This window comes from Peromyscus eremicus, chromosome 7, assembly GCF_949786415.1.
Source record: "Peromyscus eremicus chromosome 7, PerEre_H2_v1, whole genome shotgun sequence".
Lineage (NCBI taxonomy): Eukaryota > Metazoa > Chordata > Mammalia > Rodentia > Cricetidae > Peromyscus > Peromyscus eremicus.
This window is the reverse complement of record NC_081422.1, coordinates 49,503,540-49,606,565: the sequence shown is the minus strand read 5'-3', so window position 1 is coordinate 49,606,565 and position 103,026 is coordinate 49,503,540. Positions and strand designations below refer to the sequence as shown.

The window sequence follows — 103,026 nt, the reverse complement described above, 5'->3', positions numbered from 1 at the left end:
TTTTTGAGGGACGTGGGACTTTCCCGGGAAAATGTAAAGAAACCTTTGTTTACCTCAAACAAGAGCAGACAGACCTAAGAAAGATTCTGCCAGTTTCAACTTGGCATGATAAATGAGCTCATTAGGGTTACTTATAGGGGTGTAGGGGACTCACAGGCACAAAGAAGAGCCAAGTCCCACTCACTGAGCTCTGATTCTGTATGGTTCTCAGTTGGGAGCAGAGTTGGTACAAACCTGGGCTCAGAGTGCTACCTAGTGTTAAGTCAGGAGAGGTGGCTGCAGGCTCAGGCATCGAGACACAGACAGATCAGATCTAGGAAGGTTAGCGCCCATGTGGATGCTGTCTTTTCTCTTGCAGAGGTTTGCTGGTCTCAGCAAACACTGACCAACTCTGGAAAGGCACACCGAACATTTAAATGGCATCGTAAGATGGAGTTACTTTGCTAGAACTCAAGGGACGAATCCCACTACAGACAGGAGGAAGGGGGACATGGCAGGGTGTGAGACATCAAAGGATGTAAGGGGGCAAATGTGAGCAACGTGCACTGATACACATATATGAAAATGCCATAATGAAACTTATTATTAAAATAGCAACTTAAAATTAATAACAAGAAATAATCCTGAATAAATAAGTCATAACAAATAAAAAAACAGCCCAGTTTGAAAACTGGCAGAGGATTTCAATAAACATTTCTCCAAGAGCATGTGATGTGTTCTGCATCACTGGCCACTGGGGACATAAGAAGGGGAGTGTGGACCCCTCACACATTAGGACAATGGCTGTTTAAAGACCATGTGTTGGCAAGGATGTATAGAAACTGGAACCCTTGTGTACTGATGGTAAGAAAAGAAAATATTATAGTCACCTTGATAAATGGTATGACAGGTCTTAAAACCACAGAATCGCCATTTTATCCAACAGTTGACTCCTGGGGGCTACACCCATGAGCAAATATCTGTACATCCACACTCATAGGAGTTGAATTCGTAATAGTAAAAAGGTGGAAAAGCACTCAGATATCCAGTGATGTATGAATAGATGAAATAAGTGGATGCATATAATCCTTAGCCTTAAAAGGAAATGTAATTCTAATACTACCATATGGATGAACTCTGAAAACATTATGCTAAGTGAAAAAGCCAGACGCCAAAGTAAGCACTATGTAACTCCACTAAGATGGGATGCTGAGCAGTCAGGCCCATGGAGACAGAAAATTATCACTGTGGCTACCAGGGACTGTAGAGAGAGTTATTGTTTAATGTATAGTTTTAGTTTGGGATAATGAAACATTTCTGGAGATGGTCATTCCTGTTATGTGATTTTACTTAATGTCACTAAACTTGACATTAAACTTGACAGTAAATTCTGTCACATATTTCACCATGAAGTCAGCCATCGTGAAGGGCACACCATCATGAATGATGTTCTCGGGTGATGCATTGAGCTTCTGTATGCTCAACATGATCAGTTTCAAGACACTAAGAGAATGTGTCCCTTACTGTGTCGCTGAGTGGTGGCTCTCGTTAGTGGTGTGATGGTTGGTTGGTCTTGGCTTACTCTGGAATAATGATGTCTGGAGTCATAGTCTTTGGTAAAGTGCTTGATGGTGACCCGGCCAGTCAAAGTCCTCAGAGAAAACTGCAAAGCTTTATCATTGTGCTATTAGCTGGGAAGGTTAACACAAACAGAATCCAAAAGGGGGTGTGTAGAGAAACCGTGCTCTGCTGTGAGCTTCGACCTCATGGGCACCCCTCTAGTGCTCCATCCACACCAGCGCTCCATCCACACCAGCGCTCCATCCACACCAGTGCTCCAACACCAGCGCTCCTCTGGATATGGTTCTTAGAGTAGTTGATAGAGTAGTGAAACTCGGTTACTGCTTGCCTTTTACAAACCATGCACAGATAAAACATGTTTATCCCTTTCCGATTTTCAAAGACACACTAGTAAGAGGGTAGCTGGAGAGATGGCTTTGTGCTTAAGAGCACATACTGCTCTTACAGGTCAGCCACCAGCACCTCTGCTGAGCAGCTCACAACCACCTGTAACTCCAGCTCCAGGAGGGTCCTATACTTCTGACCTCATGAATACAGAACCCCTCCCATGCCACATACACATAATTTAAAAAATAATAAAAAAACTAGGAAGTGATCTTGCAGGCTTTCCATACATAAAATACACCCTACACTGGGGAGTTTTAAATTCAAATTGCTTTTTTCTTGATGTATTAGTTAGGTTTTTGTTTACTCTCTTTGAGGTTAAGTTGCACCCCACAGCTCAGGGTGCCCTGGAACTCAACTACATAGCTCGAGCCTGCCTCAAACTTGAAATAATCCTATAGCCACACCTCCCAAGTACTGGTATTACAGGGGTGAGCCGCCATTCCTGGATAAAACGAGGGTTTTAAAAAAAGATTCATTTATTTGTATTTTATGTGCATTGATGTTTTACCTGCATGTATGTCTGTGTGAGGGCATTAGATCCTCTGGAACTGGAGTTACAGACAGCTGTGAACTGACATGTGGGTGCTGGGAATTGAACTTGGGTCCTCTGAGTAGCCAGTGCTCTTAACCACTGAGCCATCTCTCCAGCCCAAAATGAGTATTTTTTTAAATGGAGGAAAAAAGACAGTAAGACCACAACAATAATCAAAATCCAAGATAGGATGGGTATCAGGCTTAGTTTACAAAATTAGCTTATCTGAGCAGGCGCTTCTCCGAGGCCAAACGATGTTAGTATCTAAGGCCGTAACGTAGCAAAGGAGATGAGGTCTGCATGGTGAGATAAAGCCAGACTCTGAGATGAGCCCATTACAGACACTAGGACATGCTCAACAGCCTCAGCTCAGACCTGTGTTGTGAAAATTATAAAGGTCAGAGGACATATTCAACCCTAGTGATGAAAGACACCACCCCTAAAGCCTTGATTCATCAGGGACCGGAACAGGTGTATTCTGGGATGTAGATCTCTCGGCAACCCTCCTTACTAGTTCAGTTAGAAAACCCATAGCTTCGAGTCCCTATATCACGTTGTACATGTCCCTGGTGCCCATGACTTAGTCACTGTGCCTGTGTGGGCCTGCCACGGTGTCTGTTTCAGATGTGACAACTTCTGAGAGCCTGAAGTAAGTGGTCCTTTCTATCCAGAGGAAAATGGAGGTTCAGAGGTCCAGCTTTTGCATCTAGACACTAGTAGAGCAAGAATGTAAGCCCAGATGTGTCTGGCTTCCAAACCTGTGCTTTTCTTTCTTTCTTGTGTAAGAGTGGAGTGTGCAGAGGTCACAGGGCACTATTACAGAGTCAGTTCTGCTCCTTGCATGGCTGGGCCCTGTTGCTGGCCTCCAAGCCCATGTTCCCATTGCATGTGACCTTCCACAGGTCCCTGGGGATTGCTGGCCAGAGCAGCTTTGTCCCCAGGATTCTCCCATCCTTGTGTTTGCTATTTCTACCATGGTTGGTATCCGCTGCTGTCCTTGCTATCAGCGACTCGCTCTGGCTCTCTGCCCCTACCCAGCCCTTTGTAATTGTGAATATTCGATCATTAAGCTTGTTAGAACTTCAGGCAGCAGAGAGAGTGCAGGAAGGCAGAGGCAAGCACTTGAGACTAGCGTGGGGATGCTGACTGTGCACAGGTACTGTAGGGCAGCTGCTGCCAGTGTGGATGTCTGAGGTAAGTTCACCTCAAGTCGTCTGCCACAAGCAGAAGCTGTGGGTTTATACATGCAGGTAAGAGGGTGGGTGGGTGTGTGTATACAGAAAACCGAGTGCACATGTACAACCTTCCTTTCCACAGGTCACAGAGATCACTGAAGACACACCCAGTGAAGGGCATTATTTCCGTCACCTCACACGGGCAGGAAGTGAACCGTATGGCGGGAGAAGGTAACGTCTTAATTCTCCTCTCCTTAGACAGAAGGCTCTCTAACAGTCCTATCCAAGGCAGCCTGTTGAGGGGAGGGGAAGTAACACACAGTGCAAGGTGTGATGGCCCAACACAATCCCTCTAGCACTGACGGGACCATCAAAACGGGCCAAAATCCCAAGCAATGTCTGAAGAAAGAAAAAGATGAAAATTTGTTTAGTGAAAGAAGTACTGAGTTATAAAACACTTCACCAGCTGGGTGTTGGTGGCGCCCACCTTTAATCCCAGCACTTGAGAGGCAGAGGCAGGAGGATCTCTGAGTTTGAGGCCAGCCTGGTCTACTAAGTGAGTTCCAGGACAGCCAGGACTGTTACACAGAGAAACCCTGTCTCAAAAAAACAAAAATCAAATAAAAACGAATAAAACATCTCACTTCACTGTTGGCTACTGAATGAAAAAAAAAGAAAAGAAAAGAGGAAGGATATGACCGCTCGTAGGTATGGTGGAGGAGGAAGTTCATTGTAGATAAAAGGGAAAGCATAGCCAGAGGCAGAGACATCTGAGAGTCCAGAATGAACATGACCCTGGAGTCCGGCCATGTGAGAAGGGAAAGGGGAGAGCCAGACCAAGAGGCCAGGAAGGCAAAGGGTAGACTCACAGACAAAAAGGCTGGGTAACCAAAATGACTGGATTATATAGGAAAGGGCAGCTCCTGGGAAGGGCAGCCCAGCCCCTGGAGAAGTTTAGGGTAGGGGGCAGGGTATACCAGCCCTACCTTGTAACGGGTAGGGACTGAGGGACGCTGGGAGAACCTGGCAGCCAGGACTGCTTAGATATGATAGATAGGCACCTCAGTTAGCCATTTGTCTCAGGTTTGAGACCTATCAGCTACCTGGATACACAAGCTAGAGTCTGAGAGGAGGGAATCTCAGTTGAGAAAACGCCTCCAGAAGATCGGGCTGTAGGCAGATACAGATGGAAGAGCTATACCAGAGAAATTTAGGATTGCTATCCATACAGGTCTTAGGGTTACCAGATGTATGCACTGTGATGAAACACTATGACCAAAAGCAACTTGGGGAGGAAAAGGTTTATTTGGCTTCCATATCCTGGGCCACAGTCCATTGAGGGAAGCCAAAGCAGGAACCCAAACCTGGAGGCAGGAGCTGACACAGAGGCCGTGAGGGAGTGCTGCTTACTGGCATGTTCCTGTGGCCTGTTCACCATACTTTCTTATAGAACCTCAGACTTCTGCCCACACCCAGGATCACCAGCTCAGGGATGTCCCCACCCACAGTGGGTTGGGCCCTCTCCCATCAACCACTAATTAAGAAAATTCCTTGCAGGCTTGCCGACAGCCAGATCTTAGGAAGGCATTTGCTCAATTGAGGTTCCTCTGTCTCAAATGACTCTAGCTTGTGTCAAGTTGACATAAATGATCCAGAGCTTTTACCAAGTTCCAGACCTGTTTTCGTCACCTGACCTGTAATTTTTGCTGCATATTTTGCAGAAAGCAAATTTCATCTCTTTGGAGGAGGCAACATTAATTGGTCAGGCCAGAACAATTTCTTTTTTGTTTTTTCTGTTGAGGTTACACTGAAGCACAGTAGACAAGAGGCCACAGCAACTTCTAGGACCTTCTTGCAGAGGTCCAGAGCTAGTGACTGTTAAAGCACAGCTGAGATACAGCAGACCCCTGACCCCTGACCCTTGACCCCTGCCTGCAGGCTTTTCCAAACAGCATCATCCAGTATAGGCCTTATGAGTGGAGTGTCACGTAACTCTCCACTCACGCATCATTGATTAACAAACCAGGAGTGTCAGGGTTTGAGGTGAGTAGACAAAGTGACCCTTACATGTTCAACTAAATCTGCTTTAGAAGACTTCCAATTAAGAAGCAGGCCCCAACTTAGAGTTTGACTCCGAGGTGGTCCCACAGGCAGCTTGGACGCCTTAGTGAAGCTGGTACTCATCCAGTAGGAACTAGACTTTTATCTTTCCACAAACTCAAAATACGTGGTAAGAGATTGAGTTCTGGCCATCGGCAGCAAACTATCCCATGATTCCATGCAGCCCGTGATCAGGACAGTCATGGGCTCTGCTGGCTGTGTGGCTAAACCCTGAGGTTTTGTTTGGTGAAGTGTGTATTAAATGCATTTTGACTCATGAATATTCTCAGCTTCTAGAAGGTTTGGCAGGCTGTGACTCCATCGTAAGTGGAGGCTTGCTCAAGAAATCTGAGTAGTTTCCACCTGTCCCTCTCAGCTCCTTCAGTAAATGCTTTGCCCCAGCAAGGCACACTGATGCTTTTGAGTTAGCTCAAAGGTTAAGTTCCTTTGTGTTGTTTTCTGCATTTTTGACAAATGCCTGTTGTGTGTCCACCATTACAGGTCGCCGAGTCTCCTCCCAGCAGCCCTCCTGTTCCCAAGTTCAGCTCTTCCTTTCCCTGTTGATCTGACAACCACTGATGGCTTCCCTTGGCGCTTTCCCGACTCAGAGGCTGCGACCGTACAGTAAGTATCTCAGGCTGGCAGGCAGAGCCATGGAAGATTCTGTCCCTGCTGCAGCTCACTGCTGCATTTTCCATTTGAACAGCTGGGATTTTCTTTTCTCTTTTTGGATGTTTTTTTAAATTTGGGTGTTTGAGGATTTTTTTTTATTTCATATATTTTGTGTGTATGTGTGTGTATATGTATATGTAAGTATGTATATATACATATACATATGTGTGTATAGATAGATATCTATACACACACATACACACACACTTATAAATACAACCTGCTGAGGTAATTTTGTGTTGCTCATATATGCTTAGGGTTGACCTCTTAGGATTGGTTAGCCTATCAGAAGGCTTATCTCTGGAGAACACTGATTCTCTCTCTCAGCAACCAATAACTGCCTGTATCTCTTCTAGGAGTGAAGTTTTTTAAGACTTCCCCCATCCACACTCTCACGTCAACTGGTAGTGTCATTTGTAAGGTCTTGTCTAGGCAGCCATATTGTCCAGGTTTCTCGGATGCAGCTTCCCTGTCACATAAAGAAGATACTGTCTCACGGCAGATGTCCCATTCTGGACCTCTGGTTCTTTCCTCCCATTCTTCCTCCATGTTCCCTGAGCCTTAGGTGAATGAGTTGGGTCATTGATGTATCATTTGGGGCTGGTCACCACAGTTAGTTCTCTGCATTTTGACCACTTTGTGGATTCCTGTAATGATCTCCATCTACTGCAAACATCTTCTTTGATGATGAGTAACATTTATTGGCAAGTATAAAGATAAATATTTAGAATGCAGTTAGAAATTATACTGCGTTTGTGAGATGGCAGTAGGAGGTCCTCTTCGAGGGTCCATGGCTCATCACCCACAGGTTGTAAGCTAGGTTTACAGAGCCAAGCATCAGTTCCCTACTGAGCAAGCCTTAAGTCCAACTAAATGGCTGTTCCCAGGATTTAAATACCACTATTGTACCTTTCAAGATATCTTGCCATTCTGCTTGTTTATAAGTGCTAAGCTGGATAGGACCATTGACTGCTTTTCTCCCTAGGCAGCTTGCCTAGGGTTTCAGTACTAGAATTAGTCCTCAGAGAGGACTTCCAGGGTAGTTCAGCTCAACTGTAAAATTTTAAGATTTACTAACACTTGAGATGATAATGCACACCTTTAATCCCAGCCCTTGGGAGGCAGAGACCAGTGGATCTCTGTGAGTTCACGGCCAGCCTGGTCCATACAAGGAGATTTAGTCTTTTAAACCACTTGGAAGAGTAAAGCCCAACAGCATTGAAATGCATTCACTCTGTGTAGGGCCATGACCACTATCACTCCCCAGAGCATTTTAATCATCCTACACCAAATCTTTATACTTCCTTAAGTCCCCCTTTACGTAAGCCCCCTCAAGCCCAACAGAGTAACTGGAGACATAGACTCCTTGTCCTTTGTAACTGGCTAATTTCATTCAATATATTTTCAAAGCTCATCTATACTTAACCAAAATCCCATTCTTTTAATAACAGTTCAGTATTACTCAGTGTGGATGTATTACACTCTGTATAGTATGCAAAGATACTTGGATTATTTCCAATTTGACTTCTGTAAGCAGTGATGTTTCAATATATACCATCAGACCCTGCTTCTATTTTAAAATATTACATTTCAAGTAGAATTTCTGGATCAAATTGTAATTTGTGCTTAATTTGACAAGGACCATACTGTTTTCTTTGACAGATCCACTGCTTTACAGTCTTACCAGCAGTACGGGGTCCAACACTTCTTGTGCATCTGTGTTACTGTGTGTGTGGAGGGGAGTGGGAAAGAGAGACAGGGAGAGGGAAGACACCCACCATCAAAATGGGGTGATGTCTCCTTGGGGCTTAACTTGAATTTCTCTGTGCATCAGTGAAGTTGACCACACTGCCAATGTTTGCTAGTCATTTATGTCTTTGGAGACCTGTTTAAGTCCCAGGCCACTTTTTTTTTCATTAAGTTTTTAAAATTTATTTTACATACCGACCACAGTTTTCTCTCTCTCCTCTCTTCCCGTTCCCTCCTCCCACCTCCTTTCTACCCATCCTCCCTTCCACACCTCTGAAAGGGTAAGGCCTCCCATGGGAGTCAACAATGCATGGCATATCAAGTTGAGGCAGGACCAAGCTCCTCCCTGCTGCATCAAGGCTGAGCAAGGCATCCCACCATAGGGAATAGGTTCCAAAAAGACAGCTCATGTGCCAAGGACAGATCCTGGTCCCACTGCTAGGGGCCCCACAAACAGACCAAACTACACAACTGTCACCCACATGCAGAGTGTCTAGGTGGTCCCATGCAGGCTCCCTAGCAGTCAGTCTAGAGTCCATGAGCTCCCACAAGCTTGGGTCATCTGTCTCTATGGGTTTCCCCATCATGATCTTGACAACCCCTTGCTCATTTAATCCCTCTCCCTCTCTTCAGCTGGACTCCTGGAGCTTGGCCTAGTGCTTGGCTGTGGATATCTGTATCTGCTTCCATCAGTTACCGGATGAAGGTTCTATGATGACAATTAGGGTAGTCACCAATCTGACTACAGAAGGCCAGTTCAGGACCCTCTCCACTATTGCCAGGAGTCTTAGCTGGGGGTCATCCTTGTGGATTCCTGGTATTATCCCAGGTTTCTCCCTAACCCCGTAATGGCCCCTTCCATCAAGATCTCTTTTGTTGCTCTCCCTCTCTGTCCCTCCCCCAACTCAACCATCACAATCCCTCATGTTCCCATCCCCTATCTCCTCCTTCCCTACCCCTACCCCACCCCCTGCCAGTTTACCCAGGAGAACTCATCTATTTCCCCTTCTCTCTCTCTCTCTTTTTTTTTTAAAGATTTATTTATTATGTATACAGTGTTCTGCCTGCAGGTATGCCTGCAGCCAGAAGAGGGCACTAGATCTCATTACAGATGGTTGTGAGACACCATGTGGGTGCTGGGAATTGAACTCAGGACCTTGGGAAGAGCAGCCAGTGCTCTTAACCTCTGAGCCATCACTCCAGCCCTATTTCCCCTTCTCAAGGTGATCCAAGCATCCCTCTTAGAGTCCTCCTTGTTACCTAGTTTCTCTAGGACTATGGGTTGTAGCCTGGTTATCCTTTGCTTTACATCTACTATCCACTTATGACTGAGGACATATTGTGTTTGTCTTTCTGGGTCTAGGTTACCTCAATTAGGATGATTTTTTTCTAGTTCCATCCATTTGCCTGCAGATTTCATGATGCCATTTTTTTTTTTAACCTTGAGTAATACTCCACTATGTAAATTACCAAATTTTCTTTATCCATTCTACGGTTGAGGGGCATCTAGGTTGTTTCCAGGTTTTGGCTATTATGAATAATGCTGCTATGAACATAGTAGTGCAAGTGTCTTTGTGGTGTGATGGAGCATCCTTTGGGTATATGCCTAAGAGTGGTATTGCTGGATCTTGAGGTAGATTGATTCCCAATTTTATGAGAAACCACCATACTGATTTCCAGAGTGGCTGTACAAGTTTGCACTCCCACCAACAGTGGAGGAGTGTTCCCCTTGCTCCAAATCCTCTCCAACATAAGCTGTCATCAGTGTTTTTGATCTTAGCCATTCTGACAGGTATGAGATGGTATCTCAGAGTCATTTTGATTTGCATTTCCCTGATGACTAAGGAAGTTGAGCAATCCTTGAAATGTCTTTTGGCCATTTGAGATTCTTCTGTTGAGAATTTTGTTTAGCTCTGTACCTCATTTTTTAAAAAGATTTATTTATTTATTATGTATACAAATGTTCTGTCTGCATGTATGTCTGCAAGCCAGAAGAGGGCACCAGATCTCATTACAGATGGTTCTGAGCCACCATGTGGTTGCTGGGAATTGAACTCAGGACCTCTAGAAGAGCCATCAGTGCTCTTAACCTCTGAGCCATCTCTCCAGCCCTGTACCCCATTTTTAAATCGGATTATTTGGTATTTTGATGTCTAGTTTCTTGAGTTCTTTATACATTTTAGAGATCAGCCCTCTGTCAGATGTGGGGTTGGTGAAGATCTTTTCCCATTTCTGTGGGCTGTCGTTTTGTCTTACGTACTGTGTCCTTTGCTTTTCAGTTTCAGGAGGTCCCATTTATTAATTGTCAATCTCAGTGTCTGTGTTACTGGTGTTATATTTAGGAAGTGGTCTCCTGTGCCAATGCGTTCAAAGCTACTTGCACTTTCTCTTCTATCAGGTTCAGTTTAAATGGATTTATGTTGAGGTCTTTGATCCACTTGGACTTCAGTTTTGTGAATGGTGATAGATATGGATCTATTTGCAGCCTTCTACATGTTAACATCCAGTTATGCCAGCACCATTTGTTGAAGATGCTTTTTTCCAATTGTGTAATTTTGGTGGCTTTTTCAAAAAACAGCTGTTCATAGGTGTGTGGATTTATATCAGGGTCTTTGATTCAATTCCATTGATCCACATGTCTGTTTTTATGCCAGTACCAAGCTGTTTTTATTACTATAGCTCTATATTAGAGCTTGAAGTCAGGGATGGTGATGCCTCCAGAAGTTCCTTTACTGTAAAGGATTGTATTGGCTATCCTGGGTTTTTTGTTTTTCCATATGAAGTTGAGTATTGTTCTCTCGATGTCTGTGAAGAATTGTGTTGGAATTTTGAGGAAGATTGCATTAAATCTGTAGATTGCTTTTGGTAAGACTGCCATTTTTACTATTAATTCTACCTATCCAAGAGCATGAAAGATCTTTCCATTTTCTGCTTTCTTCTTCAAGTTCTTTCTTCAAAGACTTAAAGTTCTTGTCATACAGGTCTTTCACTTACTTGGTTAGAGTTACCCCAAGATATATTACTGTGGCTATTGTAAAGGGTGTTGTTTCTCTGATTTCTTTCTCAGCCCATTTATCATTTGTATATAGGAGGGCTACTGATTTTTTTTTTTTTTTTTTTTTTTTAGTTAATCTTGTATCCTGCCACATTACTGAAGGAGTTTATCACCTGTAGGAGTTCCCTGGTAGGATTTTTGGGGCCACTTATGTATACTATCACATCATCTTCAAATAGTGAAAGTTTGACTTCTTCCTTTCCAATTTGAATCTGCCCTTGATCTCCTTTTGTTGTCTTATTGCTCTAGCTAGAACTTCAAGTACTATATTGAATAGAAATGGAGAGAGTGGACAACTTGTCTTGATTTTAGTGGAATTGCTTTGTTTCTCGCTTCATTTAATTTGATGTTGGCTGTCGATTTGCTGTGTATTTCTTTTTCTTTTTTTTTAAGATTTATTTTTTTTAAGATTTATTTATCATGTATACAGTGTTCTGCCTGCATGTGTGCCTGCAGGCCAGAAGAGGGCGCCAGATCTCATTACGAATGGTTGTGAGCCACCATGTGGTTGCTGGGAATTGAACTCAGGACCTCTGGAAGAACAGCCAGTGCTCTTAACTGCTGAGCCATCTCTCCAGCTCGTATTTCTTTTATTATGTTTAAGTATGTTCCTTGTACCCCTGATCTCTCCAAGATCTTTGTCATGAAGGGGTGTTAGATTTTGTCAACGGCTTTTTCAGCATGTAGTAAGATGATCATGTGTATTTTTTTTCTTTTCGTTTGTTTATATGGTGGATGCCTTTCAGTTGCTTATCTGCTCCAATCAGTCCATGTTGACTGGCAATGGTTCAGGCAAGCATCCTTCTTCCCATCCTAGAAAAGAAGCCTGTCCAACAGATAGGAAGTTCACCATGGGTGTTTTCATGGTGGCTTTTATGTTGGCATAGTTTCCCTCAACTTATAGTTGTGATTTTTTTTTTTTAATTACAAAAGAATTTTTACCAAATGGCTTTCCTGTTTTTCCTTGAAAACAAGAGCGCTGTGTTGGCCAGTGGTTTGTCTGTCTGCCCCACAAATCCTTCATGCTGGGTTCACCAGTTTATACTCTTCTGCTTCCGGCTTCCTCATTGTTCCTTCCTGTCCCCAGTGGCCCCTGAAAGTCTCTGGTGAGGTCATTTTGGGGGGGCAGGTAAGGGAAGCTTTCATAAATCGTTTCTTTGTGGACACTGATTCTGTCCCTTATCACCTTCCTGTAATTCCTGTGAGCATACTTAAGTCTCTAGTAAGTTTAATATTGGACTTCATTAGCTAATGTACCAGCTTATCTTGCTTCCTTTTCAATCATCTGTGTTTGAACTCTCAAATGCATACCCCAGCATATGTGTGGAGGTCAAAGGACAACTTCCATCAGTCAGTGCTTTTCTTCATCATGTGTCGTGGACATCAAACTCAGGGTATCAGTCTTGGTGGCAAGCACCTTTACCTGCTGAGCCATTTTGCTGGTATTTATCTTGATGATTCTTTGAACAGACCTCATTTCTCTGTTCCTCTGAGTACATGTTACTAATTTTAACAATATCACCCCACCCCAACCCCACTCTATCTCAATGTTTGCTGGTTTGTTTTTTAACAAAAGATATCACCCACTTATGTTTACTTCCAAACCTTTTAGAGTGTTCTTTTTGTGTGACCCTTCATTTGACATCCCCTCCCCTTTGTATTCAACTATTAATACAGCAATCCCCCTTTACACCAGTTTCTCCAAACTGGCTGGAAAACCCTTTGACATGTAGTTAGTTATTCACTGAGCTTAGGGAGCAGGCACAGTTAAAAGGTCGGGGTGTTAGATCTCTGGAACAAGTGACTTCTCTGGACATTTGTGCCATCCTAAAGCCTCTGTACATGTGGCTGAATGTTCTAATTTCTCAGTGTCTCCCCTCAAATGGTCAATTTTCCATCTCCACCCATCTCTGGACATTTGTGATCCTTGCAGCTTTTACAAGCAGTGCCCACCAAGTCCCAAGTGAGGCAAAACCAAACAAATCCAACCAACCAAGCACCTTGTATTAGCACCTCAGGTACTATCCAGAGGGGCTACAGATGTACACAAATCTACAGATAGGGTCTCTTCCACTTCATCCAGTTTATGAATGAGAACTTGGCTTCTACAGCTTTAAGAATCACTGTCACAAGGGGGAGGAGGGGCTGAAAACATCACAGAATCTAGCTACCGTTTTGAAGATGGATTTTCTTGACTGAGTTTCCTTTTCGTTGGATGAACCTGTTTTCTAGAGCTCTGACAAAACTGGCCTAGGTATTGCTGTCTCTGCTAAGGAACAGAGCTAGGAGATTCTTAATTATCTTTCTGCTGATGTCTCTTTGGTCAGTGTACTTCACTCCTGTCTCTAACTCTAGTATCAGACTCGGTATGTTTACTGAGTAAACGCAGGGTGACTGAATCCTGGACAGTAAGAAAAATGTTAAAACAGTGGTCTCAAATTGCTTCTCAGTCTAACCACTTGCTATTAAAACAACACCATCATGCTTTTTGTCTGTTACTGACCTGAGCAAAAACATAGGACAAACACTTACTTAGATGCAAGTGTTCCACACTCTTAACTCCAAAACATTTGTGACTTTACTGACGCCTTCTGCCAGGGGCTTTTTACTTTATATCAGCAGAAGTTCTAGAAACCTATCTCCAGATGTGGCACAGGGCAGAAGTGAAATATCCATTACAAAACAACACATTTGGCACTTATCACTGTTCACCCGCTGAAAGGGGCCAATATAAAAATAACTTGCTGGTAACTCTACACAGAAACAATGTTATTCTGCCTATTAACATAGGATTTTTACTATCGAGTCTACTATGCATCATTAACACTTCCAAGCCAACATTAACCCAAGCCATCCAGTCTACAACTAAAAAATCAAGTCAATCACCTTTATTTTCATGGTTTTGGAGTCTTCTGCTTCCATCAAATCTGAATTTATAGTGATGTTAATTTTTCTTCTATTGAAAATTTCCACCAGTTGTCTAGAAAGCACTCAGACGTCTTCATTTCTACTGTAACTCCTGGCATGCTCATTTTGTTAAATTAGCAGCACAAACTACTCTTTTGCTACTGGCCTTCTGGATCTTGATGCAGGTCTACACAAAACTGAGAAAGCTAAGGCAGTAAGATCTCCTACTGGACACGTCCTCATCACACTAGCATTCTGCTTGCTGGATCCTTTCTGCACCTCCATTGTAAGGTGCCACTTCCCTTTTCCTACAATCAAGGGAACGGAAATGTATTCCTTTTCAAACAAAGTAGAGCCCCAGCTCCGTTTTCATTTGGAAGTATACAGAGAAATCAGCGCTTTCAAAACCTTGCTGGTGGGTCATCTGAGCCTCGATTGGGGAGGCAGCTCAGTATGTGAACACACCTTCACCGTGTTCTGTCTGCATGTATCCCTGCAGGCCAGAAGAGGGAGCCAGATCTCATTACAGATGGTTGTGAGCCACCATGTGGGTGCTGGGAATTAAACTCAGGACCTCTGGAAGAGCAGCCAGTGCTCTTAACCTCTGAGCCATCTCTCCAGCCCCCCACATCAGCTTTTTTATAATGTGATTGTTTTCGTGGCTTTTTAAGTATCTGTAGCAGCTGCCATTTCTAGACATTTTTTTAAACAAACCAGCAATTATTTTACCTAACAATTATCTAGTGTCCTTTTAGTACAAACCACTGACCATTACAAAAATGTCACTCATCAGTTACCTTGTAAGTATATCCTACAACAAAGACCTGGTGCAAATCCACATTAACTTCTGCCCTATGGTACAGTCTAGAAACAGGCAGCATAGGTCCATGAGGGTACAACAGAAGTGTGGACACCCAGGATTCCTGTGGTCCTTTCCACAATGGAGTGCTGACTTCTCTGCAGTGTCCAAGATGACTCATGACCTGCCCATATTCCAAGCAGTAAGGAGCAAACAAAGGTCATGCCACTATTAAGAACACACAACACAGTGGTACTGAGAAATTCAGGCATGTCAGTAACTGAAAATCAGTTTCCATCACAGCACGCTCTGTGAGCTTCGATGCTCAGGGCAAACTGGCATTCTCTCACACCTCTCCCTCAGCTCCAGGTTCTCACTGAGGAAGAAGGGGTTAACATTCTTCATTCTCCCATCAAAAGCAATAGACATACACTAGTTGAGTGGGTTTTCAAGTATATTTTATTGGTAGAAAACCAAAATATGGTGATATCGTTTTCAGAACTATGTGAAAAAGATTGTTCCCTTGCACTCTCCTTACTGTGAAGAGGAAAATGCTAACTTACCTATGAGAGTAACTTCATACAGTATGAAGACAAGGGTAGTTAGTTCTTTATCAGGAAAGTTAAAAAGACAGTAATACTTGTTCCAGCTTCTGAGAAGCAGAGAGACTCAACCGTATCTTTAATTTTCTCCTTTATTAAGGAAATTAAAGTCATGATTCTGCTGTTAGTTCACCGACCACTACAGCTCTTCACCCTCCGTCTCCTGGAGGGCTCCTGCACCTCCCAGGAGCTCAGTCACAGCGGCTTTGCTTGCGCCTGACCCCAGCCTCACTTCTTGGTCTGTGTGTACAGAGCTGTCCTTCATCCACATAGTAAAACTCAGCCCATGGTGATCTCAGAGCATCACTCGAAGCTACGAAACAAAAGGAGCTAGTTCTGTTTAAAATACTCCTATCCCAAGTCTCCATTTTTCTGAAAAAGGCAATGCCCCGAAGTTACATCCTGTGAGCGCCTCTCATTTAGAGGCCCCCAGGTGAATGAGCGCCATGATGGTTGTGTAGCTATGGAACAAGTCCTCTTCCTTCACCTCGTTACACCTCCTCAGAATAAAGTTCCCAGTGACTATCCGGTCACATCCAATCTCCCCATTTCCAAAGAAGCCGAATAAGGGGACACTAGGAAAAAACTTTCTAAATGCATCAGACTCAACATTCCGCTTGGCTCTGTAGTACTGGACACCCCGACCAACACACGCGAACATGAAGCCAATGGTGTTCTGTTCGGGGATGTTGGCTGCTTTGAGGCGCTGCATGGCCGCCTCAGCAGTCTTGACATCATTCACATCCTCATTGAGGAGAACTGTGGCACTCTGGATTCGGTGCCCACTAAATGACAGTCCAACCACACCTGTGGCATCAATATCCAGAGGGTTCCTGGAAACAAACACAAAACCATCAACACCTCGTGATAAATTAGGGAGGAGAGAGCTGCTGCCTTTGACAGCTTACACTTTAGTCTGGGATGTATCCTCAAACAAGAATTAAACTAAATTGTTACTAAAAACAGGCAGATCAAAAAGAGGTGGACAGCTGCCTTTTCCAGCCACAAACACAAAGCTCATCCTGGGTTAGTATTACCCAGCAATTAGCTCTCTGCCCCTTCTAAATGAACCTGGTAGGTTTATATATGCCGACACAGAAATTCCCACCAGCTTTGTAGTGGTGGTGCTAGCAAGCACTGACACTAACTGATGTCCCCATCCCATGACACCTACATAAAGGCATCTCCCCCCCCAACCACTGTTAAATTATGTATTAAAAACTATATCATCATGGGCAGGCCAGGTGTGGTGGCACATGTAATCCCAGCACTCAGGGAGGCAGGTGGCTATCTGTTGAGTTTGAGGCCAACCTGGTCTACCAAGTGAGTTTCAGGACTGTTTCTTAAGAAACCAAACACAATATTATATATAAATCATGGAGAATAATTTTCGACTCTGCAGGTTTTAGCTTTTTGTTGACTAGCCTTTAAAGAACTATGATTGCAATGCTTCCTATCTTGCTTATTGCTTTGAGCCTGAGTTTGAATTTTAAAACTTCACAACTGGAGGAAGGGGTGGGGCTGGAGAGATGACTCAGAAGTTAAGATCGTGGTCTGCTCATACAGAGATCCCAGCTTGATTCTCAGCACCCACATCAGGTGGTTCATAACCACCTGTGACTCCAGCTCCAGGGAATCTAATACCTCTGGTTCCTGAGGGCACCTGCAACTCATGTGCAGACACATCTCTCACCTAATTACATTTTTAAAACCCTCTTTCTATGACATTGGTTTTATGCATAAGGCTGGGTGAGCATGTACACAGTGGGCAAAGGAGTCCTTTCTCTTTCCACCTTGTGGGTCCTGGGGATTGAACTCATGTTGTCAGCCCTGGTGTCAAGTGCCTCATCAGCCCTGTTAAGACTTTTTTTAATCAAAACATTTTGTCCTTACAAAAGAACATGCATACCAGTAAAAGTTATGAGGCACATAATGAACACTCATTGGGAAGAAACATACATCTTAAGTCTCGATTACATTTATCAACAACTGAATCTATAGAATGCACAAGAGTCTCTGGGTTAGCAAGAAACTAAGATAGTCAGGCACCAAGCCCCAGTGGTGCATAAACATACACACAAAATAAATCTAGTATATACTTCCCCAAACTGAAGGCCAAAGGATACCAGTAAGATACCCACAGGCTGCTCTTCCCCAGAGAGGAGGGAGATGCCATCCCACCTTGAGTGTTAGAGCCTGACAAGTTTTGTCACGAACACTTGACCCATGTACCTCCTCCGGGAAAATTTAAATGGCTACAGTCTAATCAAGAGAGAATTTGTGAGCCACAGAGATAATCTTTGAGAGGCTGAAGTTTGCTTCAGACACAGTATTCAATCTTCAAGTACCTGTTTAGAAAGATGAGCTTGCAAGGTCCCACTACAAGCTTCCAACAGCAGGAGTTCTGCTCCCTTGCAGTAGCCCATGTCCACCTTAGCACAGGCCGGACCCCAGCATCGGTCTATCCTCAGCTCCTTCACAATGACTTCCACACAAGGGCCACTGAAAACTGTTTAAAACAAGCTGCTTCACCCTCACCTCAGTTCCCCTTCTCCTTTCAAAACCTAGTCTTCCTTATTTCTCTGAAACCTTTATCCCACAATTAGCAATCAACTCGATAGTGAAATCAAAGCCCTGTGCCTTAATGATTTCTTTGTTTGCAGGAGCACCACCACAAGGAGGACCAGAGCTGTAAAATACACCAACAGGCAATGCCGAAGGAGCCCAACTCTGATGCTCTTAAAGGACAATAAAAACAAGTTTAGCTCTTTGCACGCAGAATTGTGTTCGGTGACCTCTTGGCAACAGCAAAATGAAATGATTTGGTACATTAGCAATTCCTTTTCGAGACAGGGTATCACTTTGTAGCCTTGGCTAGCCTGGAAGTCATCAATGTAGACCAGGCTGGCCCTGCCTCCTCAGGCTACTGGAATTAAAAGACATACAATGCCACACTGATTCCTCAAATTTGTTTTTAAAAACCAAGTAATGAGAACCTGAAATTTCCATTTACCCAGGGGAGAAAAGCAAAGTGCACAGGCTTACTTCTCACAAGTCAGTGAAGACAGGTTGTCCACCTGGCCTCCAGCCAAGATGATATTCATGTTGCTGAAAGTGCTGACTACGCGCTGCAGGTAATTGCCGGCTCCCACCTTACAGCAGTTATAGCCAAAGACAAGGACCACGCGAAGCTCAGGGTTATCCAGAAGACCTGCGGAGAGGCGAGAGATAAGCAGCCTTAAACCCGATGAGCTGTTAGTTACCCCTGCTGACAGACACCAGTGTACGCCGTGTAGCGCTGAAGCTCTTGGTTTCCAGTAATAAAAGCTAAACGGCTATTTGAATGTGATCCAGTCAACGCCTCACCCAAGCAAGGACGCGGTTACAGACCGAAGAGCGGCCCTAGTGGACCATGTCAGGTGGCTCCACATCCCAATTCCATGCATGCCAGTGCCCCGGAGTTTCTAATGTGGTCTAAAAGCAGCTCCACCGCGCGCAGGCAGCAGGACTTCAGGGAGCCAGCAGCACCTCATCCCAGAGCTCCAAGCTTCCACCCGAGTCTCTGGGAGCTTGTTCTCACAGCATTATTTTGAAACCGGCCAGTATTACAAAGAGGTGGCTTCTGGGACAGAAGAAAATGCAGCCCCTAACTACACCAATGTTTCATTTACTTCAGCCACATGCCTTCCATCGTGATAGGAGGCAAGACTGAAGCAGACTGGAAGGGAAGGCAGCACGGCACACCACAGTGCTCAGGCTCCGCCCGTGATGAGTCAAGGATCCCAGCACACTAACACCTAACTCCATGCTAGTGACCTCGAGCTGTCTTAGCAAATGTAAGCCTGTCCTGCAGCCCAGGAACCATTCTGTGATTCCAGTTCAACTTCTTAGCAATCCTTTAATGACGTGTAAAGACCATGACATGCGACTTTTTTTCAGAGCAGCCCACATCCACTTTCCCCAATGTCTCTCAAGCCCCATGCTAAAATTTATATTAAAAAATTTCCTTTTAATAAACTCCAACTCTGCTTCACAGCAGCTCATCCTAGAATTCTTTTCTGTGCTGAACTCTAGGAAACTTTACCTTCAGGTCACAGCACAGAGCAGTGGCTCCCCCCTAATATCACTGCCAAGATAATCAATTATTGACAACTAGAACTGGCCGGGGCAGAGTCTAAAGTTCTAAGTCTCCGTGTAGTGAAGCACACTGACAGTTCTGAAGGGCCCTCCCTCTTACAGATGAGTCCGGCACATGAGAAGACCCTTTTCTTTAGTAGGACACATTCTGAGTAGGAAGAAGCTGAGGCGCAACAGTCAAGTCTAGTTTAGAAACAAGAGTGTCACTTCCAGGAGTGACTAGCTTGGGACAATGGCATGGCTATTCAAGAAGTCAGTGTTAAGAGACACTGCAGGACATGCGCCCCTGACGTCAACCTCTGGTCTCCACACAAATGCACCTGCAATATCCGTGCACAGAGAAAAAGGAAAAGTACTCTCAGTGAAGTCTGGAAGCCACCCGGAAGGGGACAGAGTGCCTGCACCTGTCCAGCCCTCTTCTCCACTGAGGAGGCCATGTGCAGAGCTCCCAGCTTTAGCTGCCCACACTACTGCTCTGTCCTAGCCCTTCCACCAGCCACTCTTACTTCCCGTTTACACTCGCGGGACAGTGTAAAGCAGTTCTCAGTGTGTATATTCCGTCCTCTGAGCCATCAACCCAAACTTCCCTTTGCTGTTACAGCATTTTTCCATTGCTAGTCTTTACGCTGGGACAAGTCTAACTTTCCCAAACCTATTTCCTTGTCTGTAAAGTGTAACTAACCTGCAGAGGTATAAGAACTCAACTGTTGACTTGCATATTAGCAGCATGGAAGTGATCAGAGGAAATTCCTAAGTGACACATCTGAGTGCTGATGCATATGGATGTGTGTCTTCAGGCTAGCTCATCTACACACAGATGCAGAGTTATCGCTAAGTAACTTTGATGAGCACAATGATAGTTTAAGCCCAATCATCTACTCTGCAGATGTAGATGGTGAAAAGTCTTCACAACTGCTTTGCTGGAGTAGCTAGCTGCCTACTATAACAAGTTTTCCCATCAAAGCCTGACACTAGACCTACTTCAAATTCAACCACACTTGCTTTCTCAAACTCTGGAGCAATCTTGACTGTTTATTTCCTAACACTTTGCCAAGTTCATGCCTTCTCTCCTAAACGCCAACTTTTTCTTCTAAAAACTTGTTACTCGGAATATTTTTAAAAACTTAAGTTTTTCTGCTTTAAATAACAAAAACAAGGCAAAATTATTGGTAAGAGCCTACTGAAGATCAAGAATCCCTTCAAAATTCAACTATAATTAAATGCATGCATGCATGTACCTTACCTCCCAACTGTCTATAATTCCAGTTCCAGGGCATCTGATGTCCTCTTCTGCTCTCCATGGGCAGCAGACACACACATGTACATACACAAGCTTACCAACAGAATACTTATAAAAAATGTTCATCTCAGGTCAGCTAGGACTTCGTGACAAAGAAAACAATTTGCAACCAATTCTACCAATCACCAGCCTTATCAACAGCAGCCTAGCAGCCGCTAGCTGGCCAGAATTAAAATAGAACAAGTTAATCAACAAAATGAGCAATTAATAATAAATAACAATGTCAGGTGTATGGCATGCACCTTTAATCCCCCAGCACTCAGGAGACAAGGTCTCTGAGATCAAAGCCAGCCAGAACTACATAGTGAGATCCTATCTCAAAAGAACAAGTAAGTAAATAAAACAGTAAATAACAACTTACCCACTTCAGCAAGCTGATGTCGTTCGAGTGTTAAATTCTTGGGGTCCTTAATAAAATGAAAGGGCTGAATTTTTATTCCTTCAATTTGAGGGAATAATAAAGCAAAACCAGATTCTCCAATTTCTATTTCCTGAGGTCGATTGCTACCTGATCCCATTGGAGTCACTAGAGAGAAAAGGACATTTCAGGAGGCCGTCCAATAGAAACTGCAGTTAGTCAGAGCCTTAATCAACCCACTGCACCCTCCCAACTGCAGGTTAGGCTCTTACCAAACAGTGATCCTAGAGTAAACAAAGTCCCTGGCAATTTTAGGGTGGTGATCCCTACACCGTACTTTCAAATATCTTCAGAAAGAACCGCTTTTATAAACAGAAAAATCAAGTGTCCAAACTGCCTGCAGTCACTGAGTCGAGATGAAGGGAACTGCTGTTCTTCACTTCCGGTTACCCACATGACTGGCCACAATTGTCTAACTCCAGTTCCAGGGCGTCTGATGCCCTCTTCTGGCCTCCAGGAGCACCAGGCACATGTGCAGGCAAAATGCCATACACATCAATCTTTTTAAGTTTCTAGAAACCCAGAGGGGTGGGGGGTGGTATTCAGAGAAAAACTCAGAAGACAAACTCCACATGATAAGTGTGAATTTAAAACATGAAAAGGAAGATTCAAGTTTATGACCAGGTCTGTGATGGTGTCTCGCTGGTTACTTGACAGGACGCGGGCACTTTGAGGGATGCAGACCAGGTTGTGACCTCAGGCAGACCATTCCAGAGTCTGGAGTCCTTCAGCCAAGCAGCAGCAGTCACTCTCTGCTCCTTCAGGAAGGACACAGTGTGACCAGCTTCCTCAAGCCTCTGCCACATGACTCCCCCACACCATGTACCCTTCAACTGCCAACTCAGGAAGCTCCTCCCCACGGCTGCATTTGGCAAGCATTTTGTTCAAAGAGCAAAACAAGCAACCCTACAAAGCCAAGAGGGAAACCTGAAGTGTTTAAATGTGTGAGCAGATGCAGGCCAGTCCAAATTAAAACCCCAGCAGAGGGAGCCAGTCATGTCACAAGCCAACACACAAGTACCCAGTAAGCGCACAAAAGGTACTCAGCACTAGTCACTAGAGAGCTTCAAAGAAAACACTCAAAGCAGCACCTTTACACACTAGCCTGGCTAATATTCATAAGCGGCGACCCAGGAGCAAGGATGTTCAACAACCACAGCCCTCATACATTGCTAAGTACAGAATGGTAGAAATTTGGAAAACTAGCCACTTCTTTTTTAGTTAAATAGACATCAGTGCTAAGACCCAGAAAGTCCACTTCTTAAGTTTCAGAGAAACTTAAAACTTATACAAAAAGTCACAGCCTCATTCACAATACCTAGGACCAGAAAAACCACAGAACAGCCTCATTCACAATACCTAGGACCAGAAAAACCACAGTCTATCAAAACAAGAATGGGAAAATAAATCTTGTCCCATTTATATCATAGAATGACTCAAACACTAAATAGAGGGCTAGGAGCCTGGCTCAGCCGGTAAAATGTCTGCTGTACAGGCATAAAGAGCAGAGTCTTCTCCCCGTACCTGACCCTTATACAAGCACTAAGGTCAGGCAATGGGAGAAGCAGAGAAAGGCAAATCCCTGAAGTTCACTGGCCAGCCAGTCTAGTTAAACAGTAAGCCTCAAGTTCAGTGACCCTGTCTCAAAAGAACAACTGAAGAAGATACCTGACAATCCTCTGAGTACCCCATGTGCACGCAAGCATATGCACGAACACACTTACTCAAGTTTTAAAGGAATTACTGATAAATGTAATAAATGAATCTCAAAAACATGTTAAAAATATTTATATTGAGCAAAAGAGTCAAAACACAAAGAGGACAACCATTTATACAACACTGACCAGGCAAAACTAACCTAGCACCACAGAAGTCAGAACAGGGGTTTTGGCAGGGCCTGTCAGGAAAGAATAAAGAAACAGCTAGGCTCAAAGGACTAGCCGTGAAGACCAGAGAGCAGTAAGACCAGTGTCTCAGTCACTGTTCTATTGCTGTGAAGAGATCCCATGACCAAGGCGACTCTTACAAAAGGAAGCATCTAACTTGGGGCTTGTTTGTTTCAGAGCCTTAGTCCATGATCATCACGGTTCATGCATGGAGGCAGGCAAGAGTGGTACTGGAGAAGTAGCTGAGAGCTACATCCTGACCTACAGGCAGAGAAGGAGACTGGGCCTGGCATGGGCTTTTGAAATCTTAAAGCCCATCCCCAATGACAAACTTCCCACAAGGCCACACCTCCTCATCCTTGTAATCCTTTCAAACAGTTCCACTCCCTGGAGAGAAGCACTCAAAAGTATATGAACCTATGGGGGCCACTCTTATCTAAATGTCCACAACCAGCATGAAGAGGACCCAGCAAACACTGGAGGCCACACCCTGACTGGAGCAGAGGGAATGGTATTTTAGCCCCAAACATAAAGGACATAAAGTAGCACCAAGTCAAAGCTGCTTCAGAACAGGGCAGCCACTAAAGGGAAGCTGCTACTGCTACCCACTCGCTGGGGAAGGCAGGACTGCCAAGCAACACTGGCCTTTCCTTGCCCACCCCTACTCCTATAGCAGAAAACTTAAAAAGAGAGACATGGCTGCGTTCGAGGAAAGCCACAGTGGATATAACGAAAAGACAAGACAAGAGACATGAGGAATGAGTGCTCTGATTCTACGTAGCCTCCAACAGCAATCAGTAATGACATGAGGGCCACCAGCTATTGAAGCCAACCCAGAAGTGCGAAGAAAGCCACAGACACTGCTACTGCCTGAGTCCAGTTACGTAAGGAGCTATATCAGCTTTGCGATAGGAAGCTACCTGCAAGGAGCAAGAGTGGGTGAACCGACCAGACTGGAATGGCTGCGGGTCTTTCCTAATCGGGGGTGGGGAGAACGAGATCCTTCCCTCCCCGTGAACGGCTAAGGGAAGTCAGGGATTACATGTTGCTCTTGAGCAGCTGTGAGATCTGAACCATGAACCTCAACAACCCGACAGACATTAAGTACAATTAACACCACGACAAGGATGATTAATGCTATTGTTTTTAGATGACCAGAAATGTAAATGTGCTTTTCAGCTATAAATTAATTATTCACCAATCTATAGGACCCCACATCACACTAAACAAAAAAGGAACTGTTAATTTCTCTCACCTACAATTCCCGGGGTCACAATCTATAGGACCCCACATCACACTAAACAAAAAAGGAACTGTTAATTCTCTCACCTACAATTCCTGGGGTCACAATCCCAAGGATCTGACACCGCTTGGGGAACAGCTTCTCCAGGGCAAATGCTGTCTCCATTGTAGTTCTTTTCCTCGCTGTAACAACACAGCAGCACAATTATCAAATACCCATCTCTCACTGTCAAATCTGACAATGTTAAAAAACAAAACACAAAAAGCAATATTTAACAATCAAACAGGTTATGAGGCTGGGGCATAGCTCAATTGGTGGAGTACTAGCCAATACAAGAAGCCCTGGGTTCGTCATCAGCCACAGTGCCGCATAAACCCCAAAGTGGTGCCTGCTGCAATCCTAGCACTTGAAGGTAGAAGCAAGATGTTCAAGGTCATCCTCGACTGTACAGTCACTTTTAAGGCCAGCCTGAGCTACACGTGACCTTGTCTCAAAGAAAAAGAAGGAAGAAACAAAGAAAAGAAAGAAGGAAAAAGGGGTGGGGGTGGGGGAAGGCACTGCACATTTTGGTTAAAATAAGCGATTTCCCCATTCTCGTGTCCATTGATTCAAATTCTAAACCTACCCTCTGCCTTTGCCCTTTGTTCATATACTACTTTTACCCAAAGGCATCAGATCTGCCTCAGCATGCTATGGGATGGTCTGTATGTCAAATGTGTTGCTGATTGGTCAGTAAATAAATCACTGATTGGCCATTGGCTAGGCAGGAAGTATAGGCGGGACAGGAGAAGAATTCTGGGAAGTGGAAGGCTGAGGGAGAGACACTGCCAGCCGCCATGATGACAAGCCGCATGTGAAGATCCTGATAAGCCACGAGCCATGTGGCAAGGTATAGATTTATAGAAATGGATTAATTTAAGCTGTAAGAACAGTTAGCAAGAAGCCTGCCACAGCCATACAGTTTGTAAGCAATATAAGTCTCTGTGTTTATTTGGTTGGGTCTGAGTGGCTGTGGGACTGGCGGGTGAGAGAGATTTGTACTGACTGTGGGCCAGGCAGGAAAACTCTGCTATTTACTGGATCTTTCTATTCAGCTCATGTCACAGCACAACTACTACTTGACTCCAGTCAGTCAGAGTCAAGTCAGACAATGTCCAGAGCAAAGTCTGGACCAAAGGGCCCCATCTTGTATTCTCGGTCTCTATTTCCCCTTAGCAAGCCAAGAACGCATAGTGTCTGTAAACAGTTTTGGAACCTCGAAGCACTGCATTATACATGAACAGGCTTGGATAACCAAAGCCAGGCTCTCGTTTTAATAAAAAGACATACACCTGGAAGATTAAAGTATTCCAAAACAAGAACATCTTTCTGAAAACTATGTTCCAGTTGAACAGGAGGTGAGACATCAATCTGCACACACAAGGTTCCTCGGCTTGAGCCGGAAACAGGCTTATGTACTAGGAGCGGGGCCCAAAAGTCTCAGAAGGCTTGCTCTCAGGACTGGGACAATGTCAAAAACAAAACAACAACAAAAATGCAACCCTTGGCCGGGCGGTGGTGGCACACACCTTTAATCTCAGCACTTGGGAGGCAGAGCCAGGCGGATCTCTGTGAGTTCGAGGCCAGTCTGGTCTACAGAGCGAGATCCAGGAAAGGTGCAAAGCTACACAGAGAAACCCTGTCTCGAAAAACAAAAAACAAACAAAAAAAATGCAACCCTTTTCTCTCTATATATACCTCTTTTACGGCCACGACACTCTTCCAGGCTAATGAAAGTTTCAGAATCTGCCATATAGAGAACTGTCCGTGGTAGGATGCGAACATTCTGCAAAGAAAAAGAGTGTCTGAATGTTTCTGTGCTCCCCAAGTATGTCCCAGTGCACCAGGGCTGCTGCCTCCCTCCATCCTGAGTCCTCTTCCTTCTCATGGGTCACTGCTACTCCTGTCAGCTTACTTACGGAGTGGTAGGTTTTTTTTCATGTCAAACTCAGAAGTCCATTTACTCTTTTAGAACAGACATTTGGTGTACCAGCTAAAGCTGCCTCTCACTTTACTGAACAGGCACAGCAATAAGGAGGCTCCCAACGGGGGAGGGGTGGAGCACAGGCTGCACCCCTCTGGCTTTCGCTGCCAGCTCCCAGCTTACTATGCCCAGACCTGCCCACACTTGAACAGATTCCCTTGCTACCGAGCACCTTCAACTTGTTTCCGTTAAGGTCCCTAGAGCAAACCTCCCAATGTCTGCTCCTAGAAGCCACATCCTCTGTACTTGGGATGTCCATGTGACATCCTTACAGCCCCGCCATTCTTGTTTGTGTTCTGTTTCCACTGAGCAGGCTTCTTCAGACAAGTGTCAAAACAGCTAACTAAACGGAAGGAGAGCTTTCTCTCAAGTATTCTATCAGAATGGAATAAAGACCATGGAGCACAACTTCACTGCCTTGCAATCTGGGGGAGGTCTAGATGTTTCAGAGTAGGTTCTAGATAAACTCATGAAAGACACTGAATACTGTGGTGTGGGCTAAGACCATAGGGTAAGACCCATGACCTATGGATACAAATTCTTGGTTTCACCTGACATTTTTTAAAGTAACTAGTTGCCACAATTTAAAATTCCACCCAATTTTTACATATTTTGGGAAATCTTTTTTGACAAAACAATGGCAACACTCAGACTGCTTGCCTTTCAGCTATGGCTAGGCAGACCTGCCAGCACCGCCAACGCTGCTGAACGACTAGACCCACTTCTCGTCAGTGGGTTATTTTCAGTCTGCAATTCTGCTGAGTGAAGGAGTCAGGGCCTGGGCCTGCCTCAGCCATAGCCAGCAGGGTAACTTCCACCAAGTAGTCAGCCTTTAAGCATCCTGTGTTTAAACAAATATACAAGCCTCGTCTTGGAGTCCAAGATTCTTTCTTTCTGGCACTCACACAACTCCATTTCCCCTCCTAATTCTCACTAGAAACTGACCATGACAAGCCTCCAAATGAAACACTCACTGCAGTATGAGGCACCTGGCACTACACTATTCAAAGAAGTTACAAAGGGCAAGCCGTCATATAAAAGTTCAAAGTATTTCTAAGAGGAAGTTAATCAACTTCCCTTATATCTATTAAAATACTCCATCCACAAGATGATTTGGAAAACACAGAGAAAGCAGCATATATGACTTAGACACCATGCTTCTGTCTCACCATGAGTTTATCTGTTTAAGGTTACTACTATATGAACTTTAATAGTGACATTATGAGAGTTCTTAACATCCATTGAAAATTTATAGTCGGATACCATAACATATTATATGCATTACCTTTCTGCCATTTAATCCTTACAAGAACCCTGTAAGAATACAAGAGAATTATTGTTCTCACTTTTCAATTTATAGAGATGGAACCTAAGGCTCAGAGAGGTCAAAGCCAAATTGCTACCTTGAGCCAAAATAAGGGTTATCATTTAAGACTCTCTGTAGATAACAACCACTACAAAGTATAAAACTCACAGCCATAGAAGAATAATGCCCACTGTGGTAAAAAGTTGCAAACACAGGAAGTTTAAAAGGGCATTAAAAAACAAAAAACAAAAACAAACACACACAATCCTATTCCCCACAGGAACTTTTACTAACATTCTAGCTTCTTTATATTAATCTAGATTACTAAATAATCTAATGTTTCCAACATTTTACAATTTTTATTTCTTGTGTATATGTCTAAGTGTGTGCCATGCATGTGCAGGTGCCCTCAGAAATCAGTTGTAGCTACAGGCAGTTTTGACCCACTAATGTGGGTGCTAGGAACTGAACTTGGGTCCTCTGGAAAAGCAGCAGACTCTTTTAACTATGAAGCCATCTCGCCAGCCCCTTAATGAAGCTTTTCTCATAACTGAATGTACCTTGTGATTTATGATTTAATCACTTCTTTTATGAATCAGCAGGTTGTTTTAAGCTCCCTTGCTGTACATGAGGTTCCAAAGAACACTGCTGTAGAAAATGCTTTGCTAGTATTTTGAATTTTCCCAAATAACAGATTTTTAAAAACAGCAACTGTAGGGTTTTGATCAACGTATCAGAGAGAAACAATACTCCAACAGGCCTGGGAGATGCTAGCCAGCTTTCTGGGTATAAGAGTCCAAAGAGCAAAGAAGAAAGCCTCCACAAGACAGCATGGAACCGAAGACACATACTCAGGACAGGCACATTAAAGATGAGAGCCAGAGCTGGAGATGCTGGACAGATCAGAGCGACTGCTGTTCTTTCAGAGCAGATTCATACAACTCACAATCAACTGTTAACTCCAGCTCCAAAGGATACGATGCATTCTTTTGTCCTCCATGGGCACCTGCACACATGTGCACATATACAGACAGACAAACAGACACACACACACACACACACACATACACACAAATAAAATCTGGTTTTGGTTTGGGTTTTTTTTTTTTTTTTTTTTGAAGAGCCAGGTTTCCCACCATCAAAAAGGGAGATATAAATATGAGCAAAGAAGAAGTGAGACAAAATCTTATTTGGGTTGGATGCACATAAGGGAACTCATGAGTTTCCATGTACTGACAGAAATATAGTTCCAGATACACATATGGTCAGCTCTCTCTGCATCTCTCTCTTCATTCAAGGATTCAAATGTGGCTATTTAAAAAAAACAAAAAATGGGGGAGGCATCTGTACTGAGTATGTACAAACTTTTCCCTTGTCATTATTTACTAATATAGCCTACTTAGAGAAAGCAGGTATTAATAATCTAGAGATCTGAATTTAAATGTGAGGGTGGGTTATACAGGTTAACACAAATACTATGCCACTTTACGAGGGACTTCAACACGGGGCAACTAATACCCTGACAACACGGAAGAACTGCATCTGCATCTGCATCTACATATATATTTATACATATACACATACACACACATACATACACATATACATACACTTATACATATACACATACACACACATACATACACATATACATACATACACATACACATGGGCTATCTGAGCTAGAAGCAGCAAACCCTAAACCAGTGAGTATTTACACAGTACAGATCTTAGATGCTAAATACCATTTCCTACTAAAAGAAACCAAGACTATTAGAGAAACCACTCATTTCTTGAATGAAGCAGGCAAAAAAAAAAAGCTAAAAACATCTAGTACCAAAAAAAGACCATCTCTAAAAGAGAGTGAAGCTGGATTGGGAGCTCACTCACCAAACCAAAGACAGTGTGAGCACAAAACAGATACAGTAACAGATATGTCTTTGAATAAGAGACAACAGCATATGCAAATAGGAAAACCAGAGGCCACATGGAAAGATGCTGGGAGAAGAACATACCCTTGCTTTCCCATCATTCCTGACAAAGATACAAAATCTAATAAGCCTCAGTCACACTCAATTTGTGAATGTTCTACAAATTAACTGACCCTGAATTGAAGTGTTGAGGCTGGTAAACTAAACAAATCAAAGAAACGTGCTTTTTTTAGTGAAAGTCACTGGGAATTGAATACTTTTGCTATCAAGAACAGTACTGGGGCAAAATCTGAATGGGAGGCAAAAAACTAGACAGTAGTATGTTTGAAGTCTCTTACTGAAGGATGTATTTGTTCCTATCAGCTTTTATTTTGGTGCTAAAATTATTTCAAATTTGACTAGTGAGAGTCCCTTCAGGCTAGCTTCAGAGGTCTTTTTTTTTTTTTTTTTGAGCTGAGGATCGAACCCAGGGCCTTGCGCTTGCTAGGCAAGCGCTCTACCACTGAGCTAAATCCCCAACCCCAGAGGTCTTTCTAGGTAATGAACTATCTTAGTTTAGTTTCCTATTTGGCTTACATATCCCTGGTGACAGTCAACTAAAGGAAACCAAGGCAGGAACCTGGAGGCAAAACTGAAGCACAAGGCTTGCTCAGTGTTTTGCTCATACACCCCAGGACCACCTGCCCAGGGGTGGTACAGCCCACACTGGGCTGGACCTTCTCACACCAAACATTAATCAAGAAAACGCCCTACAGACCCGTCTACAGGCCAATCTGATGAAGACACTCACTTGAGGTTCCCCATTTCCAGCTTGTGTTAAGTTGAAAAAACAAAAAACCTCTAATCAACACATGCATCTATGATAATTTCCCAAGCTGGAGGCTGCACTGTGGTTGAAGAGAACTTTCATGTTTGCATATTATACATACTAAGGGATAAAAAGTAACAGACCATCAAATTGGCCATTTCTTCTCAAGGGTCTCTGCCACTCACTGGGATACCGGAGCTTCACTATCAGCTCTATAATCTGTCTTTACCTCCCCATACTTTCCTGGATCCAGGGATACAAATGAGAAAGGACTGTGGCTTAAGTATTTAGGTAGAAGATTTAGTTCTTCTAGTGTGTGACCCTGGGCAAAAATGCCTTCTTTGCAAAACAGAGACAAGTGAAGGAAGGGTCTGCAGAGCGTTTTAAACAGTGAACACCTGTAAACTTCAATTGCTCAATATCTAATAATGAATAAACCGCAGCACGGCCTTACAAAACCTGACACTATTACAAAGTCTTTCCAGACCACGAGCAAAGGCCCCCAAATTAACAAAAGCAAAAGCATGTATCACAATCGTGATTTAAAAAAAAAAAAAAGTTTTCAAAGACGGCCCACCAGCCCTGCAAATGACTGTCCGCGGCACACACCCATACTTGCCTCAAGCGCCTCTGCTACCACGCGGACCAAGCAATGTCCTTCCAGGTTGCCGGCCTCCGCCACGCCCGTGATCCAGGTCACGCCGCGGTGGGTCCGCAGCACTCTGCGTACACACTCCCTCCATAGGCGGCACACTCTGGGGACGCAAAAGCACAAAAGGTTGCCGCCGGGCGGGTCGTTCCCGCCGTCAGCAGCGCTGCAGCGGCCGAACGCCAGGAGACCGGTGCAGGGGTCCCGGTCTGGGCAAACCCGCCGCCCACCGGGGCGAAAGTCCCCTGCCCCATTCGCCCTCACCCGGCCACCCGCAGCAGCGCCTTGGCAGGCAGGAAGGTGAACACACGCTCCACCACCTCCGCGAGGTTACTCAGCACGTAGGTACTTCGCGGGTCAGTAGAGGAGGAGCCGCCGCCGCCCACCAACTCCATTCCTCGCCTACCGGCCAGAACCCCTACGGAAGCTCGGAAGAACCCGAGCAGCCGGCACACCACCGCCCACCCGAGCCCACTGCGCAAGCGCAAGCGCCACTTCCGGCGGGCAGCTTCCGGCACTGGACTTACAGCAGCAGCGGTGCGCCGAGTTGTAACGCCCGCAAAGTTCCGCCCGGAAAGGAACGGTGCAACCTGGCCATTGGGCCGGCTGCAAGCATTCGATTTATTAGGTGAATCTGGTTAACACGTTAGCCCTTAAGTTTTAAACGAGTTAGCATTTTAAATAGCACTCTCCATTCTTTGGCCACTAACTGTAATTGCTGCTAGAAGCACACGCCAAACCAGACCTATTTTCACATAGGAAGTATTATGGTTTGACGCGTACTAGATCTTCATCCCAGGGCTACTGAATCACAGGGAAGGAGGCCCAACAATCTTAAACTCTCCGGTTTTTCACGTACCTATTCTGAACCACAAACGAAAGCAACAGTAAGCGCAGCTTCATTTCAACTGAATACATTTGTTTCCTGATTGAGGGGGCTTTGGTCTCCAGCTACTTGGTCTGGCCTGGTGCTTCTTGTTTTGGCCTCATGACCCTTTACGCTGTTATATTTACCTATTAGAACATTTTGGATTGGGCATGGTGGTTCATGTCTGCAATCTAGTAAGCTGGAGGCAGGAGGTTCACAAACTAAAAACAATCTGGACTCCCCAACCCCAAAATATTTTAACATAGGATAACCAAAACACATTAACAACTTGGTATTTTTTTTAATGGAGGAAAAACTCTTAAAAACTCCCCATCCCTCAATAACAAACTGCCACTTTACTCTGAAAACCTTATAGGTACTTAATAGCAAACACATAAATGCCATACAGTCTCCAAAAACTCCACTGTACACAGGGAATGTGTGACAACTCAAATGCTTTCTGTTAATAAAAACCCCAGCAGGTCTCAGGGTCTCCTAGAAGTCCTACTTTCAGGACTACTGGCCCCAAACTACTCTATGGATCGATTGGCAGAGAGGAGGCAGCGACATATGATAAGGACTAGGAAAAACAGAGGGCCATGTGTTTAAGGGGAGGACTTCTAAAGATTTTCACACTTAAGGGGACCTTCAGAGAGGGCCACTGTTTCTGAATGAAGTAGGGTGGACAACATCCAGACATAGCATTTAAACCAAACATGAAACTAGCATGGGAGATTTCAATCAAGAAGAGACAAAGGGTATTATCCAAACATACTGAGCCTAGAGCTTTCCTCCCTCGGGGATTCTTATAAGATACACTGATAGTGGTGTGTATAAGGGCCATGAGTATAAAAGTGCTAGTAATATCTTGAGAAAATTAGGGATATTAATTCAAATAGCACTTGAGCCACAAGTTCCCAGCCAGCCAGCCTGGGCTGTAGAGTGGGATAGTCAAAAACAAAAACAAAAACCCACAACAACAAACAAAAAGCCCAAACCCACATGTATGTGAATTTAAAGAACGAAAGGGAATGACTAAAGAAAAACTTGAGTGCACTACGTGTGTACATACCAATTCTCTAGGTTTCCTGCCTCTCATTAAATCAATCTCCATCTCCGCCCCTGAAACCTCCCCACACCCCATTTCTCTTAAATACCCTACACTAGAACTTCAACAGAGCCTAAAGATACCTGAATCATAACATTTCTTATGAGGGAAAGGTGACAAAGCAATTTTTAAATGGTTCTTTATTCATAAACTTGATGCAAGTTTACAAAATTTACTGTACATTGCCAAATAAATCTGCAATGAAAAATAAAATCCAAAAAACAAAGCATGCCAAATGTGCAGCTGTCAATCTGCTAGCCATGAGGATATGAAAGAATTCAACAATGTATTCAAGATTCTGCCTTAGGCTTAAGGAACTTTATAATGCTTTGAAGAATTCTGCCTTGCCACTTGTTATCTGAGCACTGGCAATCATTTAAAGGTAACCAAGGGAGCAAGAATACCAGGTATCTTCACCTGTCCTCTTAACCAACAGAACAGAAATCAGGAGAAATTAAAAACACACACAAAATGCACAAGTGCCAAGTTTCCTGAATGTGGTTTACAAAGTTTAAAAAAAAAAAAGAATCACAAATCAAGTGTATAAGAAACACCTTTTGAGCTGGGCAGTAGTGGTGGATGCCTTTGACCCCAGCACTCCTCTGTGAGTTCGAGGCCAGACTGGTCTACAAAGCAAGTTCCAGGACAGCCAAAGCTGTTACACAGAGAAACCCTATCTCGAAAAGCAAAAACAAAAACAAAAGGAAACAAACTTTGTACTGGTTTGTGCAGGAAAATGTGCTTCTGGGTTTCTTTTTAAAAGTGCTTAATAGCTAGAGTTTATACTTAAATCAAATTCAGAATTTAAAAAAAAAAAACTATTACCAACCAAAAAGGACTGATTCGCATAAGGCAAAAAATGGGAAGTACATTGATTTGTGTCACATTTTATAAAAGAATTAACATATGCTGAATCCCTACTGGTCTTCTGATGTAAAAGCCACTGGATGACTACAGCAAAAAATCTCAGGGTCTCCAATTTAGGTGTCTTTTATACTTCTGCTCAAGGAGTCTGTCTTTGTGCCAATCACTTCACAAGTTTATTAGTTTATCAACAATTGCAACACCCCGTTAATAAGTAGGAAGGTAAAATGACCTCATACTTTAGAACTTCAGGCTCTACACTGTGGCTCTTCCCAAGAAATGTTGAACCAACAGGAGGCAGGGTTCAGCCCAGCAGGACTCCGCCATCCCAGTGGAAATTACTGCTCACAAATGGCTGGCTCACTTTGCTTTACCTAATATGATACAATACAACTAAGATCATACTTCCAGAAACAGTTCAAACCTTCACACAACCATGAAAAAGTTAACAATTTAATGAAGAGGCTTCCTGTCATAATTTTGGCAATAAAAAGATTTCAGACCTGAAAACACTATGGTTTAGAAGACCTAAAACTCCTAAACCAGTATTGACCATCAGTTAAACTTTTATTGGCTCTAAACGAACAGGATTTTGCAAATCTTCATACCCCATAGGCTCAATATAGGAAGGTTACTGTAAATTCACAGCTGCAGTAAACTGATGCTGACTTCCCTGCTTGCTTAAAAGATTTCACTTTTCAAGAAAGAGGTGGTAGGGAGTGGCTATTGTGTGTACTTATCAGGAAAAATACAGTAAAGGCCCCACTGTTCAGTCCAAGATACCTAAAGTGAGCAAAATGAAAAGGCTGTATCTGGATGTCAGTTGACAGATTATCCACTAAATGATCTATTAGCTAATGTCTTCGGTACTGCTGTTATACGGGCACTCAAAAGCTTATGTCTGCACGTTGGAACGATTTTCTTTAAAGCAACATTGGTCCAGACATATGTCAGCATAGTTAGCCATCTTCCTTTGGAGGTGTATACCAGCCTGAAACAAAATGGAAAAAACATTAACTACTTCAATCCTTGAAGCAACTAGGAAAAGGTACTCCTAAGATCAGGTCCAGTCTCTACTCATAATTTTGATGTTTAAAACTACTGTAGAAATTTAAACTTGCTTTTTAGTTATTAATCCAGCATTCTGATATGTTCACAGTATCAAGTCACTACTTATGAATAAACCACACGAGTTTTCAGCATCTCTATATGAATGGTATTCCTAGCTGATAATGACAGTGTGGAATAACAGTAGTCACATGCTAACCTTCCATTTCAATTTTGTATTTAAAAGAAACCTGGCAATTAGAATTTAAAAACACACACATTAGTACTGTCATCATATTAAAATTCTAGCTTTTTAAGGCAGTCCATCTCATAATGTATGTCAGTAATCTCATAATGTATGTCCAGACATCAAGTTACATGTGATAAGCACACCATTTTATCTGTCAATTTAAAACAAATAAAAAGAAGAAAATTTTTGGAAACATTTTAAAATTGCTATCTCTGATTCTGAATCCACTGCTCTTTCATCAATGCAGGGCTTGCTTACGCACGCGCGCGTGCGCACGCACACACACACACACACACACACACACGCATTTTCTATAAACATCTTTGAATGCCAATTGTAGGTTTTGCCTTAAGAGAGAAAAGAGGAGCAAACATGACTGTTGCTCATACTCCACACAAGTCTAAACTCTCATAGAAAGGCAGTTAGATGCTCAGTCATGCCTGATACAAAGCAAGCATTGGAACCTTCTCATCTGATAAACTAGAAGTGATATTATGAAAGCCTGGACTTAACCTTATGTTTTAAGACCTTCCTTTGAAGCCTCAAGATTTGGTTTTGAATATTATTTCTATAAGGAATCACTGACAAAGTGTCAAGTTGGCATTGTCATTAAACTAAAATTGAGTGCAAGATACAAATCTAAACATACAAACTAACATAGATATGTGTGTACACCTACACTTGAGTGTGCATAGGCCAGAGGTCAACATTCTGTGTCTTCCTCAATTGCTCTCCCCTTTTTTTGATACAGGGTCTCAAGCTGGAGCTCGATAATTCAGAGAGCCCCAGAATCGTCCCTTCCCTGTCTCCCCAGAGGTGGGATCAGAGTCCTAACTAACATGTTTCTAGAAAGTTAGGACCATTGACTACAGATGCCTACCTACCCTAAGGAGACTCCTTCCTTCTGCTCCACACAAAGGGCTTTCATTTCCCTCTGCTACCACAACGACTTCTTTGTTCAGAGCACCTGGTTACAAAGTGCTCTGCAGAGGCACTATTCTTTTCCTCGTGTTTACTAACAGACACTGCCAACTTTAGAGATGAGGAAACTGGGGCTCAAAGAGACCACAAAGGCTGGTAAAATGGCTCAGCTGGTGAAGGTATTTGCCACCAAGCCAGACAATCTGAGTTTGATTCTCAGAACCCACATGGTGTGTGTGGTGGCAAACACATACACACAAAACAAGTATTTCTTTTCTAAATGAATCATAGAACTTTTTCAAAGTCACAGAGCTAAGAAGCCACATAAATGGCACTTGCAAATAGGTCTTCCAAGCCAGGCTAAGTGATGCAGGCCTGTAATCCCAGCTACTAGGGAGATTGAAGCAAGATTCTGCAGAGTGATCTCAGAACCAGCCTGGGCAGCTTAGTGAGATCCTATCTTAAAAAGTGAAACAAAACAAAACAAAACAGGGGGGAGGAAAAGGAAAAGAAAAAGAAAGACAAAGCAGGTGACTCAAACAGCAAACCTGAATCTCAGTAGTAGAATGTTTTGGCCTGGTGGGATTCTAGGTTCGACCTTGAGGGAAGAAGGGAGGGAGGTCTACCCAAGTACTAATCTGAAGATGTTTCAGAAGCAGATAGCCATGATCCTGCTAGGCTAGCAGCTCAACTACAATGAGAGCTCCTATACAAGTTGCTTGCACACTTCTTTTACTTACAAAATATATTTCAATTGAGCAAAGGGATTTATCCATTAAGCTAAATTCTTGGTTCTGAATGGCATTTAGGTCAAGTCTTCAGAGCACAGAAAGCAGTGTTAAGATTTGTTGCAAGATTATGGATACAGTTAAGGGTTTTTTTTCCCAATGTAATTAACAGTATTTGATAAAAAATTAAGACAAAACCACAGGGATGAACAAGGCAAACACCAGCATGCTGTGTACAACTTCATGAATGGCAATAAGTACTTATTAAATTAAACATACCATTTTTCTCATGTATCTGTACAATGGAATTATAGGATTGTTGGGCCCGTGCTAGATTATACTGATTCTGAAAAAGAAATTACATATTATTAAAACAAATCTGCAGCCAGATGAAAACCATCAGAGTGAATTTATGATATATCACTACTGTGTTTAACAAAATCAAAATTGCACTTCGCTAAAACCCCATAAACTTCAGAGTTGTTTACTTTTAACAACATCTTCCTACCACTGGTCAAGTAGGAAGGTTTACAGTCCTAGTATGTGTCTCCACATTGTCAATTCAAGTCAAAGGAAACATATTTAGATGAGTAACACTCAACTCTTTCTTCTCCTTACATCCAAAAGAATGGTCCATGGTGCTGCTTTCAGCTAAGAAGACACTAAGTACCGTGAATCTAAATATTTGTAGTTAGAAATATAAAGAATGCCCACAAGTGCCACCAAGTCACCTCCTTTGGTTAAAATAAACAATTTTCTCTAAGGAGCCAAGTTCAGACTGAATTTTGTCCCATAAGCATGAATGGCTTACACCTTAACTTCAATTAGTATCAGACATGATCTCTGTAACAGCTCACTCCACCTACAGCATATCATACAACTTGTTGCATAACAAATACACAGTACAGAAGAATAACAAAATATAGAGACAGTCTCCCTTCCCATCCCCACTTCCCCTACTCAGTTAACTACATTTACTAGTTTCTTGTACACTTCTCTGGAAGATTTTGCAAGGACATTCATGCACAGCTGTTGTCCAAAGACTAACCCTGTGCTTGCCAAGTATGGGCAAAAAGCATCTAGAATGGAGCTGCTGCATCAAGAACAAGGCTTTGCAATGCTGAGGCCTTGCTCAATGCTTCACTATGGACTGCCAAGGCCAACTGTGTGCACCTCCAAGTAGCTTCCCAGGAGTCCTTCGGCACTGTTTAAAGCCACATCCTCCCTGTGGTTTCGGTTTGCTGGTCTACTACTCAGTGCAGCTGAGGAGGTTTCTGTGCATCTGTGAGCCACTTATTTTCATTTCTGTACCAGTTGTAAACAGACCCTATTTTCTACAGAGTAATCTTCTAAAGACAGACACAAAAACACATGGCAGAATCATATCAAAGAAAAATTTTAAAATACTTTCATGGGCTAGAGATATGGTTCTGTAGTTAGGGACACTTGCTGCTCTTCCCGAGCACCAAGATTTGATTCCCAGCACCCCACCCAGTGGCTTCCAAGTCCAGTTCGAGGGATCTCAGGCCTCTTCAAGCATGAATATGGTGCATAGACATATAAGAAATTCAGGCAAAAACATCCATACACATTAATTTTTTTCCACAAAGAGAAAAATAAAAGAGAAATAGACTAAAAACAAAATATACACAACATACTCTCAGATAACCATGAACTACTGTGCCTACTCTTCCAAGCCAAGTATCAGCCAGCCTCCACCATTTTGGACAGTTGACACAGTTGATGATTAACTTCCAGTTTAAGGCACTGTTAGGTCAGCAGCAGACTTTTGCTTACACCTTCAGTAATCTCTCCCTGTTCTTCACGCTGGTTTGACTCCTTTCTAACGAGTTGGATTTTTGATTTGTTGTTATTCTGTTTTTATTTTTGTAAATTAGTATTCAAGAAACTAGGTATCAGCATTTTTTAACAAGGTCTGCATGTTCTGGTGGAGTCTGCTCTCCCTCACCTTCTGTCCTAGGAACTCCACTGGCTCCAGCCTCTCTCCCTCCTCGTTCACGGCCCTTTCTTTCTCTTCCCTCACCACTGTTCGGAGGCCTCCTTTGGTTTCTGACTGCACTGTTGCTGCTGTCCCAGACACTGCAGAATTTTATTTTCAAATTCCCAGTTAACCAAAGGGTTGTAAAATCTGAAATTGCACAGAACACTGTGTTTCCAGCGTACTAACTTACCAGTCTTGTTTAACTAAACTAGGATCAGAACATCCGTCTCCTTTCTTCTTCTCAGCATTATGGGTCAGCTTCACTCAACAACTTTGGGAGGGTTTTTTAGAATTTTAGTATTGCTACTGTAGTTAAAAAGTATTTTTAATTTTGTATTTGATTTTTTTACTATAATTTAGAAAAATACTTAAAATTTCCAAGTTCACATGTACTGTAATTAACCTTTTCATTATTATCTTCTAATTTAATTACATATTTGAATTATATGGTTTGGAAGGTAGCAAACCACAAGGTTTTTGTATTGCCTGCCTTGCTTTATAAAATAATCCATTCTGATTTTTTTCCGTTTCCCATGTATGTCTGGGAAGAAGGATATGGGGATCTGATACTGGGCACAGGCCTGGTCACCGGCACTCAAAGTCACACATGCAGACCTCTCTGTTGGCAGACTCATCTGGTTTCCCTGGGCTTTTATCAGGGTTTTTCTCTTCAACTGTAAGCTATTCTGTATGTTCTGTTAAATTCTTCTTCAGATCTCTCTCAATACCATTCCCAGTCTTACTAAATGATCAGTTTCACCATTCTGGTTTTAAATGTTTTCTTTTCTTTGGCTTTTAGGGTCTCACGTAGCTCAGGCTGGCCTTAAACTCACTATGTGGCCAAAAATTGCCTTGAACTTCTGATTCTCCTGCCTCTACCTTCTAAGTGCTGGGTTGATAGGCATGTGACCATGTGTCCAGCTTCCACTTTCCAGCTTTGATATTTCATACAACTATTATATTGCACTTCAAATAACTAAAGTTTCTATTTTGTTCTGTTTTTGTGGGGTTTTGTTTGTTTGTTTTTGTTTGTTTGGTTGGTTGGTTGGCTGGTTTTTCGAGACAGTTTCTCTGTGTAGCTTTGCGCCTTTCCTGGAACTCACTATGTAGACCAGGCTGGCCTCGAACTCACAAAGATCCGCCTGCGCCTGCCTCTGCCTCCCGAGTGCTGGGATTAAAGGCATGTGCCACCGCCCGGCTCTGTTTCTGTGTTTTGAAGTATTGAGGATTGAACTCATGCTAAATAAGCACTCCACCACTGAGCTATAATCCCAGTCCTTACCCCCATCTGTAGGGGCAAGTTTCTCGGTCCTGCCTAGCCCCACAGTCCGGAATAATCTCTCCCACTCGAGCTCTCAAAGCCACTTATAAAATAATCACTCAGAGGCTTATATTAATTACAAACTGTATGGCCTATGGCTCAGGCCTCTTCCTTAAATTATCCATTTCTATTAATCTATGTGTTGCCATGTGGCCATGGAGTTACTGGACTGTGGACCTCTTGTTGCTCCTTGGGTGGCGGGTTGACATCTCCCCTGACCCCACCTTTCTTCTCTCTATATCCCTCTTGGATTTTCCCGCCTGGCTCCATTCTGCCCTGCCATAGGCCAATGCAGCTTTATTTGTTAACCAATGGGAGCAACATATATTCACAGCGTACAGAAAGACATCCCACAACACCCATCTTGTGATTTGGTGCCTGGCAGGCCTCGTGACCTTTAACTGCATTCCCCGTGTGTTTGGTTTTAATCTTTGAGAAGCCTACAAGCTCCAATAGAAACCCTTTTCTCCGGAGGCTGAGTCTGTTTCTGGAAGAGCTGTGACTGCAGCTGACACGGAACACAGCAGAGCCGTGGTAATCAAGGTTCTTATATTTGGTACCACAACTTGGCTCACTTACAAATGCAAAACTAGGCTGCTTAGTCATTCCCTAGCACCAGAAAGGATGACAACACCACAGATCTCTCCTGCGCTTGTGAGCACTACTCAGGGTTCGTTCTTCAGGAGAAGGACAGCATCAAAGGACACCTGTTCTGAGTACAGAAACAGGGTCAGCACTGCCCCAAAGGCTGTGTGCTCCAGGACTTCACTATCATTCACTAGTGTTCCCTCTGGAACATGCAAGCTTCACACATTAGCTTGCTTTATTTATTTTGTTTTTGGAGATAGGATCTCCTTCCTTATATAGCCCAGTTGGGCCTAGAATTCACTGTGTAGCCCAGCTGGCCTCCAATGTGCCATCTTCCTACCTTAGCTTCCCAGGGGCTGAGAACTACCTTTTCATCAACAGGCCAGGACCCTGGGAGGATTTATTACTTGTATAGCTTCAAGTTAATGCCACAGCTTTTATTTCCTAGTAATTGAACAGGAAACAGCCTGACTGCTATCCTTCTAAGGCCATGGCTTGTTCTCACTCCTGCTGGCTAAGCACTGTCAGGAAGTGGGGGAGCTGATGGCAGACTGTTCTTCCACCTCTCCATAGGCTCTTGACTGTATAGAGCTACCAAGTTCTCAGCCCATTCATCCAAACTGACCTTGATCATGTATGCTGAAAGGAACTCTGTTTTCCAACGTATGTGTAAATTTATGTTAATTAATTTAACTTTTAGGAAGCACACACATTCAACTGCTTTGAATAGCTGACAATATCATTTAAAAATATCTTATTTTAGCTTTCTGACTAAGACCAAGTATAAATATTTAAAATACTCTAAAGTAATAAATATATGGCAAAAAGAAATTTGAAGAACACAAAATTCAAATCTCATCTCTAACCTGATCTTACCAATATTTCAAAAACCCCTTACGAGAAACAATTAGCACTTGAACGTTCTTCCAAAGACAGGCTATACTGAAACAAACATACTTACACAGCTCTCCTTTCCTCCTCACTGCCATCCCCACTATATATACATGTACCCACCTACACATCAACAGCACTGAACACTATTTAAAATCTTTATCATTGTATGTGTGCACGTGTGGGCACACCTGCTCGGCACACAGGTGGCAATCAGAAGACAACACTGTGGGATTGGTTCTCTACTTCCACTTTTACATGGGTTCTGGGAATCCAACTCAGGTTGTCAGGCTTGCCCACTAAGCCCCAAATGTAAGCAATTTCTTTTGGCTGACAGACACACAGACAGAGTGAGAGTGCATGTGCACACAAGAGGGGTGAGGGAGGGAGACTGTGTGTACAGGGACATGGGGCTCAGAGGACAACTTTCAGGGACAGCTCTCTCCTTCCACTGTAACTGAACTCAACTCATCAGGCTTGCACGGCAAGCCCTCTACCCCATGAACCACGTGCTGGCCCTTTAACACCATTGGCCTCTTTTTAAAAAAAGATATTGTTATTATTTTTAATTAAGTGTGTCTATTTCTATATGTTGAGTATGTACACGTGAGTGCAGATGCCCACAGAGGCCAGAGGTATCAGATACCCCTACAGTGGGAGTTAGAGGCAGTTGTGAGCTGGCTGACACAGATTCTCTATAAAAGCACCAATCACTCTTATATCTCAATCATCTATCCAGCTTTGAATTAATAGCTGACGATATCGTTTATTATGACAATATCATGTATCTTCCTTTTTGGTTACATTTATTTATGTGTATGTATGTGGCGAGCACGGGGACATACGTGCCATAGCAGACATATGAAGGTGAGAGGATAGCCTTTGGAGTTGGTTCTCCCCTTTCTACCATGGGCATCCTAGGAATCGAACTCAGGCCTACTGAGCCATCTCACCCCTCTCTTTCTTTTTGATTGTTAGAGTTTAGTTTTTTGAGACAGGGTTTCACTACATAGCCCAGGGTTGCCTGGAACTTGTGGTCCTCCTGACTCAACATCTCAACTTCTAGAATCATAAGCATGCACCACCATGCCAGGCTTCTGTGTTATTTTTTAAGTTAATATTTAGACTATTCCCTGCACAGTTTAGAATGCAGGAAAATGAAACTTCTATTATATTGTGCAAAGTTTCCACCTTCTTAGCTGACAATATTTTTTAATTTGAAAGAAAAAAAAGAGTGAAGTTTTACCCTAAAAGCTCACTGAGTTCACTTCTAATGCACCAACCACATAAAGACTCTTGTGTTAACTATGAACAAAGAAGCCAGCACAGAGGATCATAATGGTCCCCAAAAGTTCCATTGGCTATGTCATCAAGCCGTCTCAGTGGTCATGTGCTATGTTCTACATAACACAAAGATCTCTTCGTGTAAGCCATGTATGAATGTGTTTCAATACACAGAAGGACTCAGCAGCCTGACTTAGGGCCTCATATATAATGCTTTTTTCTTACTTGCCAAGAAAACTGCACATCATAGAAAACATGTAGGTTTAAAGCAATTTATGGAATCTAAGATTTATAGTATAGAATAAAGAATACTGGTATTCTAGAATTTCAAAACTAGAGAACCTAAGTTACGCTGGCCCACTGTATTTGATACAGAGCTCTCAGGAGAAAGTCTGTATACAGTGTACTGGTAAAATTTCAATTACAAAAAAGAGAAGAGAGAAGAGAGAAAGAGAGAAAAGAGAAAGAGAGAGAGAGAGAGAGAGAGAGAGAGAGAGAGAGAGAGACTGCGAGCGCGCACACAGCCGGGCGGTGGTGGCGCACGCCTTTAATCCCAGCACTCGGGAGGCAGAGGCAGGTGGATCTCTGTGAGTTCGAGGTCAGCCTGGTCTCCAAAACGAGTTCCAGGAAAGGCGCAAAGCTACACAGAGAAACCCTGTCTCGAAAAACCAAAAATAAATAAATAAATAAATAAATAAATAAATAAATAAATAAATAAATAAATAAATAAATAAATAAAATGAAAAGCATGGGAATTTTTTTTAATTATTAAATTTAACATCAAAATCTATATTTGTATAGATGTTAGGAGAAAGCACTGAAGACCGGGACATGCTAATGCCTGGTGTATTTCTCTAGACACTCAAATTTATAAACTACCTTCTCAGGGTTTTGTGATGTTATCTGCTTTAGGAACTTTGAATGAGGAGGCATATATTTCATCATTAAAAAAATTTCAGATTATACTATGTAACTATTTTATTGACACATTAAAATAAAAATATAGATTCACATATATTATTAACAAACACTGGTTTGATATGTTATTGAACATTGGTGAGTTGCTTAACTTTTGGATTTTAAACAAATGGCATTTTATTCCAGTATAAACAAACTGCTATTAAAAAGAGTTAAAAGCAACACTATCATCCCAAATTATGATTTTTTAAAAATGACCTTTTAAAATTTTTGCTTTTTCTGTGGATAACGTTCTAAAAAATTCTCATGATTGGAAGTGCAGTATGAGTATATATCTCTAAGTTTTAAACTACTTGAATAAAAAATGCAAATTCACAAAGAACTTTAGGGAAAACATTCACTGTTTAAAAATCATCAGATCAAGGTTATTTCCATCACACAAAGGTTTTTTTTCAAAATAAACATCATATAAGTATCTATGAATAGCTACAATTCTACCTGAAACAATCCTTCTAGTACAGTAAGTGAATTCAGCACACAACTCAGTAAGTGTACAAACTACACCTGCCTAGCTGAAACCTTGTTTTGCCCCCATGACCTTAGAGTTATCAGACCCTGTGTGCCTCAGTTTCTTCAGCTCTAAATGAAGACAACAGAACATTTCTCATAGGTTATTAAAAGGGTGGAAAAGTTAATGATCTAAAGTAGAACAGAATCTAGCATGTATACTGACTGAAAATTAATGATGCTAACATGGTTTCAGTTTGAAGAATATACCCAAGCCTTTTCCTTAGTATGTGACATTTAACAATAACGAGCTCAAACTAAACACGCCTTTGAACAGGGAAGGCTAGGTGGGGTTAAGTGACTGCAGTGAGCATCTTCTTTTACACATCTGTTTCCCACCTTCACTTTACTAAAACAAGAAAATTAAATAAACTGTCTCAAAAAGAATTGAGACGGGGGCTGGAGAGATGGCTCATCAGTTAAGAACATTTGTTCTTGGAGAGGACCCGAGTTCAATTCCAATCGCCCACATGGTGACTCACAACTGTCTATACCTTTAGTTTATCCAATGCCCTCTGAGGGCTCCAGGCACACATATGGTCCACAGACACACACATCCAGGCAATACACTCATAGACATAAAAATAACTAAATTTTAAAACTAGAACCAAGAAAAATATATGCCTCACATGTGACCTACGCTAGCATGAAGGCACTTCAGCCTATCTGTGGAGTTCTGAAGAGAGTACCTTATTTGCTCCAAACTGCACTCGGGCCTTGCCTTTCACCAAGGTGGCATTGATCTGCATGATGACCGATTCTATAGAGTAGGCGCTGCTCCAGCCCTATGGGAAGAAAAAACACAATGGTCTTCACAGTTCCCACTCAGGAAAACCTAAGGAAACATCATAGAGGAAGCCAATGACAGCATGTCAGTGCTAACAAATTTGTAGTGAAGAGGAAAACACAGACGACAGTCCTGGGTTCTAAACATCTAAACCTGAGTGAATTATAATTTTAAATAAACATTACTCTCGGTTGTTCCAGCATGGACTGAGCTCAAAGGACAATGACATTTTACCAGATTATCTTAGATTTTGTTTATAAAAGTAGGTGCTACTACAATTTTTTAAAAATATAATCTGCTACATTTAAGAACTTTGCTCTTAGAATCCAGCTAAGTTATGAAAATTATACTAATACTGAAAACTGTGCACAGGAGTTACCTGTTTTGTAAGAAGTTCCATACATAACGCTCCTCCACCCAACACGTACCTTTAAAAAAAGAAAGCAAGCATACAAAATCCTCTAAATATCAATATTCCTTAAACTTCTAAAATATTACTAAGAAAGCATGCACACAAAATTAGAAGATAGCATACAACAATGAAACTGTCACTAGGGACATAAGACGGGCCGATTTCAAATGTTTACAGTCACTACTTTAATACAGCCAATGTGTCAAACAAATTGAACAGAACACATAAACTTTTCTGATGTCAAAAACCAAGAACTTAGCTCTATACATCTGTTTTCTTAGCTGACACTGAAGTATGCTTCTGTCCCTGGAGCTTCCTCTGCACCCTGGTGCAAGGCTACAAACTCTGCGGACAGACAAAGCTCTACCCTATCCAGAGTCACAAACAGCAGCAGGGTGCTGTACAGTCTGAGATGGCACAGTGAGTGTGCCCCCCACCCCAATACACTGAGACTCCACAGTGGAGCCCACATGCCACCTAACATACCTCCATTTCTATACAGACTCATACAAAATTTAAGCTGTCTTCTGATTCTGCTAGAAAGTTGTATTCTAGACACATTTCAGAAATTTTAAGTCAGCCAGTAGTTTTCCTCTATACTTAGTAACTGGACTATGAAACTCAAGCTATTCTGATTGTGCCTCCATTGGGCTTTCCTATTTCACTCCTCTTTCCGATCTTGTTACAATTAGGTTTCCGTCCCTTGCCCCTAAGACAGCAGTAGCATGGGATCTCAACTAGTGTCGTATCACCATCATATATTCTTTGTACTGTCAGAGGATCCATCTCCCTAGAATGCTTTTTCCTTTCTTTTGTGTAGATATGTGGTGTGTCTGTTATGTATACATGTCGGTATGGAGGCCAGAGGTAAACATCAGCTGCCCATCTTATTATTTGAGACAGAGTCTGCTCAATGAACCTGGAGCTCACCAATTCAGCTAGACTGGTTAGCCAGCCAGCTTCAAGGATTTCTCCTTGCCCCCACTTACCTAGTGCCAGGATTACAGGCACAAGCCACCATACCTAGATTTTCTGTGGGTTCTGAGGATCTGAGCTCAGGTCCTAGTTTCTCAGGATGCATTTTACCAACTAAGCCATCTCTTCCATTTCTACAACATTTTTTAAATTGTTGTTTCCCTTTTCCTATGCCAGTTAATGACAAATGAATCCAATATTCACAGTTAAATATGCTTACCAGAGGAAGGAGGAAAAAATGACTTGTTACACAATTTACAATGTTATAGCAACATTAACTATAAAAAGTTTAGTGCTGCTGTACTTGGCTAGGAAAAGGCTGGTGTTCTAAGCAAGAGATACAGAAGTTTAAAATTCACCGTATTTCCACCCTATGTTTATTTAGTGTATGTAAATATTTGGCTAGGTTACCTAGTATTCTTCCAAAAACGGTCATATGCTTTATGATAGTTACTTCCACTGCCTAACCCAGAAGCATGAGGGGACGTCTAAAGGTAAGAAAGTGAATCATCACAATTCTGAACATCTTTGTTCTATAATCTTATCTTGTCATCTCCTCTCATTCTAACAGTGTTTGTGAACAGCAGTGTAACAGCTTTCCAAAAGCAGCAACAAGACCCCTAAGAGATTACTTCAGCTTTGCTGAGCATCACTCAGAACTTTGGGATTCTGACAGAGCAACACTTCCCAAACAGCGAACCAGAGGGTGCCATCTTCTAAGATGCCAAAGGGAGGGGGAAAAGACTAAAGGAATTTAGAAGAAGTTATTTAGCATCTTTGTGGAAAACACGACTTAGGAGTTATTTAGTGTCTCTGTGGAAAATCACATCAAGTCTCCAAGACTTTCTTTGGAAAGAATATCACTTAATTTGCTGTCCAAAATGCCTATTAATATACCGTAGAACTTTCTGGGAGATGTGGTAAAGGATTGGGCTGCAGGCATCAGCCAAGCCAACTTTTTGTTTGTTTGTTAGTTTTGGTTTTCGAGACAAGGTTTCTCTGTGTAGCTTTGTGCCTTTCCTGGAACTCGCTTTGTAGACCAGGCTGGCCTCAAACTCACAGAGATCCACCTGTCTCTGCCTCCCGAGTGCTGGGATTAAAGGCATGCGCCACCACCGCCCGGCTAGCCAAGCTAACTTTTAAAGGAGTATTTCCTGATCATGCTGTAGACATCTAAATGGCTCAATACATCATAAACACAAATTTGTTTAAGGCCATGCTTTTTGTTTGTTAATTTGTTTAGCTGAGCTTTACAGACACTGTGGCCAGCGTATTCTGCAGCCCCGACATCAGTTCATATATATTCTGACTATACTGAGAAATCTTAGCAGGATGTAATCTCAAAAACATAGCCTTTATACTTGTATTTGTATATTACAGACACTATTCTAAGAAGTTCTGAAGTCAGTCTTTAGGAGTAATCCACTACTGTCTCAAACAGTATCAGTCAAATAGAAAGGCTCAGTCTAGGGGCAATATTTTTAGATTTTATTATTACAGTAGAAATCATCTCACAAAGTAGAATTAGCTGAGCACTTGAAAATTCTCAAAGGATTTTTTAAAGATTTATTTTCAATCATGTGTGTGCATGTATGCCTGTAGAAGCCCGAAGAGGGTGTTAAATCCCTGGGAACTAGAGTGACATGTAGCTGGAAGCCACCTCATGTGGGTGCTGGAGACTGAAGTCAGGTCCTTAGGAAGAGAAACAACTGCTCTATACTGAGTTATCTCTCCTGCTCCCCTACAAACAGTTTAATGATTCCTGTATGGGGACTATGAAACAGTTCATAGGTAACTTGATCTTTTCCATGCCTCCTATAGCCTCCTAACTACAAAAGAAGCAATATAAAATTCAGTCTGGCTGTCTGACAACCACCAGTCAACTGTACTAAGTGACAACTACTTATGTTGGGATCAGCTCCCGTCACCTCGGGTTTCCCAATTATCACAGTAACTGCACTCAACATCACAGGCCTGTGGGAACCACAATGACTGTAACTTCCCTGAAATCCTCAATGGTTTATATTTGAAAAATGCTTTCTTAAAAGACAGGATCTTGATAAATATTGACTACATTACCTAATATCCATATCTGGATGGATGGATGAATGGATGGATGGATGGATGGATGGATGGATGGATGGATGGATAAATCAATCTCTCTGGAAGGCCCAGACCCACTGTAAAGTCAAGGCTAGCCTGGAACTCACAATCCTGCATCAGTTTCTGACAGTTTGGGGTTACAGGAGGGCATACTCAGCTAAAACCCATTTCTTAAGGGTCGATATCTATAAATAAAATCCATTGGGATGTCTACTTATAAATAACTAATTTGTACCGGTCTGAATGTGGACCCCAAACCAGTGCTAACAGTTTCATCTGGGAACTTCTTAGACATGTAAATTCTCTGGCCCCTCAACCTACTTGACACAGAATCCTCCAGCAGAAGTCAAGCAATCCTACCCTCCCAGGGTCTAGCTACTTCTGCAACGGACCCTGACACACACAACCACAACAAAGTAAATACGTAACTTACCCTCCTGAGAGAACAGGTAACACCACTCGAACAAATGGAGGATCAAATGGAAAATTATCCTAGAAAAGCGTAAGTTTAATCAACTTTAAGAACATCATAAATTTAATCAATTTTAAGAACATCATTTTTAGTTTTGCATTATTTAGAAGGTTTTCAAATAATCAATAAAGAAATATATCCTCCTACCTGTAATATAAAGGTCATAAAAGTTAAATTAGTCCAAAAGAAAGCTGAGAAACAAGTAAATAAAAATGTCAAATATGGAATTCGGGTCAGGACAGAATAAAACAGTGCTGTACTAACTCACATTGTACACTAAGTGCAAGGCTGTGGGTAGGCCCAGGAGAGGCCTTTTCTTTCCACTACAGACAGAAGAGGAATGTAAGAGATTAGCTAAGAGCAGAATGCAGACTCTGGGCCAGGGAGGCAAGAGGTGGAGCCGCAACACACCAAAGAGAGGCCTGAGGGCCTTCTGCATGCCAGGCTGGGCCCTGAGAGGACCAACAGCCAAATGCCCTCCCAGGAGTCTCCATCACAGATACTCTCGGTGTCCCCACTGTCTGTGGCCCTGGCAGAGGCACATGGTAATCCCCTCTAGGGAAGAACACAATACTGGAAACCCCTCTGTGATCTTTCACACATATGTCCATCTTACTAAGACTTAGACATAAGGACACACCTTATGTCTATGACAAGACAGGAGCAGAGCAGCCAGTCGGCAGGCAAACATCAGAGTAACTAAGAGAAGAAGAAAGCAAACCTCAGCAGAACCCACACAGTAAGGAGAACCAACAGGATCTGGATCTGGAGCTACAGCAACAAGAACTAACAACCTAGTAATGTGTGACGGCAACACACTGCAGCAGAGAGACTCGGTAACGTCCAAAAGGAAGTTAGGAAAGGCCACAAAGGGTAGACACAGTGGGAAATGCAGAAGATAACAAGACACACAGTTTATCACACAGGTTTGAGTCTTAGGAAAGAGAATGGGGCAAAAAAACTGGATGAGAATTTTTAAACACTCCTCAAGGTTTGGTCACTGTAAGCACTATCAGGAAAGACTAGAATCTTCAATGATGAGAAAGGTCCTCAAGGTGCTGAAAGGAGCTGGCAGTTTGCCAACCTAAAAATCTGTACTCCTCAAACATGCAATGAAAGCCAGGCAACGCAGCACATGCCTGCAACACCAGCAATCAGGAAGGAGTGATAACTCTGAGACCAGTCTGTGCTTCAGAGCAAGGCCTTGTCTCAAAGAAAAAGAAGTAAAAACAAATCAATTTTCCCATCTGCAAAAGAGATACTCAACAATATTCTTTTAGGCAGGAAAAAGATGGTGCTAGATACAACCTGGGAGAATAAAGAGCATGAAAATCCAAATTTGTCTGGTCCCAGAATCTAAGTATAGAATGTAAATGCATGTATTGAGTACATGAACTCAAATGTTCTAAGGCTATGAGATTACAAGGGCAAAAAAGGGAATATTGCACTTTGACAATTCAAGGACATATATGGGATGAGTAAGAGAACATATAATCACCAAGCCAAAAGGTAGGAAATGGGAGTCCTAAGGAAATCTAAAGGGGCAGGGGACATAGCACAAGAAAGATGAGTAGAAAATCACCAATCATATGGTAGATTTAAACCCAGTTATCAGTAGTAACATTCAAAACAAAGGCTAAGCTGCTTCAAAAAGTCAAAGGTGATGCTGAGGAGATGCCTACGCAGGCCCAAGAACCTGAGTTTCAGCCTCCGAACAAAGACAGCCAGGTGTGTCAGCACATGCCTATGACTCCAGCACTGGGGAGACAGGGACAGAAGGATCTCGGGGCTCACTGACCAGTGCCAGTCTAGACAAACCGGAGAACTCCAAGGCTAGTCAAAGAAGCTGCCCCTTCTCCAACCCTAAAGAGGTGGAGAGCCATCTCATAGCATGCAGACAGTAGCTAATGTAGCCAAGAGTGTTAGCCGTTAGTTCCCTGACAACCAGGTCAGGAAAGCTGCCCGTAACTTCCTATGGCAGCTCGACAGTGAAATGGCTTCCTGTTCTTGTTGAAGAGAGACCAAGGGAGTCTAAGAGAAATTCTGTCCAATTTTTATGTTCAAACAACATGGTTTAAAGGGAAGTAATGCTATTTTAAAAACTCCTTTTGAGGCAAGATAGGTACAAATATGCTTCACTCAATTATTTCCAAGAAGACAAAAAGTCAAAAAACAATTACCATACTTTCAGTAACTTCCCGTCTGCTCACAAGATTTCCAGGAACATAAAAATTATGAAAATTTGATCCTCCCAGTAGAGGAGGCACATTTCTAGTCGCTAAAATGGATCATCTTAGATTTCTACTGCAAATTAGAAAGACACCTGCCCACCCACACATACTGCCAACTTAAGGACAATTTAATCTACTTTCAAATCTATCTATAATTTAACAGTATAACGAAAACACAGATGCACAGCTTGGAAGAGCAGAACTATTATTAGAACAGATCTCTAAACACATGATCCCGAATGGGTAACTATAAAATCTCTTTTGATTGCTTGAGAACTGCCTTCAGTTTCAGAAAATAAGTCTACTTCAGAGCTTAAGTGACTTTTCCATAAACTGTGCTCTGGGATTCAACTAATAAAGATCTCTACAAATTCTAAATATAAAGAAAATATTCTTTAATGTCTTTTGTTTTCTTCCTTCAAAACATCTTAAATCCTGTTTCACCTATTCTACCACCAACACCATACACAAGCTCTGTACCATTTCATGCTAGGATTAAAGTTAAAGCCTCCAACTAGTCTCCCAGAAATCAGCTATATACTATCAACCAGCACTGTTGAAAGCTCAATGACGGTTTAAGACAAAACAAGAAGCTGAACAGACCAACTCTGCCCTTACACAAACCCCTCCAGGGCTGGTTTACAGCACAGAGGACAGATCCCAGAGACTGCAGGCTTTTCAGCATGTTCTGCGAAGTCCAATAACCAGCTCCCTTATCCCCAGAAGGACTGCAAATCCAAAGCCTTAAATAGCATGGGGCAATTCAAAGTCACTTGGGTAAACTAATGTGGACAAACACTGTAATTGCAAGACAACTGCTACACTAAGCCTCCTCTTCAACTCAGAAGAATAGGGCAAAGAGAAGCCCTGCATCACTTCAACTTAAATCCTCAAAACACCTCAATCTAGTTGAGATTTTTAATCATTAGATTTTACCCTATTATACATTAAATCACTAACATTTTATCTAGAGCCCTTTACTATTCTTTAACTTTTATTCCAAACATCTTTAAAATTACTAAGTGTAGTACAAATTCAGAAAGAAATATACAGGGATATTTTTATCAATTATTATAAAGTGGATGCCCACGTGACCAACACTCTAGTCAGTAGAGTCTGCAAGCAGGAAGCCCAGAGATGTCCTCTCCACTCGTCAACCCCTTGTCCTAGTATGTACAGTGATTACACCTTCACTCCTACACTGGGTAGGAACCCCAACTTCAGTGCTTCTGAGCTTTCTTCTCTCACTGTTGTTTACCAAAGAAGTCTTCCTAGACATTTTTTCCCCTAATTTTACCAGGGTCCCTTGCCCCATGGAATTTCAGCATAGTAGAAATATGTTTGTTTTGTGGCTGAAGACCATTATAACGTCTAAGAATGTTTCATTTAAAGGACCAATTTTCACCTACCTGCAGTGACAGTGCATGTCCTATACAATTCTAGTTTTACAAAATTTTTAACTCTATATAAATGGAACTAAGCAAAAAGGCTAGGAGTCGAGTCTAGTTACTTCTGCTTAACACTGTAGAGAAGACTGACCTATCTTCTCAAGTATGTCTATCTTAGGATTCCACATTCTCCACTTTCCTGTAACTTGGGTTATTTGTGGTTTGGGGTCATGACAAACAAAATGCTGCTCTGAACACTCTTGTTTATGCTTCCTGGTGTGTCTAAGTACTCATTCCTTGTGGAGCATATGCCTCATGAATTCCTGTAACTAGCCAGGCCCACTATCAACATTTAATCCCAATACTCGGGAGGCAGAGGCATGCAGATCTCTGTGACTTTGAGGCTACCCTGGTCTAGACAGCAAGTTCCAGGTTAGCCAAGGCTACACAGTGAGACTCTGAATAAACAAACAAACAAACAAACAAATAAATCCTGAACTATAAGTTATGAGTATCTCCTACTTTCCCAAATCATACCAAATTGTTCTCCAAGGCAGCTGAACCAATTACACACTCCCATTAGAAGAACATGGAATCCCATTACAATGGTCTTACCTTAAAAGAGAAGTTAAGCAAAATATATTCTATGCCTTCTTTTTCTTTTAAGATCTGAAGATCACTGTGCAAAGGACTATCAGAGTCAACCCTAAGAATAACAAAACAAAAGCCAGTTCAAACAAGGTTAGAAAATCCTTTCTTAACTAAACTCCACCTGAACCAGTCCAAGAGCGGACAACAGAGCCCCAGGGTAAGTTCCAAACAGAAGTTCTGAAATGCTCCATGGTCCCAGAAAAAAAACAATCACTATGGACTCTAGCTCCTTGGGAACGAAGGGAATTTGAAATTAACAGTCATTTCAAAGAACTACAATTGGATATATGTAATTTTTCAAGTAACTCAAAAACTTTTTGATGATACGCTTTCCTAAAATTATATTTTTAATCAAGAAGTTTAAGGAAAGAAATTTATGACTAATAAAACCATGAAAAGTAAATCGCTGTAAAAGCTTTTTCTTTAGCTCTTCTGTATGTACTGCTTAAATCTCCTTACTTCAAGCATAAACAGCATCACACAGTCTCGTGTTGTTTTGAATACATTTTATTTGTAAATCGTCACTGTCTTAAAACACTTTATGCCCCTCTATCACTCCTCTTCCTCTGTGACTTAACCCAATAAGCCTCAGAAATAGCTCACTCTAATAATCTAACAACTACTTCCAGAGTAGTAATGTCCAAGTAAATGCCGTAATATGAAAGTATACAACTGATGAGGCAAAAAAAAAAAAAAAAAAAGGAGAGAGAGAGAGAAGAAAGGCAAATATTTCATCGTAGACAGTAGGTCAGCATAAAAAGCACTTACTTGTGTAGTTTGACATGCCAGTCATATAAGCTGTCATTAATTAGTTCCACTGAATAAATCCCTGTGGATACACAGGGGACAACACTGGTTACTCTTTATTGATTATGTATTACTCTGATGTAAGCAAATACGTTAAATATACTAAATAGCCAATAACAGCAAATTTTTACTATTAAAATAATTAAAGCTATCAACTAAAAGATACTTTGTTGAATTAAAAAACTGCTTAATACTCACTTCCACTAAAAAACACATTATACAAATAATATTTCTATATATACAGATACTTCTAGGAAAATAGAATCCTACACAAACTACTTTACATCTTTTGACATGCCTTTTTTCTCTGTCAAACTTTTTAGAGCATACATGTAACTTTATTTCTTTATTATTTGTATTATTTTACACATGCGTGCCTGTGAAGGCTATAGGGGTTCAGACACCCCAGACCTGGAGTTAAGAGGTGGCTGTGAACCTCAGACTTGAGTGCTGGGAACTGAACGTGCATCCTCTATCGACATAAGTGAGCATCAAGTGCTCTGAGCACTCTCTAGTCCTTACTGCCAATCTTTACAACAACTCTACTTTTTTTTTTTTTTTGATGAATCTAGAATAACTGAACCAATTATTTATTCCTAAATTGGTTATTTCTTGCTTATTAACACTACAGCAATAAATTTCTTCCTCGGGCTCTACAATACTTAAATCTTACTGGATAAGAAAACCTTTTGATTTTTGAATTCATGCAGCTGAGAATTGAATCCCAGGGCCCCATGTGCTAGGCAAGTGTTCTACCAATGAGCTACATCTCCAGCCCTGAAAAAGAACATTTTCTTCATAGAATTATGAAATGGGGAAATCTATCAATTTTGAAAACAATACCACTCCTATTGTTAAGTTTTATTGTTTCAAAATACAAAAACTATGAAAATAAATTCAGCAAGTTTTTTTTTTTTTTTTTTTTTTTTTTAGGTTTTTCGAGACAGGGTTTCTCTGTGTAGCTTTGTGCCTTTCCTGGAACTCACTTGGTAGCCCAGGCTGGCCTCGAACTCACAGAGATCCGCCTGGCTCTGCCTCCTGAGTGCTGGGATTAAAGGCGTGCGCCACCACCGCCCGGCAAATTCAGCAAGTTTTCCTTGTACAACAAAGTATATTAACCTTACTTATTTTAAAAAGTAGTATTACTCATACTTTTGACAGAAGATAAAAATCATGAGTTATATCTCCATCAGAAAGAAAGTAAAAGGAAAATTATGATGTATTTATATAATTTTTTAAATACAAAAATAAACTCATTTTATCTCCTACATCTTTTAGAACTTTGTTAAACCTGAGTTTCACATCTCCAAAATAGTCAATAACAATTTCCAACTCTGTGTGCCAGCACACCCAGATTAGATGTAATTAATATAGGTAGATCTAATCCCATCCTGACTGAACAGAAAAATAGTGAGTTCAAGCTAACTGGTCCCCTATCACTCCCCAAAAGGAAAGCAAAGGAAACGAGAAACAACACTACCTGAAGAAGCAAATGGCCAGCAGAGCCAGGGCCTCACCTGCCTTGTAGCTCTGTGATCTGTAGACGTCCCTGAGCTCCTTCATGAGTCTATCTGATGCTTGCACTGACCCAGACACTGCACCCTGAAACAACAGGTAATTAAAAGCTTAGGGTATCGGAGTTTGAGGAAAACTTTACAATGACAGGAAAATGATCACCACTCAGCATTAAGTCAAGAAGTGCCCCCCCCCCCCCCCGCAAAAAAAAAAAAAAAAAAAAAGAAAAAGCTGGGCGGTAGTGGCGCACGCCTTCAATCCCAGCACTCGGGAGGCAGAGCCAGGTGGATCTCTGTGAGTTCGAGGCCAGCCTGGGCTACCAAGTGAGTTCCAGGAAAGGCACAAAGCTACACAGAGAAACCCTGTCTCGAAAAACCAAAAAAAAAAAGAAAAAAGAAAAAAAAAGAAAAAAGAAAAAAAAAGAAGTGCCAGAGGCAGGCGGATCTCTGAGTTCAAGGTCAGCCTTGAGTGCCTTCCAACTTACTCACTGAGGTAGGGTCTTTTAACTGAACTCCAGTCTAGTTTAACTGGCCAGCTTGCTCAGGGGATCTTGTCTCTGCTTCTGAGTTGAGGAAACACAGGCTGGCCACCATACACGCTCAGCATTTATGTGAGTTCTAGAGACCCAACCACCACCGTAACACTTTCCGCTTGGGAGGCAACCATTTTAACCTTTGAGCCATCTCCCAGCCCTTGAACTGGTTTTAAACCCTAGTATTTCCATCTATAAAATATGAAGAGTGCCTAGTTCCTACAACGGCTATGAAGATTCTATGAAGATTTAATGGGAAGGTAATGTATAAAGCATTTAAGTCTTATATTTATCATGTCAGAGTATCCAATAATTTGTAGCTGTTCTAACTATAAAGCATACAAACTAAACTGGAGTCCATCATAAGATATAGTAAGTAAAGTATTAGTTCAGATGCTACAAGCTTACTTTAATAATAAAGATGTGGACTTAAAGTTAAAGTTCTCTGCAAAAAAGACTTGCCAATTAAATTAGCATATTAAATATGATTAAAGGAAAGATAAGAATTTACTTGTTAGAATTCTTGATATTAACTTGCATAACAAGTCATTCACTGTGTTTGCCCAAGACAAAGCAGCCAGCCCTGACTTCATGGAGTTAATAAGCTTCTCTAATTCAAGGCAGTAGGTGTCAGATAACCAGAATACCATTACACGCTTCCCTTGTCTGGGCAACACACACACACACTTTTCATTTTTCACAAGTCATCCACTGTCTGCCTACATTTTAAAGCTGAACACAAACATGTCTGTCACCAAACAATGAATCTCATACTGCTAGGATGCTTCTCATAAAAGCCATGATAAATCAGCTGGCATGGTTGTGCCTTTAATCCTAGCACTCAGGAGGTAGAAACAGGCAGATCTCTGAACTGAAGGCCAGCCTGGTCTATATAGAGTTCCAGGCTAGTCAAGGCTACAGAATGAGATGAGACTCTCTAGAGGGAGTGAGGGGTGAGGTTAAGTAAATCCAAAGAGAAAAATTACTTCTGGGTTGGTTAGGCACAAAGACAGAGGTCAGATTTGTGGAGAGACAGAGTCTCAGTAATATTCTGTAGGAGACCACAGCAGGGGAGTAAGTAAAGCAGCAACAACAGGACGAAGATGTGTTCTTCTAGGTTCGTTTCTGTGGCTGTGATAAAAATACCCTGACAAGCCAGGCGATGGTGGCACACGCCTTTAATCCCAGCACTCAGGAGGCAGAGCCAGGTGGATCTCTGTCAGTTCGAGACCAGCCTAGTCTATAGAGCGAGATCCAGGACACGCACCAAAACTACACGGAGAAACCCTGTCTCAGGAAAAAAAAAAAAAATCCTGACAAAAACTAACTTAGGGAAAGAATGGGGTTTATTTCAGCCTACAATTCTATGTCATAATCCATCACTTTGGATAAGTCAAGGAAATTCAAACAGTCATAACACACACAGTCAAGAGCAGAGAGAAATAAATGTGTACATGCTCACCCACTTGCTTGCTTGATTGTGGTTGGGTTTTGTCTTCTCTACAGAGTTCAAGACTCCCCACCTAGGGAATGGTGTCACCCACAATGGGCTGAGTCTTTCCACATCAGTTAACTTAATAAGACAGTTCCTTGACAGACACGCCCACAGGCCAATCCAAAGTCAATGACCCCTCATCCAGACTCTCTTCCCATGTTAATTCTAAGTTATGTCAAGTTGACAATTAAAACTAACCATCAGAGGATTGTTATACAGAGACAGCAGCATATGCTTCCAAGATGTGAAGAAGAGATGAACAAGGTAGAAAGTAGCTGTCACCAAGCAGAAGCAGCAGCCTAGGTCAACAAAACAAATGGCTGAGTCCACCACTAAGACAGGATGGAAACAGAGGGCAGCTGAGATTGGCATATTAACGAATTACCCAATTATTATCTATAATTATTTAACCAGAGTCCATGTTCTAGATACTCAGTCACACTTACATTTAAATGGTCTTGTCTTTGAGTCTTCCTAATTTTCTCCAATATTGCCAAATTTTCTTTTTCAATTCCTTCGTCCTCTGACTTTTTCCCATTAATAGGCTCTTCTTCCTTCATCTCATAGTGATCCAAGTCTTCTATATCCTACAAAGAAAACAAAAAAATAGACTCATTCAGGTTTCTCTAGTTAAGAAACTAGAAGAAAAATAATTTTTGAATGGAATAAAAAGAGTACAAGAAAGGAAGGACACATCCATTCTATGAGGAGAGGACCCACTCCATTCAGAAGCTTTTCTCTCTTTTAATGTCTTCTGTTCTGTGTAAAAGCTGGACTGAGTACAGCAGAGTCCATAGTTTCATAAAGTCATAACTACTGCCAAATATGCCATCTTTAACAATCTCCTATTATGAAGAACTTTTCAAACAATTTAGTGACAGGTGTTAAGAACTTAGCTATTTATACTTTGCTCTAGAAACCTGACTTTTAGAATTTTATTCTAAGAAATGTGATCACTAATTTAGGCTTAACTATATCTATTTTATTCTAACAATTAATTACAAAAACAAAATACACACACACACAAAGCAAAACAGTTAATTCAATAGATCATCCATTATGGGGTCATTAAAATACTAAAAACCTAATTCTCCACAGTCTTATGTAGCCCAGGCTTGCTCAATCAAACTCCCTATGTAGCCAAAGATGGCCCAGATCTTCTGATACTCCTACCTCTCTACACCTCCTGATGCTAAGATTACAGGCAAGTGTACCATGTTGTTTTATATGGCGCTTGGGGACCATATGGTGTTGTGGACCGTATGGGTTTTATGGTGTTGATGGTGTGTCTTACAAAAGTGTTACACCACACAAAAAACCTCACTCAAGAGATTTATTGGGAAGGAAAAATCTAGAAGGGTGGCTGCCTCTAGGGTGAGAAGCAGCAGCAAACTGAACAGGGCAGAGAGCTTATACAGGGTTTCTTAGGAGGGAGGGGGAGCTTTCCAGGGTGGCCTGGGATTGGTGGGGTTTTGTGGCCTGATTCTAGGGCAAGTGCAGGGATTGGTGGGATTTCAAGCCCTAGCCCAAGGATCAAGCCAGGGTCAGGGAGTTTTTCCTTGGCCCAGGTCTTGGGTCTAGTCAGGGGCAGGGTGTTTTTTCCTTGGCCCTTTTCACCACACACTGTTTTATATGGTGCTTGGGGACCAAGGCCAGGACCTGGTGCATGCTAGACAAGTACTTTACCAACCAAGCTGCAGACACATACATAATTTTTTTTCTATCAATAAACACCCTGAAGTAAAAAAAAACATGGAATATACAGAATTTCCATGCATCAAAATAAGAACTGAAACAGAAAATGCTGGAAAGGCTCTGAGATCTACATTTAGTGTTTCAAGTTTTCTGTGGTAAGCTGCTATGGAATTCTATAATTAAGTGAAGTTTTAAAAAAAAGAACCTGAAAAATATCCATAGACCAACATCTCTCCCAGCCCATTCTGCTCTTTCCCCACATCATCTGCTCTTACATACACAACACTCTTTGCCCAAGCTTTCTGATCCTAACTTTTTCAAGTATCTCACTACTCTAAGCTTCAATTACCATGATCTCAGCAGGAGTTTTTATTCACTACCTCCATTTTTCATGCAAACTGGATTTTAAGTTAATGACCACCTTCAATCCAAAACAAACTGAATGGGTCTCCTTCGGCCCATTACATTCTATTCTTGATCAGATTCCGCACAGGGCTTTATATCCTGAAGCTTCTCTCCCATCATATACTTGTTTTCTTCAAAATTTCAATGAATGCCTCCTTAGTCTATATCGTCTCCTCCTCCAACCTCACACTTTACTTGAATTTTAATCAGCAAATCCTAAATATACCTCATCTTTCTAAAACATATTCACAGCACACTATTCTCTGCTTATAATACCCTGATCAACAACCTTATGAATCAAAAATGTCTGTCTCTAACTCTCTGCCCATGCTATCCAGTTGTGGACGCCACGAATCCACCTCTCCTCTCCCTTAAAGGTAGCATCCAGTGTCCAGAATCACGCCACACCCAACATTACCCATACGAATAAGACAGAAATGTCATTCTTTTTCCTTGTCTTAATCTGACATCTCCTAAGTCACTTCCCTAAACATCACTGTCTCCAGTAAATCTTTGCTTGTTTTCCAAGAAAGGGTTTCTCTGTGTAACAGCCCTGGCTGTCCTGAAACTCAGAGATCTGCCTGCCTCTGCCTCCCAAGTGCTGGGATTAAAGGTGTGCACCACCACCCAGCCCCTGTCAATCTTATGAGAAGAAGAAGAAAAGCTGAAAATTCTGAGTGCAAAGTCTATTCCCTGCATACTGGCACAGAGGGGAAGTTTAATGTTCTCATGTAATTTGTTCCACCTACGTTAAACTGCATGGAAGCAGTAAAGCTAACAATCTATCCACCACAGTCCGTCTAAATAATTTACAGGGTTATTCTACTGCCAGATATAAGAAAGTGACTACTACTTCTTTAGCTCTGACATATTCTCAAAACATTTTAAATACATGTTTTTTTTCCAAATAAAGTCTGAATAAATTATAATAAGATCCAAAACAAAAAACAATTTTTTTGAGCTAAAGATGATGAAATTCATGTACATTTTATCTGTTCAATGGAGGATTGTATCTTCATTTCAAAACTTGAAATTAAATTCAAAGCTTCAAAGCCTAAAAATCTACTAGTGACTGACAATTACTTAATGCCTTGGAAAGTTGCTCCAAAATTTGTTATTTGAATACGTCCCCTCCGAAAGTCAGGTATGGTGATAGGATGGTATTCAAAAGGGGCCTTCCGTATTGCTGATGACACCACCACACACTTAAGACAGAGGACTCGGAAGATCTGAGCTGGGTCTTACCTGGAGCCTCTGTCCTGTCCTGGACCTCACCTGGAGCCTCTGTCCTGTCTACCCTCCACGGTTCCAGTAAATCCTATGCAAGCTGCCAAGGAATGGAGCAATTAAAGCAATCCTCCCAGGTGCAAGACCTACGCAGCACAATTTCTATCAAGGCAAGATATGCATAAAGGTGTAGTAACTGGCACTCACATGCTGTTTGCAACCAACAGCTGTCTATCTGGATTAAAGGCCCACTCAACTGAAAGGAAATCGTGCCCGGTACTGGGAACCTAGACAGTTTTCCTGGAACCAGTGAAGTCATGGACTTTAGAAAAAGAATCAACTACAGCAACTTTACTAAATCAGTATTTCTAAATCATCTTTTCCTCTTACCCACACTTGTAGCTATGACCCCTCATGAAAACAGTCTTTCTTTACACCATCGGAGACCATCAAAGAAAACCATGACTGGACACAATGCAAAGAACAAGGCACCTGGGGAAGCCCAGCCCCAGTGGAAACACTACAACACAGCTCCTGCATCTTGGGCTCAGCAAACATCACAGAAAAAGGAGTAGAAAGACTTTAAGAGCCAAAGTAACAGGAAGTCCACTGTGAACAGTCTCTCCTAAAAACAGACGAATAAACAGGACCAGAGCAATGACATATCAATGGACATGTAATATAGAAGGGAAAAAAATTTCCGGAGTTCCCACCCCTAGACAAAGAACTACAAGCAATTACTGACTGCTGGGAGAGGGAAAATTAGCCTCTCCCAGGGGTGAGCCCCTCATTGGTTGTCCAATGCAGAATGGTTGGCCTTGAAACCAAATATACACAAACAACACACACGCACACAGACACACACACATATATTTGTGATATACATACTCAGCAAATATGTATATATTTGTACAGACAAATACATATATTCATATATACACATACGAATAATAAAGAAAAAGAAGCTATCAATTTCGGAGTGGGGGGGACATGGAAGGGGTTCAAGGGAAAGTAACTGGGAGGAGTTGGAGGAAGGAAAGTGATGTAATTCTATTTCAATCAAGAACACAATAAAATATAAAACTGAAAAGATTAAAGAGCCAGGAGGTGGTGGCATATGCCTTTAATCCCAGCATTCAGGAGGCAGAGGCAGGTGGATCTCTGAGTTTGAGGCTAGCCTGGTCTACGGAGCTAGTTCCAGACAGCTGGGGCTACAGAGAGAAAGCCTGTCTTGAAAAACTAACAAATGATGGAAAGAAATATGACCTGTAACAGATGACTAGGCATGAGCCCTCCTTCTTCTTCCTCGACAATGGAATCAAACCCTCTACAAAGGAAGCTTAAGAGACGGTCTGCTAGGGTGTCCTCCTGCACTTCTGCTTTCCACCCTTTGAAGACACTGCATGGAAGTCCTCCCCAGACACTACATGCTAGCTAGCACCCTGATTCTAAACTCCCTAGCTTTCAGAACTGTACAAACATAAATAACCCAGTCCTGAGTATTCTAATTCCAGCAGCACAGAACAAACTAAAAGAAAGCACCTCATTTTCAGTAAGAGACTATGTCACTGCTTCTAGCAAGCAGTCCCCGTGATGTCCTCAAATTTTCCTTTCATTCAAATATAAAACTCTGTGTGTGTGTGTGTGTGTGTGTGTGTGTGTGTGTGTGTGTGTGTGTACAGTGTGTTCATGTGTGTATGGAGGCCACACATGTTGTGGAATATTCCTTTAAACTGTGTGAAGATGTATCACTGTGACTGGTTTAATAAAGAGCTAAACGGCCATTATAGAGTTGAGGTAGTAAGCGCATGGAAGACTATAGATTTAAAAATATGGATTAGTTTAAGTTACCAGAGCTAGTGAGACAAGCCTAAGCTAAGACCAAGATTTCAAAATTAATTAAGTCTCCGTGTCATCTTTTGTGAGCTGGTGGCCCAAAGAGAAAAATCCATTTATACAAATCTTAAGTCTTCCTCAGTCACTCTCTACCTTATTTTTTTCAGACAAAGTATCACTGAGCCTGGGTCTAGCTGATTGGCCAGCTAAAAGAGCCACAGGGATCCTCCTGTCTCCACCTCCCCAGAGCTGGAGTTACAGATGCAAGCCGCATCACACAGCTTCTTTTTATTTTACACACTAGTGCTAGAGATCTGAACTCAGGTCCTCACACTTGCACAGCACTTTACTGACTGAGGCATCTTCCCAGCTGTAAACACAAATGTTAAACTTAGTAGTTCTTCCTAAAAATAACCAAATTATAAGCTAAAGCTAAATATTATTATCAAAAGTAAACAGATTTTTTGTTTTGTTTTGTTTTTGGAGACAGGGTTTCTCTGTGTAGTTTTGGTGCCTGTCCTGGAACTCACTCTGTAGACCAGGCTGGCCTCGAACTCACAGAGATCTGCCTGGCTCTGCCTCCCGAGTGCTGGGATTAAAAGCGTGCGCCACTACTGCCCAGCAAATAAACAGATTTTACTGCCCTCAGATAAAATAATTTGTTTGAAGACATATCATCAACTAGATGCAAAGCCAGGGTTCAGAAATTCCATCTGAAATACAAATGTTATTCAATATTAACATTACTTCAAAAAGAAGATTAAAGAATTACTAAAATGTGTCAAATATGAATATATTCATGAGATGTGAGCCAGTGAGATGTACTGCTCAGCCAGTAAAGGCAACTGCCCCCAAGTCTGATGATGTGAGTTCAATCCTTAAACTCACATGGTGGAAAGAGAATGGACTTCGAAATGTTGCTCTCTGACCTACCTCTAAGTGCATGCCATAGCACAAACACCCCCCAACACACACACACACACACACACACACACACACACACACACACACACACAGTGTACACGCACACCAAAAATAATAAAAATTAAACTGAGAAAATTTTAGAATATTATTCTTACATAAATACCTACTTCAGCCATCTCTTCCTCTTCTTCCTCTTCTGAAGTTACCTCTTCAGTTGTCCCATTCTGAAACAGAGAAAGAATGTGCCAAAGCTACACAGAACACAGACACACAGAACACATTAGAAAGCTGGCCACTATTAACCACTGTCACTGCGGTCCCATGAGCAGGACTTACTAAAATTAAAGGATTTAATTTTAAGTCAATCCAATGTAGCAGATGCCTTAAGAATAAACAAAGGCAATCAAATATAAAGGAACTTCAAAAACTAAAGCATAACCTAATTTTTTTAAATGTTTACTTATATAGCTATGTGTATGCGATCAAAGGCTTCTGCATATAATAAATGCTCCAAATTATTCTTTCTTTTATCTTCTACCTCTTTAACCTGGAAAAGCTTAATCTTTCAATAAATTCACTGGCTTTACACTTTAAACAGTCAGGTATGTCATCAGGAAATGCACTTGATATGGCTGAAAGTGACAGAAGCACCGTCTACCTACTACAGAATACTCCTCATAAGGTACAGTTCACATTCACTCACACAGGAGTCAGATGGGATTTTAGAAAGGGTCTTAATACACAGTAGTACATGAAGTTTTCTACCAGAGCAAAGTTTGCCAGCTCTCAATATGGAAATGCATCTACATTCATAAAGATGGGCTTAGTTTGAGACCCAGAATATCTAGACTATCAACTCAGAGATCAAATCAGACCTACCAGGATCTCAGCAGCCTCAAGGCATCTGTTCTTAGATGCTCTGAGAGCACAAGTTTTATGGAAAGAAAATTCATTATCACAGAGCACTAACTCTTCACAATCAGTGAGCTGCAAAGATCCTGTGCAGGTACAGACAGCATAAGCTTAGGCTTGTTTTAAATCCCAATCTCTTTAAACATTTATTATTCCTTTCCTTGGAACTAAATGAGAAAAGCAAACAGCTCCCAAAATTACTGTGGTTCACCCTTTCCTTCATTTCCAAACCAGATTATTTTTGGTATCTTCTCAAAAACAAAAAGAACATAGCTACCCAAACAGTCCCAAGGTCCCAGATACAAGTCTGAGTGTACTGAGGGTGAAAACCATTTTTGAAATGCTAACTTCAGAACCTACCCCAGAGAATCTGTCTTCAAATGCACTTAATGCAAGAGTTAGAGACCATTACAGAAAGCCACAACCAATCAAAATGCAAAGAACAAACAAGAGAGCTGTTAGTGTCCAGCACCAACTGACACATCTATAACACAACTCCTGCATCCAAGGACCAGGGTCATAGCAAAGTAGGGTCAGTAGGATTGTAAGAGCCAGGAGAAGGAAAAGGAAGTTTGCTGTGAGATAGATTTTGGTCTCCTAGAAATACCACAGAAGCTACATCCATGCAGCTACCTAAGTAAGACCGGAACAAGAATGACACCAATAGAAATGCTACCACAGAAGGGGGAACTCTCATGGGGCCTTGACAAAGAACTATAGAAGAGTAGGAGAAATAATCCTCCCCACGGAAGAGCACAATTGATTAACCACATGGTCAGCCCTGAAAAAGATATACTACAAGTGACCATCAAACTAGCCCCTGCCTAACATTTTATAAATGGGAAAGCTGAAACACTCTTCCCCAAAGGATTAGTAATTTGACAAAAACACAAAGCCAATTAGGCTCATGAAATCTTAAGGCCTTCATTTAAACATGTAGGCAGGGTTCTTTCCAAAAGCCCACTGAAAGCAAGCATGGTAGCTGCTCAAGCCTGTAATCCCAGTACTGAGGAGGACTGATGTGAGTTCAAGGTCAGCTACACAGTGAGTTCTAGGACAGCCTGTGCACTGAATAAAAACCCTGTCTCAAAACAAAAACAAAGCAGGGTTTAGGGGAGGTGACGGACTTTGATTAAAAACGACACTGCTACACTAGAAAAATAATACACAGACCCACAACTACAAGGCAGCAGCAGACATAAAGCAGATGGATTCTACTGTTGCTAACAAAGTTTTAGCCCTCCTGCCTGAGAACGCCACAGGAGACTAACAGGCCAGACTGCGTTAAGGTGTGCCAATTAATTTAAGGATCACTCTATTCTACAGGAACCCTGTCTACTCTGACAACCTCTCAACTACTACGGGTGTTAGAACCAAAGAGAAAAGAAGGAATCTTTTTATTGTAACTCAACACAAGAGCAGAATTTCCTAATAGACTTGGGAGTTGGAAACCCCACCTGTCAGGACCACAGAGAAAAGGAACTATCTTATGGACACCTCTATTAACAGCTGGTCCTGACTGATGCCATACCTTTCCTATAAGTGAGCAAATTACCAAGTACTACAAGTAGAAAACTGATCCTGAATGGTGCCACACAGAAAAGCCAGATAAGCGATCTGAGGCAAGAGCTAAAATCTAAGTGGAATCATTAGCACTGTTGGGAACAAAACAAGAACAAGTTACTAGGGGAAAAAAGGACAAGACAGTTCTGGGAAATAAAAAACATTTGAAGAAAAAAAAAAACCCATAGAACTCAACTGTCTCCTCTGAACAAAGCATTTATAGTGAAGACGACCAAACAGACAAGAATATGAAGAAAGGAGAGGAATGGAAGCCTGGGGAGTTAGAAATAAAGCATTTGAGAATGTGGAAGACAAGACTCCAAAGGTCTAATATTCGTCCAGAGAATAAAAGGAAAAGAGACGAATGATGGCAGGATCTGAGAGAGTTTAGAATATTAAGTGGATACTCTGGATACCCAAATAACACTGAGAAGCCAGCGGAGTACACAGTTAGAGGAAACCAAACCAACACTCAAGACAGGACAGATTAAACACACAGAGCAAGCACACGGTCACTAAGTTTCATCTGTAACAATAAATACCAGAGGTTAAAAAAAAAAAAATGTAAACAACTGGGAAAATACCCAATAAAGAACCTAGAACTCTGTAACTAGCTCTATGCCAACAGAGCTGTGTGTATGGGTGCGCATCTGTGTACACCAGTGGATTCCCCACACCAACACACTTTACATGCTAAAAACCCCGACACCAAGTATACAACACTCCCATGCGCACCATACACATCTCCATAAACCAAATCTTTGCAGGAAAAACAAGACTAGAATACGTGTTATTTAGGGATCTGCCTGGGAGGAGCAACACCAGCAACTATACCAATGTACAGTCTACGGAACTGTTGATAACGCAGGTCAGAGGTCACATGCACTGACAAACAAAAACAAAAGTAGCCCCGAAGTCACCTGAAAATACTTAATAGTTCTGTCTAGATAACATTTGGGTTAAAAAAAAAAAAAAGACATTCATGTCCTAGCAAAGTGACCCCTAAGTATGTCCCCAGAGGAATGACTGCATAGGAATATCCAGAGATACAAACAGGATAATCCCCAGTAGCATTCTTCCTAGGAGGAGGCTGACTAGAAACAACCTAAACATCCATCAACACCCAAAAAACAAATGGGTAAATATTCTGATCTATCTGAACAAGGGAATAAACACAGCAATGAAAAAGGAACTGCAAAGGAAAACATGCAATACATACCATGATTCTTAACATGGAGCTCAAAAACAGGCAACACTGACCTATACGCAGAACGCACATATGAATGAGAAGCCAGAGAAACCAAGGGAAGATGGCTAGCTATGAAGGCCTAAAGGAGGGCGCTGAAGGCTTCTGTTGTGTCAACAACGGTCTGACTCTTCCTGGGTGGTGACTGAAGAACCGCTCCCAGGGATTCACTGTACCAAACGTTATGCCAAGCTTAAAGCTTTCTCATTTTCAACATTGGTTGTATTTCATACTATAGTCTTACTAGGCATGTGGATAACTGGTGCCATTCAAACCACACTAAAGGTTAATCTTGTCAACCAGCACTCAAGGACAATGTACAGCTTTGCATGTGTGTTAAGAAGTTGATTTGAAGAGCTGAGGAGACGGCTCAGCGACTAAAGCATTTGCCATGTAAGCGTTAGGGCTGAGCGCAGAGCCTCAGGACCCATGTCCCAGTCAGACACGGCAGATCCCTGGGGCTTGCTGGACAGCCAGCCTCACCCACTGGGTAAGTTCCAGGCCAGCAGATCCCTGGGGTTTGCTAGACAGCCAGCCTCACCCACTGGGTAAGTTCCAGGCCACTGAGAAACTGTCTCAAAAAAAGGGGGTGAGGTCTGGAAAGACAGCCATTCAACAAGTAAGAGAATCAGCAACACACTGGGATTAGACTCCCAGCACCCACATTAGTAGCTCACAACCCACTGTAACTCCAGTCCTAGGGAATCTGGTGCCCTCTTCTGGCCTCCAAGAACACCAGGCACACAGAGAACATTTACAGTCAGGTAAAAGACTCATATACATAAAATACAATTTTAAGAAAAATAAAAAGGATGGGCATCTGAGAAACACCCACGGTTGTTATCTGGCCTCCACACAGAACATGCACACACACATACCACAGAGAAGCAATTTTAATGACAGCAATCCATCAAAAGCAGAAGGTAGAAGGTAGAGATTAATAAAATGGGGGGTGGAAGCAGGGGGATGAAAAAGAAAACACTTGACATTTTAAAAAGAATTGATTCTTCCAAGGGTCTAAGGTATTAAAACAGACAAGCCTCTGGTTAATCATCAGGATAAAACAATTTCAGAAATGGATCAAGCTTGAAAAATAAGGTTTATCCACTTCAGCATTACTGACAGATTCAACCCCCTACTCTGTTGTGGGGTTCTATCCTCACCATAGTACTTTAAAAGCATCCTATCAAATCATAAAATGCCAACAGCATCCCACCTCTCTGCTACAGCTAGTGATGACAACCCAAAATGCTTCCAGGTATTTCCAAATGTCCACTGAACCAGAACTGCTTTTGTTTGAAATGTACTAAATTTAAACTATATTGTGGCAAAGATGCAAAGCTTCCTAAGTCGAACCTTGACCCAGAAATGAAAGAAGAGCCTAAAAAGAAACAAAACCATTCTACTATCTCCGAGTCTAAGTAAAAATAGAAAAACATTACCATAGCTATCCTAGCAATGTTTATTAGAAAAATGCAAAGATGATTCAAAATCAGGGCATTTTGTTACATAATTCACAAATAATCTCAGCTGTCTATATTAGCCTCCTATGTACACTCAGGAGAAACAAGACAGATTTCAAGTCTAGGATATACTGCAGGTAAAAAAACAAAACTACAGACACTATAGAAAATAAAACTTGAACAGATACAAAAATAAAACCTTCTTCTCATCATCTTTCTTTAGGCTCCACTAAATTACAAAAGAATAAACAGTGTATAGGTACAACATTTAAGAAAGCAAAGGGAGCCGGGCGGTGGTGGCGCACGCCTTTAATCCCAGCACTCAGGAGGCAGAGCCAGGCGGATCTCTGTGAGTTCGAGGCCAGCCTGGGCTACCAAGTGAGTCCCAGGAAAGGCGCAAAGCTACACAGAGAAACCCTGTCTCGAAAAACCAAAAAAAAAGAAAAAAAAGAAAAAAAGAAAGCAAAGGGAACGGTCTACCAGGTACACCATCTCCACTAGACAACTGCAAACAGGGACAGCAGGAAGGATAAGAACCGAGACTCAAGGACACTGTATGCCTCACCTCCACTTCCTTAACCAGAACCTGGGAAGATTTATCTGTCATACATCTCCAGAGAGACTGGAGCCATCATTTACCCAGTACTAAAAAGTAGAAAAGTAGGGGGAAGAGTGGCTGGAAATCAGCATAATTCCCCCTAAAGCTATAAGGTGACGAGTCTTAGCTATAAGGAATGTCCTACCATTCATTTGGTACAAAGAAGAAAGGTATGTAAAAAAAATTTAAAATATGAATGAGCAAACATAGAATACAGAATATGGGAGGACGGGCTTTACAATGTATAAAACAAGACTTGATTAAACTGAGAAAATACACAGTAAATAGAAAATACAGACGCTAGAGAGGACCCAAGTGTCAAAAGACACAGCTTCATGAATCTATCACATCTAGACAACCAATACAGACTGCTATGAAGGAGGGGTAATCAGGAGCTGCTGAGTTCAGGTTCACATTCAGAGACTGGAGAAGAATCACACCCCCGGCATTTAAAGTCTGTGGTGTCCCAGCCCATAATGAACCTGGGCTGGCCTGAGGCTTGCTTTAACTCACAGACCACTGGATCTGCTCCAGGTTTAAGCCTTAAGAATGTCCAACAACTTCCACTCTTGTGTTCTTGGAGAGTTCCAAATGACCTCTGAAGAAAAAGAAGTCTTATGAAGAGTCCATAGAGGACATTGCCGTGTACAGAAAAAAGCCATGTTGGACATTTGAGTGCAGCTCAGGATAAAGATCACACTAGCTGTCTACAGCCATACTCTGATGAATGTGCCACCACATGACTGCACAGTAATAATCGTCAAATGAAGTCAGCAGACACTACCCAAGTAAGCTTAGCTAATCAACCCAATAGCAAGAATTACTATTTTAAGGGATTAAGGTTTTTTGTGGTTGTTTTGTTTTGTTTTTAATTTTCTGAGACAAGGTCTCATCATGTAGCCCCGACAGGCCTCCAACTCAAGAGATTTGCCTGTCTCTGCTTCCCAAAGTGCTGGGATTAAAGGCATTTGCCACCATGGCCAGCCTTTTTTGCTTTTTAAGACAGGGTCTTCATCTGTAGGTTAGGCTGGCCTCAAACTCACATTCATCTGCCTCAGCCTCCTGAGTGCTGAGATTATAAACATGTGCCACCACATCCAGCTCCAAACCATTAAATTTCGAGAAAATGGGGTAAACGGAGATAAATAATAAAAACAAAACTTAGCGGCTAAAGAGATGGCTCGATGGTTAAGAGAACTCGCTGTTCTTGCAGAGGGCTAGGGTTTGATCCCAGCACTGACATGGGAGCTCACAACCGTCTGTAACTCCAGTTCCAGTGAATCCAACAGATTCTTCTGGTCTCTAGGTACTACACACATGTGGTGCATACATACATGTAGGCAAAACACTCATACACATAAAAAATGCTTAATTTTTAAAACCTTAAAAATTATTGTCCATGTAAAAATAGCAAAAAGTTGAAAGGACAGCAAGATTTTTAGGAGAAAAAATGAAATGGCTCAGCGAATAAAGGCACCCGATGCCAAGCCTAACCACATGGGTTTGATCCCTGGGACCCAAGATGATGGAAAGAGAGAACCAATTCCTGTAACGTGCACACCAACACCAACACACCAACACACCAACACACACACACACACACACACACGCCCACACAAATAAAAATACAATAAAATTAACAAAAAGAATATAATACAAAAGATATAAAGACTCAAACTAAGATCTAAAATCTAAAGTTATCCAGGCAAGGTGACACAGGCCTGTAATTCTAGCATTCAGAGTATAGAGACAAGAGAGTCATCAGCCTCAGCTACATATGGTGTTTTGAGGCTAGTCTGAACTACTTGAGACCTTGTCTCCAAAAAAATGAAAACAAAAATTTAAAAGCTCAATCAGTAAACTCCAAAATAAACAAAATGGAAAAGCAAAATTAACACACAAAATATATAACAAAGTTCAAGACTCAAATTTGAAAGGAATATCCTGAATGCCCAGCACAATGGAAAAAAAAAAAGACCCAAAGCTAAGGACACCTTTGTAGTATTTCAACACCAAAGAAAGCAAAACTTCCCTGAAACTTCCAGAGAGCAAGGCATACACAAATAAGATTCCAATGGCATCAGCTTCAGCACACCACTGGCTAGAAGGCAGCAGCATACTCCTGAAATTCTGAGGCAAAATGTCCTGCCTAGATGTATGAATTCCATCAAACATGGAGTAAAAAGAGAAGATAAGAGCAGTTAATACTTATTAAGGATGTCCCAAACAATTCACATGTACTTCACTGACCACTAATTTTTAGAATAGCCCACAGTGCTGCCAAACTCCTATCACAACTACTTTGTGAAAACGAGCAATGACCACAGTGATTAAGAGAATGGTCCAAGAACCCAAGAACTTAAGCTAGTATGCAGAACTGAGACTCAAGGCCAGTGGGGGCTTGTTCTGAAACCCCAACTCTGAACCAGATTTTCCAAAAGATAACTCAGGAAATATGCCATTCCTTCATGCTTTGGCTCTTCTCTGACAACGTAATACAGACAAACAAGAAAGGGGAAGCCAATAGAGATGGCATGAGATCTGGGAATCAACAGATTCACTCCAAGAGAGAGAGCAGACAAGAAAGATCTATACAGCCAACCCAGAGAATGACTCCTAAGGACTAATGCAGAAGAGCCCCTGGCTCCAAAGAGAGGATCACAGAAAGAGAATGTAACTTTTAGAAGCTAGGAAGTATTACTCTAAAAACACACTGAGAACTAAAAGATGGCATAAGTGAGGAAATACCCTGACAGAAACCCTGACTCCACAAAGTCCTAATGATAAACTCATTACTCATAACTAAACAATGTTTAAGAAGCACTGGGTGGTTAAATGGTTAGTATAAGAGCTAAATCCTGATTTATTATAATAAAAAGTCAGTAGTTGTAGCTAAATAGATAAATCTCAAAGTCATGAGTGACTGCTGCATTGGTGGGAATTTCCATTGCTTGGAAGAGGTAACTTTGCATTAGGCCTTAAGAAGCACAAACAGAGTTATGGACAAGGTGTATCAAGGGAAGGTAACTGACTAAACAAGCAAACAATCAAAGAAGAAACATGGAAATCAGAAATTTTAACAAAAACCAAAATAGTGGGGTTGGGAGCAAGTGCTTACCTATACCTATCACAGTAAAATACAAGCAACTCCAAGAAATGAAAAGGCTGTTTTAGTAACTAAAGCAAAGCAATTTACTAGGGACACAAAACTAACTTCCAAATAGGTTGTATAATAATTTTAAATTATCCTAGTTAACTGTGATTAAGACAATTGATTCAGCTCAACACTAGAGAATGTTTACTTTACCTGACCCGTGGGTAGTGGTTGATCTAGCATCTCAACATCCAGGTGCTTAGGAAGGTTATATAATCTGCAGAGTTCACATATCAACCACTTCAATTGCTGACGAAGCTACAAAACACATTTCAGTAAATAAGCATTATGTTAAAGAGCCCTTAGAAGACATTGAATAACACTACAACTACTGTTAATCAATCCAGAAGGAAACGAAAATGTGCTCCTGCTCCACTGCAGCCTAGGGATGGACTAACAGTCTTTTATACATTTGAGAGCTGCTGGTAGAGGAAACCTTAAAAAGTTACTACAGCTTAGTGTGTCCTTACTACATGGTAACTAGAAAATAACCCCAACAAAAAGGCACAGAAGGAAGGTTCAGACATTGTCTAGTGTCTAGTTGCTGACATCCTAGAAACTTGCAGCTTTAAACAAGAGAACATTAATGCATTCATAAGACTATAAAAAAAAACCTAAAGGAAGTGTTGCACGTGGATTCTGAACTTACATATGCAACAGTCATATTTTTTTAAAACTACGGAGACAAAAGTGACCTAGTAGACTGGGCCCTAAAATAAATAACCTTGTACACCTAAGCCCCTGGCTTTAGTCTCCCCATCTGCAAAACAAGGAAATAAATCTCAGGACAAATAGTGAGGAGTAAATTAAAATTAAGCCTCTCCAAAAGAAAAGGAAGAAATTATTAGGAAAACTGCTGTATTAGAACAGCTCTTTAAATTTCCATTTTAAAATTCTGTAGGTATATATACTTTACAGAAGTAACCAAGGCAAACTATGTGGAAACATACTTTTCCCCAACATAGAAGAGGAGCAATACTTAGACTCAGATGGGAGCTGATAAAGCAGCTTACTACACTGGACAGGAACAGTTAGCTCAGTGTCTCTGACCAAGGAAAGACACAAAGAAGAAGCAGGTCTATGGAGGACTAAGAAAACAGAAACAGGATTAGAATGGGTTAAACCCAGCAAAGAACAAGCCCTTCCACAGTGGATAAGGACCAAGTGGACATGGGGAAGGCTAAATAAACATTAAATTAGATCAAACAAATGCCCTCATGCTTAAAGGGAAGCAAAGGGCCCACCACTGTGCATTTGTTATCCATCCAGTAAGTCAGAATGTGTTTAAGTACATAACGAGATGAGACAGGGTGACCAGGACACAGTGCTGACCTCGGGTCCTGCCACAGGCTCCTGCAGGAGTGCTGTAGACAGCAGCAGTGGAATGGCATCCTACCAAGCAACAGGAAAAACAGGGAGTACATCTTCTGGGAAGTTTACTTTTTAACACTCCCCTCCTCTTCAGGGATTGTGGAAGAAACTAAGATCACAGGGAGGGACTAAATATATAGAAGGTAGATGGACAAGTCTTTGGTACTTACTAGAAGAGTTTACAGTTTGGGGAACAGAAGTATAAAAAAAAGAACTCAAGTTCCCAGGGCCAGGCACAGATGACCAGTATCATTATTTCATTTCTACAAAGAGCATTAGTGAGGGAAAGCATGATGGGCTGATGGAGACAAATGTAAACTGATATTCACATCCCATGGCACATCCAAGCAGGATCCCCTGTACACAGAGGATCTATATACGTAAGTGTATGGGTTTCAAACTCTGAAGACAAATTTTGGCTAGAGATACAGATTTAGGAATCCCTGCAATAAATAAAGTATGAGTAACAAGAATAAAAGAGCTGCACAGAGAAAGCACAGAATAAAAAGATAATAAAGAGACACACCAAGGAAGAGCATCTCAGAGGAGACCAAGACAAGATAGCAAGAAACAGAGCTGGGGAATGATGGTCTCACAGAAGTCCCACTAGGTTAGCAGTTCGCACAGGGCAGACAACACATCTTGTCTGTGAATACACATCACTTATCACAGAGCTTCATAGAGAAGCCAATCAATATTCTTAAATTACTTTTCTGTGTTCTGTTAACAGCTTCCTACATTTATGGGAGGGAAGGAAAGCCAGCACTAATATGTATTTTACACTCTTTTTTACTACAGTGGAGTATTCAATTATACATCACATTTTTTAAAATTTAACAAATTCTTTATTGGTGGGCATTAAGTAGTACATGTTCATGGAAGAATATTTCAACCACAGAAAAATCAATTTGGGTACTAAGGAAAGGAGCCACTGGATTGGACAAGTAAGAAATGTCCACACAACAGCAGAATCTAAACTATAATAAATAACTAAATTAAAAGTCAAAACAAAACAACTATTCTCTCTAGAAACCAAGTTATGAGAAACTGGCAGAGGCTATAAGAGTGAAAACATGTTTTTTCACTATTTACTTTCTAAAACTAGGTCCAATGTTAAGTCCTGTTCCATTTCACTTGACAAGTTTATTTCCTTTTTTCATAGTACCAGGGATTATGCCTAGGACCCTGCACAAGGTAGGTGAGCATTCTCCTGCTGAGTTATAGTTCCAACCATCTCTTTACTTTCGAGACCGGATCTCAATCGGTTGACCACACTACCCTTGAACTTGCAATCTCAGTGCCGTAACTCCAAAGTAGCTGGGATTATGGGCCTGTGCCACCAAGCTTGGCTCAGAAGCAATCTGAGGAGGAACAGAAGGCTACGTCTGTCTTTCTCATCACCACTCTGCTGGAGATGTCAACATGAACCTGCCTGGCTTTTAATTATGTCCTACTTTCATGGCTCTTAAGATTTGAACTCTTAAAACTTTTCAAGCTTATGTTCTTAATTTTTTTTTTTTAAGAATTTTTTATACTTATGGAGGTTGGGGGGTGGGGACACGACGACGACATGGATGACATGTGCCACGACACCTGTGGGAGTCACAGGACAATTTCTCTCTTTTCCTTCTACTCTATGGATCCTGGGTATTAATCGGGTCCTCAATCTTGTAGGCAAGTGCTGAGCCATTTCAATAGGCCTGGTGTTCTTAATTTTAAGAACATGTTTAAACTATCAATAATTTATTTTGACAAGTCAAAGAGTTAATGAGTCCAACTTCCCTAAATGGTCAGTTTCCTTAAAACTATCTATAGAAAGATCCTTCCTGAATTAAAATACCAGCTTTACTTATTCTAAATTCTCATTTGCATGACTGTTCCTAAACTTCTACTGCCTGATGGTCTAGTTCTAATATTTAGTATTTTATTTCATTTACTGTCTGGACAAATCTTTGACCTTTCTAAATTTTTTATTTTATTCTTATTCTTAGAGCCATTCTGTCAACAGCAGAAACAAATCTGTTGGTTGTTAGGCAGGGTGACACAGCCTATAGTCCCAGGACTGGGAAAACCGGGCCAGAGGCTTGCAAGTTCCAGGCCAGGCTGAATCACACAGCATGAGCCTGTCTTTAAAAGCCAAAATAAATAAGTCATTTTTAGTGAGTGACACTGAATTAGATTTATAAATATAAGGACATAGAGATAAGTGGCATTTGTAACATTTTAGACATCAGTCTGCCCATCCAGGAACATTGTATCTAAGTAGTTACATTCTGCTGAGCAAAATTTTGTAGTTTTCCTCATATAAGTTTTCCACATTTAAGTTTATTCCTAGGTGTTTAAATCTTATTGTAATCATCAATAAAATATTGTATTTTTGGAATACTATAGATTTTTATAAAATATACTTCAACAAATCAATTTAATTGTTTTTCTCCAGCTGGTCCCTTTACAGGGGTTTGAGTGGAGTATTTTTAAAAAACCATGATACCTACAAAGAATAATTATTTTTCCATAATGATTTAATAACATCATGGAAAAAAATACAGTAAGTTCAAAAGGGATGTAAGACTACAGACTATGACCCCAACTATTTAAAGACATATGAAATAGTATATGCATTTTGCTAGCAAAGAAAAAACTGGCAGAAAATATCCATTGTGTCAACAGTAACCGGTTCTATTAGGTAAAAAATTATAGGAAAGTTAAATGTCCTCTTTTGGTTTGTCTACAACATATAAGCTTTCTCACAATGGGTAACTTACGAGTTTATAATCAGAGTAAACATTTTTAGTTTAAAAAAAATGAAAAGATACTTTTTAACAAGATCTTTATTTTTAAGTGTGTGTGTGTGTGTGTGTGTGTGTGTGTGTGTGTGTATGTCTGTTTGTATACCTGAGTACAGTGACTACGGAGATCAGAAAACATCAGCTCCCCTGGAGCTAAAGTTAAAAGCGGTTGTAAGCTGCCCAACTTGGGTGCTGGGAACTGACCTCGGTTCCTCTGCAAGAGCTGGAAGTTCTCTACACTCCCAAGCCATATCTCCAGCCTCAAAAGATACATCTCTTTACACAGCGGTTCCCCTTTACCCCAGATAAGCACTCTACAATTTCAGTTTTCCAGGGTTAATCAAGGTCCACACATGCTGACTGGAAGTAAAAACTTTTAAAGTTATTTAACATGGGGCCTGTTGTCACTGTTCTAGTTTACTACTGGCTACTGTTAGTCTCTCAGTGTTCAATGTACTGAAGAAAATGTGTTTTTTGTTTTTTTGTTTTGTTTTGTTTTGTTTTGTTGGTTTTTTGAGACAGGGTTTCTCTGTGTAGCTTTGTGCCTTTCCTGGAACTCACTTTGTAGCCCAGGCTGGCATCGAACTCACAGAGATTCACCTGCCTCTACCTCCTGAGGGCTGGGATTAAAGGCGTGCGCCACCACCGCCCGGCTGAAAACGTGTTTATACAGAGCTTCTACCAGGGGTCTTGGAACATGTGGACAGGGGACCAAAAAAAACAACACTTTCTTCAATCAATGCGGCTCTTTACTGCAGACTTGTGGGCCCTCCTCAGCAAAGAAATCCCTAACCTTAAGACTGATGCTATTCTATCCTCCTCTCCCTTCACACCTACACTGGCCTGTCTTTCTCCTTTGTCCTTTCCTTTCTCACCTCACCCAACAGTCTATCCAAAATGTTTGCTTTCTTTAACCGTTTGAATGAAGGAAAAAGAGAACCTCAATTCCTAATATAAAAAGGAACTGTACCTATGGAAAGAGGGAGATGAACTTCAAAAGCTACAGCCTCTAAGCTCACTAAAATCACAATTACTAAACATGCTGTGTAACAACTTACATTACGGTCTAAGAAGGGATGGAAATATCAGGAAAAGGAAATAAATGAAGTCAATTTTAAGTATGATAAATTTTTATCACATTACCTCTTAATACTTAATTTCTATTATAAGACCATGAGAAAGAAAAAAGAAAAGACTAGTTTATCTCCTTACCAAATTGTTGTTCTTAGTGTCCTCTAAGCGTTCCAGAACCGATGCCAGATTTGGGTCATCAGAGTCCACAAACCATATTGGTGAAGAAGATGGGTAAGATTCCTGTTATGAGACAGTAGGTGAAACATACTTACAAACAGACCAACCCAGATATGCAGTTAAAACCGCAACACTCAGCAGCAAGATGATTATGATCCATATAAAATGCTTCAAAGGAACAAAGCGACATTGAAATTCATGGAGAGACCAGACTCCTCTGTGAAGTTTAAAAATTAAAGCTGCTAAGTTTAACAGCTTAATCTTACCTAGTCCATGTCATCCAATTTGTAAATTTAAAAGCAGACAACAGAACTTTACCCAACGAGCAAGATGATTAAAAACCAAATGTACCTTAAGAGTTCCTTTTATCAAAAGGGAAGAAATGTATCCAAGTGCCACTGAAAACTTGCAATAGCAGGTCTATCATGACCTGAATTCTCTAGCTTTCACCTTTTCCAGAGCTTTAAAATATGGAATCACAATAATTTCTCAAAGTGAAAAGGCAAGTTTTAAAAAAAAAATCCCAACTTTAAAATTCAGTCCCTAGATTTGAATAGTACCTTTTGCCTTTTAATAATGCCCTATTTCTGAATTTTATCTACAGACCTAGTTCTGAATTTTTTAAATAAATCCAAGGACCACATGTTTCCCAATCTTCACAAATGCAGACACTTCTTTTCCATCCCCTCTGCTCACGGTGCTCTGGCCTCCCTTCTAAGCAGTGTAATCACAGAAGCTCCTTGGAGGTTCTCTTCTTCCTCCATCAGTACACAATGCACTACCCTGAGCCAGGCTTGGGGTGGACACATCAGAGGCTGGGGTAGGAAGCCCAAGAGTTGGACAACAGCCTAGATGCACAGAGTCCCTGTATCAAAAGGCGGGGAGGGTGAGCTGAAGAGATGGTTCTGTGGTTGAGATCATGTGCTGCTCTTCCAAAGGACCCAAGTTCAGTTCCCAGCACCCATGTCAGGTGGCTCACAACTGCCTGTCACTCCAGCTCCAGGGGATATGGTACCTCTAGACTCCTCAAACACCTGCACTCAAGTACATATACCCACCTCCACACACACAAACACATAATTAAAAAATAAATAAAATAAAATCTAAAGGGATTTACTCCATTTATTTTTCCATCACTTCTTAGACTGTAACACAGAATATAATCCATTTCTTTGGTTTTTCCTTTTGTTTTTTGAAACCAGGTCTCAATATGTAGACTCAAATTTGCCCATCCTTCTACCTCAGCCTCTTAAGTGCTAGGATTACAGGCTGACTTCAGAATACAATTTCATAGCCGGGCGGTGGTGGCACACACCTTTAATCCCAGCACTCGGGAGGCAGAGCCAGGCAGATCTCTGTGAGTTCGAGGCCAGCCTGGGCTACAGAGTGAGTTCCAGGAAAGGCGCAAAGCTACACAGAGAAACCCTGTCTCGAAAAACAAACAAACAAACAAACAAGACCTATTAAATGAAGATTACCTTCATCTGATCTTGCCTAATCCTTTTCTTGATGCTGATAGTTTCTCCTACCTGTTTTGTTTCTGGGGATCTGGGGATCAAACGTAAAGCCATGCCCAGGTACATGCTGTACCACTAAACTCTAACAGCATTAAATATATTTTTTAAATATAGCAGGTGTTTGCTGAAGCAGAGTGAACAGCAGCACAGGGCTGCTACAATCCTCATTCAGATTTCACCTGCCACAGAAGTGGGCTTCTGAGTTAGCCATTCTAATACAGATGTTTCACATTTATTCACAGACACCATCAATGGTATTCTCAAACATTCTATTACACAGCCTCTAAAATGACCCCCATTAATTCTCACTTCTTGGTATTCATACCCTTGTAAAAATCCTCTTCCTTGGACTTAGCTACTCACTTCTAAATACAGCAAAAGTACCAATACCACTTCTGAAATCAAGTTACAAAAAGACAACTCCTGTCTTGCTTATCTCCTGGTCTTGTAATTAGTCCTGGTGATGTAAATCAGCTCCCACATGGTGAGCGACCCTGTGGAGAGCTCTGAGTCACAAGAAATTGAAAAAGGACTCTAAGAACTAACCAAGATCCTCAGATTAGGCCAACACCCTATGAGAAGAATCCTGCCAGCAACTATGACCTTTCCAACCTTCTGACCACGGTAGCCTCCACCAACAGGATCCTGCATTAGGAAAAGACCACAGGCCAGAGAACCCAAGGTAAGTGACGGCAGACTCTGATCCACAGAAACTCAGAGTAATGTTTGTTGTCTGAAAATTCTAAATTTAGGAGGCTGAAGCCATGACTCAGTGGTTAAAGAGCACTTGCTGCTCTTGCAGAGGAGCATGGTTCAGTTCCCAGCACCCACAAGGCAGCTCACAACCAGCTCTAATTCCAGTTCCAAGGAACCCAACATCTTCTGGCTTCTATGAGTTCCTAATCACATATGGTACACATAACTCATGCAAGCAAACACATACTTTTTTCCCCCCAAAGGTCTAAGGGCTCAAAGGTATAACTGGCTTAGCAGTTAAGAGAACTGACTGCTCTTCCAGGAGACCCAGATTCAGTGCTCCCAACCACCTGTAACTCCAGTTCCTAGGAGATCTGATGCTCTTCTGACTGCATGCAGGCACTGCATATATGTGGTACACAGACATACATGCACGCAGAACATCTATACACATAAAATAAATTAAGTAAAATAAATAAGTTTCTAAGTTTGTTAGAGAGAAATGCATCTGTTGCTAATCAAACATGATAAAATTCTAATATCCTATCACACAAAGTACTACTGAGAAATGCTACTACTGTATTTTTTTACTTTAAATGTTGTTTTTAAGTGAGTTAGTGAAGGAAGCGTTACATACTTGCACCACTAAGAGACATTTTTTCTGCTCCTTTGTACTGTTTTCTACTGGGACTCTGGGAAAAGACATTATTGGTAGATACTAACTGCTGAAGACATTTAACAAGTGAAAAGCTGTATCACATAGATAGTTTATAAGAACAATGTTCTGTAATGCCATACAGGAACTATAACCTCATTATAACAGAACTAACAGCACAAAAACTGTAAACTTTTAAAGCATTTTACCAAATCTTTTTTTTTTTTTTTTTTTGGTTTTTCGAGACAGGGTTTCTCTGTGTAGCTTTGTGCCTTTCCTGGAACTCACTCTGTAGCCCAGGCTGGCCTTGAACTCACAGAGATCCGCCTGGCTCTGCCTCCCAAGTGCTGGGATTAAAGGCATGTGCCACCACCACCCGGCTAACATTTTACCAAATCTTAAGAAAAAGCAACTACTGAAATTAGTGTCAGTAGTGGTATCCATGTGCCTGTCCAGCAACGGGTGGTTTATTTTTGTGCTCTCATTCATTTCTTACTGGCTCCAAATCACTTCACAGGCTAAAAGGTAAAGTGTCTTCAGAATCAACCCTGTTCTTAAGGAAAGGCACTTACTGAATAGTGTCATTTTACATTCTTCAGCTTAGCTTGGGAATACAGCATCTAGACCATTTTTACTGTTTGGGCTTTGTATTTTCTTTAGCTTTTAAAAAATAAAAATAGATCTAGAAGTTCATTGTATAGATTAGTGTTTATCTAGTAAATGTCTGCATGAAGAAACATATGAGCTACTGAGGCAGACTGAAATGCCTCTACCACATTAATAGAAATTTAGAGAGAGATCAGTTCCCCCTGAGATGTTTGTATTTTAAATCCTGTACCTGAAAAGACAGGCATACTGAAAAGACAGTAAACATAAGCACTCATATTTCCATGTTTCTCAGAGGCCTTAGACCTCGTACAAGACTAAACTGTTGATGGTCTTTTTCACTCTACTCAGTCCTCACTAGTGCACAGAAGCTGGAGAGGTAAAACTGCTGCTGCCTTTGCACAAGTGAAGGCCCTGTAACAAACACGGTTACACGCTGGAATCTTTCACTGCTAGTCCTCAGACAGACAAAGCTGTGAAAAGGAGACAGTGAGGGTGATATCTATTACATCTTATATACCTTTTGAATATTGTGGTAATGAAATGGGAAGTGGGAAGTAGACACGAGCACCCCTGGAGGACACTTGAGAGTAGGCATGTGTGACTGATTGGTGAGATGAACTGACATGAACGGACACCACTTTTACTTAAAAGATGACTGTGCAAGGCATATTCCAACTTGGCTTTTTAGAAGATGTCTTCTCAAACACAAGAGATAGCCTGTCATTTCCAAAACAAAGGACTGTACATTTCACCAAGAGTAAAGTCAAACTTTAGAGAAAACCATTCAAACCCTGGAACACTTATCCACCAGTGTAAGCTCAAAGCTTCACAGAGTATTCTGATGAGACTGGTGGTGAGATTAGATTTTGATGCTGTACAGTGAAACTTATCAATGTTTAGAAGATATGTTAACCAAATATTTTTCCCAATGATCACTGCATGATGCTATAATATCATGCAAGAGTAAGGTCAAGTTTTTGTAAAGTAACACATATACACAAAATATTCACAAGCTGGGAAAACAACTCAGTGGAAAGAGCACTTGCCTAGCATGCTTGAGGTCCCAGGTTCAGTTCCCAGCACTAAGGGGCATGGAGATCCCAATTATCTAAAGTGGCTATTGCCATTAAAATATTTCTTTCCCAACGAGATATCTGAGGTTGAGTTTTGTTCACATTACTTCACACTTTAAAACATCAAACAACTGGGCTGGAGAAATGGCTCAGAGGTCAAGAGCATGGCTGCTGTTCCAGGACCCGGGTTCAATTCCCAGCACCCACATAGTGGTTCATAAGCATCTCTAACTCCAGTTCCAGGAGACAGAACACCCTTTTCTAGCCTCATCAGGCACCAGACATGTACATGATGCACAGACATACATAGAGACAAAAAAAAATACATTTAAAATACAGTAATAGCCGGGCGGTGGTGGCACACGCCTTTAATCCCAGCACTCGGGAGGCAGAGCCAGGCGGATCTCTGTGAGTTCGAGGCCAGCCTGGGCTACCAAGTGAGTTCCAGGAAAGGCGCAAAGCTACACAGAGAAACCCTGTCTCGAAAAACCAAAAAAAAAAAAAAAAAAAAAAAAAAAATACAGTAATAAAGTATATATTAAAAAAAAAAATCAATCAAACTACGTGCAGAAGCAAAGACAGAACAAACATCAAAAACCCCTGCAGTATGGAAGGTTGGTTTTACTGTTCATGTTTTAATATTTCTGTTTTAATTTCTAACGATAAATACCAAAGGTATAACTGATAACAATTAAGAGTTTAAGTCCGGACTCTGACCTATTGAGAAGTGCTGCTTCCCACCTTCTCTCCTGCTGAATCCCTACCCTTCCCTCCTTGAAGCAGCACACCCTTTTCTCCAGTCTCCATTAACCTACATGCTCCACTGGTGCTCGGTTTGCAGCCTCCCTCAACACAAAGCCTGACCAAAGAACTCTAGCATTCCGTCTCAGTTAGGGTTAGTACTGCTGTGCTGTAACACCATTACCAAGAGCAACTTAGGAAGGAAGGGTTTATTTGGATTACATATACTGAGTCACAGTCCGCTGAAGGAAGCCAAATCAGGAACTCAAACAGGGCAGAAACCTGGGAGCAGGAGCTGATGCAGAGGTCATGGAGGGGTGCTGCTTACTGGCTTGCTCAGTCTGCTTTCTGATAGAACCCAGGACCTCTAGCCAAGGGATAGCACCACCCACAATGAGCTGGACCCTCCCCGATCAATCACTAACTAAGAAAATGCCCTACAAGCTTGCCTACAGCCCTATCACATGGAGGCATTTTCTCCGTTGAGGTTCTCTCCTCAGATGACTCTAGCCTGCGTCAAGCTGACATAAAACTAGCCAGAACACATTCTAACCATTCCCACTGATGAACTGTCAGGTGGGGAAGCCATAAAAATCTGAGTTTTCTCTCAGACTAAACGTCTCTTTCTGGGACAACTGGGGTCACAGGTATAATTCTGCTAGCCTGGGGTAATCAGCATTCACTTTGTTCTACCGAGAGAATTCATGAGGTCAAATTTCTTCTCAGAGGGCTGTCGATAACTGTCTGTCTGTTATGACACATAGTGTCTGTGGTGACTGTCATGATTGTGGTGATGCTCATTTATTATACAATGCTAACATTTTTACCAATCTGATAAATAATAGCTGAGAGCTTTAAGGAAAAGTTTCTATATAGTACAATATAACTTGTTCTACCTTCAGAAACCAAATCAGCAACAAGAATTAAAAGAAACTACCTCTAGGAAAATTTCCAAGGACATTTCCTATATACACAAGGATTCCATCTACTGATACTCAGAGCATTACTTAAAATAGGGAGGAAATAGAAGCAGCTACCACCTGCATGTCCAATATTAGGAGACAGAATTCACCAGATGGTTCTGTCAATATCACAGAAGAGGAGATACTGGAGAAGGACCTCAGGATACAGATCCACTGCTAAGTGAGAAGAATGCCACAAAACAATCTCGTTCATTGTTTTCCAAAACAGTAGCCAAGTGTGATGGTGCACACCTTTAACCCCAAAATTCAAGAAGCAGAGGCAGAAATCTCTGTGAGGCTAGCCTGGTCTATACAGAGTTCCAGGGCTACACAGAGAAAGGCTGTCTCAAAAAAAAATCAGCACATAACATAGAGGGAAAAGATGACCAGAAAGACACTACACCAAAATTTATAGCAATGGGTGTTAGAATTAGAGAGGTGGGTTTTTTGTTTTGGTTTTTGTTTTTCCCCACTTTTGCTTCTCTGGTTTCTAAATTTCTCACAATAACCATGTTTTGTTTTCCATGTTACAAAATATCCACCACCCCCACCACTGGAAACAACTTTCAGCACAAACTCTGCATCATGTTCTAAGAACTGCTTAAGTATCTGAGGTAGAGAACAAATTACAGCTACTCAGAACATCTTTCTAAGCGAACTGAGGCAGAAAAATAAGGAAGATGATCTGAATCCACTCGGCTGCAAATTCCCGGGGACAATTTCAGTAGTTCTGATTAGGCATTGTTTTACCTAACTGTCTTCAGAAGCTATCAGAGACCACTAGTACAAAAGCGTGAGGGTCAGGGAGAAGCCTTGCTCTGTTTCTCTCCAGTAATGTTTTATTTTTGGCAGTATCTGTTTCCATTCCATCTCTACATCCTCCCACGACTAGATGACACTTACCTAACACTACCCCTTCCCAGGCCTAAGCTCAACACCCCCAGCCCGCAGACACCACCAAAAAGTTACTAAGGTATACACCATCATTCATAAAAAGGAAACCCAACATCTCCATAATTTCATTTCTCTCCAGAAAGCACATAAAAACAGAGATGGAGAAGGACAGATAACCACAAAGAATCTGCCTCTACATTATTAGCTGGTCAGATCAATGAAAACAATGACTCTTTCTGGTCTGAAAAATAGTACCATTCGGGGATTAACATGACAGTTCTGATATTTCCAACAGCTTCTCCATGAACTCAACTTGGAAAAGTAATCTGTCGTGGGAGAAGCAGCTAAAGAAAGGCTCTCAGGCGCGGCAGTCATTTTGTTCATTATTTCCTTTGTACAAGTTTGGCTGAACAACTTCTTATCAGTGTAAAGACTAGAAAAACAAAACGTGCGCTTAACAGCATTGCTGTGTGTCCACGAAAAGATGCTACACAGCACATCATTTATTTCCTTCCTTTCTTTGTAGCTGAGTCTTGAACCCAGAGCCTTGCATATGCTCAGCAAGGTGGAGTACTCTACCCCTGAGCTAGCCAGCTCAAAGTATTTTTAAAATAATGGTTATCACTTTCCCATTTGTACAGTACAGTACTGTTGACAAGAAGCTTTCCAGTAGCATTCCAAGGCAAAAAGGGACTGTTTTATGGCGAAACATAATAAACGAAATAATTTGTTTAAGATCCTAAATATTAAGTAATGCCTAAACCTCTCCCTCCTAGATTCAGACCTAACATTTGTTAATTTAGTAGCTGGCTGTTGGAGGAGGGGCTTTTAGCAATAATGAATAGAAATTAGCTAAACAAAAATTATTTCACCAAAACTAGCCTGACAATCATTCATGAAGAAACACCAATTTATGTATACAAGTAATATAAAGAATAAAATTTCAATTTTATACCAATTTACTTCCTGTGAGATTTTTTTTTTTTTTTTTTTTTTTTTTTTTTTTTTACTCTGAAACAGCAATTTACTACCAAGAGTCTCCAGATGCTGCTGGGTATATGGTAGAGCACACACAGAGGGGAGAGAGGAGAATCAGAGTTCCATTTACAAAGCAAGTTCAAGACCAGCCTGAGCTACATGAGACTCTTAAAAAGGAGGTGGAGGAGGGTGGACGGTCAGTCGGCAGTTTGCACGGAAGCATGAGAGCCTGAACTTGACTCTCAGAATGCACACACAGTCCGATGTGGTGGACACCCGCATAATCCCAGTGCCGGGGAGATGGAGACAAGTCGGGCTCGTGAGCCAACCACATAGGCCAATTATCCAGCCTCACAATAGTGAAAACTAACTCTCTCCCCACATGCCTGACCACCTGAGTTTAGGCCCCAAAATGAGGTAGCACATTATCTATATAATCCAAGCCAGCATTACTCTGGCAAAATGGGAGGTGCAAACAGAATACTCCTGAAGCAGGCCAACTATATACTGTGTACCTAGTGCAGCAGCAAACAATGAGACCTTGCCTCTAAAATGGCAGAAGGCAAGAACCAAAAGTGGAGATTGTCCTCTGACCTAGACAGACAGACACAGACAGACACAGACACACACACACACACACACACACACACACACACACAGTACAAGGACTGGGGAGATGGCTTAGACTAAAAAGCGCCTGCTACACAAGCAAGACCAGAGTTTGATTTCCATGTTAAAAAAAAAAAAAAGCAAAAGCCAGGCATGTTGGCTCACTCTATTAAGCACAGCACCAAGGAGATAATGATAGATGAACAAGATGGGTGCTAGCCACCTAATCTAATTGTGAGCCCCAGGCCAAACAACATCCCTGTCTCAAAGAAGGTGGATGGCTCCTGAAAAGTACCACCCAAAGCTGACTTCTGGCCACCACCTGTACCCACAAACACATGTACCCACCCACATGAACACACACACACACACACACACACACACACACACACACACACTCATACTCTTAAAATTCCAACAAGTCTATACAAGAAGGAATGGAGCCAGAGACAGTTATCTATGACCAGTACTCTAAAGACAGGTACGACATTTCAGAGACAGTTATCTATGACCAGTACTCTAAAGACAGGTATGACATTTCAGGGACAGTTATCTATGACCAGTACTCTAAAGACAGGTACGACATTTCAGGGCCAGCTTGGTCTACATAGCAAGTTTCAAGCCAACCAAGGCAATATAGGGAGACACTGTCTCAACATCCCTTTACTCCCCAAAAAGGCATAATGGAACTGCCAGCTTAAGTATTTTTAAAAGACTAAATAAAAAAAGAAAGTCACATCCTAGCTCCCAAAACAGCCATACAGGTTATTAAACAAGCTGCTCTGCTCTGGAGTGTGATCACAACAACTGGGTCTTAGTACTGACTGGCAACCAAGCCTGTTTACTGAAATGGAAAAACAATACCTACTTTTATATAACAGATAATCTTTCACGAGTTCGCAGTAAAGAAATAGACTCCTTGAGGTTCATATTCAAGAGCAGGACAAATTGATAAAAACATGATGGGAAAAAAACAAAACAGCCCAATTTCCATGGCCTAGAAAGGAAAACACTTATGTGTGAGTTTTTACTTCTGACACTCTTCTTCATATGTAGCCAAATTACAGATTTCCTATCAATCCTCAGTGACTTTTAAGCATTTGTGTACTACCCATGACACTTTCTGATGTTCTAACTCTTTCTGATAAATTCTTAGCAGCTAGCTTTCAAAGTACTCTTCTAACAGAATTTAATTAGAACAGTGGCCAATACAGTCAATAAAACAAGTATGAATGGGAAGAAAATACAAAGCACAAAATGATAATTACACAATATTCTCCTGACACCATTAAAAACTAGCTTGGAGAATCAGAACTATGAGAGAACATGAGAAAACATAAAGCAGAAACAACAAGACCTAAATGGAGGAACGGAAAATGTTACCATGAACTGCGCATGACCCAGAAAGAGTCTTGAGGGGCAATCAACCATGGAAAAGGCAGACTGGGAAAGGGCACAAGGCAGGAGTCAGGAGCACATTCCACAAGAGGAAGAACAGCTGATACAGAAGGTTAGGAGGGAAAGTGGGCACAGGATCCTCAGAGGATGATTCAGAAACTGGTACATAAGTATGTAAAGGTGAGATGCCATTCAGCCAAAACGTTATGGAAACTGCACAAGGACGCTCTTTGGTAGCTTAGTGACCTGGTGTGTGGAGTACTCAATAAATACTTCTGTCTAAAGAAGGAAAGGTAGCCGGGCGGTGGTGGCGCACGCCTTTAATCCCAGCACTCGGGAGGCAGAGCCAGGCGGATCTCTGTGAGTTCGAGGCCAGCCTGGGCTACCAAGTGAGTTCCAGGAAAGGCGCAAAGCTACACAGAGAAACCCTGTCTCGAAAAAACAAAAAAAAAAAAAAACAAAAAAAAAAAAAAAAAGAAGAAGGAAAGGTAAAGAATGGGTCAAACTCACTACACTAATGACCTACAACTTTTTACAAAATAACAAATCACAAGCCTTAGACAGGGTCCTTGTATGTGAATTCTAATCACAGTTTTCCCTTGCTATTTTTCCTTCTCAGCAAATTACACCCATATAAGCAGGCTTTGTAGATTATCAAAACACTCATATTTTAAAAGTATACCTTTTATAAGCACATACCGAAATCTTTATAGAAAAAAAATGTATGTCTAAAGAACACTTCAAATCAATCCAACAGGAATATACATGAAATACTTGGCCAAAAGTTTATCATAGCTGAGCCTGGGTACATAATGTCTCTCTGTTCAGCTGTGTGTTTGTTAGTTTTCCATAATAAAGTTAACATACATCCTAGTGAGAATCTGTAATTGTCTTCTGATAACGTCTAGTCATAATTCACAATTTTAATACCTACTAGCAACACCACTGCACTAGTATACACCAATGCATCCCTCTGCCCAGTATCTGAGTCTCAGCTTACTCCACTGCCACCACCTAAGCCTTTGTCCTATTTGTCTCCAAGATGGTTCTCCATGGGATGCTGCTGGCATTTTAGGTCAGATAACTCTTTGACATGGCAGACTGCCCAAACATTACAAAACATTAGCACCCCTGTACCCCTGGTAGTAAATGTCAGCACGCAGGCCAACAGCAGCATCCACTACCCACTGGAATAACCAAAACCACGCTTTCATACATTCCCTAATATCACACTATTATTAAGAATTCTAGTTCTGAAAGCAGGCACATTTTCTCAACTTACTAGAATGAAGGTGTGGCTCCCTATAGTCTACAAATTTAGTACCCTATCATTTAGATCAGTTGTACCTTTCCCTCGGCCATACCTTCAACTTCTACCTGAATAATACCCTCCAACAACTGTTCAGGCCAGTCTACTTAGTCACTTACTCCACTCTGACTACTACTTTCTACTTCCCATATTTGGATTTTTTTTTTTTTTCAAGACAGGGTTTCTCTGGGTAGCTTTGCACCTTTCCTGGAACTCACTCTGTAGCCCAGGCTGGCCTCGAACTCACAGAGAGCCGCCTGGCTCTGCCACCCGAATGCTGGGATCAAAGGCGTGCGCCACCACCGCCCGGCCCATATTTGGAAAATCTTCACCAGCCTACAACCCTGGGCTTCTCAAGTCTGAGCATTAACTGTCCACTCACTCCTAAGAACTCAGCTTTCTCAAGCTTCAGTGTCTCATTTGGGTGGAGTTTCCTGGATCTGGAACACCCTTTCCTCCAGCCTTCCAAATTTGAACTCCCCTGTTCAACCCCTCAAAGCATCCTCTGAGGCACACCTTCAGCTCCTGTCTCAGGGTTTCTGTTGCTGTGATAAAACACCATGACCAAAAGCAACTTGTGGGGGAAAGGGGGTCATTTCAGCTTACAACTCGGCTCACAGCTCCATCACTGAGGTATGTCAAGGCAAGAACTCAAAGCAGGGAACTGAAGCAAAGTCATGGGCTGGGCCCTTCCTCATCAATCCTTAGTGAAGAAAATGCCCCCTAGGCTTGCCTACAGGCCAGTCTTAAGGAAGCATTTCTTTCAACTGAGGTTCCCCCTGTGACTCTATCTTTGTCAAGTTGGCAAAAAAAAAAAAAAAAAAAACTAGTCAGCACAGCTCCCTACTCAAAATTAGATGCTCCCTTTAGATTTCATAACATTACAGTAGTTGTCAGGGTTGTATAAAACTCTCCAAGAAGTCCGAGTTCTCCAAGTAGGCACTGGTTTGTCAAGTTCTCAAACACCAGCACCCACAACAGCATAGCCAGATACTCTTCAGAAAGCGCCCTCTCTCCTCACTAAAGCACACTGCGGCAGTTTGTTTTCTCGGACATAAAGTAACTCACAGTACTAACAGTACCCACCTTCTTCTGTAGACTCTGCTAACTATGTTAAGGTCAATTATCATAATGCCAAGGCCTTTGCAAACTCCCACAGTTGGGAGTTACGTACTGAATTAACAGAAGGAATCTTAGCCATATTTAAACTACCACCTCAGCTCCTGCTGTAATAAAAGTGTATTCTGCACATGAGATCAATTCCACAATGACTAGCCAGCCTCATGACACACTTCGGTGGTGGTGGGAGGGGGGGGGGAGTTCACTAACAATTCGGTATTTCACCAAGCTTTTGGCTTAAACGGGAACGGTAACTGCCCACGTGTCTCTCCAGCTTTCTAATCCAACCTGATCTTTCCGGGTAGTAAAGTGGACAGCATCTCCTTTCCCCTGCTGGTCATGTTCAGGCTTCCGCACAAGTGGGGCAGCTCGCACACTCGCCACACCACCTGCCGCGTGGAAGGTTCCATGAGCTTTTCCGAAACACGTTAGCGCAGAGCCAGGTCAGGGCTAAAGGATGGTTCGCACCACCATCTCCCGGGGCTGCGTCCTAAACTTTTTCCTGAAATACGTTAAGCTTTCGGCGTCCATCTGTCCTCAGAGACCAATACATAAACAAACAAAAAAACTGGTTGAACAAGCAAGGACGAGGGGTTTGAAACCTGACGGGGAAATGAGAAGCTAAAAAAAAAAACAACACTTGAGAGCCTTTCCACCTGGGCTGCTGACCGGAGCCCACCGACGCGCCGCGGTCCCCAGGAGCAGGCCGGCTGCGGGCGGCCATGGCGACCTCGGGGCCCGACGGGGGCCGCGAGGGGCCAACAGCGCCAAGCCGGCCCGCGCAGAGCCGCGACGCGCCTCCGCTGCCGCCTCCCGGCCAGGCAGCCCCGAGCTCCCGGCCAGGCCCGGGGCCCAGCCACCAACCGGCCGCGCCCGGGGCGCCGGGGGTCTCCGGGGCAGGCGCCCTTTGTCCCGGGACTGCGGCGCCCCCGTCCGCCCTCGCCCGGCCCCGGGGGGCTGCGGCCCGGCGCCTCACCGTGATGTTGCAGTGGAGTGTGAGCGGCGGCGGCGGCGGCGAGTGCGGGCTGCCCGGCGGCGGCGGCGGCGGCGGCGGCGGCACCAGGAACTGGCAGTGCAGCTCGTCCAGCTTCCAGCTGACGATGCGGAATCGCTCGTGGTTCTTGTCGAAGATGGACGCCAGGAACTTCAGCTCGGCCTTGAGCCCTGACACGGACATCTTCCCCTCATCTCCGGCGGGAGGGGTGAGGAAAGGGAGCCGGGGCCGGGAGCCGCCGTCACGGCCGCGACCGCCCCGCGGGGCCGGCCCGGGCCGCGCTCTCGCGGCTCCGCCTCTCCCCGCCGCCGCCGCCGCCGCCGCGACCTGCGTCCGAGCGCGGCTGGAAAATGGCGAGGAGCGCGAGGCCTCGGCGGACGCGCGGACCGGCGTGCGGGAGCCGGGCCGGCTACTGCCTTTGTAACCGACTCCACCCGCAGGAGGCGGTGGCCCCGCGGCTTAAAAGGGCAACAGCGACGCCGCCCCCACCGCCGCCGCCGCCGCCGCCGCCGCCTGCGAGAGGGCTGCCCCCGCCCCGGCGCGCGCCCGCCAGCTCCGTGCGCGCGCCCGGCCGCCCCCTCCTCTCATGACCCAGCCCCCTTCCGCCCCGCGCCGGGGCTCCCGCGCCCCGCGCCCCGCACCCCGCAGCCCGGAGGATCCGGGGCCGGCGGCACCGCACGCGGACGGGCCTGAACCCCCTCCGTGCACCTCTGCGCCCGGGCCTCCGGCCAGACACGTGCGCGGCCTATCGCGCCGGCCACGTCGGCTCCTGCAGGAAGCGCGCGGGCCCCTGGAGGTGGCTCCTCCGCGTGGTTGTCCGCGGGCCACCCACTCACCTGGGCTGGGCGCGGCCAGGATGGGGAGATGAGAGACGCACGCCTCGCTGCTTCTTCACCTCTGCTGCTCTCGCTCTGCGCTGAACCACCCACCGCTTTTCTAAGTGTGGCTCCTGAAAGGTCCTTCTCGCCCGACTCGTGCTCCCTCCTGCGCTCCCCATTTGCCGAAGATGATGATGGAGCCTGCCTGCTGCTTCTCATCATCATTTCAGTGTTTCTCGGAAACATTTCTGTGCTCACGCTGCCACAGATACTCCGCCTCCTGAGTTCCTGCTGTACTTCCCCGGCTGGCCCCTGTTTGTTGAAGTCTCAGCTCAAATGTAGCAAACTGATCCTTCCAGACCAACCAGGCTAAAGTAACCAACCGTGTAGATACCCTGTATCCCATCACTGCGTTAACTTACTGCGTATTTCTCTTTGTTGCTTGTCTCTGCTTAACGCTGAAATCTAATTGAGAGCGGCACTCCCAGGATCGTGGGAAGGGAGAGGCTACTAGACACCAGTGTCATTTAATGAATACTTGCTCTTATCCAGAATCCCCATGCTTAACACAATTCCTGGCACATTCCGGGTGCCCTCACAAAGAGAACAAAAGACTACATTGCAGTCTAAAGGTATACCATATAATTGGGAAGGCAGTTAGTTAATAGTACATGTAGATGTAGTCATGTGTTCCAGAGGCAGGGCCAGCTTCCTAGACATGTAACCTCTGTAGTACTCAGGGTTCCTAGTTAGTAAGGCCCCCTGGCCTGGTTAAATCCCTGCTGTCACCTTCTTGAAATTGTTTTGTGTAGCCATGGCTGTCCTGGAATTCACTCTATAGACCAGGCTGGCCTCAAACTCACAGAGATCGGCCTGCCTCTGCCTCCCAAGTGCTGGGATTAAAGGTGTGTGCCACTACGCCGCTTTGAAATGCTAATATTTTCAGTAAAGGACCCTGCTTGTTCCCTTTACACTGGTCTTGAGGTACCTATCCTTGCCGCCTAAATGTCTCCTGCTTCAGACTCCTTAAATTATAAGAGAACAACACAGGGAGACATTGTTTGGGCATATATGCCTGGGACTATAGTTTCATCTGGTGAGAGTTACCACGTTTAAAGTAGTTTGGCATTACTATATGGAAAGTATTAATGTTGGTTTAAGAGAACAAAATCACCATCAAGGGAAGACAGTAAACCCAGATTCTCTAGATCTGGCCTGCCCCTAGGTTTTTTTTAATTTGTGTGTGTGTGTGTGTGTTTGCTCGCGCAGAGGTCAACCTCTGGTGTCATTCCTCACAGATGTCCACCGTGTCTTTTGAGATAGGGTGCCTCACTGATGTGGGGCTTGCACATGGATTCTTCCAAGCTGACTGGATGGCCGTCAAGCCCAAGGATCCTCCTGTCTTCAACACATGCCCAGATTTTTACATGGGTCCTGGGGACCAAACTAAGGTCTTCATGCTGATGTGACAAGCGCTTTCCCAACTGACCTATCCCCTAGTTCCCTACCCCTAATGCAATGGAGCCATCTGTACCCATCTGTGAGGCTCTCCAGCTCCAAACAACACTAAGCCTTTGATGGCAGACATCCTGACTGGGTGAGTGGAAGACACGAAAGTGGAAAGAGGATTATGGAAGGAAAGGAAGAAGTCCTGAGGTGGGGCGGGGTTAATAGAATATGTGCTGCACGGAAGTAGGAAGGGAGACTGTCAGGAGGAAAGGAACCATGGAGTCGCCTGGGAGGCAGGAAGAAGCACAAATAACAAGATATGGTGACATAGGAATGCAGATGTCATCATGGGGACTGGGGTGGTGGCCCACTTGAGAAAGTGTTCACTTCTCAAGCATGGGGACCTAAATTTGATACCTAGAACCCCCCAGGAGGGAAAACCAGGTATTGGTCAGCAAGATGACTCAGCAGGTAAACACACCTGCTGGCCTTGCAGCCTGACAAACTAAGTTCAATTCCTGGAACCTATGTAGAACTAGAAAGAGGGGGTTGGGGATTTAGCTCAGTGGTAGAGCGCTTGCCTAGCAAGTACAAAGTCCTGTATTCGGTCCTCAGCTCCGGAAAATAAATAAATAAATAAAAATTTAAAAAAATTTTGAAAAAAAACTAGAAAGAGAAAACTGACTCCTCAGAGTTGTCCCCATTATCCGCACACATGCCACAGTGTGTGTGTGCATGCACCCCTGCACACATGCCACAGTGTGTGTGTGCATGCACCCCTGTCCTGGTTAGTTTGGCTTTTTTTTTTTTTTTTTTTTTTTTTTTGTCAACTTGATACAAACTAGAATCCTTTGAGAAGAGGGATCCTCTGTTGAGAAAATATCCCTACTAAGTTGGCCTGTGGACAAACCTGTGGGGCATTTTCTTTGTTAAGGATTGATGTGGGAGGGCCCAGTCCACTGGGGGTGATACCATCCCTGGGCTGGTGATCCCCAGTGTTATAAGAAAGCTGGAGGAGCAGACCAGTAAGCAGCACTCCTCCATGGCCTCTGTATCAGCTCCTGCCTCCAGGATCCTGCCTTGAGTTCCTGTCCTCCCTCCCTTACATACTGTAAGCTGAAATAAACCCTTTCCTCCCCAAGTTGCCTTTGGTCTTAGTGTTTTATCACAGCAACAGAAAGCTAAGATACCTCCAAAAATAACTTTTTTTTTTTTTTTAATTAAAAGCTAGGTGTAGTAGCACATGCTTGTAATCCCATCACTGGGGAAGCAGAGACAGGCAAGATCCCTGGGGATCAATGGCCAGTCACCCTAACATACCAGGCCAGTGAAAGACTATCAAAAATAGTGGGCAAATCCTGATGAACAACACCCAAGGATGTCCTCTGGCCTCTACATGTACACGCACACAGAGAGAGAGAGATAGAGACAGAGACAGAGAGACAGACAGACAGAGAGAGAGAGAGAGAGAGCTATAGTGAAACAATTACTTTGTGCATTAACTTAAACAATTTTTGTTTTTTTAAAAAGAGGCTTTGGGCCAGGCGGTAGTGGCACACACCTTTAATCCCAGTACTTGGGAGACAGAGGCAGGTGGATCTCTGTGAGTTCGAGGCCAGCCTGGGCTACAGAGTGAGTTCCAGGACAGGCTCCAAAGCTACACAGGGAAAGCCTCTCTTGAAAAACAAAAACAAACAAACAAACAAAAAAAAAAAAAACAGAAAAAAAAAAGAGGCTTTGGATCAGCCCAAGTCAATAGTGAGAAAAACCGAAGCAAGTTGAGTAGCAATGAGACCATCACACCAGTTCTGGAGACATGTCTGTTATGGAACCACTTGATCCGAGAGACAATGAAAGTCCATACAGACCTTTTTTCAAAGTAACATTGAAAAGTCTGGAAGATGTGGTGGGAAGGCAGTGATGCACGGACACAGCCTGAAGAGATGTGACGTGTTCATGGGGCTTCAGAGAGACGTTTTATCTCAGGCCTGGAGTTAGTAAGATAAGTCAGGGCAAGGAATATTTAAAAAATTAAAATCTGGGTTTGGTAACATGAATCTAATCCCAGCATGGAGAGGAAAATAGAAGGATCTCTGGGGTTTCTTGGCCAGCCAGAGCAAATGAATTGGTGAGCTCCAGGTTCAGAGAGAGACCCTGTCTCAAAAAATAAGATAGAGAACAATTGATCAAGACATCCAATGTTGGCTTCTGGCCTACACACACACACACACACACACACAAATATATGTGTGTGTATAGAGGAACAATTATCATTGTAAAAGGCAAAAAAAGATCCAGAGTCTTAGAAGTGGGCATTTCAAACATTTTGGTCTACCTACCCAGTGGAATAACTGAGAGACTTTAGCGAGGCTGTATATATACCTGAAAGGATGCACCATCATATAAATAATGAGCATTTCCTGGCAATCACTTTTCAGGCTATTTCAATTTTCTATCTGCTTATTTATATTTCCAAAATATTGGTGTTGAATAGATACATGTCAGTAAATAAATACATAATTTTAAATTAGTCTATATATATTTAAGGTAGAGAGATGTCAGTCATGGAAGACTTTTGCAAAGAAATTTTAAAGGGCCAGTACATAGTGGTTTGGTTTGGTTTGGTTTCGTGTGTGTGTGTGTGTGTGTGTGTGTGTGTGTGTGTGTGTGTGTGTGCTTGGATGCATGTGCATGTGGAGACCAGAAGTCAATAACAGGTCTCTTCCTTCACCCAATTTGGGGGGGTGGGGAGGGTCCTGGGATTTGAACCCAGGGCCTCGTAGGTTGCTAGGCAAGCACTCTGCCACTGTACTACCTCCCAGCCCCACCTTAGTTTTTTGAGGTCTCTCACTGAGCCTGAAGCTTGGAGACTGAGCTAGACTAGCTAGCCAGCAAACCCGGGAGATCCCCTGTATCCACGTCCCCTGCTCTGGGCTTATAGGCTTATACCACTACACCCATATTTTTTATGTGACTGCTGGGGATCAAATTCAGGACCTCATGTTTACACTGCTGAGCACTTGAGACACTGAGCCACTTCCCCAGCTCCTGGTTTGGTTTGATGTGTTTTCGAATCACAAAAGGACACTTGAAATAGAAGTGACTCAGAGGTTGAATTACAAACACCTGAACTTCAGGCTCCTAAACAAACAACCAATTCACTGACTCTTCACAAGTTTTATCCTGTTTCAGAAAAAAAAAAAAAAAATCCTTCTCCCCAGACCAAGCTGAGTAAGGGCCTTTGACGCTTTGGGTGTGGGTTAGGGACCTCCCTCCTCTGGCATCATATTCGAGGCATCAAGGGGTGTGATTTCCAGGAGAAATTCTTGGAAACAAGAGCTTGATTCTGCTTGTGGTTTTCCATAATCAATGAAGGCATTATAGAATTTTGAATAGCCTGAAATCAATAGATCATCCCCCGGGTTACATTTAGGTCTCATCTTGCAAGATACGAAAAATGAAGTAGTAACCAGCGCAGCCCTTCAGACCTCATGGCCAAGAGGAGACAACTTAGCCCTCTCTGGGTGGAGGCTTCTTTACCAGTTACAACATGTTCCGGCTAAATGCTTTGAGCTCCTCTCAGAGGGTAGAACAAATCTTGTGGTAGAAAGCCAGAATGGCACCGAGCTGGCTCCCCTGGTCACTCTCCAGGGAACATGTGGCCAGTCACCAGTCACGTTCTCCAATACATGGTTTCTTTGTGTATCAAGAGGTGTTGGACAGAGTTCATATTTTCCACCATCCAGACATGCTTAGTCCAAGAATGCGTGAGGGAGTTTGCTGGCTCAAAGGGTCTGAAGGGTCAGGAGCCCATAATCGTGAGAGCAGAGCAAACAGGAGTACCACAACAGACCGGACGCTGGTAAAGCAGGGCAGTTCCTCGTGCTTCTTGGCCTGGAATGGAGAAGGGCAGGGAGAAATACTTCGTCTTAGTTGAAGAACTGACTTCTCTTCTACTTTCTAAATATAACAGTTATGTCATTTAGTTTCCCTCCGGATTTCAAGGGATCCCAGATATGGTCTTCGATTATATTGTCCCAGAAGTAAGCCCTTGACCAAGGGTTCCAATACAAGTATTTTATGTTGGGGTTGATCCCAGGAAGCAGGAAGAAAGGCTTGGGGAAGAGAGAGAGGAAAGCAAAGCAGGTTACCGTGTAGGCAACTGGAGTTTGGTCTCCCTGATAACTCTGGGAACATTCCAGAATGGCTCAGGAGTCCAACCATGCAACAGAAATCTGAACTCCAATCTGCTTCCATAGGTTCTCTCTCTCTCTCTCTCTCTCTCTCTCTCTCTCTCTCTCTCTCTCTCTCTCTCTCTCTCTCTGCGCACAAATGCTTGTGTTGTGCGTGGCTGACATACCCCCATGTTGAAGGCTGCAAATGTTGGCAGTCAAATCTCTGACTCGCAATCTGAGATACTTATGTTCTGTTTTGGATATTCATATGCCCCCAATTCCATCTAGTTCTCCTTTTCATAGTAAGAGTTTTCACTGGGTATGGGGACACCTCACCAATGACTATCTTTTCCAACATCCCTTGTGAGTCCAAGTGTGTGGGGCCCAGCAACTAAGAGGGACAAGGAGATACACCTGGAAGAGATGTATATCACTTCTATGCCCCCTCCTGGTGGCAGAGGGGGATCACAGCTGCCCTTCTGCTCCAGAACTCACTTCCTAACTACAAGGTAAGAGAGAAATAAGTTCTCCGTGTCAGCACTCTGTTTTGGGTTCTTTGTTCTCCTCCTGTTCCCTAACCAACATGTTCCTCTCAGGACCATTTGGCTTTGCTTTTGGCCTTACTGTATTACTCTTTCTGGATTATGTCCTTCCTGGAAGGAAACAAGTCACAAAGAGAGAAAAAGAAAGAAGAACAAATAAAGCCCTGTTGTTGATGTTTGCCTTGCCCATAGCTACCAATCATTCTTAAATAATCCCTTTATTTGGGGGAAGATTCTGATGATGATGAATAAAGCCAGACAGTAGTTCAAGTGATGGAAACAGGTTTCAGTCAGTAACTCCAGACAACAGGAGAAAAGGCCAAGCTCCATTCCAGTTTTGCAGAGGTGACTGGGCATTTCAGAAAAGAGGATAAAGGGGTTGGGGAGGGAGTGAACGGGTTCTCAGAGGAGATTTTGCTGAGGGCTGCATAAGTGTGATTGTACCAGCTGTGTCCGCTGGCCAGCCACTGTCAAAGGTAGGATTCTCTCCTCCCTGTCCATCACGGCGTTACATTTCTAAGGAATGGCTTTCGGGTCCTTGAGCAAAACACTCCTGGGTTGAAGGACACAGACACACACACATACCACACACACAAGGAGATAGAAAACATTTCAATCGTTTTTAGTAAATGTTTTTAAAAAAGGAAGCTCAGGGGCCTCTATCAGGTGTTGGCTAGAACAGATCATACTGTTTCTTTTTTGACCATTCTGAGCTGTTCCATACAAAACACTCAAAAGAAGACGGGGAGAGGAAGAGCTGGGAGGATAACTCAGTCAGTAAAGGCTAACCATAAAGCATGGAGACCTGAGTTTGATACCCAGAACCCACAGGGACCTGAATTTGATATCCAGAACACATGTTTTTCATTTTGTTGTTGTTGTTGTTGCTTGTGGGGTTTTCTTTTTCGTTTTGTTTTTGTTGTTGTTGTTGCTTGTGGGTTTTTTTTTTTGGTTTTGTTTTTTTTGTTGTTGTTGTTGTTTAAAGCTAGGTATGGTCAGACTCTTGTACGCCCAGCTCTGGGGAGAAAGCAACAGTTGAAGTCCTGGGGCTGGCTGGCCATGCAGTCTAGCCTAATTGGTGAGCTCTAAGTCACTAAAATACCTTGTTTCAAAAGCCAAAGGAGGCCAGGCATGTGCCTTTAGTTCTAGCACTTGGGAGGCAGAAGCAGGCAGATGTCTATGAGTTTGAGGACAGGTTAGTCTACACAGTGAGTTCCAGGCCAGCCAGGGGTAAATAGTGAGGCCCTGTCTCAAAATAATAATAATAACAACAACAACAACAAAATAAACATTTTTAAAGAAAGCGAGAGAAAGAAAAGAAAAAAGGGGACTGGGTTTCCCAAGGGTTCTTTTTTAAGTAGTCAGAAGCCAGATTCAACTGGGGTTAAGTCCCTCAGTGCAAGAGTCAGAATGGAGTTTGGAGCAAAGAGTTCTTGCAGTTCTCAGCTCCCCTGTCGTAAGTCCTACTTCCCCAGGGTAAGGGAGCTCACACCTCCTTATTCACTCACTGGCTTCCTTATAGGTAGGGGAAAGACGTTTGGCTCAGTTTCCCCTCTGCTCCTGCAGGAAGGCCTACTCAGCAACATGAGGAAGAAGTTAGGCTCAGGGAGAATGCCCTTCGGGCAAGCACGGTGGTAAAAATATTGGAATTTGGGGGCAACTAGTCTTGCGTTCCTAGAGAATATGGTGAGCCAGGTCTGAGAGTGCATACATATGGAATCATCTGCCGCTGTTGGAAGTTACTGCCACCACTGGATTGAATAAATACCCTTTGCTGGACAACGCCAATGAGAATGGCAGGCAAAAGTAGAAAAAGAACAATCCATTCTCCTTCCTCCAGCCTTCCAGCCTCCTTTGAGCATCCCCACCACCTGATAGGCAAAGGAAAAGATGGTCTGCAGCCCAATGGCCCAAGGCAGGCGTAGAAATACAGGACAATAAAGAACAACAGACAGCCAGACAGGTCTCAAGAGCAAAGGCGGGTTCTTAGGTGTGCATTCTTCTTCACAGCGGAATCGACTGGGGTGTTCATTTATATATGTGTGCGTGTATGTACAGGATGCACTTGCACACGTGTGCATGCGTGCAAGGCCAGCGGTTGATGTCAGGTGTCCTCTTCCGTCCTCTCCATGTTATTTTTGGAGACAGGGTCTCCTCCTGAACCTCGAGCGCATCCATCTGGCTCAGCCAGCTGACCAGCAAGCCCAGAGGTCCCCTCGTCTCTACCGTCCCAGTGCTGGGATTACAAGCAAGCACCTACCACGCCTGGCTTTTTTATGTGGACTCTAGGAGATCAAATTCTGGCTCCCATGCTTGCTCAGCAAGCACTTTGCCAAATGAACTGTGTCCCCAGGCCCTACACTCATCTCCTTTCTTGGCCTTCTCTCTCTGTCACTAAACGAGAGGGACAATTCACACCCAATTCCCCATTTCCAAAGCAGATCTCTCCTCTGAGCCTCAGGCCTGCATCTCCAGCTGCCTTCTCTGGAGCTTCTCCCCACAGGCTACCAGGCCTCTCCAAATAATGTGCCTACTCCTGACTTCTCCATTAAGTTGGTTTCGGGAATTCCCTCATTTCATCACAGCCCTGAGAGTCACTCCCGATGCCTCTTCTCCTCGTTTTCACCTTCATTACCAAGTTTTGTTCTGAATCTCTTATGTCTTCTTCGCTCCTCAGCATCTGCCAGCCCCACCTGATGCATGCATGCCCCTTGTTCTCTCTCCTGGGAGCTGCTGCAGTCACCTTTGTGACTGCTGGCATCCGCTGTCGCTCCCCACAGTCGCTCAGCTCAATGAGCCTTTAAAGCTCCGGTTATAACTCTTGGACTTTTCCACTGGTCCCGCGATAACATCCGGAATCCTGACCACAGCTTGCCGGGCTTTAGATGGCCCGGCTGACTCCTCTATCCTCCAAACCCATTTTATTTTTCCAGACCATTTGTAGTTTAGGCCCCAGATCTGTATTTGTTGTTTCAAAGCGCCACCTCTTTCCTGCATCAGACTCTCTGTGCATTCTTTGTCTCTGCCTCCCATTGTCTTCTTATCTCCTTCCACCTCACTATCTTCTAGTCCCCAGTCTCAGCTTGTGTATCACCTGAATGTCTTGGGACGGCTTCCAGGATCTCACTGTCGTAGTTCAGTTTCCAGTGCTATGATAAATACCATGACCAAAAGCATCTTGGGGACCAAAGGGTTTATTTGGCTTACATGTTACAGTCCATCATCAGGGGAAACCAAGGCGGGAACTCAAGACAGGAACCCAGAGGCAAGAGCTGAAGTAGAGGCCATGGAGGAACACTGCTTTTTTCCCCTTGGAACACCGTTTGCTCAGCCTGCACTCACCCTGTCTCACGCTCACGCACGCGTGCGCTCTCTCTCTCTCTCTCTCTCTCTTACATCACAACCCCTCTGATTTTTTGTTTCTGTTTTTGTTGTTGTTTTATTTTGTTTTGTCGTTTGTTTGTTTTTTTTTGGTTTTGTTTTGTTTTGTTTTGTTTTTTCTAGACAGGTCCCACATGTAGCTAACACTCACTGCATAGACCAGGCTGGTCTCGAACTCACAAAGATCCCCCTGCCTCTGCCTCCTGAGTCCAGGGAAAAGTGTGAATGTACCACTACACCCTGGCTCAGCCTGCATTCTTATAAAACCCAGGACTACCTGCCCAGGGTTGGCTCCACATCTATCATTACTCAAGAAAATGCCCTACAGACTTGCCTCCAGGCAATCTGATAGAGGCATTTTCTCATTTGAGGTTGTCTTCTTGGAAACTCCAGCTTATGTCACCTTGACAAGTATACTCACTATCACCTCCCCAGGATTAGGTCTGTAAGCTCTGGTATCATTGGCACCCTCAAATTCTTATAAGGCTCCACATTTGCCATTGTTTATTGTTTAATTCCCTGTTTAATGTGTCTTATAACACCTAAACTTCCTGGCATTAGATCTATATGCTCATATCACAGGGCCAACTCATAGCAATGTTCAACAAATACTGGATGAGTGAATGAATGAAAGAATGATGAACAAATGAATGAATGGAGAAACAACGATACACTGTGTGGCAGCAGAGCATGCTAGAAGTCACATTGG

At 42.5% G+C, this 103,026-nt stretch overlaps 2 protein-coding genes across 4 annotated transcripts; both read right to left on the bottom strand.

The window, feature by feature from the left end:
* Nucleotides 1-15,377: 15,377 nt before the first annotated feature.
* On the bottom strand, nt 15,378-31,713 carry Fbxo22 (F-box protein 22). The gene is made up of 7 exons (XM_059267918.1): nt 31,504-31,713; nt 31,210-31,345; nt 26,260-26,347; nt 24,609-24,704; nt 21,337-21,501; nt 18,584-18,749; nt 15,378-16,371 (listed from the first exon to the last, which is right to left on the bottom strand). The coding sequence occupies exons 1-7, from the start codon at nt 31,632-31,634 to the stop codon at nt 15,954-15,956; spliced, it is 1,200 nt and encodes a 399-aa protein (XP_059123901.1). The 5' UTR covers nt 31,635-31,713; the 3' UTR covers nt 15,378-15,953.
* A 2,803-nt stretch (nt 31,714-34,516) lies between these two features.
* Ube2q2 (ubiquitin conjugating enzyme E2 Q2) lies at nt 34,517-92,237 on the bottom strand. 3 transcript variants are annotated; one of them, XM_059267915.1, is made up of 13 exons: nt 91,935-92,235; nt 78,360-78,461; nt 73,141-73,245; nt 64,219-64,275; nt 58,411-58,551; nt 55,940-56,024; nt 54,384-54,444; nt 53,580-53,670; nt 49,307-49,365; nt 45,763-45,811; nt 45,286-45,381; nt 37,305-37,371; nt 34,517-35,070 (listed from the first exon to the last, which is right to left on the bottom strand). In XM_059267915.1, exons 1-13 carry the CDS (start codon nt 92,133-92,135, stop codon nt 35,039-35,041), a joined length of 1,146 nt encoding a protein of 381 aa, XP_059123898.1. In that variant the 5' UTR covers nt 92,136-92,235; the 3' UTR covers nt 34,517-35,038. The 3 variants fall into 3 exon arrangements, 2 of the variants coding, with proteins under 2 accessions (XP_059123898.1, XP_059123899.1); XM_059267916.1 differs by lacking the exon at nt 73,141-73,245 and having other exon boundaries at nt 91,935-92,237; XR_009380244.1 differs by lacking the exons at nt 34,517-35,070; nt 45,763-45,811 and having other exon boundaries at nt 91,935-92,237.
* Between the last annotated feature and the right edge of the window lie 10,789 nt (nt 92,238-103,026).

What these genes read in the sequence shown, in the direction of transcription:
- Ube2q2 (XM_059267915.1), bottom strand. Translation starts at nt 92,135, where the DNA reads ATGTCCGTGTCAGGGCTCAAGGCCGAGCTGAAGTTCCTGGCGTCCATC. An exon ending in CACTCCACTGCAACATCACG is followed by an intron (nt 78,462 to 91,934) that starts GTGAGGCGCCGG and finishes GTCTCATAACAG; the next exon opens with GAATCTTACCCATCTTCTTC. An exon ending in TGGAACTTCTTACAAAACAG is followed by an intron (nt 45,382 to 45,762) that starts GTAACTCCTGTG and finishes TTCTTCCCATAG; the next exon opens with GGCTGGAGCAGCGCCTACTC.
- Fbxo22 (XM_059267918.1), bottom strand. Translation starts at nt 31,634, where the DNA reads ATGGAGTTGGTGGGCGGCGGCGGCTCCTCCTCTACTGACCCGCGAAGT. An exon ending in TGTGACCCCAGGAATTGTAG is followed by an intron (nt 21,502 to 24,608) that starts GTGAGAGAATTA and finishes TTTTCTCTCTAG; the next exon opens with TGACTCCAATGGGATCAGGT. An exon ending in ACATCAGCTTGCTGAAGTGG is followed by an intron (nt 18,750 to 21,336) that starts GTAAGTTGTTAT and finishes GCCTCTCCGCAG; the next exon opens with GTCTTCTGGATAACCCTGAG.